Raw genomic sequence first — 144,179 nt, 5'->3', positions numbered from 1 at the left:
ATTGCATATAGACTTGAAACCTTCTCCTTGGTAATACAGGTTAATTCAAAAATGTATGGCAAATGTATAAAGACATGTAGAAGAGATCTAAATAAGCAAACCTCATACAGCAATATGTGAGCAGAGATGCCACGATTAGCCGATACAGAGCACTGTTGTAACCAAAGTTGCTTGTTTACTATCTTTCGAGCAGTTACTGTAAACCTCAATTTATATGCAAACTGCTTGATTGTTAGCTATTGTAAACAGGTCATAAATCATTGTTTTTGTTTGTCTAACGTGAATTTTTACTTACTTCTGATTAATGCTTAATTACATGCTTTTACACTGCATTTGCGCAGGTACGTTCTTATAAAAATCAAATAGTGTCCAATCAGTTACAGTTTGCAACAGTTTCTTGAACAGGGACGCCAGATTTACAGTGCACTGTTAAAATTTTCCTTCTAAAATTACGGTAATATAACTGGCAGCTGTCTGTCCATCCGATTAACCATAAAGTTTACGGAAAAGAAAATTTATTTCCTTTATGGTATTATAACCATTTACAAAAATATCGTTATAAAACCATGAATACAAAACTATACGGTTTTTTAACCATTTACAACTAGCATTTTTTAAAAACGTAATAATTTTTTAACTAGACTTAGAAGCTCGGCTTTTCGTAAGTTAATGGTCATTGGAGAGTGCCGGACACTGGGAATTCTTCACGTGTTGAACGGAATGGAGAAAATATTGTAGTGTCAACACTAGGACTCGAACTCCAGTTCTGATGGTCATGAGATTGACAGATGAGCCCGCTCGGCTATGATATGTACGCAGTAGCGAAGAACTAAAGTAGCTTCATTAGGTGGTTCTAGTTGGTGCTATAAAATTCTGGTTGTTTAACCGTAATAGGTGAAAGCAGTTAAAAAACAGTTTTTCTTAAACTTAACAGTTTGATTACCATTTCATTTATGGTTATTTGACTGTGTTGATTAAATATGGTAAAATAGCCATGCAATCAATTGTAATTTAACCATTTCTTCCGAGAAATTTCTAACAGTGTGGTGAATAGATTTATTGGCTGTCTATCGGCTTATCGTGGTATTTTCGCATATATATTCCCATGTGAAATATATGTATACTTAGATTCTCTCGACCTGCATTTTAATTTTTGAATACATATTTTTGAATCCATCTGCTTAATCTTAAAGTATATTCGCTTTCAAAATCTAACGCATCGTTATCGCTGTCAACCGCTGTGAGTTTGAAGAGTAATGGATAAAAAATGATGCGAGTAGTTTTCCAACCCAATTTAAATGCGTCGTTGAGGTGAAAAGCATATGAAATTTAAACTACAACTATCAACAATGCTACTTGTTCAGTCATTAATAATGAAAACTCTATTTTTGGCTTTTTAAACCATATTTTATTAGGTAATTGAACTGCAAAAGCTTATCTGACTGCGAACAAACTCACTTTTTAAAAATAAATACTTCACTTACCCTTTTTTCAAGGCTACCAAATGGAAGTAAATTTGCGAAATTAAACACATTTTGACCCATTGAATGGTCCATCAAATCATAAATTGATCATTTTTTTTCTTTTACAGTATTTTGATTTGCTGAAAACTATCTATCGAATGCTTTTCAGCGGTCAGAAATCCTCATAAAAAATCATTAAAAATCAAATTGCAGTTTTTAATTGTGAAAGTAACTAACACAATAAATAACACTCCTGTTGCATTGTTTACTAAAGAATGCGCCTGCAACTTATTTGTTTTTCCAAAAATTAGCCTCCCTTAGTGAATGATTATATCATGCACTTTGTGCAAGCACATAAATTTTGCGAATCTCATAAAAACATAATGTTTTCAAACTAAAATATGAATTATTTAATAATAATATAAAAATTCATCATACGATTTTTAATTATGATAATATTTACACGCATTGTGACAAAAATGCACAAAAAGTTTGTAAAAATATTATTTATTAATTCCCACAAAACATAACGTTTTTAAAATAAATTATGCATTTTTTAATAATAATATAAAAATTCAAAATACGATTTCTTATTATGAAACATTTATACACATAGTGGCAGCACATAAGTTTTGGGAAAATATTATTTCTGAATTCCTATAAAAACATAATGATTTGAAAATAAAATATGCATTATTTAATAATAATACTTAATAACGAATATTCGCTTAAATGTAAAAAAATTCGCAAACAAGGTAACTTATGTTTATTTGTACAGTAAGATTATTTTTAAAATGTAATTATTTAGCGAATATCTTTTCTCAATTATAAATCAATTACAAATATGTTTGTATTATTTACAAAATGCTTATTAATCATGATGGTATTCATTCAGTGATTATCACCAACAGTCAATTTTGAATTTTTATCCTAAATAAATTTGTATAAATTTATTAAATATTCATTCATTTCTTTTTCTATAATATATATGGTATGGAACAAATATTTTTTTCGTCGAATTCAATGTAGTAAAAATTCGTATTATTTTAATTTTTTTGAAACTCCCTGGAAAAAATTAGAAATTCATTTTTAAAACTTAATTGAGAATTAAAACACAACAGTTATTAAAAATTTATTTGCTACGTTTTATTATATCGATTTGCTGTATTTGATTATATTAATTGATTGTATATGATTTGAAATAAAATGGAAGTCAGGGGAGCTATAAAGATCTAGAATTGAACTAAAAAAACTTTTTTTTCAAAGACTGAAGATTCGTAGTTGCGGTAACTCGATACAGTATTTTTAAGAGCAAATCTTTCAAAAATATTGTTTTAACACACTGTGTGAGACTTCATAAGACCTTCACGAGAAAAACATGCTGGTTAACGCCAAAAAAGAAAAATTTGCAAACTAGCATAAAAGTTGTTTTTGATAAAAAATAACTCATGATACTAAAATAAATTTTACAATTTCAAAAGTCCAATTTCAGAAATAAAAATAAATAAATATCTAAGTGACAAAAACTTATTAATTACAGCACGCCTTCATCCTAAAATTATGATGAAATTACCGCTGAGCAATCTGTCCATCCGATTAACCATAAAGTTTATCATTAGGAACATTAATTTGCAGTTTCAAAACAGTTACGACGGGTTACAAAACAGTTACAACGGTACGGTTTCAAAACAGTTACAACGGGAATGGTTGCAAAATTATAAATACAAAGATATAGGATTTTGTAACTAGCGTGTTTCTAAGACGTTAAAATGAGACTTGACTAAACATTAGGATTTCTATTAGATAGTGTACATTCAAGTTAGATCGTGATTGAGTTGCCTTTTTCGCGTGAACAGCAGAATTTAATTTAACTAATTCATTTGGTGGTGCCATCTATCGTGAGCGATGGAAAACATTAGACTCTTGACCGTTAATCATCCCTATGGTGCTGTCATCTAAGATGGAATAAGTATTTCGAATCCTAACAGTCTAGTGTCACCAATTGAAGAATGCTGGACACTGAAAACTCTTCATGTGCTGAAGGAATAGAAGAAATATTATGGTGCCAATGCTGGAATTCGAAACTCCGTTCAACCGGCCATGAGATGGACAGATTTGCGCTTTTGGCTAAAATAAAATTCTACTTATTAACCGTATATGGAGAAAAAAATCAATAAATGATTTTTCTCACAGTTAACAGTTTGTAAACGATCCTTTTTATGGTAATTTGACTGTTTTAGCTTTAATGTGGTATAATTACTATGAATAAATTATAATTTAAGATTCTCGAGTAATTTCGGTGCATGTTAGTCAAATAATTTTTAACGGAAATATTACACGTGTGTTTGTTTTTCATACAATTGAGACGCCTATTACAAAGTTGAGGAATGCATACTTCCATAAAAGACTTAAAAAACAATTTCAGACTCACACAAAACTTTTTCACAAGTCACACAGCAGTTACATTGAGCAAAAACAGCACGATAGCCTTGTCTGCACCCTATGTCGTAGTAATAGATTCCGCAAAACTGGTCACAAACGTAAGCACAGCTAACGCTAACTAAAGCAAGAGTCAAGATCAGTGATTTAAACATGGCTCTTCCGAAATCAATGTGTTCCTGAAATGACAATTAAGAAAAAGTTAAGTATTTAGATGTGCCATACATATTTTTAGTGTTATTAATATCAACTATTATGTTCAAAGTACATACTTCGATGCTTAAAATATTCTCGATGCGTATTATAAATACCAATCTTATTACGTACTTGCATGTTATGTTAACGAACTATAATGCATAAATAAAGTATGCATAATGCTATGTGTATTTTAAACATTAATCATAAAAATTATTTTATTTACATATCCCATATTCATGCCTGAATTAAAGCCCATTTTGTAACTACTTTCGTATTCATTAAATTTCTGAAACATGCTTTTCTTTTCCAGATATTCAATTAAGTTCTTAAATAAATATATAAATTCATTCTACATTGTAAGATGAATTTTGGAACATTGTAGGGTGAACATTCATTCTACATTGTAGGTCTCTTTTATTCCAAGTATGAAAAGTCATTTGTAAGGGAACAGTACGATGCAATGAATTAGTTTTAAAGGTTCCGTGTTCACGCTTCATGAGTGAAACAGAATGTCTGTTCCAGAAATTCATAACAGACGAAATTCTTAATACAAATTCATAAACGAAATTTTCAGTTGTGTTACTATTGTGCTGATTATGATTTGTAATTCTGTAATTTCATGAGTGAGATATAATGTCAGTACCACAAATTCATAACAGGCGAAATTCTAATTCATCGTCGAAATTTTAAGTTGTGTTACTATTGTTCTGATTATGATTTGTATTTCTGTAATTTCATGGGAGAAACAGAATGTCTGTATCAGAAATTCATAACAGATGAAATTCTTAGTAGAAATTCATAGACGAAATTTCAGTTGCGTCAGTACTGTGCTGATTATGATTTGCAGAACACAATTTTACTCTGGGAAATAAATCAAAATAACACTATTCCCTGATTGAAACCATAATTCCCTTCAGAAATAAGCAAATATAAAATAACAGTCGACATGTTTAAAGCTCTTTGAAAATAGGCATCCATCTTCAAGACTTGCCAGACCTGAAAGTAAAGAAACAAACAAAAAAAAACATAACACCTCACCATATCCATAGCGTTAAAAATTCTTATGATTTTGTTTCCCTCTCACATCTTTCCCTCTTCAACAAAATTGTACTCCCTCTTGTTGTTTCTCTTTTCACTAATGTTTTAATGCTATTGATTATTTAAAACTAAGGTTACAAGATTTTCACTATTCTTTCATTGAAATTGAAGATATCTTTAGATACCTTTGGGAATTCTCATATTCAGGGGAAAGTACGTTTCAATTCCATAAACAATTTGACGGTTTAACCAACTTCCACCCTCCCATTTTTTGTGACATTATCATGCACTATTTCGAAGATAAAGTTTTCAAACTGTTCAAATTCTTATGACGAAAAAAATGTACAGACGATACGCTTGTTTTAGTAGACAATGATTCTGATCTTCAAGAGCTACTTTCTGTTGTCAACTCGATTGACCCCTACATTCAATTTACTTTAGCCCCGAAGATTAATTTCATTTTACCTTTTTTCAGGTGTTCTTGTAACTAATTACCCTGATTATTTTTACACCTCTGTTTACCATAAGCATTTTGTGGTCTCTTTGTACTCTCATGTCAATTTTAATTACCGTAATTGTCAAAAAATGTCTGCATTTCATACTTTCCTTTTCCTTGCACGTAGCCTTTGCTCTGACACTTTTTCTTTTAACTCCGAACTTAACATTCTCTGCTTGTTTGTTGCTAGCCGTGGATTTAACACATCTATAATTGAACATCCCTCTTCCTGTAATCCTTACAAAGAACTTGTCGCTTAACCTTTTTTTTGGATAATATTCTCTCGCGTTTCAGTTTTTCAGATCTGCTTACAAAATTAAATTTAAATCTCTTGAAGATCCTATCAGCTTTGATAATCGCTGGGTCATTTACCACATTCCTTGTCAGTATGACCTTAATTACATAGGGCAAATTAAGCACGCTTTGAATTTTAGATTTAAGGAACACGATAGATATATCCGTTATCAAGAATTCAAGAAATCTTTAACTGCTTCATTTTGTTGAAAACTTGGGTATAAATTCCATTTCAACAATGCTAAAATTATTTCCTCTCCTGTCACATCAGCTCATCTAGATACCCTGGAATCTTGTTCTATTCATTTTAGTGCTGATTCCCTTGGTTACGCCAATAGTTCCTCCTCATGTTTCCATCCGTGAAAATACATTTTACCCAGATTTGTCTCTTGACCACTGCAATTTATCTTGTTTCCCTTTTCATCTTTTTTCTTTCTCGGTTCTGTGATTTCTCTAGTTTTATTTCTCACCTATATTTTTCCATTTTTTGTTGGCAACTTTACGTTTTTAATTTCAAATCTTTTTTGTTTCTTTATTTTCACGTCTGGCACGCCTATTTTTGAAGTGTTTGAAAAATATCGACTATTATTTATTATTTCTGACGTGAATGAGATTTTTATTCAGGTAATATTCTGTTTCTCGAAATTATTTAATTTATTTAAAAATAACACTAGTTAAAGACAGAGTTGAATAATGAATGAGGAATGCGGGTAATAAATAGGGAAAGACACTCATAAACACTTAAACTCGCAAACGTGAATAATGAAACTCGCATGCATGAATAATGGATTGGGGTTTTTTCACTGATTCGCTGTGTAAATATAAAATACGGACTGTATAAACATGAAAAAAATTGTATTAATAAAGATGTCTTGAATTAATTGAGCGTTAAATCAAAACTCTAATATTGGTAAAAAGTTATCTAAACAAATAGTATAGTAGCAATACATCAGAAAAATGTTAAGAAAACATGGATAAAAATAATTAATTTTCTTTTTAATTTACTGGAGAACTTACTTTTGAATTACTGGGCAAAACCTAATTATCATAATAATTTTGCCATCACCGTATAAATTATTTCCTTATATACTTTCTATTCAGCATGAAAAGACATTTTAGTGAAAAATTTTAGTGACAGAAGCAGTTTAGTGAAAAATTCTAATAAATAATTACTAAATCAAGAAATACTGAATAAGCTTTAAATATTTTCTCTAAAAGTCGCTTTGTTAAAACCTTTCACTCTAAACTAGTTATATAAAAGTTATATATAAAATCATATTATAAATAAATAAAAACATTGAACTTCACTAGTAAAGAAGTGCGCAATAAATGCGAACTTATACTTTCAATATTTGACGCGTTACTTCCATTATAAAAATTATAAGCACTACCTATATTATAAGCACTACCTATATTAAAGCACTACTAATTATAAGCACTACCTACCAATATTTAAAACGTGTAACTTTTATCAATAACTAAACACGAGTCGTGTTGTCTCAGGGGATAGAGCACTCGCATCCCAATGAGGTGCCCGGGGTTCAAATCCTAGCGATGGCTAAGAATTGAATTTACACTCTGCTTACACAGTGATGACGTAAAATATCCTCAGTGGTAGACAAATCATGCGTTAGATTTCCCTTGCCATCAGGCTAACTTTGAGAAATTTTCAGGGTTTTTCTTAGGTTTCTTTCAGGGTTCAGGGTTTTGCAATGCAAATATGGGTTAGCTCCATGAAAGAGTAGTCTACAAAGGCCAATTTCTCCCAATACTTGATCCAGGACCTTTTGTTTTCGGATTAGATTCAAAATTACAAGGCTACAGAGTTACACTTTGGTAGCTGAAACCCCGAATGTGGTCAGCTGTTCAACAAAGGTTAGAAAATGAAATAAAACACAACTGTACAATATGCTACATACATGTAATAAAAGAATCTGTATGAAAAAAATCTGCTTACAAATATATTTACAAAGCACTTTTGAAAACTATTTGAACTGAAGACTTAAACTAGAAGTCGGCATATTCTTTAGACATATTGTTACTGCATTTTTCAACAGTATGAATTCATGTAACTCAGAAAAAATAAAAGCTGAAATAAGAGAAAATTAATGACTATTTTATTTAAAAAAAATCAATAATATTTGAGGAATACTTTTATTGATATTTTTAATTATTTCAAATTTAAAAACATTTTTTTCAATGTTTCAAAACTAATTTTTGAAAACACTTGGAGCAGGTTATTCTTTTATTTCATTATTAACATTAATCTTTGATAAGCAAGACGTTCATTTAATTCAATTTGTTTTTTAAACATAAAAAGATATATCTGATTTTTGTATCATATGGTTGCAATACTACTGAACCAAATGCGCAATAAATGAAAAATATCCACTAAAGCAGGTTAATCGTTAATACAAAACATTTCCAATGCCTAAAATTCATGCCTTTATCTTTGTTTTCCCTGTCAAAAAACTAGTTTTAATCCTTATTGAGTTAGATAATGATTCTTTAAGGTTTCTTTAAGATTTATAAGGAATTTCATTTCAAATTTTTACAAATATAATACGATGCGTTTTGTCACTGAATAATTGACTTTCATAGTAATTAATTATTTAGCTTGTGGAAATTGCTACAATATCAATCATTATAAATGTTATAATTTTTTTAAAAAAAAACTATCAGAAAATAATCTTACTCTTGAAGTATCAAATCTTGTTCAAGTTTTCTTGTATTTTAAAAATTTATCTCGAGAAGGTATATTTATATACAAACCATTTCATGTGAAATGAATTGATTAAACATATGTCTATAGTTGATTTCTTATGCCAAGATCGAAAAAGGTGAGTAAATTGTCTCAAGTGTGAATTAGCATATATCAATTCAGACACAGCCATTTGTTCAACTTGAAGAGATTACGATAGATATTTGATTTGAGTTATTTATAGATGTAGAAAGATAAATCAAGACAAGATATCATTTCTAATACGTGGTCTGTTTCATTTCTTTTTTGTTTGATACGCACACTTTTCGAGAGAATCAATACTTTGTTTCATCATATTCCAAACAAAAATTTAACACATGAATATCTTAAAATATTAAACCGTCATTGATTTTTGACCTTTACTGTGTATTGGAAATTTAAAACCAGTCAGTAAATCAATAAAAATTCCTTCATAATTCAATGTATTACATATAATTTTATTATGAATGTACACTAGACTATGACGATGTTTTCAACATTAACTTGATGCCATTTCGCAGAACTTTGAGCTAACAAAACAATCTTTCCAAACTGGTACAATTTATAAAATATTTAAGTTTAAAGCTCAAAGGTGATAATCTATTAATTTTTAAGCTACAAAAAGTAATATTCATTATGTTTAATATTCATTATGTTAAATTTATTTTATATATATATATAAATATATACAGGTGGTTATCAAAATAATGGAAACACTTGTGAATAAAAGCGACATTTGAGAATTCGCTTCATAAGCATTAAAATATAAACTTACCTATCAGTTTTTTTTTAATATAAAAAGTAAATATATTAGGTGGTACGAGAGAGCTTTAGCAGAGTTGTCTACGTTTTGATTTTCTGTCAGAAGCGTGAAATGTCAGACCTCACAGATTTTCAGAGAGGCCAAATTGTAGGAGCCCGATTAGTTGGAGCAACAGAGACCGAAACATCCCAGCTATTAGGCGTTTCTAGAGGTACGGTGTCTAAAGTCATGACAGCATACACACAGCGCGGAAAGACAAGCTCAGCAGAGCAAAATAGTGGACGGAAGGAGAAAGAGACCGACGGGTAGTGAAGCGGATTGTAATGTCTGAAAAGAAAACAACTGCAGCCAAAGTGACCGCAGAGCTCAATCAGCATCTGGATTCTCCAGAACACCTTCATAACCCAAGGTGTTTCCATTATTTTGATAACCACCTGTATATATAAATATATATATATATATGCAATACAAAAATTATAAATACTTTTGTATTAATAAAAACATTAAAACTTCATTCGTTTTCATAAAATATCTTTGGTAAAGGATAAGGGTAGAAAGTCTATTTTGGGACTTCAAGGCAAAAAACATGCCAATGAATAATAATTAGATTTATATTTCAAAAGAGAAGTTACTTTAAGATCTTTCACTTCCATATAAGGAAAGATTAAACAATTTGCTGTGAGTAATAAATAATTTTGATGAGGCGTAAGAATACAGAAAAGGCAATAATGACTGGCCTCTTCACACTTTTTAATCATCCTATAAAACGCAGGACCTAATGTTTTTGCGTGTCTTTTTGTTGTTTATAATGCCTAGCTAACGTACGTCAGTTTAGACGGGATATGAGTCTTACCCTCTCCAGCTTGGAGGGGGCTGACATGTATGCTTTCACCATCGTTAGTAAATAAAAAAGATTATGCCGAAACTGGACTCGTTAATCATGCTGTTTGGACTCTTAATTAACTAAAAAATATCGGTGTGGATACACCGGTATTACAAGCCGGCAGGATGTTGGCTTCGCGGACTTAGCAATTCTATATATTGGGAACTAGGCCTAACGTGACTGCTACCTCGTCGAGAAGGAAGGATGAGTTTTCACCCCCTTGGATTGAAGAGAAAAACTTGATTGGACTCCCCACTGCTCTGGATTTAATCGTCGATGAAGTGTTTTCACACACCGAAATGGTTTATGATGGTCTACTTAGATGTTCGGCATTCCCTCCCTCCTACTCAGAACTCAAAGAAAAATAAGCTTCAATTTCTCCTTCACTCTCGGTGTTAATTTATGAATTATTTTCACGAAAAGAAAAGAAAAAAAAAGAATAATTTTTTTCCTTTCAACTTTCATCTGATGCTGTGGCTTTCAAGATATATTTTGGATTAATTAGAACTTTATCCAGCTACGTATCCTTTAAGTATTTTTTTTTCTAAAACATTTATTTCTTTGATTTTTAGTGATTAATAAAAAAAAGAAAGAGCGCTAATGATTTTTTTTCTCATCGCCAAGTATTGAAGGAGAAAAAGTGATATATAAATTATTTTTTTCTTCTTTCTCAAAATTTGTGATACTGTTATGATTACATATTTTAGTGATCAAAAAAATTTTTTATTCTGAATAATTGAGTATATTATTAATGTTGGATTGCATTTCTTATATTAATATTCGTTTTATTTTTAAATTATGATATTTTTTTTTTCTCTTCAACGAAATTGATGAAGGTCGACGTTGGAGAGTAGGGTGATCATATTTTACTGAAATTAGATATGAGTAATGATAAAACTTTTTATTATGAATAATTGAATTGAATGTTTTTAAGAGTTATAATTGCATTTCTTGTGTTTATGTTGCTTTTTTTTAAAATATGATATATTGTTTTTATAGTGCATTTAAAATGTTTTTGAAGGAAATAAATGCGGTTTAAACGTCAATTAAATTAGTAATGGCAAACAAAATTAAGTTCCTTTTTTAAACTTTTGTTTCCTAATGATTTAACACGATTAAATCAAAAAAAAAAAAAAACTTAAAGGAAATTTGTAAAACTTTTGCTTTTTCGGACTTGGTCAAAACTAAATATTCCTATGAAAAAAAATGTGAAAACTTAAATGTTACCCAAACAAAAGGACAGTTAACACTCAACAAAATTTGTGAGTTTCCCTTATTATGAAATATAGGCGAAATTTTTAACTCAGTTAAGTTTTTATACTTGATACTGATTTACCATATGCTTCAGTAGGGTTGTAAACTTGCAAAGATTTTTGTTTGTCTATTGATTGTGTCGGTCCAGTTGTTACTTAATTTGGTAAGAGATTGATCACCTCTGCTAATTCAAACAATGACAACTTATCTTTGCACATTAGACAGAAAACTTCTCAAAAAGTTAAGGTTAAAAAATTGTTGAAAAAATAAAAGTTTGATGTTTCAATAAAAGTAAACATCGAAAAAATAAAAGTTAAAGATGTTTCAGTAAAGGTAAGCATCGAAAAAGTTAACGATGTTTCAGTAAAAGTAAACATCGAAAAAGTAAAAGTTGAAGATGTTTCAGTAAAAGTAAACATCGAAAAAATAAAAGTTGAAGATGTTTCAAAAAAAAGAAAACATTGAAAAAAATAAGGTGAAAGGTAACAAAAAGAAAAGAAAAAATTGGAAAAAGAAAGAATGACCAAGAAACTGATCACAAAAAAAAAATTAATAGTACATGAATTAATAGTACAAAAAAATTAAAAGTACAAAAAAATTAATAGTACAAAATTTTGAAATAGTACATGTATCAAAACTTAGGAAAAATCACAACCCACAAATGTTAGAATTAAATCATGAATAGTATCCAAAAGAACAAATTTTTTTGCTTTCTTCAAAGGAAGAAGTAATCCCTATATTTTTGAGAGATCCGAATCGCGTGTGGAGATGTTTGGCGAGGAAACTTGAAAAAAAAAAATTTTTTTTTTCTCATCTCAGGGAGAAAAAATTTTCTAAACTATTTTTGTATTGTCCAGTCCGGATCTCTCAATTTCACAGTGCTTCATGAAATTCTGTTTTCCTCAGTTTTAACGGGGAATACAGACTTTCATCAAGTAAATAACCCCATTAACCATACAGAATCTTAAATTCTGATTAAATGACACTTGTTGTCCAGTTCGTTTTGCATAAAAAAATTTGTATATTCTTGTGTGGAAAAATTTTTGAAAAGTTTAGTAGAAAAGTTATAAATTTATGTTTAATTTTTCTTTCTGTTTAGTTCACTAAACAGATAAATTTTATTATTGTGTTTTATAGTTGTTACTGCAAATAATTTTTTCACATGTTGAAAAAAGGTTATTTATAAGAAAGAGGACAGTCATACCAACATAAAGTTTATAAATTCATAGTATTCTAAAATTTTATTTTGGCTTACCAAAATTTTTTGGGAGGGGATGTAATATAAAAATTATAAATACTTTTGTATTAATAAAAGCATTAAAACTTCATTCGTTTTTATAAAATATCTTTGGTAAAGGATAAGGGTAGAAATTCTATTTTGGGACTTCAAGGCTAAAAACATGCCAATGAATAATAATTAGATTTATATTTCAAAAGAGAAGTTATTTTAAGATCTTTCACTTCCATATAAGGAAAGATTAAACGATTTGCTATGAGTAATAAATAATTTTGATGAGGCGTAAGAATACAGAAAAGGCAATAATGACTGGCCTCTTCACACTTTCTAAGCATCCTATAAAACGCAGGGCCGAATGTTTTTGCGTGTCTTTTTGTTGTTTATAATGCCTAGCTAACGTACGTCAGTTTAGACGGGATATGAGTCTTCCCCTCTCCAACTTGGAGGGGGCTGAGATGTATGCTTTCAGCATCGTTAGTAAATAAAAAAAGATTATGCCGAAACTGGACTCGTTAATCATGCTGTTTGGACTCTTAATTAACTGAAAAATATCGGTGTGGCTCCACCGTTATTTCACATATATGTATGAATATAACATAATGAATATTAACATTTTGAATTTCGGAGAAAAACTGGAAATTGTTTAGATACTTACTTTATATATTTTGAGGGATACTTACTTTATATATTTATATTTTATATAATATAAAAATTCTGTTTAATTTCCAAATCATTGTTATGTCTAAAATTAGAAAAAATTTACTGAACCTTCCTTTTTTTTATTTTCATCACTAAAATGAATGAATGCAACTTTGGGCAACTATTTTTTGTTTTTATTGGTTCTGCACGATCATTCTTTAGTTTATTTATAATCAGCGAGAAGAATATAGGTGATCTTTTCAAAAATCTTATTGAAATTGTAAATATATATGAAATACACTATGACAAATTCCGAGCCACATTGCACCTAACATTGATATTCATTTCCTGGATACATAAATTTAAGCTCAATTTTACCATATTTTGGTATTTTCACTAGTAGTAGAACTTTCACGAGTATTTTTAGTAGAAAATTGCACCAAAGGTAGATATTTTGGGGAAACAAAACACCGATTTTCATTTTCTTTTTTTTATTCTATAAAAGCAGAGGAAGTTTGCATCATTATTAGGTATTTTTAAAGCTCTCAATTGCAGGATAAGGTTGTTTTCATTTGTCGTAACAAAACTATTTACCGTAAGTAGGTTGTTTTATGACAAACTATTTTATAACACTTCTTAACTTCAATTAATGCAAATAAAATATATACTTACCTAAATAAGTTGGTACTTGAAACAACATGCATTAGTCGTTTCCGAGTTGTAAAGAAAACATGCCATACTAAACAAACATCGTTCAGTTTACAGCCACCGTCAAAGTTTTGTCTTTAACCAAATTTTGGTGCAGTTAGTTTGCACCATGGAAGTATTTTTCTATCATACTTCACAATTTAACAATTTATGGTGCAACTAAAATAAGATGGTTTTTCATTTAACTAAACTTTGGGATAATGAGAAACTTTGCATAAAATACTGGTTACAGATATTTTCGAATTTTTTTACATTGCATTCAATTTTGTATAAAGGCTTTAAACTACTGTAGTATACAAATTGTTTACAGGGTTAATGTAACAAATGATTATTAACAATAATAAACATATGATTATTTCCGAAATAACATCTGATAGAAGAGTATAACAAGACCTCGCGTTCCAAATATGGCAAACTCCTATCCACTTTGTATGGAAAATGGAATAATAATAGTTATGATATAATGTTAATGAAATATTTCATATTATTTTTCATACTTTCGAAAACTAAAAATAATTAATGATTAGTACTTATGAGTTACTTATTTATTTATTACCATTGAGAATCTGACCGATCTATAATAGCTAATTTTAAAATAGTATGCAAAATTTTTCTTACACGGGCTTGCTACTTTTCAGTGAAGAGAAAGTGATTATTTGTTAAAATAATTTCAAATGCATTATCCATTTCTGTCTCATGTGGATTTTTTACAAATTAGGCTTAAATATATGGTGAAATCTTCCTATTTTGCATATTCCTTACAAGGGAAAAAGCTGAACCTTTATTATTCAGACGAGTGATACTGTCTGATGTAGATAAATCTGAATTGAACAAAGCTAAACTAAAGGTCGTTGGACAAAATATGTTGGGATGTTTAAAAGTTACAAAAGTTGCCGAACTGAAAATGCAGTTTTGTTTTTATAACTATTAATGACTGTGAAGTTTCTATCTAGGTAAATGAATAGGTACGGTTTTCTACGCAATTTTGTCGTTGAATTAAATGAGATAAAAGCAAAGTCCATGGAAGTTTTATAATTAGGATAATTTCTTATGTACAATTTCGAACTTATACTTTTTTCAGCATCTAACATTGGCATTTAGACAAGTGAAGCAGTAGTGTTTCGTGCATAATTTTTATATTAAATTCAATTAAATAAAAATTCAATTAATCAATAGAATTATTCATTTCGAAACTATTGGAGTTTCATGTGAAAACGGGTATACATCAAAAACTGTAGCTTTCATTCATGAAATCAGCACGTAACAAAAAAAACTGCTTGAGAATCAATATATCAAATGTGTAAATGAAAGTCTCAGACAACAATTCAGTACAAAGAGAACAAATTAGTACAGGACGAATTTGGCAGAACGAATTTGGTTTTCCAAATAGGGCCACAAATGCTTTATTGGATTAAGGTCAGGGGAATTTGGGGGCCGAGACATGACTTGAAAGTCACTGGAATGTTCCTCGAACCAATCCATGACGATTCGACCCTTATGACATGGTGCATTATCCTGTTGGTAAACACCATCCCCCGCAGGAAAAACTGTTGCCATGAATGGGTGAACCTGGTCTGTAATTATGTTCAAGTAGCTTACAGACGTCAGGGATTGTTCTATGAGGATTATGGGTCCTAATGTGTCCCATGAAAACATTGTTCCTGGGTGAGAAACCATGAAAACTTGGTCTAGCCCAATGTTATAGATGGAGGGTGGTCATAATGTAATGGTTCTTCGGTGTATTTTAAAGTGGTAATTAATCAATTGTGATTCTTGGTTTAATAAATTCAATTTAGTAGATTTTTGTCCACCACTATTTCTAATTAATTTGTAGGCTTATATAATTCACCACTTTTTATTTGTAAAATTCACTTATTAGTTATTTACCTTTTTTTTAACTACTTTGGCGTGTCCGGAGCAGCTGACATCTCTGAATGCTTATCCCTTTCTTTAGATTGCAATTCATTGGATTGGTGGCAAAGAAAATCTGTATTTTCAATTTGTGAAAAAAATGGCACGTGATAGAATTTTTTTTAAACACTTTTCCACAAATCAAAATTTCTGAATATGTTTTTTCTGATCCATGATGGCTCAAGGGTTAGACCACTCGCATCCTAATGACCTAGCCCAGGTTGAAATCGATTGAAATCCCAGTGATGAATGCTCGATACGAATTCTGCACCCAACTATCACCGACCATGCTGATGATGTAAAATATCTTCAGTGGTAGCCGGATCATGAATTAGAATTCCCTTGAAGCCAGGCTAAGCATGGGAAGTTTTGTGGTTCTCCTCTCCATATAACGTGAATGCGGATATGGTTCCATCAAAAAGTCCTCAACGAAAGCAAATTGTATATCTGACATCTCCAAATAAAACAGTTAATAAAACAGTTATTTAAACATTTATGAATGCAATTTAATCAAATATATGTTAAATACTTTAGAAATATAGAACAAACAAAATTTTTAAAACTGATTTTCAAACTGATTCTACTTAAACCGGCATACGGCTTAAGAAAAAGATAAATTTTTAAAAACTGATTTTTGCTTAAAATAATTATAAAATCCCGTGTACCAGAATAGAAATATAAATTTGAGAAATAACTTTACATGAAACATTCATAATATTGTATATAGCACAAAAAACATAAATTATTTTTTTTGTTCTTAAAACAATTATAAAAATGCATGTTTTCCAACAAAAAGCATAATTTAAATTCAAAAAAAAATATTTTAATTGAAATAATTATACAATTTCATGCATATCGCAAATGTAACCAAGTTTCTTTGGCTTCAGAACCCTTAAAACCCTTTCGCGGCGGGAAGCGCAAACGCGCGCTTATCGCTGAGGCCGGCAGTCTCTCTCACGAGTGTCTGTTCTGGGCCGGAGGGTTTTTTGCTGTTAAGCCTAAATCCATGAAATTACCGAAATATCAACGCGTTGTTTAATAATATTCTGTAGAGTATTTAAATGACATATGATTTATATATATTTCCATAGATATTTTATTTACTTAAGTCATTTCTTGAGTGTCTGTACTGGGCCGGAGGGTTTTTTGCTGTTAAGCCTAAATCCATGAAATTACCGAAATATCAACGCGTTGTTTAATAATATTCTGTAGAGTATTTAAATGACATATGATTTATATATATTTCCATAGATATTTTATTTACTTAAGTCATTTCTTGAGTGTCTGTACTGGGCCGGAGGGTTTTTTGCTGTTAAGCCTAAATCCATGAAATTACCGAAATATCAACGCGTTGTTTAATAATATTCTGTAGAGTATTTAAATGACATATGATTTATATATATTTGTTGAGGATTTATAATAACAGATGGAGCTGAGCGCAAACAATTTTTTTTTCTGCACTTCTTAAGTTTCAGTTTGGATTTAATCACTGAACCACAATGAAATAAAATCCTTTTAAATATTACAATTTGTGTAATTATTGTTGAATTCGAGTCATGGTGCATCGACCAGGAATAGGCCATCTGCATGAAATGTAAGTTAACATTTGTTTTGTTTGGTCTCCCTTAAGTCGGTAATTTATTTTGATATTTTATTGTATTAATTGTATTGTATTTAATATAGTAACGTGCGAGCTGTTTATAATGGATGATTTTGAAAAATTAAAGTCTAAAAGAGCAGTAATCAGACAGCTGATTACAAAATTAATAAATAAAATTGATAAATCGTTATTAGAAACACTTCCTAATTATCCTGATTTGTATGATTCACTAAATTAGCTAATTGAAAAAAAACGAAACTTTAAAAGATCTTGATTTGAAAATTGAAAATTATTTTGATAAAAGCGATGAATTAGAGAGTGAAATTATACAAAGTCAAGAGTATCAAGATCGAGTAGTGGCTTATAAAGGCAAAATTGAAAGATATTTACTAAAATGCCAGACTACAAGACAGGAAGTAACGGTTAATAGAGGTAGCAATTATTTACAAGAAAATATAACTTATGGAAGTATCTCGCACGTTGCTAACGTTAAATTACCTAAATTGGAGATAAACAAATTTTTTGGTGATGCATGTGAGTGGCACAGTTTTTGGAATAGCTATAACATAGCTATACATAGTAATGAGAGTCTTAAAAAAATTGATAAATTTAATTATCTTAAGATGTATTTAGGGGGAGTTGCTTTGAGTGCAATTTCTGGATTCTCATTAACTGAAAGTAATTATGATTCTTCTATTAAGTTGCTTACCGAAAGATTTGGTAGGCAAGATTTAATTATTAGTAGACATATGAATAAACTTTTATCAATTAATTCTGTAAGAAATTCATATGACATTAAAGCTCTACGTAAGTTCTATGACGAATGTGAAATCCATATTCGCAGTCTGCAATCAATGAATGTAACAAAATAATTTACTATGTCCTGTTATTTTACAAAAGCTACCAGAGGATTTAAATTTAGATTATAATAAAAATAGAAAATCAAGTGTAGATTTTGATATTGATGAACTAATTTCATTTATTAGAAAAGAGGTAGAATGTAGAGAAGCCTCACATGTGTTGTCTAATAGTTCTAAAAAACTAAGTGTTCATTTCGAAACACAGCAAAGGTCGGAGAGCCATAGTAAACATAATTATAATCGAAAGTTCTCATCTTCCTCAGCATTAGTTTCGGCATCTAACAACATATTTTGTTTGTTTTGTAATTCCAAAAATCACGAATCGAAAGATTGTTCTCTGACCATCGAAGAAAGAAAACAAACGCTGAAAGATCAATTTCGCTGTTTCCAGTGCTTAAAGAAATATCACACATCCAAAAAATGTTGGATTAAATGTATTTGCACATTATGTAAGAAACCGCATAACGAATTAATTTGTGATAAATCAGCAATAAATAATGAGTCGAAAGAGAAAAACGATACTTTGGCATCCGTTACCGCTTCATGTGTTTCGAAACGAAAACAAAATGAAATGATCTATTTACAGACTTCTTTAGCGTATTTGATTTATGGTAATGTAAAGAAGTTGGTTAGAATTTTATTTGACTCTGGTAGCCATCGCAGTTTTTTGAAACGGGATATTTGTAAGGAGTTGAACCTCAGGACCATTAAAACTGAACGGTTGCATGTTTTCGGTTTTGGAGAAAAAATTTCCAAGGGGTGTTCTTATGATTTAGTGAAAGTGAATCTTCAGAACAAAAACGATAAAAAATTAAATGTGTGCATTGAAGCATTTGTAGTAGAAAAAATAACGTGTGGGAAAATAGCCGCACCCCATGAGAGAATTAAACAATTAGCAAGGAAAAATAATATTTTTCTTTCGGATACCGGAGAAATTGCTGATATAGACATTTTGATCGGCGCCGATTTCCTACATGACGTAATCTTTGATACGTCTTTGAGGCTGGGAAAAGGGCTCGTTGCAACAGATAGTTTATTTGGTTTTGTGGTTCAAGGGAGATTCATGAATAATTGCCAATTAAGTAGGATTGTAAACAATACTATAATATCTGATGTTGATTATTCTTTGTTTTGGAACCTTGAAGGATTAGGAATAAATACTATGAACGAAGAAAATGTTGATAATAAAAGTTAAAAGGTTTTAATTCTGATTTGCATTTTGAAAATAATAGGTATAGTGTACGATTTCTCTGGAGACCAAATACAAAACATTTGTTAAATGATAACTTTGAGCTGGCTTCAGAGAGGTTTGACAAATTAAAGAGGAGATTTAAAAATGATAAATCCTTGTTTGAAGAATATAAAAAAGTTATAAAAACTTACGAAAATGAAGGGATAATTGAGAAAGTTAAAAACACTGTTCCCCAAAATTATAAACAATGTTATTTACCTCATAGGGCTGTTATAAGAAACGATAAACTAACTACCAAATTAAGGATTGTATTTGACGGTTCCGCGCATAAAAAAAATGAATTGTCTCTTAACGATTGTTTGTATATTGGACCAAATTTATACCCAGATATATATGAACTCATGCTAGCGTTTCGGGAAAACAAGATTGCATTTATAGGGGACGTTCAGCAAGCTTTCTTACAAATAGGGATTAATGTAGAAGATCGAGATGTCACAAGATTTCTTTGGTCAGATGACCCCGATAATGATTCGTCTACAGTAATTTATAGATTTTGCCGCGTACTATTTGGTATCAACTGTAGCCCTTTTCTCTTAGCGGCTACTATTAAAGAGCATATTAAAAAGTTTGCAAAATCAAAGCCTCTTGCGTATGAATTACTAAATAATAGGGTATATGTCGATGACGTCATAGGGGGAAGTGACAGTACAGATACAGCATTTCAAATAAGTTCTGATTGTGTTGAAATATTTCGGGATGCTGGAATGGTATTGAGAAAGTTTCAAACAAATGATAAAAAATTACGTGAATTATGGAAGAATGCAGGTATAGATGTTCAGGATGAAAAGGAATCGTTAGGTCAACCAGGCTTTCCATTTAAAGTTTTGGGAATTTGTTGGGATCCTAAAAAAGATGTATTTTACTTTGAGTCCAAATATCTGTTAAAATTGATAGACACAGGGCAAATAACAAAACGATTTATTTTGAAAATCATTGGGCGTATTTTTGATCCAGTAGGAATTTTGGGACCCTTTACAATGCTTCTAAAATCTCTAGTTCAAAGCATTTGGAAAAGCGGATTGGAGTGGGATCAAGAGCTACCCTTAGATATGGAAAATCAGTGGCGCGATATATGTAAACAATTCGGTGAACTTAATGATTTGAAAATACCGCGTTATTATTTTTTCGAAGCAGGTAACAAAGAAATTATAAGTTCACAGTTACATATCTTCTCTGACGCCAGCTTAAAGGGTTATGGTACAGTTGCATATATTAGATCAGAAACTAGTGATGGGCATATTTCTACATGTTTTGTTTCAGCTAAAAGTAGAATTGCTCCCCTCAAAATGATTACATTACCACGACTTGAGCTACTAGGTGCCTTCCTCTCTGCTAGATTATTTCGAACTATTACTAGAGCCATAAAAATTCCGTGTGACAGTTTCTTTTGGTGCGATTCCTCTATTGTGTGTTGTTGGGTAAAAACTCCTGCCATTCGTTTTAAACAATTTGTGCGTAACCGATTGGAAGAAATTCAAGAGATTACTCAACCTAAGGACTGGTTCCACTGCCCCGGAATTGACAATCCTGCCGATCTTATTAGTAGAGGTGCTTCCATGAGTATATTGAAGAATTCCGACATTTGGTGGAAGGGGCCACCTTGGTTGTCCCTTCCGACCGAAATGTGGCCAGAATTGAAACTCTTCAAAGAAAATGATGAACAAATTGAGTATCGTAAAAATGAAGTCACCGTTATGAAATGTGTAGATGGTGAAGAACTTGAGTAGATAAATATCGCTAACTTTAGCAACCTCGAAAAAGTTGTTAGAATCATAGCGTGGGTAGAGCGATATTTGAACTGTTTAAAGAAAGTTAAGCCGAATATGGACACTCTGACTGCAGAAGAGCTCCGAAATTCTGAAGATATACTAGTAAAGCTTACTCAAGCAAAATTCTTCGAAAGTGAGATACGAACTCTCCAATCTAGTTTGCCTATTCCAGCTTCTTCTACTATTTTCAATTTAGCTCCTTATCTTGATAAAAAAGGTATCCTGAGAATCACAGGAAGATTGGACGAAGGAGATTATTCTTTTGATGAGAAAAAGCCTATAATCATACCAAGACAGTCTAAATTTGCAGAGTTGCTTGTCAAGCGAGAACACGAAAATGTATTTCATTCTGGAGTAGAGAGCACTCTAGTACAAATTCGGAGATGATTTTGGGTGCCTAAAGGAAGACAATTAGTAAAAAAGGTTGTCTCGAAATGTTTGATTTGTCGCAGATACACAGCCAAGCCTTCTACCCAAATGACTGGACAGTTTCCAAAAGATCGAATTAGTGAAACTCCTGCTTTTACCGTATGCGGAATTGATTTTGCCGGACCAATCTACATCAAGGGTGAAAATGGAATAAGGAAATCATATATAGCCTTGTTCACATGCGCAGTTACGAGAGCAATCATCTTGAATTAGTCTCAGACATGTCTACTTCAAATTTTCTGCTCGCATTCAGAAGATTTCTCTCTAGAAGAGGTGGTTGCCATACAATCTACTCCGACAACGCCAAGACTTTTAAATGTACTGATAAAGAGCTTCAGAGATTATTTGATATTTTGGAAAATTCCGAATTCAAAAACTTTCTTGCTGCTAAAAGAATATCCTGGAAATTCATCGTCCAACTTGCCCCTTGGTGGGGAGAATTTTATGAAAGATTGGTAAAAAGTGTCAAAGAGCCTCTAAAGAAAATACTTCGAAAAGCTCTTTTAAATTTTGAAGAGATGACCACTATATTGACTGAAATCGAAACCATCGTTAATCTTCGACCCGTATCCTACGTCACTAACGAAATTGGTGAACCGGAAATTCTTACCCCATCACAATTTTTAACCCCTGGTAAAGAAAAGGCAGAGTATCCAGCCCATTTCATAGAAACCATCCATAGAGAATCCACCAAAAAGATTCTTATAAAAAGAAAAGAATACCAAGCTACATTATTGGCTAATTTATGGAAGCGCTGGAAGGAGCGCTATTTGTTTAATTTGAGATCTGCACACAACTTTACTTCTCCTAACCGAACAAAATGTTTGAAAGTAGGAGATGTGGTTTTGATGGAGGGCACCACAAAATCAAAACTATTATGAGACATAGGTATTATAACTAAAGTATTACAAGGGCGTGATGGACTTTTAAGATCTTGCCTTATTCGCAAATCCAACGGCGAATATAAACGCCCAGTACAACTTATTTATCCTTTAGAACTCAATGACTGAAATGAACAATGATAAACTTTAATAGTTTATGTTTTTATTTTCTTTTTTCAAGTGAATATTTGCATCTCATTTCAAATTTATTTGCATTTAAATGTTATTTGTTTAATATGTTTACGTTATTTTAGTCTAATTTTTATGTTTAAAATTTTAGTGAACTCAGAGGAGTTCAAGTGGGGAGTGTTGAGGATTTATAATAACAGATGGAGCTGAGCGCAAACAATTTTTTTATTATTTTTTTCTGCACTTCTTAAGTTTCAGTTTGGATTTAACCACTGAACCACAATGAAATAAAATCCTTTTAAATATTACAATTTGTGTAATTATTGTTGAATTCGAGTCAATATTTCTATAGATATTTTATTTACTTAAGTCATTTCTTGTTTAAATATATATTTTACACATTTTATTTTCATTATGTACTTACCATTTAATAACTTTTAACATTATGTATCTGAAAACTAAATATGTGACTAAAAATTCTTTATTCGTATGAAAAATTTGAAAACACTAACATTGCACTAAAACCTGGGCCGCAAATCGAAATACACTCATGTCCATAAATTAAGGATAATGAAGTTCAGGCACAGAAAGAGACAGAAGTCAAGCAAATTTGACTTATTTATAAAGTCCATGTATTAAACAAAAGGTAAAGAGCAAAAAAGATGCTATATGTTTGACATAATTAATAAAAATTGCGATTTTTACTCCCTGGAGCAAATTTCAAAAAAGAACCTATTTACAAAAAACAGTATAACATGGTTAGTATGATGGTTAATACGGAGTATGTCTCCCGGACGATGCAATACAGGCCGTACAACGCCTAGGCATGCTGAGTATCAAATTATCAATCTGATCTTGGGGAATATTACACCACTCATCAAGCAATGCCCTCCGAAAGTCCAGTAGACAGGTGGGAGGGGGTTGATGGGACAACAATTGACTCCTGATGATGAACAATTTTACTCCTTTGCCACCATTCCTTATATACCCCTCTTGTACACTCTCGGCATTGTGACGTACTACAAGCGTCATCTAGTGCTTTCCTGTAATTTGCATATTCTTCTTAGGTACAGGTCTTAATTCTACAGGTGAAATTTTAATTTTAGAGTTTGATTTCCGTGTGATTCTGAATTATCCTTAATTTATGGACATGAGTGTACATAACGCTATAGCGAAAATAACAACCTCCCCTGCTTACTGCAAACAAATACCACGCACGAATTTAAAGAGCCGTCATAAGACATTTCTTTCTCTTCCATTCCTTCCCCCTAAAAAACACGTGTATGTGAGTTATACTACTCTCATTTTGAGTAGAAGGTCAAATCTACATGTATCTGAAACCATATGGACATACAATGCCATCTTCTGGCAGAAATTTTATTTTTTAAAACGTTCGACACAAATGAGTGACGGCCGGGTGTGAACGAGAAAACGCTCTGGCACACCAGCGTGTCGGTTGGTATGTGTGTGCGTTTCTTGCTTCCACCTATGCGTGACAGTCGGCACGAAAGGGTTAATTATCAACTTTCTGGTGGCGGAACTTCGATATTATAAATTTAGTATATAAAGACATCCATGAAAGTATTAATTAATTATTCCCCTAATATATATAATAAGAAGCATTAAATATATTCAAAATTAATATTCGAAATTAAATGTATTCAGTTAATCGTATTTTGAATATATTTAATAAGAAGAATGGAACCGTGGTGTTTCAGGAGATAGAGCGTCCCGTCGATAAGAATTCCACACCCGACTCGCACCGACCACAGTGCTGACGTAGAATACCCTCTGTGGTAGACAGATCATGGGTTAGAGTGAGTCCTCTTGCCGCCAGGCTAACTGTGGAAGGTTATCGTGATTTTCCTCTACATGTAACTCAAATTTAGGTTAGTTCCATCAAAAAATCCACCATGATGGCAAATTTTTCCCAATACTCGATCCAGAAATTTCTTTGTTTTCTGGATTGGGTTCGAAATTAGAAGGCTACAGAACTGAACATTAGTATGAATTGGGTCGGCTGTTCAACGACGGTTATGAAATAAAATAAAAAGAATGAATTTCCTCAGAATCAGGCCGTACAAGAATGAATTTGGAATGAACCTCAGAAAATATGAATCAAGAATTCGTTTTCAGCTTCTAAATTCAAATTGTTTTGAAATTAAAATGAAATTCATAAAAGAAATTTTTTACCTGTACATGCCTATTAAATTTTTTATCTTTCATTTAAAGAAATACATTTTTATTCCATTTCACTGTTGTTACTTTTTTATTATTCTGTTCACTGTGATAATTGAAGCCAACAATTTTCCTCATCAGTCAGCAATAGGGATGAATATTTCATCTGAGGGGGAATGAATAAATCATGATTTGGTAACAGTTTTTACCAAGAAAATGTTAAAGCTTACTTAAAATTGAGACATTTTTCCTTCGAATTCCGAAAAAATATTATCTAGTTTTTTTCATTGTAATTTTAATTACATAAATATTGAATGAAAAATTTTGATCCTCGAAGCTGCTGTGTCCCCTCATTTAAAAAGTGTGAGGGGGCTAAAGCCCTTTTTTCCCTCCCCTTCATTGGTCCCCATCATACCCTTTTAACTCTTCCTCCGAGCACTGGGGTTTCTTGGAACACCATATGGGAACCGCTGCCTTATAGCTCAATAAAGCATTAAAAAGATTATATACTTATATCTTTTAAAAACATGAATTATGGCTAGGATAACCTGGTTGGAACCGGGATAGTCTGGTTGGCAGAGTGCTGGACTCACGCTCTTGAGAACGGAAGAGCGAATCCAGTCGGCCGAAGACTCCCTGTGTAGTAAACGGTGAGTGGTGCACGTTAAATCTGTCAGGTCACAAAGTCCTCCATGTTCCCATAACAAATTTCATCTCTTGGGGAGTGAAATTGGAATTGGAGATTTATTGGTTCAGGTCAAAACTACGATTTGTGGAAGAATGAATGGATGTATGAATGGGTCCGTCCTCTAAAGGGGTGTGAAGTATAGGTGTGGCAGAAGTAGAATTTTTGGCCATAGATGACGATACTGGAAAACAAGAACAATTTCACCCTTTGCCTTAATGGCCTATGACAGTGTTTCCCAAAGTGTGGTACGCGTACCCCCAGGGGTACGGGAACTGTTTAGAGGGGGTACGCGTTCTTATGCAAAGAATCTTGCAGCAAACGAAAATTTCAAGAAAATTTATTTAAAAATAAAGCGAGCAATGAGAAATTACGATTACGTATTTTTCTATTGGCTATTTTTTGCAGAGTTAACAATTAATATTTTGTGGTGGTAACAGCTAGTTGTGATTTTTAACTCTTGTGCAATTTTTTATAGTAAAAAATTCATTCATTTTCTTATTTGAGGTACTCATAGCGTTACGAAAAATTTAGAAAGGGTACACAAAAGTCATAAGTTTGGGAAACACTGGCCTATGATAACTAGGGGTCTGTCCAGGCAACACCTCCTAGAAAGAACAGGCCTCAGCACGGGTTACCATAAATATCCCTTAGTAGTCCAAACGTGATGACATATTTTGTATTTTCAACCACTGCGCAGCTTAGTACCCCTAACGTAATGACAACTTTCTTATTTTTCGTCTACTGCGCAGTTAACTTCGTCACATCGGACTACTAAATTGATCCGTGCTGAGGCCTTTCTACTTCTAGGAGGTGTTGGTCCAGGCCGAATTTACTACCGTTTAGCGGTACCTTCACAAATTCAATTTTAGATAAAACGGTAGTTTCACAAAATACTTTTTCTTAAAATTTTATTTTCGTATCCCTTAAGAAACGATAAATGCATATTTTTGTGTTGATTTTTAAAAATAATATTTCACAAATTATGTCTGAATTTTCGCAAAATAGATACCTCTCAGAAAAATCTAGACAGATCCCTGATAACAACAACAGAAACATGACTTTACCTTTTCAATAGAACACTTACTTTAAATTTGTTATTTATATTATTATTTATAATCAAACGTTTCTAAATTGAATAACAATTTAATAAATTGAATAACTTGTTTGGCAATGTCCGTTTCTCTTAGAAAAGAAGGACTGAACAAACACTTACGAATGAAAATTAACTGGAATATAATCCCGTGTTATGAAATAATCTTAAACACGTGAACAAATTGAAACAGTCACGAATATTTCATTTATAAAACATGAACGTACCAACATGAATAATGCATATTTTAAAAAGTTTCTGTTTCGGTATGATGTCAGTTATGTCATCTTTTTGTTACATCAAGTAATAAATAATTATAAGATTCTTGAATTACTCTTTAATTAACCTTGGCATTTTATTCCAGTTAGGACTATGCGAAGGTCAAAAAAATTTTCCATGCATACCAGGCAAAATTCATAAAGTAATCCATTTTCATTACCAGTCTTTTTATAAAATTAAATACAAGCATATATAAATAAAATTAAAGTGAGAATTTAAAATTGAATAAAATTTGATGTAAGAGCATTTATTCATAATAAATTATAAATAAAGTACAAATCATAAAATTGCATTTATAGAGAAATATAAATTTTAAATTTTTGTTTTAACTTTTAGTTTTTAGAAAATTCTTTTTCGAATGTGGCTCAAGGCATAAATTATAATATACTAAATTTGTGTTTTCAGGAAATTGAATTTGTCATGACCAATAAATAAAAATTTCCCAATTGATTCGTGTCCAAAAGATAATTAACAAACACATTTTCATGAATAGCTGCACTCCCACATAGGGATCCATGCAGCAAAATTGCGGAAATTCCATAGTTAATAAAGCGTTTCATCGTGATTTTAATAGATAGCAAGTAATGCTGTAACAATCAAACAACCGTTCAATAATGTATAAGGTGTATCAAAATCATTGCAAATTTGTGTTTTAGCATTTTATTAAAGGCCAGGACAAAATTCAATAGAATAGTAATTTCAAATTTTGTTGTCTCATCTTCATCATTCTATGCATAGGAATTCTCGAGGAAAGCTCAAATTCTCTATTTTACCAATAACAAATGCATACATTATGTTATAAATATATATAGGGTGTCCCGTAAATGCTGAGATAAACTTCTAATGGAAATCAGTCACATCATAGGGATTAAAAATTACCTGGGGAACCATGATCGAAAATGTCATCTTACGCTGCTAGGGGCGTTTTCCTATTATGAACAGGACGTGTTGTTCACGTACCTTTGAACTTGCATTTTTATTTTTCTAAAATATTTTAACTTCATATAAAGTTTATGTTGCTATTATAACTATCGTTGAATAGCCAACCCTATTTTTAGGTTAACGTAGCCTTGTCATTTTGAATCCAATCGAGATGACAAGAAAACTCCTGAATCAAGTATTGGGATACATTTGTCTTTGTGGAGGACTTTTTTTGATGGAACCAACCCGCTTTTGCGTCACATGGAAGGAAAACGACGAAGACCTTCCACATTTGGCCTGACAGCAATGGGTCTCTAACCCATGATCCGTCTAGCACTGAATATATTTTATGTCAGCACTGTGATCAGTGCGAACCGGTTGCGGAATTCAAACTGACCAGCCACTGCTGGAATTCGAACCCGTTCACCTCATTGGAAGGCGAACTCTCTATCTCCCGAGGCAAATATGTTACTATTAGTTAGTGTTGACATTTTTTTTTTACTAAAGTGTAACTTATCTAAATAGTTTATTCATGGTAAAGCATTTCATCTCAGAAAACGTAATGAAATACACTTCAATAAAAATTTTATTTTGCTTCATAAGGTGTAAAATTATCTCTATTTGTCAACACAAACAAAATCTTGATAAATTTTAGTAGTGTCTTGTCTTAAGAATAGGCTATTGCTTTGTTCAAAGCAATTCATATATATTTTCCACTTCAATTCTGAAGCAAAATGAGGTTATTTATTAAAGCATAGCTAATCGAAACAGTTTAAACCTGGCTCACAACCGTCAGATGGATTTGATGATGATTTGAAATATATTTGATGATGATACAAGTTGTTGCGATGACGCGTTTCAAAAAATTTACCTTGACATGATTTCTCAATATAAAAATCACGATGTTATTAAACTATTTTTTGAATAAATCATTTTTAAGACGGAGTCTGAATTGGTTTCATGTCTGAATATCATTCAAACTAAACAGCAGAGTAAATATTAACTAGATGAGTTGGAAATTGTTATAGATAACCTCTAACTCGTTATATGACCTTGGGATATTTTAAAAAATAACGTAGGTAATATTGACACACGATTTTGAATGCATACTATCATTAACATATTCGTTTTTTAAATTCATTTCATGAGGTAACTCAGAAATTTTTCTGATGTAATGGAACATCAGTTATAGATGTCACCACGAATGACAGAAATCTATAGAATGTCGACTTTCACGGGTGAATGTCAACAATCACATAGTCGCTTTGGTGAATGTCTGAAATATTTGTTATATCCGATTTGATATTAATTTATTCGTTGATATAATTATATTTATTTGATGTTTTAATATCTGCTAAGGATAGATTAGGAGAAATATCAGTGTTCGGAAAACCCTCAAATGTATACCGGTCAATCGCACTAAATATTAAAAAACATCAGTGTAGGATATACCGGGCAGAGGCATTTAACTAAACCTAGTATATGTTTCGGACATTTATCAAAGAGACTATGTGATTGTCAACATTCACCGGCGAAAGTCAACAACCACCAATTTCGGTTATGCACAGTAACATGGATATTGATAGTAGCTGATATAAAATTTTCCTATTAACATATCATATTCTTAAAACAATTAATTCTTGCGCAGTTGGAAGCTAGTTAAAACTCCGACCAGATTAGGAACGAATTGTATTATAGATTGCAAAATTGTATATGTATGCAAAATTGGATATAATTTTAAAACTATGAAAACTCGCAGTTTTAATATTAAATTCTAAATAAAATATACAAATAAATACTAAATAAATATATAATACAAATACAAGATAATAAATACAAATACTAAATTAAATATACAAATAAATACTAAATAAATATATAATACAAATAAATACTAAATAAATATATAATACAAACAAAAGATAATAAATACAAATACTAAATAAAATAATAAGTACAAATGCTAAATAAAGTAATAAATACAAATACTAAATAAATATACATTGGAGTTTAGTTTTTAAAAAGTGCACAAGCAAATAAATTACTGCAAGTACAAATTTGTATAAGCATAAAAGTATTTTTACGGTGCGTTAACATTTGCCAAAGACAATCTTAGTTTATAAGAACTTAATCTGAATTTATTCTTAAAAATCAACTATAATACTCCATACTGCACAAAAATTTCCAATATTTGATCACAGAATTGAACACAGAAGAGTGTTCTATTTCAGTTTTCAATTCGATAATAATACTCACTCAATAATTGATATGAAAATGATACTTATCCATTTATAGGGTTTTAAAAATGCTTTTTATCAGTGTTGTTGGTGTTGTCAATTTACGTCGCACTAGAACTGCACAATGGGCTCATGGCGACGGTCTGGAAAACATCCCGGAGGATGATCCGAAGACATGCCATCACAATTTTGATCCTCTGCGGAGGGGGTGGCACCCCTGCTTCGGCAGCCCGACGACCTGAGCGCGAAGTCGAGCACTTTACGGTAGCACAGTTTAACGAGGACCGATACCGCACACGCTTGGTCCCTACGCAGACTGATCCAAGTGGTCACCCACCCGCACACTGAACGTAGCCAGTGATGCCTGACTTCGGTGATCCTTTTTATCAGTGTACCTACACCTAAACTGATATATTATGTACCTATTTTCACAGAACTTATCATAAATTAAAAATGTAACGGCTCTACTAGCCACGATGACTCAGGGGATCGAGCTCTCGTTTATCAATAAAGTGGCCCAGGTTCGAATCCCAGTCATGGCTGGCAGAAAAGTACTCTACTACTCTCGATTGCATCAACCACAGTGCAGACTTAAAACGTCCTCAGTGGTACACGAATTATGGGTCAGAATTCTCTTGGTGTCAGGCTAACCGATAGAGATTTTCCACTTTATGTAACACAAATGCTGGTTATTTTCGTCAAAATGATTCTCATTAAGGCTAGTTTCTCCCAATGCTTGATCCACGAATGCCTTTGCTTAACTTCACTTGAAAAAAAATAGTCGTATACACAAAAATTTATGTTCAATGACGGTAAAAAAATAAACTACGATGCAAACCTATTTAATTAGGCGTCACTGGTATCAATAATGTCTGTGGATTTTTTTACAGTTTTTTAGCGATTAAGGTTGTTTATTGTATTATTTCAAGAACTATTAAAGAGTTATCATTAGCTTTATTGAAATCATATCATACATATTGTGTTTACAAAATTATTATTCTCTAAATTCTCAGAATAACCAGCTCAACGTTGAAACTTCATATTGATATTTTGAACCTTAATACAGTACAAATTTGCTGCAAACTTGAAAAAGTGTTAAATTTAATTATGCTTCCATTCAAACTGAACCATAGTATCTCAATATCCTCTTTAAGAATTATCATAGTGAATCTAAATTTAGCACCATATTGCTGTTGCAGTTAATTTGAATGATATTATAGTTCAAAAAGATGAAAACTTCCAATAATGGGTCTGTTTCCCGACACGGAGCTTTTGGAGCCAGTTCCAATCTGTGCCGTTCGAAAGCAAACTGGAACTCTTAGTCGGTTTTCATCTTAATAGAAAAGTAGAGATATTCCTTCCGTTTCTCTTTATAATAATTTCAATAGCCTTGAAAACTAACTTTTCATTTTAATACAAAATATTTTCAAACATTCAACCGACAATATTTTTGTTCCTTTTTCATCAAAACACTTCATATAAAATTGAGAGTTTTGATTTGGAACATACAAAGTAGAACTATCAAACTATATTCAGTAATAATATTCCCTATGTTTGTAAATATCGTAAATTTTATTTCGAAACTCTTTGGGTTTAACAGTTTTATTGTAGCCTTATTTTCCTACGGAAACATTTAAATATTAATAAAAGGATTATTATAAAGTGGCGAATAATGAAGTCACTCAGTTAAATGATTAAATGCCGTTAATCTCTAAACAATAGTCTTCTATGAAGTTAAAGAAATTTGGAGCAGGCTCATAAAGCCGTGGAACAGATCTCTTACAATTTTATTGAAAGTTTTACAAATACTGTTTAAACAAAAATCCATCATATAACACAATAAATATTCTGCCGCTATTATACAAGAGGTATTTTTTATGAATGTCATAATCAGCATAATTGCAGTTTGGGTGAAATGTAAGACCTTATGAGGAATACTCATAAGCTTTATTATCCATACAGTCATATTTTTTGATGCTAAAATCATTCATCTCCATATCACCATTTGTAGCAAATTTCACAGACTTTTTTACATTTTTTCCATTACAATGTTCCTTTTCTGGCACTATATTCAATGCTTCTTTAACTGTGGGGAAAAATACTCCTTCAAACGCTAGAACTGGCGATTCAACCAAAAATGATCCTATTAGAGCCAAAAGACCAGATAGCAATAGAAACCCAAAAGACGTTATAACCTAGAAGAAAAATTTTATTCCAGTATCAAAACAAAAACTAAATTAGATTTAGGTGCTAGGCTGATAAAACCGGTCCTCAAAGTTATTTTTTCCTTAAACACCTCCATGAATAAAATTGATTAAATTTTAATTTCTACATTAAAACAGACCTTAAAATGATAAAATAAAAATTATTTAATGCAAAAACTATATTTTGGAGGGTAAAGGGTTTAGTTATATTTTGGACACTTTTTGCTAAAACCTGATTTTATCATGTGACCTCTAGTCAGATAAAACAGAATATATGTAGAAATAATGAAAAAATAAATTGTCCGTCTTTTTAAATATACTCATATTATAAATTTGGAAATGATATGTTAATTAATATATCAATTTAAATTTAATAGTTTTTTCTAGTGAAATACTTACTTATAGCAACAAATTATTATTATGACCCTCTTACACTGAGAAACATATATAAGTTTTAAAAGCATTCTAAGGATTGCATTTCGAATTTATCATAAATTACGTTAATTGATCAGACTGAAATACAAACAAAAAATTTTATATGTTTTTCTGAGAGCTATAGACCTCCCGTGTCCATCATTTTCGATTAAGAATACAATAAACTCACACTATTGTATTGATATATTTTCCTTTGGTTATCTTAACACAATATGAGAAGGTGTTTTTTTTTGGATGTGCTGATGACGAAATTATATCTCTTCTTTATTTTGTTTTTCCGATTTCTCTTAAACATTTGGAATTATATATATATATATATATATATATATATATATATATATATATATATATATATATATATATATATATATATATATATATATATATATATATATATATATATAACAAAAAAATCGACGGACCAAGAAGCAATCGACCGATTGCTTTGAAATTTCGTATGCATGAATATTTTGAACAGATATGGCTGGAATGATGCCGACTGGGGATGTATAGTCTTTAACGACGAATCCCGCTTCCAGCTGTGTCCTGACGATCATCGAAGACGTGTTTGGAGACGCACAGGGCAGAGGGGGGATCCTGCCTTCACTATTGCAACAAGGCATTATGGTCTGGGGTGCCATCTCCTTTGACAGCCGGACCCCTTTGGTCGTCATTAGAGGTACACTTACTGCACAGCGGTACGTCGAGGACATCCTAAGACCTGTTTTGCTACCGTTCCTTTTGCAGCGCCCTGGGCTGGTTTTTCAGCAGGACAATGCCAGACCACATACGGCACGTGTTGCTATGAACTGTCTGCAAGCTTGTCAAACTCTTCTTTGGCCTGCCAGATCACCAGATCTCTCTCCCATCGAGCATGTCTGGGATATAATGGGTAGGCGATTGTATCTGACACGGAATGTTGATGACCTCGTTCGACAATTGGATCGAATTTAGCAGGAAATACCGCAAGAGACCATCCGGGAGCTTTATCGGTCTATGACATGCCGTGTGGCAGCTTGTATCCAGGCTAGAGGTGGGTCAACACCGTATTGAACTTGTTACTGAAAGTCAGCAATAAATTATTCAATTGTTCTGAAATTTTAATCATTTACTATTCAGTACATTGCCTTCCTATATACTAATTTTCGTTTCAATCGGACAAATCCTTCTTGGTGCGTTGATTTTTTGTTACATAATTCAAAAACATCTATATCACTTAGCACATATGTACTAAAAGGAATTCTGTTTGCTTACGCATGTGCCTCGCCTTTCCACGTCGAAATATCATTATCTATTAACAATAGAAATATTTAGATCTCTTGGTGAACCGAAGTTTTCTAAGTAATCATTTTTAAAAATAGCATTTATATTGTTATAAGATTATATTGCTCAAACTTTGATGAGTTCACACAACCGTAAACTGATTTAACCTATAAAACGGGCTGATATATTAAATTTTATTTACGCTTCCATCTCATTGGGCATGAAACTAATCATTAAACTCTGAATCATTTAACAGATCTCTTTAACTGTAATTTATAACAGTATATTAATGTTATTTGCAACTAAATAACAATTTAAAAACGGTTAGAAAAATTAAACCACCTTTCTAAATAATTTTAGATTAAAATGTAGCGCTGAATTACATTATAATAATAAGAAAAAAACAATTCTCTTGGTTTCAAACTCTTGAATTAAAAGCGTAATAATAATAGTACCTGAAAATAACTTGAAATTAGGGAGACAAAAATCAGAACATCAAAGTTCAAAATGAAGAATAAAACAAAGAAAAATTATAGACATATCAAAAAAAGGGGGGGAATAATAAGTAAAAAAAAATAAACTACATTTCATTAAAAAAAAATGAAATGAAATGTTAATTAAAAAACCGGAAAAAAAGCCGGAAAAAAAAGATATAATCTTTTCTTCAGCCCACACGATTATATCCGCAAAACAGAGTGCTTTCTGATATTGTATCAATAAAGCCAAAGCAAAATATATTAATACAATAGTGTGAGGAGCACTCAAAAAAAAAAAATTTTTATAAAATAACTACATAAAAATAGATCATAAAAAGTAAAAGTAACACGTAAAAACAGATAATAAAATAAAATAAAAAGAAAAAACATTAAAAGGGGGGGGACTATAAAAAGAGTAGCAAAATCATAACAACTTACATGGACGGATATTTTTCAAGAATGATTTAAAAATGTTTTCGCAGAAAGATTGCCAGATTACAAAATATGAAAACAAAAGATGAAAACAAAAGCGCAAATTGAGTGTAACAAGAGGGTTTTAAAGTGTCGTTCTTACTGTACTGCTGAAGTGATTTGTTATTCTGAGTTTTGATTTGTTAGTTACCAAGGATGGGCCCGAAATGGATGTGCGCAAGGTAATATTATACTGGATAATTTTAAAAATTGATCATAAATAGTTTTAGAAGATAGATGTATATTTAAGAAAAAATATAAAATAGAAAAGAGAAATATAAATTACCTGCTTTGCAAATAATTTTAGCCGCGGATTTGCACGATATGGATTAGCACATAGAAAAATTATTTAAATTATCAAAGAAAAAATTTTTAATAGATAATTTTAACACGGATTTGCCCGAAATGGATTTGCACATGGAAAAATTAACAAAGAAAAAATTATAGCAGATAATTTTAACCACGGATTTGCCCGAAATGGATTTGCACATGGAAAATTGTATAAATTAATAAAGAAATTTTTAGCAAACAATTTTATCCACGGATTTGCCCGAAATGGATTTACACATGGAAAAACTGCATAGATTAACAAGGGAAATTATTTAGCAAAGGAATTTTTAGTAAATAATTCTAACCACGGATTTGCCCGAAATGGATTTGCACATGGAAAGATTAACAAAGAAAAATTTTAGTACATAATTTTAGCCACGGATTTGCCCGAAATTGATTTGCACATGGAAAATTGTATAAATAAAGAAATTTTTAGCAAACAATTTTATCCACGGATTTGCCCGAAATGGATTTGCACATGGAAAAACTGTATAGATTAACAAAGGAAATTATTTAGTAAAGGAATTTTTGGTAAATAATTCTAACCACGGATTTGCCCGAAATGGATTTGCACATGGAAAAATTATATAAATTAACAAAGAAATTATTTAGTAAATAATTTTGTATATTTTGGTGGATATATTTTCTAAACATTTTTTTTTGTTAATTTTTATGATTTTCCCATGTGCAAATCCATTTTAGGCCAAAATTCATTACCAAAATTATTTGCTAAATAATTTCTTTGTTAATTTACATAATTTTTCCATGTGCAAATCCATTTCGGGCAAATCCGTGGTTAGAATTATTTACTAAAAATTCCTTTGCTAAATAATTTCCCTTGTTAATCTATACAGTTTTTCCATGTGTAAATCCATTTCGGGCAAATCCGTGGATAAAATTGTTTGCTAAAAATTTCTTTATTAATTTATACAATTTTCCATGTGCAAATCCATTTCGGGCAAATCCGTGGTTAAAATTATCTGCTATAATTTTTTCTTTGTTAATTTTTCCATGTGCAAATCCATTTCGGGCAAATCCGTGTTAAAATTATCTATTAAAATTTTTTTCTTTGATAATTTAAATAATTTTTCTATGTGCTAATCCATATCGTGCAAATCCGCGGCTAAAATTATTTGCAAAGCAGGCAATTTATGTTTCTCTTTTCTATTTTATATTTTTTCTTAAATAAACATCTATCTTCTAAAACTATTTATGATCAATTTTTAAAATTATCCAGTATAATATTACCTTGCGCACATCCATTTCGGGTCCATCCTTGGTGACTAATAAATCAAAACTCAGAATAACAAATCACTTCAGCAGTGCAGTAAGAACGACACTTTAAAACCCTCTTGTTACACTCAATTTGCGCTTTTGTTTTCATCTTTTGTTTTCATATTTTGTAATCTGGCAATCTTTCTGCGAAAACATTTTTAAATCATTCTTGAAAAATATCCGTCCATGTAAGTTGTTATGATTTTGCTACTCGCTTTATAGTCCCCCCTTTTTAATGTTTTTTCTTTTTCTTTTATTTTATTATCTGTTTTTACATGTTATTTTTACTTTTCATGATCTATTTTTATGTAGTTATTTTATAAAAAAATTTTTTTTGAATGCTCCTCACGCTATTGTATTAATATATTTTGCTTTGGCTTTATTGATACAATATCAGAAAGCACTCTGTTTTGCGGATATAATCGTGTGGGCTGAAGAAAAGATTATATCTTTTTTCCGGCTTTTTTTCCGGTTTTTTAATTAACATTTCATTTCTTTTTTTTTTTTTTAATAAAATGTTGTTTTTTTTTTACTTATTATTTCCCACCCCCTTTTTTTTCATATGTCTATAATTTTTCTTTGTTTTATTCTTCATTTTGAACTTATCTAATGAGTGCTGTTTACTTGCAGCTTAAGCGCAATAAATGAAACTTATTGTTTTTCTTAACTTTCTTAGTGTTTTCTTGTATTTATTATATATATATATATATATATATATATATATATATATATATATATATATATATATATATATATATATATATATATATATATATATATATATATATATATATATATATATATATATATTATTGTTCATCGTTACGTAATGGACATCAACGTTTACGTTCGTATCTAATAATCTTAAAAAATCGTATTTTATATCTTTAATTGATATGAAATATCAATGAAAAAATTTGAATCAGTGAAAAAATTTTGTACTTACAAGCTCAAAATGTGAGAATTCATGAGGGGATTTATATGAACCGATATGCACAATCTCTATTACAGGCTGTATGAGATACACGAGTAGAACTAATCTGGATAAAGGAAACCAGGGTTTCCATGACAGGATTAAATTAATAAAACCTGTAACGAATAATAGAAACATTATTATGTATTGACAGAAAGTTCAAATTATATGAACAAGCTCTACACATTTGTTTCTAACCAAATGCTTAAAAAACTATTAATGATTCATAACTATAAAATACTTAATATTATTTTTTTTTTTCAAATTAAATTCTGGAAATTCTTGAATCTGTAAAAGTATGTGAGGGTATTTTTCTTATTATCTATTTCCTTACCTTTTAATTCCTGCCTTTTTATTTTTCATTTATTATACTGTCAAATTATAAACATATAATTATAAAATTTATAATTATAAAAAAATTTATCAAACTCAGTTTTGAAACACAATTTAAAATAAAAATTACTATAAAAATAAAAAAAAACATTTGATCTTAATTTGGGAATTTATTTATTTAAAACAGAATAATTCCTTTAAATAAATGTGTGCATTTTAATTTCAACTCTTCACATTACTTATTAATATTTTCCAGTAATTTGATTATGCAAGTCAAATTACTAATTTTCTTAGTTATAAACACTCCCTTTTTGGAAGATCTGTACATTTTATTTCAGTAATAAAATATTTCAAGATTTTTTATGAAGTTTCATTTCTTCTTTTAATCACATAAAATAAAGTATTGCTAAATTACAAAAGGTCTGAATTAGCCTGAGTATAAATGACTTTTTGAAAAAGATCAATTTTTTATTATATTGTGACAAATCTGCTCATTTTGTGTATATCGAAATAAGTTCTTTTTTATGAAAGATAAAACAAAAGTCACGTTTTCAATGGGTTTTAAATATAAAATTATAAATTAAAAACGTCATTGGCTCTATTTTGTTTTACTAAAGGAAGAATCCGTTTAGTAAAGAGTCCGTTTTAACGATTTACTGACTTTGATGAAATATGCGTTGCTGGACACAAAGTTACAATTAGACATCAATTTGCAACTTTCAAAATGAAAAAAATTAGAAATTGTATCTGATATTATTTTCACAAAACACTCGAAATGTTTCTATAACGAAGATTTTAAAATATGGAATAAAATTTTATCCTACCAACTCACAAAGATTTGCAATATAATTTTAGATGATTTGTTTTGCAAATCTTGCTCATTTGGTTTGCTATTAAGTTAAAATCGTTTAAAATGTGTTCTAGCTTAAAATTTCAATTTAAATCAATTATTAAAATCTCTAAAACTAACTCCTCTTTAAAAAATTCTACGTTATTAGTCAATAAGTTATTTAACGCTTTCTTCTGCTCTTCGAATACGTCTTTTTCATTACACTTAAAAAAAGTAACAGTTCGGCTCATTTTTCAATGAATAACAATAGCAATAAATGAAATTATTATTAATGAACTTGTATAAGTATAATAAAAACATAATATGGGTACTATGGGTACTTGCACTTTAAGACGAAGATCAAGAATGCCTACACGCGTGACCCATGATGTCTTTTATAAGCAAAATGGAATGTTAAAGTTGAACTAAGTTTCTACACATAAGTTAGAATGTTAAATGATATGAAATTAATAACACATAGCTCTGTATCAGTCATAGAATTTGTTGAAATATTATTCTTTCTTGTTTACATCTTTTACTTAACTTATTTATTATTTGTTTATGTATTTTATTGTAACCGCGATATATTTTTGTTTTGAGTAACTACGATGCACAATTAGTTTGTTTATGTTTTACATGACTTGATGGCTTACCTGTCTGTGTTAAGTAAGAAATATACAATGACAGGATTGAAATTTTTGTGAAAAACTCATTGCAAAAGAGTATAGAATATGTCTCTTAAGAGAATTGATACTTGAGGGGCTTGGTTTACTCAAAATAAAGTGGATAGAACAGTTTCTAATGTAAACAAATTCCCCATTTCAACAACCAATCATAATCGAACTACGCATGCAACGTTACTTGCAGACATCTGATTATTTGTTGATATAAACTATTCGCTTTTAACATTTAATTTTTCCCTGCTTATAGCTCAGTTAGTTTCAGCTTTTCACTATCAACTCGATATATATAAATATATATATACAATATATATATATATATATATATATATATATATATATATATATATATATATATATATATATATATATATATATATATATATATATATATATATATATATATATATATATATATATATATATATTCAAAATAAAAAAATTTATTGATAAGCATATCAATGACTTACCTCCATGTCCAGTACAACAACAGAATAACATCCAAGCAACACCTGCTCCCCAGATAGTTCGCTGGAGAGCAGCAAATATTGATGTTTCTAATAAACCAGGCGTGTAATATCGCCAGACAATTGTCCACAACATTGTATATGCACCACATAAGACAGCTATAAACCAACCAAGTATCTGATATTTCTGTTAAAGAAATAAAATGAATAATAATTTATATTTCTATAAAAATTAAAAGTTACCTTCACCCTTAGATATATTTCTTGGAGAATATCCATGAATACAGATATTCGAAATATTTCTACAATGCTTTTATGTATTTTTAAGAAATTTCAGAAAGTGTCTCTTACATATTTTTGAAACATAACTGTCCAGCAGTTGACTGAAAGGGAAGACATGGTTAGTAGTAGAACACCGAAGTCAAGCATAGCTGACTACGGTCAGTAAGCGGGTGGGTGAGCACTTGCGAAAGGAACCGAGGGTACGCGGTATCGGTCCTCGTTAAACTACTCCACCGTAAAGTATTCGACCTCGCCCGCAAGTCTTCGGGCTACCAAAGCAGTGGAGCCATCCCCTCTGCAGAAGATCAAAATTGATGAGAGCACGTCTTTGGATCATCTTCAGGGATGTTTCCCAGAGTGTCGCCAATTGTTCATTGTGCAGCCCTAGTTCGATGTAAATAAAGTAACTAACTACCAGTAACATAACTTGGCTACGAAGATAAAAATAAACAACTAACATTTCCTTTTTTTGTCATATTCATAAGTGTTTTCAAGCAGTTTCAAAAACGTTTACATTTCCTTCATATTTTCGTAACAAAACTGGTTTTTAGGATGAAAGATTTGCTTTCTTATAAATGGCACTTGATGAGCACTTCAATGGCTTATTCATGTTAGCTTAAAAGAAGAATTAGAATGACTTACTTTTGGTATTTTAATATCTTTTTTCACTGCTACAGCGTATCCCACAAAAACTCCTAGAAAATAGGGTCCTGCATGAGTTAACGGATTTGCTATAACTTTCAAGTATGACTCAGATCGAAAGCTGCAATGAAAATATTTAAGTAAATATGTAATAAATATTGTTTTTATCTGTTACACTGTAAACAGTTTCTTGTTGCATTTATAAAAATACTTTACCTAGCCTAATTCGGGTGAGGGGATTTTGAAACTGAAATTAGTGTTGTTCCTAAAACAACCAATTTTTTAGTGCCATTTTAATTTACTTTTTGTTTAAATGTAAGAGTTTAAAAATGTTGAATATAACAGTAGGTCACCAAAATGTTGCTATGTACTTCTAAGAGAGTTATCATAAATGCTGCGAGAAACTTCTAGGGTAGTTAGGATATATCATCTGAATGGAAATTACATAGGAAGCTGTGCCCGAAAATGTCCTCATACGCTGTTAACTAAGGTTCATTATTATGACCTGTTCAGAAGCACACGAAGAAGCAGTTCATAAGGAAGAGTCACCAATGGCCTATGACATTTCCGGGCTTGGTTTTGCATGCAATTTAAATACCCGGGGATGTACCTTAACGCCCGTAGAAGTTTCTCACAATATTTATATGATCCCATGGTTCGTATAACGCTTATAAACTTGTTCGTTTGTAAACTTATTTTTAAACTTGTTGTACAAAAAATAGACTAAAAACTTAAAGAAAATACTGTAGCTTAGAGAAGGAAACCAATTGCAGATTTTAAATTAGTGATTCGAAATTATCAAAGTTCTATTAAAAAAAAAGCACCTGCAACAAAAAACACAAAAAAAATTGTTCCCTGGTGCTATTATAAATTATCCCGCTGCAGGAGAAAAAAATGCTGCTTATTTGTTTGAATGTGCATGTAAACTTTTACCCGATAGGAAAATTTCTTGTAGCACATTGTTTTGAAAACACGTAGTAGAAATTCTACATGTTTTCAAAAATTATTTTCAATTTAAATTTGATGTTTGGTATTAATTTGGTAAAATATTACTAATTTCATTTTAAATTGGTGCTCCTTTTTTATTAAAAAACAAACGCATTAAGCAATATGCTGTCGGCGACTAACTTTAGAAATCCTACCTCTTGCCTGAAACTCCCCGAATACAAATGCTATGATGTAAACATTTAAAATATTTGGAATTTATATTTTTTTATTGGATGATGACGAACTAATAATAAAATCGGGGTATGATTTGTATTTTCTGTTGCCAGGGAATTTACTTTAAAAGCTGTCACTTTAAAAATGTCACTCAAGGTAATTTAAATATCCCTTAAAAAATTTCATCCCACTCAGCTCTTCAACTATCAAAAACAATATTCTAGATTAAAGATAATTAAAAAGAACTTACTCTTTATCCATATACGAAATGTCTAGACCTGGTATTAGATCATATAGATAGGTCATTAATCCAGTGTATACTACAGAAGCAATAACAATCACTACGGTTATAATTAGTCCCATAGTTTGTGACCTAAAAGTAAATTCATGTTACGCAAGCTTAAGTAGAACACATTTCATAAGATGGTGAAAGTAATGAAGTAAATTAATGGGTAATTAAAAAATAAAGTAATGCTAAATAAATTACTACTCTTCATTTATCATTAGCCATGAAAAATCAATTCATGCAGTAAATCAGAGACTTTTAATTTCCTTTTGCTTTCATAACCTCAAAAATTGTAGTCCAACTTAGAACTTTGATACTCTCGCTGTCTAACAGTTTTTTTTACATAAAATTTGCATAAAAATTACTTTTAGCAAACCGTTTATCGTTCAATTTAGAAATCCTTAATGCAGCTAAAAGCATTTAATCGAATAGATCTCAATCATGTAATAATCGACCTTTATCGAATCTTAATCGAGTTGTAAACACTTAATCGAATTTCAATACGACTTTCTTAAAATTCGATTTTGCAGGAACTATTCAGCCGATTTCACTCAAATTTTGCATTTCGTCATGTAAAATTACACAATTTGAAATGATGTAAATTCAAAATATTTTCGACTGTTATTAAACAAAATGATAACAAATAATAAATATATGCTAAAATTTAGTTTTTGCATTTAATTATATTTCTATAAACGAATTTTCTAATTGTCTCCAAAAATTTTCAATTCCCTTAAAAAGTTCTCGAGATATGGCAAAATATGCAAAAAGGAAAGTTAACATTAAGAAATCCGAACTTTGAATCGCTCTCTTGACCAAAACATGAGAACTGGGAGTCGAAAATCCGAATCATCGCAAAAAGGTATGTTTATTCAAATGAAAAAGATTTTATCTTGTTTTCTATAACTTAAAATATCACCCGCACTAAATTAATTAGCATATTCGAGATGACTCCCTGGAACCATTAAGATAGAGTCCTAGAACGTGAAATTAGTCTCAAAGTTCATATGCAGATAGCGTTGCTAACTGAAAACTATAAGACAATGTTATCAGCTGCTTTTTAGACATAGAAAAAATATTCTAGAAAAATATATTCGCCGGCGTCTGTTAATTTCGACCTCAGTCTGAATTACTCTTTTTGCCTGCAAATAATTTTCAATTTTTAAAACATTGTTTTGTAGTTTTTCTCAGTTATTTAACATTTTTTCTTGACAAACTTTATTACGAACTTTAAAATTTGGTTAAAATAAATTTCAAATAACTTAGGCAAAGCACATCAAACTGTACATTTCTATATCTTTCTAGTTTTCTTAAATTCAATTTTAAAAACATCGGCATTTTTCTTGTGTGTGTGTGCGCGCAGTTAAAATTACTCTGAGAGGAAAATACTGTTAAGAGAAAAATATTTTAAGTTTGCAAATGGCCATTAAAATCCCATTTGCGCTAATGCAAATTCTACATTTCACAATGTTTTGAATTTCTGTTTATATTTTTAACAAGTAGTTTTGAAATACGCATACTGTCTGCAAAATTATTTTTCTTCAAATATTTCGTTTTATTAGTTTAAATTTTTATAAGACCCTGATATAAAGAAAGTTATCATAAATAAATAAACAACTATGCAGTTTATTTTTATATGAATGCGTAGAAATTAACAATACTACATTTTTATTGAAAAGAATACATATTTTTAAGTATTCGTATTAAGTAAAAGAATACACTTTAAAATATAGCGTATTGCATGACTTGAGCGTTTAAAAATCATTGAATATGAGAATATATTCATAGGTAAAAATAAACTGAACATTTTTTATAGGAAAAATAAAAATTTACTTACTTTAAAAGTGGCAAAAGGACTAGTAACGTAGAAAAATATAACTGAAAATCACAAGAGATGTACCAGGAATGTGTTAGACACTATAACAGATTAATAACACATTAGTTAACATACCGAAACTAAAAATATATTTTTATTACGCTTTTTATATCATTAATGCGAATAAGTCTCAGATTATGCATTATTTTTTCATTGCAAATTTTTCGCTTTAATAAAACAAGTGATTTCTAATGAATAAAAATGCTGCTCCAATTTAGTCCTATAATGGTGATTAGCTATAAAACTATAAAAATTCTCCAAACTACACACAAACATGTTTTCTTATTTTCAATAAGAAAAAGATATTTAAAAAAATATTTAAAAAAAAATATAAATTAGTTAATAATTAGATAAAAAAATATATAAACTAAACACCCAGAATTATAAAATTATCAAAACTTGCAATTAGAACAAGAAGTAATTAAATTTTGTGACATAGTTAAAGCAATAATACATACCATATCATCAAAATCGAAGAAATTATTAATAAATAGTAGATTTCTCCACCAGTAATTATTACAATTCTCTACAGAAAATTTCAAAGCTTCTTTAAAGTTAGGTCCAGAGCCCATAACAGAAGTCAGCGTTGACATTAGTATAATAAAATAGTACAAAGGTATAATTCTGGAAAAAAAATTATAGATAACTCACACCATAATTATTTTTTAATATAAAGTACAAAATCGAAAATGCACATAAACACTTAAATTTACTGCAATTACGTGAAAATGTTTATTTCAGTAACCATGTAATATTATATCCAATATATTAGATATATTCGATTAATTATTTATTATTAGTGGGCTGCGCCCCCTGCTCGCTAATGCTCGCCAACCCCCGAAAATTACAACGCGATCTTATATGGTTTGCTTCGCAAACCAAGCTCGCTTCGCTCGCTACTAATAGGTACATTGCAAATGCACAAAATTCTAAGAATTCAAAACAATCATTCAATTCCATACAAAAACTTTTTTTTAAAAAAAATTACATCTTTTTAGTAAATACTAAGTCATTAAAATAAATTTGAATTCAAATAAATGACATGTAATTCGTTAAACCTATTAGAAATGAGCTATAGTATAATTCGTGATATAAATCAAAAATCGTCAAATAAATTCGCAATATATTAATTCGTAAAAAAAAGCGCTTTCCACAAAATACTAAAATAGAGATCTATGGATAAAGACTACTCACTTCTGTCTAGCTTAATAGTATGAGATTGCTGATGCTCTCTGGTTATTTCACTTGCATGTTGAGCCACCTCATCTAGATTTGGCATGTGACATTTTTAGCGGCAATCATTGGTCGATTTTCTAGCGTTGCCATTCGGGGAGTTGTAATGAGGCTTTTTTTGTCGCCGTGTAAGAGAGATAGTAACGTAAACAAAACAAAGCAAACGTTGCCACTGGCGGAAAAGAAATATAGCCAAAATTTGGGAGCAACGTAAGAGAATTATATATATTAGATACCAGATATACCAGATTTTGAAAGTTTAATTTTCAACCGAAATATCTCAGTATAGGCTATTCAGGCCAGAGAATGATGAAGAAAAAGGCATGAATGTAAAAGAAGAGGAAGCAATGAAGTATCATTATGACTTTATATCCAATATATTTTAAAAGTTAATTTTTAATCAAAATATCTTGGCATAAGCTACTCAGCAAGAAACGCACGAATGTAGAAGAAGCATTGAAGAACCGTCATGACGATATGACTTAAGAAGAAAATGTTGCCGCCAAAATCAGAATTTTGTTCGGTTTTCGGCTTCATGTCGTAAAATCTATGTAATTTGATTCATATTATTCAGCATGAGTTTGGAGATTTTTTAGTCAGTTTTAGGGTACACTGTGATTCTTTTCATTGATCACTCTCCTGAAATCCTAGATTTATAACATAATAAAAAAAAAATCAGCTCACTTGAATTAAGATTTTTATTTTCGTAAAATATAATAACTTAGTTAAAATCGAATTTATATCTATTTAAAATTTTAAAAACCTAGATTTCTGGTTAATACCAAGATCAGACAATTTCAAATTTAGTTGTAAAGAAGACAAATACCCCCCCCCACTCCAAAAAAATAAAATAACGTTTACTTTACAGTACCCCAATAACCGTAAAATCTGCTTTAAAACACGCAAGCCTTTAAGGGCAAAAAATTGTAACTCAAAAATATAATTACAAAGAATTATAATTCAAATAGAATATTAAATTCATTAAAAAATATACGAAATTTATAAGAGTTGATAATACAAATGATATGCTAACGTTGAATTTATTTCTAACAATCATGGAGCAAGGATCACATGTAAATACTCATACTTATGAAATATCTAATCAAAACTAGGAAAACAATACAAAATATTGAATTTAAGAACTTACCTCCAAAGTTTATACAAAATAAAAAGTTTAAAATCGAATTTTTCAAGCTGCATGTGGCACAGTTTGAGGGCCATATAGGTAATCCAGGCACCGCTATGAAAATAATATTATGTTAAAATAAAATAATACAAGGTATACTAAAATTGTACAAGTAAGAATATTTTATTAAAAATGTAATTTAATTTTGTGAAAGTTATTTTAAAATTAATTTACATCTAACATCTTTAACACCTTATATTCAAGTCAAATTATATAATATCGGATCTCTTCAGTATGATTTGATTATATTCACAAGCTTAACCGATCATTTATAACGATTCACATAAATCGAAGATAATTAGTATTATTCGTTTTTAATAGAGAATCATGATATAGGTAAAATAATTTTAAAATAAGTAGTAAATTCCCTCTACAGATTGGATTTCAGATGATTAGATGTGTCGGATAATTCAATTTGGATAATCAGGATACAACATTTAATGTTATTTTAAATCATTGAACTGCTGACCCATTTTGAGTTTACTACTAACAATTTTCAACTGCGTAGCCTAGTAATTTTGAACTCAATCCAGAAGACAAGGAAACTTCTAGACCAAGTATTGGGAGAAAATTTCCTTGGCGGAGACCTTTTTTTACAATTAACCCGCATTTGCATTACATGGAATGAAAAACCACATAAGCCACCCACGGCTGGCCTGACAGCAAAGGGACTCTAACCCATGATCCGTCAACCACTGAGTCCGAATGCGGAATTCTTATTAACCAACCATCCCTGGAATTCAGATCCGGGTTACATCATGGGGATGATAGAGCTCTAACTCCTGAGCCAACTGTGGCTGGCCCAGGATACTAGATTCGAATTTGGAAAATTTCGAAATTCAACTTGATTTTGTTATGATTTTCCATTAATATTACAATACTTTGATTTTAAGAGCTTTTATGTCAGAGTTTTACGATTATTTTTATGTCAGTATATATATATATATATTTTTTTTACTTTTAATGTTTTTTCTCTTTTTTTAGGCAATGCAATATTATCAGTTTTTTCTCTCCGTGTCTAATTGAATTCCGTTAATTTCGGTACTAAAATATAGCACTAAATACATTTTTTTTTAAATTCATTATGCTAAAATTAATTACAAATGAAAATCAAAAATGAAATACCTTACAACCAAAAATGTATCTACAACAACATGGTTGTTCATGATAATTTGACCCATTGGATATCTCAGCATTTCATAGACACTCATAAGAGAATCTGAAACAATTACATGTAAGCTGTAATTAAATCAATAGTTATAATTCATTGCTACGTACTGTAAAAATTCTGGGTCAAGTTACGGTATAGAGTACTGGTAATTTGATTGCATCAATCTTAAAATCCAATTTATCGTAAGCTCTATTTTTAACGTAAAATATTAAGCGTAATTTTTGCAGTAAAACTTATTAAATTAGAATGTGTCAAAGACTGGCAATTATTACTGTAAGAATTACGGTATATCAGATTTTCTTCTTGATCCGTAACATGCTCCGGTAAAAATAGATTCAACAGTAAAAAGTACCGGCACCCTGAGCACCGGTACCTTTTACTATATTTTGATCCAATTCTTTTACTGTGTGAACCGAAAAAATTTCAAAAATAGTAAAAATTTCTATGAAAATTTTAACTGTATATGTGAACCTTCTCTCCGAAACTCGATTAAATATAAAATAGAAATAGAAATTCCATCGCAACTAAGCAAAAAAAATTATATCGGATGTAAAATCAAAAGTTTTAAATAAATAAGCTGAAATGTTTTAATTTTTTCACGGAGCTATTATGTTTTTATGAAATTTATGCACAATAACAACACCGAAGAGCCATTACATTATGACCACCTTGCTAATAACATGAAGGACCACCTTTAGCCCTCAAAATTGCTAGCACCCGCCGTGGCATTGATTCCACAAGGTGCTGATAGGTAGTCTGAGGTATCTGGTACCAAGTGCTCACCAACTGGTCCTGCAATTCCCTTACATTGTGAGAGGTTAGCGTGGCAGCACGAATTTTGTTTCCCAAGTAGGACCACGAATGATCTATTGGATTCAGGTCAGGTGAATTTGGGGGCCAAGACATGACTTGAAAGTCACTGGAATGTTCTTCGAACCAATCCATGACGATTCGACCCTTATGACATGGTGCATTATCCTGTTGGTAAACACCATCCCCCGCAGGAAAAACTATTGCCATGAATGGGTAAACCTGATCTGCAACTATGTTCAGGTGACTTACAGACGTCAGGGATGGTTCTATGAGGATTATGAGTCCTAATCTGCCCCATGAAAATATTGTTTCTATGCGAGAAACCATGGAAACCTGGGCGAGCCCACTGTTATAGATGGAGGGTAGTCATAATGTAATGGCTCTTCGGTGTATAATACAACATTTTAATATTATTTTTAATGGTACAACCAAGCTTTTAAATAAACTTGAAAAAATTACTAACTACACCATATTTATTAACTGTCGAATTTCAAATGTTGGATATTTCAAGAACCCAAAACTTTCACACGAGGATATTTTAGGGTGCCAATGTCTTACGAGGTTAAACGCAAACTTTTGTCTTCAAGATGAACTAAAAAAAATAAAATCCGTTAAATTAAAGTCTGTTTAATAAGGTGGCCATTCTTAAACAGTAAGAAAACTATAACCATTTTTCAACGCTATTTTTCGAAGCTCTGTCGATAAGGAGGAAAAAGCCATAGTTTAAGTACCTTGCACTTGAAGCAATGCGAAGATATTAAGCGATATATATAATCTTGCCGTGAAGAACTATAGCTGCTTTAGAGCAGACGAATAACTTAAATATTTCATAAGTAATTAAACTTTTTTTAAAAACCACCAATTTGGAGATATTTCCCCCCTAGATGAAAATTATCAAAATAACTGCCTTATTTTCAGTTATTTCAAATTTTTATAAGCCTAGGTAATGCAGCATTGGAGTAAGTTTTTAAATGTTAAAGATTTAGACTACAAACGCTTATCTATTTTACAAAATTGTGGCTTTTCTCCATATTGACGTTTTGTGTCATTTTCAAAACAAGAGTAGACAGCACTGGCTTTAGATAGTCGAAATGTGACTTAACAGTCGTGAGTAACAGTTGCAAACTCACAACAGTTATAAAAATAGCATATTATTCATAAAAAAGGCATCATTTCACATTACGATGGAGCTTTCGTAAAACATCCTTAATGGTTTCAAATGCTTGTGCTGGCAACACAAAATCCATAGGAAAGTTCATTTTTGGTATCCATCAAAAATTTCTGTGACCAAAGAAGCATTAACACCTTTCAAAATGATTTTGCTATAAGCTGTGATAAAAAAATTCTTTATTTTACTTGTTGTCCCCTTATTATGATATATGCTTTTTTATTAACAAAACTTGAGAAAGCGTAACTTGTAATGAAAATTGGATAAAAAAATATCCAAAAGCTTTTCAATAAAACTCAACACGCTGAACAGTCATGCATTTTTTTCAGTGTTTTATTACGTAATTTACCATTATATAAGTATTTTATTGTGTATTAAGCGTCATTAGATCAATATTTTACCTTGTATAATGTATCATGAATTTTATTAATAGGTTATTATCAATTATTTTATTAAAAAAATAGAAATAATTTGGTTTTATGGAGGTAAAAATTGAAGAAGTATTAAGCAAAGTTTTATCGCATCTAGCACAAACTTGCCATCAAAACTACACCCTTGTGCAAATTAATTGAAACAAACTTTTTTTTCTTGTTTTTTAAAGAAGATGTTTTGGGGTTGTTTCGGTTACAATGGGGTTGGACCTTGGCAGCCTATTGACGGTATGATGCGTTCTGAGCAGTGCATTACTATTCTGGGTAAAAAAGTTGCTCCAGAGTTGAAGAAACGATACCCTGATGGAACAGGGATTTTTCAACAGGATTTAGCTCCTTGCCATACGTCCAAATTTGTCAAGAAATTCATGTCTGAGAATCAAATTGAGACATTGGAATGGCCAGGGAACTCTCCGGATATCAACCCAATTGAGAATCTGTGGGCCATATGCAAGAATCGCCTATTAAATATAGACTGTACAACTATGGAGAAGCTAATCACGGCGTTAATATATGTGTGGTACAAGGACACAAATATCATAAATGACTGTAAAAAATTAGTGGAATCCATGCCGAATCGTGTCCAAACGTTAATAAAGTGTCGTGGAGATCATATTATGTACTAAAAATTTTTGAGTTTGTATAAATTTATTTAAAATAGCATTTTCTCTTAGTTTTCTGAATTTATTAAGTTTGTTTCAATTAATTTGCACAAGGGTGTACAACTTTATTTACAACATTTTTATGACGAATACTTTGAGTACTGAAAGTAGATCTTCTAAATGATCAGTCTGTGGCAGAAACGAATAAGTTATTTCTTTGAAAAACTGAGTGAAAACGAAATGGCTTTGCTACCAATTTCAAGTTTTTATACAAATGCAGAAATTACAAGTAAACTATTAACGTTTTCTAAAAAAAATTAGGTGACTCACATGAAATGTGTAAAGAAATTTTTATGCAAAAAAAGAAGTTATTCGACATCGTGCCACTCTACGATAAAAATTGTTAACATTCCATTTCAAATAGAGGTTACTTAAGTCCTATTTTACTGATTTAATAAATATATTTCAATTACTTTTCATGAAAATATTCATTTCTGCGAAATAACAATAAAACTTTCTTAAATGTTTAATTAAAATATCGGTTTTAGTAGTATGTTTAACTTCCTGAAACCGACACAAGCAAATGTTAAATGATTGTAATTTTATTTTTTATAACCATTTTAAAATTATATTAAAATTTTTATATTTTTAATTAAAAATCAAACTTTAGAAAAAATACTGTTACATGAGTTGTTTCTGTGCATTTCAATTTTTTTTGTCGTATTCCTGTTTAGGCAGGGGGGGTATGGGTGTTCCTGTTTTTCAGTGGCGCCATTTATGGTCAGGAATTCGACTTCTGCCACGCCATTCACACAACCACAACCCGTTTATAGGGCGGATCACATTCACACACAAGGGAGAAAGGACTTAGGACATAGAACACACAGAGAGAGAAAGAAACATCCATGCCTTGCCCGGGATTCGAACCCAGGACCTTTCTGATGCAAGGACAGTTCCTTGCCCCCTACACAGGCCGGTCGGCGTGCATTTCAATAGCATAATCATATAAAAGCATATTATTTCGAATTTTTACATTCATGAATTTCGGATTATTTATCAGTGATTTTTTCATTTGATTAAAGTATTAAATGGATCAATAGTTAAAAATGAAGTCTCAGTACTTTGGCGAGAGTAAGAGCTAGACGGTGAAAAACATTGATCACTATGTTGCTTAAAACTAATTAAAATGTAACGATTGGAGAAGGGGTTGAAGAATTAGAATATTTAAGGACGAATAAAATGTACATGCTGTACTAGATAACTTTGAAAGGTGACCAAGCTGGTCACCAAAGACGGCTAATAATATTAAATTTGTACTTACGATACGTGTGCATCATAAACAATGGATATAAATATGTGTTTATCAAAGCAACCATCATAATTCCGAAAACTAAAATTCCGTGCATGCTCTCCAGCCTTTCATAAGAAGATTTAGTGCTGACCAAAGCTTTGAAATTCGATATTATTGAAAATGTAAGGATCACTTTATCTCGTTTTCCTGAATAATAAAAAGAATTTAATTTACATCATAAACTTTTACACTTAAAATGAAACAAAAAATTTTTTTAGTCATTAAAAAAATAATGCAAAAAAAACTGATGTTGTAATATGTTACTTGATTTACTTGATATGTTACTTGATTATTCATTTCGAAAATATATAAATAGGAAATAACAGTCCACATGTTTCAAGCGCGTAAAATCAAGTACCCATTTTCACGATTTGTGAGATGTGAATGAGAAGAAACAAAAAGAGTTTGAAATATAAAAAGCAATATGTCCAACAAGGAAATAAAAAAATAAAAGTAGGGAATGAGACTAGACAAACCCTCAGTAGCAGAGAACAGAGCCACAGTGGCCGAAAGAACAAATCACTCAGCCACTGTGGTTTTATTGTTCGGTTTTTCCTCTATTTTTCTCCTTCAGCTAATGCGGATTTTACTAGGATTTTACCTCAATTTTACTTTTCCATTTTTTCGTTGGAAAATTTGCGTTTAATATTTCAAATCATTTTTGTTTCAAATATTGAATCTTTAAATCTTGAAAATGGACGCCTGTTTCTGAGCGCTTGAAACATGTAGACGTTATTTTTGAAGTCAATGAAGTTTTTAATCAAGAGATAAGTTACTACTTAGTTGGAAAACTTTTATTTTAAGACATTGCATTGGCTTTGAAGCTAAATAAAGTTTCTTATTTAAAAATAATTGTTTCCTATTTAAGAATTTGTTTTAAAAAAATTAAGGAAAAGAAATTCCACTGGTTGTTTTTTCAATATGAAGATCTAAAAGAAAACGAGAAAATATTTCTAAAAATCGAGAATATTCCTTTTCTTTATGTAAATAAATTAAGTTAAAAATTTTAAACTAAAATGTTAGAAAAATTAGGGGTGAATATTGCAATATTTTATTCAAAAAACTTACCATAACATTTCTTTTCTTTATTTTTTAAATAGATTTCATATGCCGTACTAAGAATCGTGATACCAAACAAAGCACTGCAAACAAGTCTAAAAAATTGAAAATTTCTATCAATGCTACGAATCGAAAATTGAATATCAAACTGAAATCAGGGTATTACTTGGTACATTTTATAATCGGTGATGAAACAATAGGATAAAAAAGTAACTGACATTATGTGATGGAAACAAGTTAATAAAGGAAATAAATCGCTTATGATTTTAAAGAGTTTGAACAATTCATGACATGACTCATGTAATTTATATATTAATAAATAAAAGGACACAATCTTTACTAATAAAAAATAGTGTGAAGTAATTCTGTATTTTAACGGCATTTTAAATTTACTGTAACTTTAAATCAGCATCATTTTTTGAACAAAGATTTCACAATATAAGAATTATTTTTCTTTGACGAATTTAAGATTCAACTAAAACAAGCATGAGCAATGGCCGTATCGTAATCAAGGGGAGAGGAGAAGGAGCATTTTCCCGGGGTTTGGGACTGCTACGGGAGTGATCTAAATTTTTTTACCAAAAATATAGTGTTTAGGAATAGTAAATTACTTTTTAAAAGAAAATTGCAGAAAATTTCTTTAACAAAAAATCTACAATTTTACATAAAGGGTATGAAAAAATGAAAAAATTATACTATATAGTACCACAAACTATGAAAATATGGCTCTTTTTGAGGGGCTCACAATGAACTTAGTCCTGGCTCTCGTAACATCAGCCACTGCAATGACTTTTGCAATACAAGTCTTGCAACACAGAAAAATAGTAGAAAACAAAGCTTATGCAGATTTCTTTATTTTTTTGTAAATAATTTTGATTTTAATTTATTGAAGCTTACTTTAATTACAAATAATATCATAGTTAAGCTAACACTCAATTCATCCGCTATGTTTTTGAAATTCTGAAATTCTGTTTTTAAAATTATGTTTTGATTCCAGTTGGCACCTCTGCTGCATTATAGAAGCTAACTTTAATTACAGTAATAAAATGGCAAAGCTAACACTCAATTCATCCGCTATGTTTTTAAAATTTTGAAATTCTGTTTTTAAAATTCTGTTTTGATTCTAGTTGGCACCTCTGCTGCATTATAGAAGCTAACTTTAATTACAGTAATAAAATGGCAAAGCTAACACTCAATTCATCCGCTATGTTTTTAAAATTTTGAAATTCTGTTTTTAAAATTCTGTTTTGATTCTAGTTGGCACCTCTGCTGCATTATAGAAGCTAACTTTAATTACAGTAATAAAATGGCAAAGCTAACACTCAATTCATCCGCTATGTTTTTAAAATTTTGAAATTCTGTTTTTAAAATTCTGTTTTGATTCTAGTTGGCACCTCTGCTGCATTATAGAAGCTAACTTTAATTACAGTAATAAAATGGCAAAGCTAACACTCAATTCATCCGCTATGTTTTTAAAATTTTGAAATTCTGTTTTTAAAATTCTGTTTTGATTCTAGTTGGCACCTCTGCTGCATTATAGAAGCTAACTTTAATTACAGTAATAAAATGGCAAAGCTAACACTCAATTCATCCATTACAGTAGAGGGAGATAGAAATTTCTCATTAATTTATAATAAATTCGATGCTGATTTAGCTATGTTTTTGAAATTCCGAAAATCTGAATTTGAAATTCTGTTTCCATTTATTTTCGGCACATCTGCTGTATTATAAAATCTAACTTTAATTACAAATAATATCATTGTAAAGCTAACACTCAATTCATCAATTACAGCAGAGGGAGATTGAAATTTTTCGTTAATTTATAATATGTCTAATACTGATTTAACTGTGCTTTAAAAATTCTGAAATTCTGTTTTGATTCTAGTTGGCTCCTTCGCTGTACTCGTGCTTGTCACTTATGTATGATATTGCCAAATCTTTTTAAAGATTGTTTATCTATAATCAAACACTTGATGTAAATTTAAATATGCAAGTTTTCTTCCGTAACCATGCGTTGCATATGTAATTTATAATGTTCAAGTCAGCGATGCGTAACAACTCATCTATTTAAATGCAATGTTTTCCCCTTCATAAACAAAATTTTATTATTCTCTTTCCTTGAACTTCATCGCTGTTCAATTATGTTCCTTGAAATAAATGACCCTCAAAACATTTCTTTGTTACTTCTAACTTGTAACTTTAGAAATCAAAACCATGAGAAATTAAACAATTGTAATAAAATCGCAAAAATAAAATAGCATGCATGTTATACGTTAGTAACTCGTTTTTAGTATTTGTTGGTATGTTTCTGTATTGAATGCACTCTTCTCTTAGTTCCAAAACGAACGAATTTTTCTAAAGTAGATTTAAGATGGTGATTCAAATATTTAAGTGAATAACTCAATAATAATTTCGTACATTTTATTTTCAACTTACAAAAGGAACCTATCAGTTGGTAAACTCGCAAAATACGACGCAAATTTTTATGTGTTTGAAATGGTTTAAAAAAAATTATTGTTTGAGGTTAAATGTTGATTTGCTACATGAAGTGCTTGCGGCAACGGGATAAGCAATACTTTTTTTCGAAATATGATATTTTCACGTCAAACTATACCTTGGCAACTTTACGGTGGGTAATTTACAAGTTTCTGGAATTTCCACTATATAGCAACTTAAAGCATAGAAACAACACATTACCTTCATCAAAGTCCAAGTGAATTTTACAGAAAAATGATTCCTTATAAACGCTTCTACTGCATTTAAATTTACTGATAACGAATAAAGATCGTTAAAAAACGAATTTAGGAATTAATTTTTTCATTAATTAATTTTTAATTATAATTAATTTAATAATAATGCATTTTACTTATATTAGAAACTGTAATAGCAATGTAAAAATGCATTTTAAATTAGAATGTCCATTTTCCTAAATTCATAAGCTTACATTAGCTTGAAAGAGTTTAGCAAGTATCATTTAAATTGAGGTAGTAGTTCAATATTTCTTGTTGTTATGACGACCGTTCATTTATATTTGTGTTTGACAAATTACATATTTTAATTACTTTTGATACATAAAGTGAAGTTAATAAATAAGTGTATGAAGGAAACAAGCGAATCAGATAATGGGCGAATCAATTTGTGAATAAAAAAATGCATTTAATGTTTTAATAACTTTTGATACACAAAGTGAAATAAATGAGTGAATGAAAAGGACTAATGAATCAGATAATGGGAGAATAAATGTGCGAATAAGAAATAGGCGATAGCTGTTATAATTTCTTTTGATACACAAAGCAAAGTAAATGAGTGAATGAATGGCACTAGCGAATCAGACAATGGGCAAATCAATTTGCGAATAAAAAAACATGTACTAGTTGTTATTATAATCGATTTTGATACACAAAGTGAAATAAATGAATGAATGAATGGGAATAACGGATCAGGTATTAGAAAAATCAATTTGCGAATAAAAAAACTTACACCAGCTGTTATAATTACTTTTGATACACAAAGCAAAGTAAATGAGTGACTGAATGGAACTAGCGACTCAATTTGCCAATAAAAAAACATGCACTAGCTGTTGTTATAATTAATTTTGATACATAAAGTGAAATAAATGAATGAATGAATGGGAATAACGGATCAGGTATTAGAAAAATCAATTTGCGAATAAAAAAACTTACACCAGCTGTTATAATTACTTTTGATACACAAAGCAAAGTAAATGAGTGAATGAATGAAACAACTAACGAATAAATTTGCAAATAAAAAAACGTGCGCAAGCTGTTATAATTACTTTTGATACACTAAGTAAAGTAAATGAGTGAATGAATGGAACTAGAAAATCTTAGATAATAGACGAATCAATTTGCGGCTAAACAAAAGTGCACTATATAACTTCCCATATTTTTTTATTCATTTTCATCTTTCCGTTGCCATACAACCATTAGGTTTTTCACTGGAGTTATTCTAAGTCATATTTTCTATGTTCGAAAAAAATATCCATAGTGGTAATTAAAGTTTCTCAAAGCTACTAAAAATATTCAAATTTAGCTTCCATTTGAGCATAACAGAAACATTCCTAATAATTTTTGCTCCCGTACACAGTTCGCTGAAGTTAAAAACTTTTTCGGTGGATACGAATTACTTAAGACATCAACTTTTTCTCGATTTTGCTACCATTTTAAAAATATTACCTTGCGACCTATCTACTAACGCGTTGCAAATGCTCTGGTCAGCTCTTTTTTTCTTTCGAATTTAGCTCGACAAAATTCAAATTTGTAAAATGATTTACTGTTTCAATAACGAAACTACATGTTGTTGTAGTAGACCATTAAGGCAAGGGGGAGTGATAGTGCTTGCTTTCCAGTGGCGCCATCTATGGCCAAGAATTCAGCTTCTACCACACCCATACGACACACCCGTTCATGGGGCGGACACATCCTTACATCCATTCATTCATCCACAAATCGTAATTTTGACCTAAACCAGAGAACGATCAATCTCCAATTCAGTACCCCCTGAGGTATAATTTGTTAAGGCAATATGAAGGACTTTGTGACCAGACAGATTTAACATGCACCAGTCAAAATTTACTACACTGGGAGTTTTTGGCCACCCGGATTCGAACTTTCGTTCTCACGAACGTGAGTCCAGCGCTCTGCCAACCAGGCTATCTCGGTTCCAATAAAAGTACATGAAATAACGAAATCCATTATAAGATTGCGAAACCTTGCCCTGTTTTTATTTCAATTGTGTATTACGCCGTGTATTGTAATTTTACGATGATTTCTTTCTGTACATAGATGCGTATTCACTATAATCACATTCGAAAAATTGAGGTTACCCACAAAATCGAGCAATATTTAAATATTATCGACTTTCCTGCGACAAGAAATGCCATAAATATGGCCAGAAATCGCACTCTTATTAGTTTACAATAGATTCATCAAATTATGCTTTTGATGAACAATCCTTTTTCGCGTAATCTATCCCAACAAGGTGATTTAGATACATAAAAAGTTCATTTTTATTTCTTATTTTAATTACTTACTTTAGGAAGTTACACTGATTCTGCTACGAAAAAAACTATCCAATGTGTAGAGGAACAGTACATGCACTACAAACCAGTGAAATGTGAGATATTTATTATTTAACTTTTTAATTTCTTACATATCCGGATCTTAACGTGCTTTAAAGAACTAAAGCTGTCAACAATATTGTATACTTTTATTTCATTTTTGTCAAGTTTTCTAAGAATATGTATCAAAAGAGTCCTTACAAATATTTTCCCTCGTTGTAAAACATGTTACTACTAAGAACAAATTAATAAAATATAAAAAATAGTGAGAGAAAAAGTAACTTACACAGCGATCATATGAACTAGTGAGTAGTGAGCAGGTTCTTTAATTTCACAATATTTGACAGTAACATCAGCTGATAAAAACAATTTATTCGCCACTAGAAATATAAAAAAAATAATTAATAAATATATCTTTTGGGCGATTATTTTCATTCTAATTCGTAATGAGTTGTAGAAATAAAGTTTTGGCTCACTTGTTTTCGCGACTTGATCAATTTCATCTAAATTGCAGCCAGATGGAAGACACAGCCCAACTTTGTACGGGAAGGTGTAATAAATGGCAGCCTTCTTCGCAAGGAAATTCATTACTTCCTGAAAAAGGTAATAAATAAAATTTTAAATTATCAATGTAATTAAACAAAAAAAATATTTCTGAATGTTTTGTTTTCAAATTAAATACAAATAGCTCTTCAAAACAAATACACTTTAACCCTAACATACAAAGGATAATGCGTTGCTACTATCAGAGCATATCAATACTACAGACTTCCCGGTCTTACTAAAGAAAGAAAGCTCAAAATTCTTCTTAAAATTTTGTTGTTGCGAGCGTAATTTCAATTTCAAGGGGAATTTTTTCTAATTTTATTGAAAACTAGCTTATGGGAGATGTGAGGAAAAAAATAGGTAACTGCGAGTTGAAATTTGGCTTCTTTCAAAATGTTTTTAAAACACTCCTATAGGTCAATTAGTTTAAAAATTGTATGAGGAAAAACAATATCGAGAAACAATCTAAGTTTGCTATAATTCACATAACCACGGAATGAAAAAAAACTGCAGAACTGTAACGCCAACTATTGATAATACATAACTGAAATAACCGACAGAAGCTTATGTTTCGAAGGCAATTGAATAGATTCTAGTTCTGTCCCTCTTGCTATTTATATGAATTCTTATAACACTTTCAATACCGAACTGTTTGGTGAACATTTCTTCCAAGTAAAATGTCCACTTAATTCTATGCTACCTTTACTTTTGGAGGCCATAGAGAATTTTATTTTATTTTAAACCGACGTTGAACAGCAGCCGACCCAATTTTAGGTTTACGACTGCCAATGTTCAACTCCGTAACCTTGTAATTCTGAACCCATTCCAGAAGACAAAGGAACCTCCTGGATCAAGTATTGGGAGAAATTAGCCTTCGTGGAAGACTTTTTGATTTAACTAACCTGAAAATGAGTTACATGGAGAGGAAAAACTCCCTCGGTAAGCTTCAAGGCAAGGAGTCTCTAACCCATGATCCGTCTACCACTGAGGATATCTTTACGTTGGTATTGTGGTCGGTGCGATTCGAACCCGCTTAACTTGAGCTACGGATTTATTAATCTGGTCTGACGGAGTCAGACCAGATCAATAAATCCGTTGACATTTAGGAAGTCCGAAACTAAGCGGGGAGAGGAATGAATGTCGTTCCAGTCCTGCCCTAAACAGTTCAAGATATTCTCAGGTGATGCCTGGCTTTGCAGTGCCGTAGCGAGCTAAACTCGCGCCCGGGGCACAATACCTTTTTAGCGCCCCCCCCCATTCGAAAACCATCTAATATTATAAGTAAAATATACTCGTAAAGTAATAAATAAATAAAGTAAAATAAATAAAGTCATAGGCTCAAGCTAGGCATTAAATTTGAGACAAAAAATGTAGTTGAGAAAACAAGACTAGATTTTGAAATGTATATGATCATCTAGAATTAGTTCAAAAGATACCTATTATTTATTTTACATATTTATAAAGAAATATTTTAAAAACACGCAGCTTTAAAACAATAAAAAAGTAAATATTTATTATCTCTAAGGAGATACATATATTTAATAATATGATTATAATACATTAATGAAGCTAATAACTATATATAAATTTTTCAAAAAAGCAAATTTATCAATAAAATTATTTTTTAAAAGCAAATTTATCAATAATATCATCAAAGTTGATCATTTAAAATTTTGTCATACCCTATTCACTGAATAATAGAATCGTCGAGTAGATGTAGTAAGTAATCTTATTTGTTTTATTACTAACCAAGAATGCCTTGAACTTGAAAGGTAGCAACACAGTGAAATATACACTATAATTTATGCTAACATTAAACTTAAAACATTTAATAACATTTCATTTTTATTCTAAGCAAAGCGTGATGACAAGGACGCAAAACTGAAAAATACAGGCACAAAATAACTTAAACGTTAATATTTCGGGTATTTACCTAACTTGTAGCGGAATTCCACAACCTGTCGCAAGTGTCACGGATAAGTACAGTCACGAAAAAAAGTATCCGGAAAGTAACAAATAAAGAATCATTTATTTTTTGAAACAGATAATTCTCAGGTACACAACAAATACGGCGTTTGTGTCCTTTCCTAGAAACAGCAAAACGCTGTATTTGTTGTGTGTCTGAGAAGTATCTATATTAAAAAATTAGACAATCTTTTAGTTGTTATTTTCGGGATACTTTTTTCCGTGACTGTACATGTAAGTACATTAGAGTGCTATTGTTATCGTTTTAAAATAACAAGCGTAAGCTACATTGCGTTTATAGAAGCAAAAATAAATAGTGTTCTGAAAGAAAGAATGTTTGTACTTTGTACACTGTACAAACATACAAACACTTTGTACACTGATGTTTGTACTTTGTACACTGCAAATATTTGGAGATAATATATGTAACCACACAGCGTAGATGCCATAAGGAAGTGCTGACAGACACAGGTCGAGTCAGCCCAGTGGAAAAGACGTGTCATTTTTATTATGAATATATTATTACAGTTTGATTAGTGTTCCTTTTTATTTACGAATTAACATTTATTATATTTCACCGGCACCAAATTTAAAATATATATTCCAGAAATAAATTATAACAAAAATTATCCAACAATTTTTTTTGTTTTGCTGACCATTTGACGCCCCTTTGTGTGCAGCGCCCGGGGCATGATGCCCCCCCTTGCTCCCCCCTCGCTACGCCACTGTGGCTTTGTTGGCATTTAGGGCAAAGAGGAAAGATCTTTTGATTGGCAGAAAATGTGAGACTTTTCGGGAGACCACTGGCCAGTCGGGATAAGCAAGTGTTGGTCTGCCTGTCACCAGGAAGAGATAGAGAGAGTCCTGGTCTTTTTGCTTTATACCAGTAGTGAATAGGAGGAGGCAGCCACTTGGGTAGTAAATGGCACAAATTTGGGTAGTAAAGGTTTCAAGCATTGAGGGCAGAAATATCACAAGCGTTGCAAAGAAATGATACCTAAGGTTTCACCTCTTGTAGAATAATTCCTTAGTATGTAGCCTACCCCATATTTCATACTATTGTAGTAAGTGACATTGCTTGACTTCTACTCTGTGCTATCGTTTGCAAACACATTCGCATAAATACTATTCGGAATTATATAATTCTTTTACATTTGCCCCTATATAGGAAGTAATTAGTTTTCATTTTGCTGTGCAAAAGATAAATGTAAGGTCAAAAAATTGTGGCAGAATGTTATGTCAGAGGGCGGTTCAAAGATTGGGCCCCTTCATGTTAAATTTACTTTATACGTATTTTACTATATCTGGTAAACTCTTTAAGAGAATTGAAAAATTTTGACACACAATTATAAAATTCTTTTATCCAATGATAATTCCATGCAAAAAATAAATTTTGGTAAGTATTCTTTATTTTTCTATCATTTTATTCAATAAAAATCGAAAAAAATTTGAAATATAAGGTATACAATTTTTTGCTTCATTTTAAAGAAAGTAATTTTATATTAGCAACATATAAATTTTAAGAAAAATCAGCCGAATAGTTCCGGAGAAATCCAATATTACGTATATGATTTTTTTAAAATTAACTTAGAAACAATTTAAGAAGAGTAAAAAAACAAATGAGCTTCGAAACACACTTATATCTTCGAAAACGATATTTAAAAAATGGCAAAAAATGATCAAAATGATCCCAAAGACGCTACTTGTGTTAAACGTTAATTTTTTTTTACAGAAACACGTGATATTTTATTTTCAAAATAAAATATTATTATTGCTAACATTGTAGTTCGTGATTTCAAGCTTTTAAGTCGTACAGATTTTGTGCACCAAAGCAAAATATAAAGTAAACAAAAATTATACAAAATTGACAAAAATAGCTCGTAAAATTGTAATGACTTTCGAGCGAATTGGAATATCTAAAAAAAAAATCTGTGTTACGTTCAGAAATAAATATGGCTTTTTACCTTACTAAATTTTAACTCTGAAGGTATGGTGAATGGCCGGTATGGTGTTTTCTCCTACAAGTTTAACAACTAATAATACTCGAACTAATAATCAAATGTTAATTTATTTTTTGATCCATTGTACTCCCTGTATATTTTTCTACACCTCTTTGTACTTCCAAAGGTTATAAGTCTTATAGATTTTGCGTAATTATGTCACGGCGAAAGACCGAAGTCGGTGGTTGTTGACTTTCACCGGTGACAAACAGCAACTACGTCGGTGAAAGATCGAATATTTATTATATTCTCGACAATCACAGATATGCTTTGTTCACCAAAGCATCACAAATATTTATTACATTCGATTTGATATGAATTTATTCGTGGATATAATTACATTTATTCGATATTTTAACCCTACACTGATGTTTTTTTAAGGTTAAGTGCCACCGCCCGGTATACATTTGCCCGGTATAACCTACACTGATGTTTTTTTAAGGTTAAGTGCCACTGCCCGGTATGCCTTTGCCCGGTATACCCTACACTGATGATTTTTTAAGGTTAAGTGCCACTGCCCTGTATACCTTTGTCCGGTATACCCTACACTGATGTTTTTTTAAGGTTAAGTGCCACTACCCGGTATACATTTGCCCGGTATACCCTACACTGATGTTTTTTAAGGTTAAGTGCCACTGCCCGGTATACCCTACACTGATGTTTTTTAAGGTTAAGTGCCACTGCCCGGTATGCCTTTGCCCGGTATACCCCACACTGATGTTTTTTTAAGGTCAAGTGCCATTGCCCGGTATGTATTTGCCCGAAACTCCAAACACTGATGTTTCTTCCAATCTATCGTCAGTAAGTATTTAAATATAGAATAAATATAAATATATCAAATAAATATAATAATATTAACGAATAAATTAATCTAAAATTGGATATAACAAATATTTCGGACATTCACCAAAGCGACTATGTGATTGTTGACATTCACCGGTGAATGTCGACATTCTCCAGATTTCCATGTTTCACCGTAACATATATATATATATATATATACATATATATATTAAGTTATATGTACGTTTTGTTGATATTATATATACGTTAAGTTGAACTATTAATTCAGCGCCGGCAGCTCATACGATTTTTTACAGCAGGGAGATAATTACTTTTTATTATTTTTACATTACTCTCTTCATTTTTACATATTTATTTAACATTTTATTATTTCTAGCATCACAAGGAAGTGATACGAAAAAAATAAGAATTTCTTAGATGTAAAATAAAAATACAATTGATATATAAAGATATTTGAATATTTAATTGCGTTATTTTAACTTTTTAAAGTATAAAGAACAGGAACGTTACTTCGTTCCTGAACGTTGAACGTTATCCCTGATATATAAAATTACGTAATAGAATAAAAATACGAAAATATTAACACGGTGGGAATATTAAAAGTAAGAAAAAAATCTAGAACTTATGATTTTATAGAAAAAGTTTGATTAATTTTTGTGCTGCCAACTACAAATGCTTTAATAAGCAATCCTTTTCCGTGGTGCTGCCATCTGGTATTCAGTTAATTTCAACCGGCATTCTTGCTTGATTTGCTTTCTTCTAGAATTCTAAAAATTATTTTAAAATTATTTTTATTTAAAAATTCACGTCATAGAAAAGTAAAGTAATAGGAATTTTTAAGTATTTTCTTTTTCGTAAATATAATAAGAATTGTTTTCCAAACCAAGACTGCTCATTTTATTGCGGAGAAAGAAGAAAAAAAGTTTGTAAAGGCTATTTTAAATATGTACTATTAGAATCCTATATATAAGAATATAAAAGAAGTAGTATGCGCAATGGTGGATCACAAATTAATATTTAACCAAGGAAAAAAACCAGAAATCACTGAGGAAGAAGGCGGGAATAAGAAGGAGATGAAACAATACGCTAGTATAATAATAGTAATAAGCAAGAGGAAACAGAGAGGATTCAAAAGCCGATTATTTAAAACATATTTAAGTTTGAACCTCCAATTAAACCTATTTTAACTTTCATTGCTCCCACCATCCTCACTGTTTTTCCTTCGACTAAAAATTAGTTTTAGTTCCCTACAAAGTGAAATTACGTATTTAGGGCAGTCTTTACGGAACACTCTGCTGATAAACTTAACAATTCTAGAAAAACATCGCAGTCAGAATGATTTTCTGAAATTCGAAAAGAATTACAGTGACTAAATTTGGTTTGAATAACATTCACACACTTGTGAATCTTCAAACTTCGATCCTGTTTTCCCAGGAAAACTTATTTTTAAATCAACCTCCGTGCCATCGTTACATCGAAAAACTGTTCATTCAATTTCCATTTTGTAGAAATCATAAATAAGAAAGTCATGTTCAAGATGGAAAAGGATATTTTTTCTCTTATTTTTCTATTTTTTGAATTGTTTATAGGCTTCCTACTTCGTACATAAGAGCAAAAATTTAAAGTTTTTTTAAAAAGAAAAGAAACTTACCGTGCCCTTAAAATTTTCCAGCTCTTCTATTTCTTCATCGTATTTGTAACGTTTAGATTTAGCAGGAAGGGGCGGTGTGATAGCTACTTGGCAATATTGCCCACGAAACCTGGGTTTTGCAGGATCCTTTGAGGGCACTTCTGAGTTCAAGCATTGTTCGTAATTTCCAAAAGAATTTACTGTTCCACTAAGCATACCATCTATTATTTTTGAGCTCGAATCAACAACTGTAACAAAAAAATTATAAGTTACAACAGCAGTTCAATTGATAGGGATTACCACGGCATGCTTGTTCGATAGTTTGGATGACATAAATTAAAATCTGATAAGAAAAAAAAAATTAAAAAAAAAAAAAAATATGCTAACGTAATGTTTTAGAACTAAAAGAAGTTAAAAAATTTTTTTCGTAATTTTCATTATGCATTATCTACATGACCTCACGTTGAATTTAATCGAAAACTTTCAAACCAACCATTTAAATTTTGGGTGGTATTTACATAATATCCACTTATCTATTTACAGAGATTTTTAAAAGAGTTAGATTCTTTGGCTTACTGTATTGTTAATCTTCCTTTTTCATATCTATAACTCACTAAAACTTTTTATGGAGAAATGATGCATAAATGATTTAGTTGACATTATGTAGTTGGCCTCTACTATTTAACTATTCTGCGACCAATCACAAAATAGATATTCTGCTTTAATGGCCGAGAAAATTTGGATTTGATAGAAATTGAAAAAGTATGTGAAGCGCTTGTGATAGTATCATAATTGGGTAATCCAAGATTTACATTGTATTATGAAATCCTTTTTGAAAACTATCTATATAAATACTTTTTTTTATTTTAAAAATTATACAGATTTTTTAAAAGAAAATCAAAGGATTAAATGTAAATGGGTTGATTTTTTTTTAATTTAAAAAATTAAAAAAAATCGTAAAAGTTTGGACAGAATGCAAATTTTGAAGAAAAACAAACTATAAAGGTCTATAATATGTAAGATCCTAAAAATATTCACAAATTTTTTTACAATTTTAATTAATAAAATATTACAGAAAATTAAACTTGAAATAAAAAATTGAAGGCTACAAACAAAGTTGTGAGCTACCTAATTTCTGAACACTAATAAAAAAAAAACTTATCGAACTCAGAATAGGGCTAAAAAAAATTTTTTTATAGGGTGCCCCTTAGATTGCACACGGTAACTGGGGACTCTTACTGCGCATGAAATCATCCATTTTCCTATTTTTTTTTTATTGCAATTTCATATTAGAAAAATTTCACTAATTGTAAGTACATGCTGATGACGTTTTTTTTTTTTTTTTTTTTTTTTTTTTAAATTTTAAAGCTTTTATCATTTGGCAATACTAAAGCTAATCAGTAAAATTTAAATTTAAAGGAAAATTGTAAGCTCAGAAGGTTTTAATGTATTTTTGCTAAACCACTCTACTTCAGTAATTTGGGTACACAAATATTCAACCAATAATGCAAAGAAGTTTATTAACAAGCATAAAATTTATCCATTTTAAAATAAGTCTGTAATAATTGGAATCATAATGATGAAAATATGCTAATTAGAAGGCTTTTAAGTTTTAAATATCAGTAATAAATTTTAAAATATATATGAAATTACCTTGAGCTTAAATGAAACCTTTAATTAACACCACCTTTAATTAGGATAATTCAGAAGCACACAAATACACTCTATAACAAAAAAATCGACGCACCAAGAAGGAGATGTCCGATTGAAACGAAAATTGGTGGATAGGAAGACAATGTACAGAATAGTAAATGATCAAAATTTCAGAACAATTGAATAATTTATTGCAGAGTTACAGCAACAAGTTCAATGAGGTGTTGACCAGCCTCTAGCCTGGATGCAAGCTGCCACACGGCGTGGCATAGACCGATAAAGCTCCCGGATGGTCTCTTGCGGTATTTCCTGCCAAATTCGATCTAATTGTCGAACGAGGTCATCAACATTCCGTGCCATATGCAATCGCCTTCCCATCATATCCCAGACATGCTCGTTGGGAGAGAGATCTGGTGATCTGACAGGCCAAGGAAGAGTTTGACAAGCTTGCAGACAGTTCATAGCAACACGTGCCGCATGTGGTCTGGCATTGTCCTGCTGAAAAACCAGCCCAGGGGGCTGAAAAGGAACGGTAGCAAAACAGGATGTCGGTCTTAGGATGTCGTCGACGTACCGCTGTGCAGTAACTGTACCTCTAGTGACGATCAAAGGGGTCCGGCTGTCAAAGGAAATGGCACCCCAGACCATAATGCCTTGTTGAGGGCCGGTGTGGCGTGCAATAATGAAGGCAGGATCCCCCCCCCTCTGCCCTGTGCGCCTCCAAACACGTCTTCGATGATCGTCAGGACACAGTTGGAAGCGGGATTCGTCGCTAAAGACTATACGTCCACAGTCGGCATCATTCCAGCTATATCTGTTCAAAACATTCATGCATACAAAATTTCAAAGCAATCGGATGATTGCTTCTTGGTGTGTTGATTTTTTTGTTATAGAGTGTATATTTTCAGTTATATCAAATAATGAAATTCACTTATAATTGGTTCGTAATTTCCTTAAAAATAACTAAACAATTCGAAACAATTGAAATATGAGAGCAGACGATTTTTATTAATTCCAATTTAAAACCAAAAATCGTTTGAGATTTTTAAAATTAATTTCATAAATTTAAATTAGCTGATTTAGTTCAGCTGTGGACATAAATAAGAAAACTTTTAAAAATCGTCTGCTTTGAAAAATTGCGGTACGTAAATATTCTAAAAACTAATTTCTAATCTATTATTGAAGCAAGCTCTTAGAAAATGTCGCTTTGCAAGATATGCAAATTTGGTCAAATATTTGACGATAAAGGCATATACGAGCCCTTCATACATTGCAAGAGTTGTGGTTGTAGCTTTCATAAATGTTGTACGACGAGGAATAAAAAGAAAGCTCTGCTTTGCTCTGTTTGTTTGAGTGTATGTGAAACATCCAATCAACATTTAAATGCCAATTCTTCTTCCGCAATGCAAAAGGTTTCAAAAAATCGAAAACTTTTTGAAGAATATTTGAAAATAGCAAATCAACCTTTTGAATATCTTATTAAACAACCTCGCAAAATACCAGATATTGTCGATTGGAACTCTAAGAAAATGGCTGCATTGTTTAAGCGCATTGGTTTGAAAAAAGAAATTTTTCTAAAAAACATCAATGGCTATCAGTTTCTTAACATAACAAAGGAGGAAATCATTAAGTGTGGTTTTAAGCTAGGACCAACATTAAAAGTTATGAACCAATGGAACATTCTAAGATGGAAACATTCGATTGCAAACAATCAAAATTAAAAAAGCCATTAATCTATCATTAAAAAACAGAAATTGTAATGAAAACAAATTAAGGAAAATATATGTTTGAATATATAAGCCTTCGTTTTTGTGTACCATTGTGAACTTCGCAAAACTTTTTTTTTTCAAATCGTCCTGAAAACTTAATTATGGAAACAAAAAACTTTTCATAAAAACTGTAAAAAAAATTATAAAACAAAATCAAATTTTTACAACACTTGATTATTTCATTATATGTATATTATTTCAATTCAGATTTAAGAGTTAAAAAAATAACACGTAATAGAGTTTTAAAAATATTAAATTTATATAAAAAACTATCTTTGAAATGTAATTTTTGTCTGTGTTTCATGCAAGTCGGTAAAATAATTAAATGCATTTATTATCAGTGAAATGCATTTTCAAACAGATCCTTTAGCATGTATTTTCAGTTTTAAATCTATTTACCCAGTGTAGTGTACTTAACATCATAAATAAAACTTTTACATATTCAGCTTTTCTTGAAATTGATTTTCTTTGTGATAACTGCGAATTTTCAAGTTTAATATTTGTAATGAGTTCTAAAGGAAATTAATGAACAAAATTTAATAACTACAATTGATTCTTTAATTATTAATGATTTATTTTAGGTTTAAGTAAGTTATTTATTTCATTTTGATAGATATCTTATAGTGTTATATTGAATCTTATTATTTCATCTCGTTTAAGGGCTATCCTTAATATACTTACCCTAATCACCGATTGTTTTTTTTCTTCAGGTAAACACGGGTTTTATGACTTCATAATGATCTGTTTATCTTTCTTTTTTTTATAAAAATTTTATGTCACACAGCTCATCAAAAAGTGCTATCGAGTACAGTTTTATCAGCTTACTTAAATTACATATTAACTTTAAGATTGGAGCAGTAATAACCGATTCTGGCTCTTACACTATTAAATTTCACTTTTAACCCGGCTCACACCAACCACAATGCTGGCGAAAAATATCCTTTGTGGTAGACGGGTCATGGGGTAGAATCCCTTTGCCGTCAGGCTAACCGTGGGAAGTTTCCGAGATTTTCCTCTCCATGTAACGCTCCATGTAATGTGGGTTAGTTTCATCAAAAAGTTCGTCAAGGAAGCTAATTTCTCCCGATACTTGATCCAGGAGCTCCTTTGTCTTCTGAATTGGGTTCAAAATTGCAAGGCTACGGAGCTGAACATTAATAGTCGTAAACCGAAAATTGGATCTGCTGTTCAACGGCGGTGATAAAATAAAAATGTTATATAGTAAACTATATTTAACGCATAGTAAACTGTAGTATTATATAAAATGTTATAAAGTAAATGTTATATTGTACTAACAATTAAAATCCAACAGTTAGAAATATGTTTATCAAAAAAATTCCCAATATTTTAGTAATGTTATAACATATACTTACAACTTAATGCCCAAACTTGTAAACGGCGAACTCCGGATAATAATGTCAAGCTTTGTTGCATACAAGTTGAAGATATATTTATTTTCGAGGTAGATTCCATTACATGTGGCATAATTTGTTTAATAACAGAACCAATCATTTTTTCAGCATTCCGATTCATCTCCTTCCACTGATGCAAAATGACATTGTCATTTTCGGCATCACCTGCATTCGATTCCGCATTTAATTTACAAAAAGAATCGAAAGCAAAGACTAAAACGATGATCAACACTATATCCGAAGCTTTCATTTTGGCATTCGGAGAGGGCTTTAAAAACTACAATTCTTTGAAATTCTGCTTTTGCTTAATATGACAGAGCTCAAAGGGAATTTTTTTCCTCCTTCCTTCTATTATATTGTGTTACGAGAAAAAGATTGTAAGATTAATTGTTCTTATCGTTCATGAGATCTTGAAGATGATACGAATTATTTTAATTGAATTGATTGTCCCATACATTAAATCCTGTTTGAATTTGTTACCATACATTCGAAGCAAGAATTGAAGAATGAAAGCAGTAAATAACAATAATTATATATCAAGATAAAAAAAATAGAAAGTCAAGAACTGATTTACGGGAGGGGCCTTCGGGGCACGTACCCAGGGCCCCCAACTTTTTATTTTATTTTATAACCGGTGTTGAACAGCTGACCCGATTCTGAATTTACGACTGTCAATGTTCAACTCTTTAGCCTTGCACTTTTGAACGCAGCACAGAAGACAGGGTAACTTAAAAATCAAGCATCGGGACAAACTAGCCTTCGAAAAGAAGTTTTTGATGAAACTAACCCGCATTTGCGTTGCATGGAGATGAAAACCACGAAAATCTCCCACGGTTAGTTTTATGACAAATTGGTTCTATTCCATGATCCGTCTACCACTGAGGATATTTTTACGTTAGTACTTGAGGTCTTATTAAACAGCCACAGTTGCGATTCAAACCTGGGTTTCCTCATTGGGAGGCGAACGCTCTGACACCTGAGTCACCGTAGTGATCCCCAAATTGTAAGGGTACCTCCCCATCCAGAATTACATTAATACTTTTATCTCTTTTAAAAATAAGTTTGGCCTTTAACTTGTAATGGCCTTCAAATTTTCTTTTACTTTTTCATATTATAACGTCAACTTTCATCCGAGTATCTTAAAATGTGAAATGCATTTAATGTCAGTTTTTTTTTTCTCCATAAAATTGTTACCTCAAATAAACTCTAATAAGTGTTTTTTCTATGCAAATAATTAATCTTACAAATAATTAGAATGGATTTAATTAATTTATTTTTTTAGATTGCTTTCTACGTACTTATTACGAATGTCTTGTTTCCAACATAATTTTCATTATTTTCACCAACTCACTCTATCATTTCAAAAAATTTTTTCATAATTTAGATAAATTAAATTTCTATATGATGTATTTCTAAAAAAGTTATTTGGTAGTTAACAATCAGCTGTCGCCAAAAGGTTTATCGATGAAAGGTTTAACTGAAACTTTGTGATTCTTTTAGAGGGCCTGCAAGTGGCTTTGTGCCCAAGGCTCCGTGACCTGTATGTACGATAGAAAAAATAATGTTTTGATTAACACAAATGGCCTTCAAAATAATTAACTATTTAAAAGCATCTATTTGAATGCATTAATGATCACACAAAAAATGGAAAATACAATTGGAAAAAACATTAGTAAAATATTAACAATTTCAAACTTTTGTTTGGTAAGAAAATTGTTATGGCGATTTGGGAATATTCAAAATGACTTAAAAATAGATTAATTTTTTATTTCAGCCATTTAATATATCATTTCTGACCTTTCAATTTTTAAGTCAACAAATAGCTTTTACACTATTTCGTATTAGCTGGTATTAATTTTTTGACGTGTCATTGTAGGCAAAAAATTCCCAAATATCAAGAAAGCAAAAAAAAAAAAAAAAAAAAAAAAAAAAAAAAAAATTAAAAATGTTTTAAAAACCATGAATAAATCCATGGTAAACTGTCAAGTCAGGACCGCTGCAAAATTGGGAAGAAAAAGAATTTCCTATTAATTTGCGTTCTGTTTTACTTTGAAGTCATTTTATAAATTTTAATTAAAAAATTTTTAGACTGAAAAATATAAACTAGTTCAAAATTAAATAAATAATATATTTTGAAAGGGTTGATTTAAGTATGTTCATCAGGAAATGATCTGTTGTGGTTTTGAGAACACTGCTAAAAATATTACATTTTAAACTATATAAAATTATTTATACAACATGTTGTCAGACAATGTGATTTAATAATTCTGTTAAAGGGAAAAATTTCAAACGCGAGAACGAATTTCAAGGGAAAGTCACAGAGAGAAAAAAAAAATGAAATGCAAGTTTACTTACAAGCGCTGGCGTGTGGGATTGCAGTGGAGAAGGAAATATAGCACCCCAGATAATTTTTTAAAATTTAATCATAGTTTTTGTTACTAACAAGCAATTAGCAATTTAAAAATTGCATTTACCAAGTGCTAACAAGTTAGTTTTTATTTATAATTCAGTTACAAAACTGAGCACATTGAATTCCATTATTTTACCCCCTGTCTCAATTCTTTCCATAAAAGCATGTTTATTTTTGAGGAAAGAACGTTTTTTAAATAATAGCATTATCACGATTCTTTTTTCTTTTCACGCTTATCATTTTAGAATCGTGGTGGCTAAGGGGATAGAGCTTTCGCCTTTTAATGAGGTGACTGGGTTCGAATCCCAGCGATGACTGATCGATACGAATTCCGCAACCAGCTTGTACCGACCACAGTGCTGACGTAAAATATTATCAGTGATCGATAGATCATGGGTTAGAGTCCTCTTGCCGTCAGGCTAATCCTGGGAAATTTTCCTCTCCATGTAACGCAAATGTGGGTTGGTTCCATCAAAAAGGCAAATTTCTCCAAAGGAGTTCCCTTGTCTTTTGAATTAGGTTGAAAATTACAAGGCTACGGAGTTGAACATTAGTAGCCCTAAGCCCAAAATTGAGTAGCTGTTCAACGACGGTTATAAGAATACTTATCACTTTATGCCTCAAATTTACCAAGAAATACTCAAAACCAAGAATTAAAAAGTCAGAGAATATTGACTTTTCATACATTACCGTAACAGAACATCCTGCATCGTCCTAGGTGCAAAAAGGTGATACATCATTTTTGATAATCCAATCAAAGTATGAAATTGAATTAAACAATTTTTAAGATAAAATTTTTAAAATAATAAGTCAAAATAAAAAAGCGCTAAAAGCAGCTAAAGTCAAATTTGCCTACAGTAAACAATTTAAATAAACAGTTAGAAACTAAAAACAAGCAAAACGAAGCTTTAACATAAAGGAAATGAAGTGCTGTTTTTACCGACATATATATCTTTCAAGTTTTGTTTGTTTTTGGTTTCTAATTTTTCATTTAAATAATTTTTGATAAGTTATTTTAATGCTACAAATATTACTTGGAATATTCACTCTTTAAAGCGTGGACAGTACTAGGATTTATAAAAGAATTGAAGTTATGAGAAAACGTGAAAGTATAATAAAAAATCTGAAGACATATTGCTTATAAAATAATAACTAAGTATACTTAAGTTCATAATATTACTCTACATTCCATAGATTCAATTGATTATCATTACCTGAAATGAGATGGTCTTACTTTAAAAACAATACATGCAGTGAAAATTTCAATTTAGAAACACTGCAAAATGGTTTCAATAAGTTCATCGCTTTTGTGAATAAAATTCTTACAATAAAAAAAAGTAATAATTTCCAACCTTACACCAGCCACTATTTATGTAAATATATCTATTATTTATTTGCATGCATGAGCTTATTCAAAATCGCTTCAATAAGCTTCACATTTTTGTGAACAAAATTCTTAAAATGAAATAAAAAGTAACGATTTCCAACATTACATTAGCCACTACTTATACATGCAAATATATCTATTATATATTGAGAACAACTCAGAGAACAGAAGAAACATACATATATATTTTAAAAGGATTGGGGGGAAAATTTAAAACAATCAGATTTTTTATATTTTACTAATTTATATGATCTCGAGGTGGCTATTTTTTTTCATCCAAAAAACTTATCTATTTTTCCTAGTACTTAAAACCGAGATCAAAATTATGATGAAAATAGTTTTCTATTAGATAAATATTTAACAAATATTTTATTTGTATTTTTGCAATCTTTACAATTAAAGAGAAGGCAAGGGCAAACCTTTAATCAAAACGTTTAAAAATTTAATTGTTCTTTGTGAGACCTTCTTTCTCATAAAATATCTCAATATTAGTTAACAGTAACGAGAATTTCCTTATTTTACGAGAATTTCCTTCCTTTACGAGAATTTTTTTACACTCTAATATAATGTGCGTTTCTTTTACAATAAAATCAGATAATTGATTTATATAATTTAGAAACCACATTTTTAGTCTTGCAGACTCGAGTTAAGTGATGCGATTTGAAAACATTTGATCACTATTCAGGATTAAGCGAAGATGTATTTACATTGAACAAAAATGAATAGGTGAGTAAGACATGTGTGAGGAAATTAAAAGTTAAATAATAAATAAATTAAATAAATAAAAAAATTAATTAATAAATTAAATAAATAAAAAAATTAAATAATAAATCAAATAAATAAAAAAATTAAAAAATAATTAAATTAAACAATAAATAAATTAAATAATAAATAAATGGGTTAATGAATAAATTAAATAGTAAATAAATGTTTGCAATAAAAACTTAAACATTAAAGTGCTTTATAAATGGATAAGTAAATAAAACTTCAATACAATAAAAACTTTGAAACAAAACCTGGAGAAATGAGCCACAGTTTATTCGAACTTTTTTTCTACAATTTATTATAGTGGCAGTAAAGGAGCTGAATTGAGCATTTCCTTTAGCAACATATTATACACATTGATTAAAATTCTGCAAATTGCTAGTAACAATATGTTCTATACATTTCAAATATAACAGCAAAATTGCATAGTGAAACAATTATGAATTCATTTTAAATAAAATATTACTGTATCACTTGATGAAAGCAAATGTAATAAAAAACATTCAATTATTCTTTGATTAACAAATAACAAGTAATCATTATTATTGAAAGCTATTTTTAAAACATTTGGAAAAAAAATGGTATACATAAAAACGAAAGACTTGTGGTAATTACATATTCAGAAAAAATAAGCAATAAGTTAAATAGCTCTTTTTAAAATTAAATTGATTTTTCAAAATTGTAACAATTTTGCTATAATTGATTGAAATTAAAGATTATAGAAAGGACTTAAATAACAAGATTAATATTAAATTGCTTAAGAATATTTACTTTAAATGATTTAAGCTAATAATTTTCAAAATTAAAACTAAAATAAACTCAGAGTAAATCTAAGTATTTCTTGAAGCAATACAAAAATTGCACGATGGAAACAGATCTTCCTTAAATATACACGTTCAATTCAGATAATAAAAACTTTTCAAATGTTAAAAATCACTCAGAAATCAACAAAAACTTCTATAGTAATATAAGTATTAGGTACGATTGCTTTAATTAGATATAACAAACAAAATGTTTCAAACTCGAAAATTAAAGCATGAATAATGTTCATTTAAATTAGCCCAATGTCAGTTAGAGAAGTAATCACTAACAAATTTGATCATTTTATAGGATAAACAACACATTAGCATTAGACTTTTTTAACAATTGTCTAATTTTTAAGCAATTTATAATAGTAGATTGTTAAATGAATTCCTATTTTTTTTATATAATAATACTATCAATTATCAATATAGAATTTTATAAAAATCATAAAAAAGAAGAAAAAAAATATGTGTGTTGACTATTTAAAAATAAATTAAAAATAGTTCAAAATCTGTAATCATAAAAACTGATTAAATAAGAGAAATGATATTTTAAACATTACTTATAAAGCATTGCAAAATTATGAGAGCAACATAAATTATTAAGTCAAAGACCATAATGAACGTAAACTTATAAAGCAGTTTTTAAAACTTGATATAAAAAGTTTTTTAAACATACAACATACTTCAATCAATTTCATTCATTCATCTATCTAAATTCTTTAGATAAAACATTTCAAAAACTCTTTATAAAATGTACTCTACAACTGGACTTCATTTCAGACTTTATTTACAATGCAAACCTTCAACTTCAACAGGTTTTGTATACTATGAGAACTGTTTTTTCTTTGTCAAACAAATTATACTCAGTTTATGCTATTATTGACAAAAACTAAAATGCATTAAGATTTAAAAAAAATAATTATGAAATTTATTTATCTGTTTAAACAATGAAAATATTTTTTTTATAATTCCAGCTAAAAAAAAATTTATAGCAGCATTTTTTAAGAAGCTTAAAAGCATAAAGTATTGAATTATTTACAAATAATTGCTGTAACCAATAAATAACCACAAGAAAATATGAAATCGGTAAACAATATTACTTAAAATTATTCCTAAAAGTTTTATGAAAACAGTTTAATTTATATGTAACAAATTATGTTAGAGAAAAAAATATACATATGAACATTTGCAGTTATAACAATTTTATATAACACAACAACACAATGACGATACTACAGTGACAGACAATCTTCATTGAATTTTTTGATAATTATACTATTCCTTATCAATCAAAATTTTCATTTATGAAACTATCAGTGAGATACAGATGTAGGTTTTAAAAAAATACAAATCTTCATGAAATAATAACTGCAATCAAATAAATAACCATAAGAAAATATTGAAATTAATAAACGAAGTTATTCAGAATTATACTTTTTTTTCCATTTTTGATTAATTTAATGCAAAGAATGCATTGTAAAAATAAAAATTGTTATATAACGTATTAGCATAATAATGATACATATGTCCAGTCAGAGCTTTTTTCTTAAATAAGTAAGACATTTTTAATTCATCAATAGGACACTTATGACACTATAGATTTACTTGCAAACTGAAAAGTAGATACAAATTTCATTTGAAAAATAAATCCATTTATTAATAAAGCATTTAACTTATCCACAAATGAAGCTAAATGCTCAAACAAATAAACATTTATAATGAAATTAACTTTTTTATTTTTTTAATTAGACAACTTAACTGATTAAACTCAGAACTTCCTCAAGATCATTTTTGAAATGATCAAAATAAGAGCTACAAAAGTTTTCGTTTTTTTTTAATATTTGAACTAACTACTATAACTTATTATTGAAACCTTTCCAAATCAAAGATAAATAATAGAATGAAATAAAAACACAAAAAAATTATATATTTTAACAAGACAACATAATTCATGAAATATTGGATCAATTTCAATGTTTTGAACATAAAAACTAATTTAGGTTTTAGATTACTCATGATTCTTTACTATTAAGAGTTAAGATTGAGTACATAAAAGAACCAGAAAAATCAATTCCTTTTAAAAAAAATTATAAACTTTAGAACTTTTGAGCATATTTATGTAACATTAATTTAAAAAAAACTGAATAAAATATTCAAAAATTATAAGATGGCATTCCAATTAAAAGCACCAATAAATGAGCAAATGTGTCAGAAATAGTTTAAAAAATAGCAAATAGTATGTGATTATCAAAGTAGCTGCCTTGAAACATACAGCCCAATTTTCAAATTACACAGATCAATTCCTTTGTAAAGATTATCAATGACATCAATATTTTTTTTTAAATCTGAAAGGTTTCTATACACCAGGGGGTGGTTTTAAAAGAAGAATTTATACTGATTTTGAAAATCGGGCTGGCAGAATTGTTATAGTTTTAGCACCATTTAGATCAAGAATATAAGTCATAATATTTTTATTGTCACTTAACAGATTCAATACAGAACAAATCGGAAAAGAAAAACAAAATTATACTTATTGTTAAAAAAGTTAAACAAATAAATACAGAATTAAATGTTATTAAAATACAGTCAAATTTCTATAATTCAAATCTCCAAAACTCAATTTTCTAACAATTTGGGCCGATTTTGGAAATTCCAGCAGAAGACTTAGACTTCATTATTGAATCTTTTTTAATATAACTCAAAGTTCTCCACGATGATTAAAAAATACGAAAATAAAAAAATTTAATACCAGTGAAGTATAAACAAAATTGAACATTCTTTAGAGAAACAAATCTTTGATTTCCCTTAAGTTAGCAAGCATTTTCTTCAAAATAAAAAAAAACATAAACAAAAATAATTCCTTTAAAAGAGTCAAGTTAAACAAAAAGTTACAATAAAAAAATTATGTTAGTAGAAATGAATAAAGACATGCTTTTAATACCTATTTTACCCTTTAATACCTAATTTTTTTAATATTACAAAATATTTTAAAATGACATTTTTCTTAGTGCAAATGTCGACTGTAAATTGCTTTTAAAATTTTTTAGCTTTCTCCAGTAAAAAAATAAATAATTAATTTTCTGAAAGATAAATTTTCCGTTTTATTTTTATAAAAAAACTTTTAATACTGCTATGAGTTACAGAAGCTTCACAGGACATGAAAATTATAATTATGCAGTTTAAAAGTAGGAGCTAATTTTCACAGTAGGTAATGAAAAATACAAAATGATTGTTTTGCATACATTTTTATACAAATGAATATTAAGAATAATTTATTGATATTACGATTTTGTATTGAGGTTTAGATTTGTTAAAATGTACAATTCATAAAAAAGCCTTAATTACAAATGAGGAAATGGGTTAGAAAGGCCAAGCGGTTATACACATTTAAAATATTTTTACAATACTGTAATACATACCATATTTATTTTTTCAAAATTATTTAAGAATGAATGTCAATGGTTGCAAAGTTTAAACTATGATTCTTTCATAAGCTATGGAAATTTATCAATCATTAATTAAATTTCATAAATTGAATTACTGAAATTTAATTCACAATTGATAAATTTCAATTTGCTTCATCAAGAAAAAAGTATAGATGCAATCACTAGAGAAAAGTATAACTTTACAATCTAGATATCTGAAGCACAATGACTGAAAAAACAGGGAAGATACATTGAAGTAAATTTTTAGCTAAACATTAGAAGAAAGAAACAGGCTATTTAAAATCTTCACTGATGTAATCTATGAGAAATGTTATGCCTTAATATTTAAAAAAAATATTACAACAGGTGTAATAAAATGGAAAACAGATATGATATGATATAAAGAACTAAAGCTGTCATATACAGAAGTTTATTTTTTTTTTAATTAAAAAGAAACAGATATAAAATTTTAAATTGCAATCTGCATAAATTGTCAAAAAATTTCTAGAGTATTAAAAAATGGAAAGATATGCTTAAAAATAAAAAGATTACATGAAAAGAATAATACAGTACAGAACCCATTATCCGGAAATCAGAAAACCGGAAAACCAAAAAACCGGAACGAAATTCGATAAATTTTCCCGCCATTTTTCTAAAAAAAGGTTTTTTTCCTCATAAGAGTTTAGGATTTTTCTTTCTTTTTTTAAAGATGTTTACCTCACCATCATTTTGGAAATAATCATTAGTGTATTACTTCATCGTTTTTTCTTCTTTTTAAGATTATTTCCCAATATATATATATTTTTTATTTGGGTTTAACAATAAAAAAAACAGCTTTTGTAGTGATTCAGAAAACCGGAAAAATCAGTTATCCGGAATAGCGATAGTCCCGATCGCTCCGGATAATCGGTTCCCTACTGTATTTATATTTTGAGTTTAGTTGTTTTTAATAAAATAATGAAATAAACTAAAAACAGAAAAAAAAATCTAATTAATATCAGAATCAAATTATTCAATGAGTAGTTTAATACATTTTATAAAAAGTAAAGAATATTTTATATTTAAATTAGCTCAAGCTTGACTTGGCGAATTTATAAATAATTAGGTATGTACAAAGATATAGACTAAATATTTAAGACAAACTGTAACTTAAAAATAACAAACACATATTAGAAACAAAACTACTGTACATTTTACAATACAATTATTCACATAATGCAAATACAGAAATAATTTAAAAACAAAGTCAAAAAAATACATATTTATATTAGTTAATATTTATATAAAAATTACAAATGGTGAAAATAAAATTTTTATGTTTTTAAAAAACACTGAAAATAAAACACAATGATTTAGATTACATTTGGAAAAAAAAGGAGATGACAAGTTACAAAACAAGAAAAAAAATTCAACAAAACATTTAGATAGCTTAAGCATTGATTTACAAATAGAAAGCAATGAAAAATAAAAGTTTAATTAAAACAATATCAATTTTCTAAATTAATACTTTGAGACTTTTACTGCATTGGCACATGACTTCATTTGTTCACTTTCTTCTGTACATCATTTAATGAACTTATTAGTAAATACTTAGAACATGTTTTTTTTCTTCAAACATATAATAATATTTAAAAACAAACATTCAGAATGAATATTTAAATAATATTCATGAAATGAAAGCAAAGTTGATTTTTGTGCTAATGATAAGACAACTAATAGTTATACAATTATCATTGTTTAACAACAAAACAAACACTTAACAATCGTAGAATGGAATGTGAATTGGGATTCAAACAAATTTTTACATTCTAATTACTAACTATGGGTTATTTTAAAATATCTAACAATATAGATGGAAACAAATTAACAATTTTTATTTTATATAACAGACATGAAGCAAAGGTATTAATTAACAATGGTGATTAGTCACTAAAGTCACTAGTATCTCTGTCGCTCTCATCATCGGAGGATGGCTGAGGAGCCCCTGGAGGTGCTTCTGCATCTGGGTTACTAAAAAATGAATGCTAAAATGAGTAAGCTGTAGATCTAACTTATAAAAAAAATTAAATTTAGGAATGAAAATTGCAGGAAAAATTTACAAAGATAAAAAAAAAATCCAACTCAAATCACTTTTCCCGTACTCACATTTAGTATTTTACTAAGGTAAAGCATGATGGAAATTAATCATACTTCCAATTTATAAAATAAATCCAAAGTGAGTCAGATTTACAAATTACAAGAAAGGAAGAAAAAATAGTTGTTTGAAAATTGACTCATCTGTAGTTTTCCAAATTTTTTTAATGATTCTGTTGTAATATAACTATATATCTAGAGATGCAAACTAGTGCAGATAACTGTTTTTTTTTCTTCTTTCGTTAAGATAGTTTATAGTTTTCCTTAGTAACAAAGACAATTTTTAAGTATTTCCCATAATTAAATAAAAACAAAAACGCTAAATGTATCATTCTGTCTTTTTTCCACCAGTTGCATTTTTTCAACCAATAAAACAAAAAGATTAAACAAATTTAATTTTATCGAGATTAAACACCTGTTAGATTAACTGCATCAAAATATGGGGTTGTAAACAAACTTGAAAAAAAAAAAATGAAAGACTTAAATATGGGAATGAATTTTATAATTCTGTTCTAAACAAATTGCCCAGTGATGCTAGCATGTCTCTTCAACCCAAATATCTTGTGGATTGTTTTAGAAATACATTTTATTTTGGTGAGCCACATTGAATTCATTAGCATACACATTAAAACAAACATGTGATGAAAATATAACAGAAAGCAACACGAATGCTTGTTTTTGATTTTAGAAAAAAGCTAATTCATATACAAACCATTTAACATTTCCAAAAATAATTGCGATTGTAAAGTTCTTCTTGACAAATATTTAAAAGCCCTGATATCAGGATTGGTTAGTTTCTGACAATTCAGGGTTTTAGCCACTTTAAGCCATGATTCTATTCATGTCATAAACCCCTTAATGACAATTGTCAAAACCCCAAAATATTAGAGTAGAAAATAATTATGAGCTATAATAAATGGAAAGTAATTATAAAAAAAGTACTTTAATTACAAGTAATTAATTTATTATGTCTTCTAATCATTTTGGCATTAAAAACATTTCTTGTTTTAACAATTACTGTCAAATATCCAAAATTTTGGTGTAGAAAACCATAAATCTATTATAAATATTAAATAATTATAAAATGGCCTCCTTGCCTTGCATGATTAAATTAAAACAATGAAAGCGCTAAATATAAATATGTTTTTTCATTATGAATTGCTCAAATTTCTATGAACAGTTTTTACATATTTCTTTAAAATAAGTAAAAACTCATATTCAGGAATGCCTTTTTTTTGTTTTTTTAATTTTACATATTACAACTACCATAAGTTTGATTATTAAAAAATGATAATCATTTTAATAAACAATGACTTCAACATAATAATTCACAAAATGATTTCATTTCAAAGAACTAAATTTAAATTATAATGATATTAAATTATTTATTAAAAAAAGGAAAGAATGTTATACTTGCTATCATGAGAGTGAAACTTATTAACTTTTTTTATTTTTGTAAAATTTGAAAATATTATTAAAATTTAATAAATTTTACTTTTGCAACTTTCAGTTTTTTAGAAATCACACTCTAATTGTATTTAAAACTAAGCATCACTGTTCTTACCCAGTTTAAACTTTGAAAAGCTATTTTAAAATACATTTTATGAAAATAAAGTGTGGTAAAAAAGAAGAAAAGAATCTTAAGTTTACTTTAGAATTTCTGGATCTACTCCTTCAGCGGTCATTTTGAGTTGAACAGCCCCAGGTTGAACACCCTGGAAATTACATAAATAGAATGATAATAACACCACATAAAAATTACATAATTATAATTTCAAAACATTATAAATTGTGCAGCCTGTTGTAAGGATAAAATACAGCATTTTGACAATGAATAAAGTTTTTCTACCAAATTTAAAAAATTTTCTGAGAAACTGTTATCATCATTCATAATCTTCCATCTGAAAGAGAATTCAGATTTTTATGTACATTTTAAGTACCACTTAGAATATCTGATGTACGTCTAGAATGTAAGATCTTTGACGAAATTGCAAACTGAAAAAATTAACACTTATTCTGCAGTGCACGTTTGTAAAGTAATTCATTCATGCTGTTGTTACTGTCTTAATTTCAGCACTAGGAATTCAAAATAGTTTTTTTTTAAAAATATAACGAATCAGAGATTTAAGAAAACTGTACGAACTTTCTGAATCGAGAAACAATTTTAAAACAATAGTTTCTGTGGAACTTAAATTTACTTGTTTCACAAGTTGTTTTTACTTGTCTATAAGCTTAAGTGATTTTCACACTTTTCTATAATTTCATAGGTTTTAATGTATTGCTTACAAATACATAAATAGGTATAGAGCCATCATAAGTCCATACATACTCTTAAACATATGTTCTGCAGGCTGTTAGTGGCCAGCTAATCATATTTCATTATTATGCTAAATTTTTACTTTTATTAATTTGAAACAATAGTTAGATAAAAGTTGAAAAGGGTTGTTAAATAACAATTGTTTCAGATGATAACTAGTTGAGCGAAATTCAAGGAAAATGCTTATAAACAAGATAGATGAATTAAAAAAGAGAATGTTTAGTGTTTCATTAAGATTTAAATGATGAAACACTAAACAGACTAATTCCTCAAAAAATACAAAATTAAAAAAAGAAGAAACACATCTGACAAAGCAGTCTTTAGGAAAGATATGAAAGCAGGTACTAAAAACATTTCATGTACTACTAATGATGCTTTTGTTAACAAAAAAAATTACATCCACTGTTTTTCAGAGGATTGATTTTCGTATTGTAATGGGAAATGATTGGTAAACGTGATAGTAAAAAGCTTGTTAAAACCCAGAGCAAGGTGAAGTATTCGAGCTTTACAGTTGTGGATAGATTAAGACAAAATTATATTACCAAGCTTATCATCTTGAAATATTTGGCAAAACGTGGGTCTTGGGAAATTTTCATTTTAGGCTTTTCTTCTGGTTTATTACTGGTATCAGGAGCTGGTGGAGATGTATTTGAAGGCTTTACATCATTACCGGCGGCTGTAGTAGCTTTTTCAGGAGCAGGAGCACTAACTGGACCTTTTTCTGCATTTTCAGTTGATTCAGCAGCAACATCATCTAAGCCAGGAATTGAAGCCAACTAAGGGATTAAACAAATTTATAAGACATTAATATTTAAAAAATACTTAAAAGTTTATCATACAGATATTTCTAGCCAAACAAATTTAACCAGATTAGTGATTCTAATCAATCCATCAATTTGCTTCCTTACTGCAGCTTCTATTTACAATCACAACCCAGAAAAACATGAGCTGGAGAAAGCACTTGTTTGATGAAAAGAGCCCTTCTGGTCATATATAAATATAAAGTTTTTCTATCTTCCATAATACTTCACGCTTTTGGATTATAGCTATTAAATTTTTAATTTCATACAGCTTACACATTTAACATTTCATAATTAATATTACAACAAAGTTAGAAAATAGTGTACTCCTATAAGTGTTGATATTCTGATGTGGAAGTAGTGTTAAGCATTGTTATAGGCAGTTGACATGTCCTACAGGCTGGGCCGGATTTAAGCTTGGCGGGGCCCTAAGCTACTGAAAATGATGGGGCCCTTTTAAGTTCAATTCTATTTCTATACACCTAAAGTAAACTGTCGTGTTTTTTTGTTGCTGAATTATATTATTAAAAATTTGATAATATTGCTTGATTGTTAAATATATTGGTTGTGATGGGACTATAATGTAGAGCCTTTCTATTATTGCACATATTTTTTGAACGAGGAAAAAAACAGAAACTCATTTTAAGAACATCATAAGCACATTTTAAGCACCGAGTAAAGATTTGGCATGTTAGAAGAACCATTATATGTTTAACAGAGTTTTTTTTTTCTTGAAATTCTGAATATATGTTATTTAGAATTTTAAATGATTTTTTTTTCTTCTTTTTTTTTATCAAATAGTTTTTTTTTTTTTAACGTTACATTTTGCTTTGCTGCTCTATGACTTAGGAACATGAAATTATGAAAGTGTGTCAAAAATAAGCAAGGAGTTAGAAAGAACATAAGAAAATACAGTTTGATTATTAGTTTTATTTTTTTTATAACCGCAGTTGAACAACCTACTTAATTTTGAGTTTACGACTACAAATGTTTAACTCCATATAATATTGAATAATAATCTTATAATTTTGAACTCAATCCAGAAGACAAAAGAACTGAATCAGTACCCAGAGGTATTGATTCGTTGTGAGAACTTAGAGGACTTTGTGACCACTAGGACTGGGCTATAAATCGATATATCGCGACATATCGATTTAACGCCTATATCGGCAAACCGATACAGCGACTTACATTCCAAGCGATGCATCAGATATTTGATTTAAGCCGTCGAGTGAAGAAGACGATATAACGATATAGCGATACACGCAAGGACTTTCTCTTACGTTCCGATGCCAACTCGCGCTGTGGAAGACGATATTGTTTCGTTATGTTGAGACGGCCTTGACTGATGAGCGGTAGAATCAGAATCACTTTTGAGACCTTATATCGTTATATCACATGTTCGTTTTTGCAACTTCGCGATTTGAAATCGTTTCTTGTAGATTATTTTCAATGGAATTAACTTCGTGATCGCCGTCGTAACCTTGTTCTGAACGCAATCTATTATTGGAAAGAATTTATAAAGAAAAGTTTCTTCATTAATTAGGTAAGTTTTTTATTTATTTTCCGACAAAACTTTTTTTATATTTTTAAATGTGAAAATTATCGGAAATCTAATTTAAGGCACCCATAAGGAATTAAATTACAAAGTAAATAAATTTGTTAGGTTATTTTTTTACTTTCTTTTAATTTATTAAAAACCTTTCGGATAAAACTTCTAATAATTTAATGGGCTTCTATTACTGATTTTAAATTTATAAATTTTGAGTTGTTTTTATTTTTAGAAATAAAGTTAAAACAAAACTTATTTTTTGGACATAAGTCAATAAACTTTATTTGTTCAAAAGAATTTGAAAAGTTTGCGAATTTTATTCATTTCTTTTTTTTTTTTTTATCAATTACTACTTCGTTTTATTAGAGAGTAAAATCATTATTTTTTTTTAATTTTCGTTTTATATTATTAGTTAATTAGCTAAATATATTACCGAATATCACAATTCTTTTGTTTTTATTTCTAAGAATTTAATTAAGAAACTTTGCCTTACTTTGTTTTTCGTTCATAATTCGGTCATTATTTAATTTAATTTAATTATTTATATGAAATAATAATAAAAATAGTGTTTAAGAAGCATTTTTTTTTCTAAAATTTATTTAGCTCTTTGTTTTAAGCATACAAATAATTTTTTAACGAACTTATTTTTTAAATTTTGTTCCTATGCTGTTAGGTAAATATATTGATAAATTTCACTTTTATTTATTTTTTTATTTTTAAACTAAGAAATCTTTTGTTATTTGCGTGATCATTTTTAGAAAATATAACAAAACTTGTGTTTACTTCTTCATTAAGAATTTGAACATTACGATCGAACTTAATAATTCTGTAATTATTTACGCATAATAGTACAAGCAAATATTGATTTGTTAAAAAAAGTTTCTTTTTTTTTAAAAAAAAAAAAAAATTTTTAACACTTTGTTTTAAGTGTATAATGAATTTCTTAACAAGCTTTTTTTTAATTTTTTAAATTTTCTTTCAATAATTTCAGCTAGATATCTTTATAAAATTCCCTTTTTATTTTTAAACTGAGAAATCTTTCAGAGAACGAAAATTTTAAGAAATTATTACAAATCTTATGTTTACTTTTTAGTTTAAAATTCGAACATTTTTAATTTTAAACTTCGGCTTTTAGTCAATCTAACTTTTATTTTAATTAAAATATATTTTGAAATTTTAAAATCAGCTTTTGTTTAATAACAATATTTTTTTTCATTAAGGGTGTTTTAGGGGTTAACTTAAATTAAGACTGCTTATACCTTATAAACGATAAAGAAGTGCAAATATTTCATTCTGTATCTACACAAATTTTTTCAATAAATATTTTAAGTAAGATTTGTACATCTTAGTCAATTTATTTAATATCTTTCTTTAGCAAAACATATATATTTTCAAATTTATAAATTGATTTAAATCAATATGCGTATGAAGTCTTGATAGAAATCTGACTTTCTGTGCCTTAAAGTAAATGAAATTCAAAAATACTATATCGCGATACATCGCTATATCGCGATGCAAAACTGACGATATATCACGATATATAATTTCTAATATCGCCCAGTCCTAGTGACCACGGCAGATTCAACATGCACCAGTCACCATTTTATACATGGGTATTCTTCGGCCGGCTGGATTCGAAATCCCATTCTCACGAACACGAGTTCAACGCCCTGCCAACCAGGCTATCCCGGTAAAATTATTAGTTTATTTTATAATAGTCATTGAACAGCCAACCCAATTTCGAGTTTACAACTACTAATGTTCTACTTATTAGACTTCTAATTTTAAACTCAATTCAGAACACAAGGGAACTCCAGGATCAAGCATTTGAAGAAATTTTTGTGTTGGAGGGGGACGTTTTGATGGAACTGACCAGCATTTAAGTTAGATTATGAGGAAAACCACAAAAGCTTTCCACTGTCAGTCTGAAAACTAGGGGACTCTAACGTATGATCCGTCTACCACTGAGGATATTTTACTTCGGCACAGTGGCTGGTGTAAGCCGGGTGTAGAATTCGTATCGACCAGTCAACACAGGGATTCGAACTCAGTACCCTTGAGTCCATCTTCACTGGGTAATAACTCTGCAGGAAGTACCAATTTTATTGATTTGCCAAATTTTAGTCATCTTCAAAATGTAAATAGAAATTCAATCGTAATTTTGGTAGAATAAAAATATGGAAATAAACCGTTTTTCCTCTCAATCTGCAATGATTAATCAGAAGCAACCATGAGGGTTAGTGTGCAAAATGAACAGGGTTTGTAGCTTTCTAGTTTTTTAAATACTTGTTAAATTATTAGTTTTTAGCATGCATACTTTAAAAAAAATAAGAAATACATTTTTCAGTATTAAGAAATAATAATTAAAAACTGTCATCAGCTGGAATAGAACCCGCAATCTCACAGTTTTGTGTTAGATTTCATAATCATCAGCCCCAAATATACACACCTGCCTTGCGGATATTTTATTATTATTATTTATTTTTTTTAATTTAATAAATGAAGTCATTTGGATACTTGACATTCTTGAACTGGATACTTTAAATGCTTGATATTCGTTATTACAGAATGAAAAGCTTTGAAAGACAAATATTAGTTAATGTTTAATATTTAATTAAAGAAAAAACATAACCCGTATTGAAATCTAACGAATTGTCCCTGATAAATTTTATGGCAGTAAAAAAAATTGAAGCCTGATACATGTCCGGATTTTTGAAACACTTTCTAGTTTTACTATTTAATCAAATTGATTTCGATATCTTTCATCCCGCCTGTCTGATTAGTGATTCAGCATATTTCGATATCAATATTGATTCGTTCTTACTTAATATTAATTTGTTTGCGACAATTAATTTGTATAACTTTTTTACTACATTTTTGGGAGGAGTTTAAAAATATAATATTGAGAGCATTAACTGAAGTTAAATTGGCTTTTTTTGTATGCCTCTTTTCCACACATCCACACGCGACTGACTGCTTCTTAGACACAGATATTAAATAGTCTATTGATCAAATGATAGGACAAAATTTGCCTTTTAAAAAAATCAAAAAACTTTTCTACCTTTTAAAATTGTTTATTTTTAAATAATTCATTAATATTCAAAATGTTTAAAAGATGTGTTCCTTTTCATTGACAACACAGTTTCATATTTTATCTAGTCATTTATTTATATTTTTTGAACTTATTTTTTATTTGTTTTTATTTTATTTGGTTTTATTTTATTAAATTAAATGCACAGATTTAAAATAAAAACAAATCTGCCAAAATTTTATAAATAGTTTCAATTTGCAATTTTAAGAAGTTACTTCGACTTTGCTTTAAAAATTTGAAATCCTTATAAATTAAAAAATTTAGATGCCTTATTAACTTTAAACACATAATAACAACAAAAATCAGTGAGTTAAAAATAGAAACAAGTATGATCAATAAACAATAAAATCATAAGCTAACTAAATAAATGAATTTTGTGTACCAAATATCTTATTTTGCAAATTAAACATAATTCATATTTTGGGGATACATGGAAAATTTGGTCAAACAGGAGGTTTGAATAATATTTTTTACATATATATTTATACATTTGTTTGCTGATGATCACTTGAGTTCAATGCTCTATCAAGCAATATCACATGTTGCTTCTGTCTATTAGCAGTAAGTAAAATTAAAGTAAAACCACATCTGTTATCTCAATTTCATCCAAAATAGACCAAATGAAGAATTTTGGCAGATAGGCCTGTCAAAAAAGAGGGAATTGAATAGTGGCCCACCATTTAAATAAAGAAAGAAAGGAGTTCACGGATTCATGTACGATTAATTTGGAAAATAACAAATTAAAATCAATTACAATAATTAAGTAAAATAAACAATTAAGCTAGTTAAAACATTTAGGATAACTAAAAGGAAAAAAAGCTTTCATAATAAATTGGAAAAAATATATTTTGCAAAAAAGAAAAGTTAAAATTAAACGAGAAGCTCTTTAACGACAATGAGACACAACGGAAATCTCGAAACAGAGTGACCCTAAACGAGATTCTCTCACAGCCCTAGAAATTTTTTGCCCAGAAATCAGACAAAAGGGTGTTTCTGTGGAAAAGGACAAAAGAGCCCACAGCAATTTAAAGAAGCTGAAAACGTTTCCCACAGTGTAAAATTGAGGCAGCTATTTGACTACTCCATGGAGTCTAGAGTACCGCTTTTTAGGATCCATGGACTACTCCCATCACTGGTAGCTACGAAAGCGATAGGATATTTTCAACAGTCAAAAGGCCTTTTTATTGCTCTTTTGGTTAGAAAAGTGAAGAGTAACAATTATTTTATATTTGTAAACACTTCTATTAGATTTTGAAAAGCGTTCGCCAATGTAAAAAAGAAAAAAAAATTATTTTAGTCTTCAGAGGGCTCCAGCTCCAAATAAAACTTTAAAAATAGAAGGAAAAAGTTGGATCTGGGGGCCCTTGTCATGTCGGGGCCCCAAGCTACAGCTTATTTAGCTTATACGTAAATCTGGCCCTGCCTACAGGCAATTATATTTGCAAATAGCAAAGGCGTTTCAATTTTACATAGAAATGCATCCAATTGGCAACCAATAGGTGGATTTGAAAGTATGATAACTTTGGTGACATTTACTTGTGCATGTTTATTATTTGTGATCTTTGAAATGACATGAGTAATTTTGTGTCCAATTCAAAATCTTATTTTAAATTTTGCACAAAAATAAGCTTTGTTATCTTGCAACCAGTTGAATGTTTTGAGCATCCTACAAACTTTAAGGAGGTTTAACCATTTTGATATGAAACTTTTATAAGTTGAAATTCAATACCATTGCATCGATTTTAACAGCCATTTTAATAACATCTCATTTAGTTGATGTAAATATTGCATATGCTTGCATTTCGTGCATGTACATTACATTTTGCATCCAAAAGAGACACAAGGGATTCAGAAAATAAGAGTGGCAGTGAATTCATATCAACCAATTTGTATGCTGAAAGAAAAAGTTTAAAAATCATTTTAATTCAAGCAAAATAAATTATGACAAGTAGATTTAAAAGTTAAAGGAAATAATTAGATTTTATTCATATTGCATTTTATGCACTGCTGGTTATTGAATAATAGTTAAAACTCAACATGAGATATTTTGAACCATTACTTCCAAAAATCAAATTTATCAAGCAGAAAAAATATAATTTAAATGTTGCATTAGAAAAGGCAAACATCATTAAAAGGCGCTATGAATAGTATAAAAAATTTGTTATAAACTGAGTATTTTCCGAACCTTGGCTTCCAGTATACACATTGAAGCTTCCAACCTTTGTATTCGAACGAGCAGATTTTCCAGCTTTTCATCACAGACAGAGGAAAAATGGTTAAGGAAAGATGTTGTTCGAATTAAAAAATGATTAAGGAATGTGAGAGTTCTTTTTTGATTCAAGGGATCAACCTGCAAAAATAAATAAATAAGATCATAATATTGCTCTACAACAGGAAGAGGGCGTGCAATTAAACCAATAATGCTCGAAAAATTCAAAATAATATACTTGGGAATAATCAACGCCAGACCCAACAATTGGCAAACCATCTTCGTCCATGGTGAAAAACGATATATTCAAAAGCTATCTATTTTTATTTAAGGACATTTAAATATACACAAGGTTGAAAGCAAAAGCAGCCGCTGCTGCAACGAGAAGCAGACCACTATTTTGTTATTGCCATTTTTGAAGTACTAAATAATAGCATAAGATAGCAAAATGAAAATTTTTATTAACCATATGTGCAAGCAAAATTTTAATTGAGAAAAGGAACTAAATTTGTTTTTAATTATTTTTAATCAGATTTCACCTGCATAACTCCATTAGATTTTACTTTTATTCAAAATTTATCTAACAGTTAATTTAAATTCAAGGTTGTTATTTATTTAGTTCTGTGTTGGCAACAAGTGATAATGAAATATTATGGAAATTGAACATCGGCTACTTTCGTGTGAATTGTTCTAAGTCCAATAAATGTTTTATCTTGGTTATGATAAATTGTTATTAGATTTTTCAATTACTTGAGTAAAAATAAAGTATTATTATTGTTGGTGATAATTTTGATCGTTCATTATATTCATCGTGAAAAATGGATTCACAGCCAACTCTACAAATTGTGTGCCAAGCTATCTATTCTTTATATCACAATCCTGACAGTAATGAGAAAGAAAAAGCGTCCACTTATTTAGGTGATCTTCAGAGATCTGTAAGTTGACACTCTATATACTATTAATTTATTTCAATTTTCTTAGTTTACTTCAAAATTATTATTACCCACTGAATCTCCTTTGTAAAGTTACATTTAGTTACATCCTTTAGTTTATTGACTTATAAGTTAGCAAAATAGTTGTCATACTGATGTTTCAATTAAGCGAATTGTGTGCTTTTTATTGCATAAAAATTTTCTCGATTTCATGCTAATTTTTGTCTTTTTTCCCAACATTTTAATGCAATTTGGCATATGTGACAACTTGTTTATTATTCAACTCAGTATATTATAATAATTGTGATGATAAGTTCCATTAATTTTTAATATTCAATTTGAAAAAAATCTTGTAAGTTAAGAGTATGTGTTGTACTGTTATAATGAGACATGTATTAAAATGTTTCATAGTGAATACAGCAAATGAGTTACGAAAATGTGTGAATTGATTTTGAAAAAAAAAAAATATTTGTATAAGAACATTAGAATGGAAAGATTACCGCATTGTAATTTCCCCCCATAATAATAGCAAAGAGTTATCAATTTCAAGGCAACAGCCTGGGGGGAACTATAAAATCACTTAAAGACACTAATTCAAAGGTTAAACTTGTAATCACTCCTGGGTAAATATCAAAATTTCTTTTGGGAGGGGGAAATATTTCTGTAGTGTGATCTGCCACGCCAACTAACTATTGCCAAATAGATTTTAAACATGCAAATTATTTTTTTTAAAGCAAAAGAGATGTCGATGATTGCCCGGGGGTGGCTATGAGTTATACCTTTCGAGTTGGTCCTTTTTTGTGGTGATTTTTCTAGTTTCTGGCAGACTACTGCCCGGAGTTGCCAAGACTCAGCTATTTTTCTGTCACAGATGACGATACGGAAATCTTCTCTGTAATTGTGAAGTCTTAGCAACTTTAAGGCAGCAGTCTGGAGGTAACTGGAAAAAAAAAAAAAGCACACAAAGGGACTAATTCAAAGGGTATAACTTGTAGCCACTCTTGAGCAAATCTGAGCATGTTTTTTTTTTTTTTTTTTAAATAAAGTTGCAAACTGGCATTTTGCTCATTATAGTTGGCGCATCAGGTCAGAATACAGAAATATCCCCTAAAGAATTATCGTCTTTACTTAAGGAGTTTCTTAGCTGATAATCTTCATCTGGACATGTCAGGAGCTGAAGCTTTGATATCTAAGATATTGCCATAAAGAAACATTAAAATCTTGTTTACCACTTTTGTTAATAGTCTTTATTCACTTAACAAATGTACTCTATATATTAACTCTTTTTTATACAATTGCATTTTCAAATTTACTTTTTTCTTCTGTTATAAGTAATTTTTTACTTGTTTGTTACAATTTATAACATTGTAAGGAGGAAATAGGTGTTTAAAGAAATTTGTAGTAAATATTATAATTTCTAGCTTAGTTTGGTAAGAATGGTTCTTTAAATAGCGTAAAATACACGTGCAGTATGTTTAATTTTAAAATAAAAATAGAGTGAAACAGTAGAAATCTATTTTAATTAGCAGAAGTTAATTTGTCACATTGTTTTTTAATCATATTTTTCACTTCATTACTAAGCTGATTTAAAAATTAACTGTCTCAATTTAATCTCATTTAGCCAGCCATGCTCCATTTAGCAAGTGTTGTACAATCTTCCAACCAACCCAGGGTTGCCATTCCGTAGGGAGAACACGAAAAAACCTGGAAAATACAGGGAATTTAAAAATCACCTAAAATGACAGTGAAACTGCAGGGAATTTTGAGTTTTTTCATTACAAACTGGGGAAATACAGTGTATTTTGTTTCTTATTTTCGTCTTTTAAAAAATGGTGACCTCTCAAAGTGATGGGATATTTACGGGTGATATTTTAGTTTCATTTATTATAGCATTAATTATTTTAAGTATGTTCTGCTGTATCTTTTTTTCTTTAAGTTTTTCTAGCAATTGAAATTAGTATAGTTTGCCCAATATAGTTCACTTAACAGCTGAGTGATTATGCATTGTACAAGGAATTTTTTTTCCACATTATTAGAGAGACAACCCTGTAACCACATCCACTATATTTCATTTACAAATAATACATCATGATTTATATTCACACAATTTTGAAATCAAACTTTCAGATTTGTTTCCACATTGGATATCAAATATCGTTATTCGTATTCATGCTGTTTAAAAATCCAAAATCTCTGCTCATATTCCCGTATTTTTAAAATTTAATATCGCACTTTACATTCACATGATTTTGTGTATTTGGGTGGTTGAGATTATTTTCTACGTGATTTGAAGAAATCTGATAACGCAATTCTTATTCATGCTTTTTGAAAATGATACATCGTGATAGGTTTTCTTGTGATTGAAAATTTACCATTGCGATTTAAAGTGATGTGATTAAAAAATAAAAATAGTGATTCATATTCATATAATTTAAAAACCCAAATTCTCAATTCATATTCCTGCATTTTGAAAATATGATTGAATTCTCATGATTTTAGAAATCAAACATTGTGTTTCATATTTGAGGGATTTAAAAGTCATATTCATGTCATTTTGTAATTACTTTTTTATTTATTTTAACCAATCAGTCGGATCTTACTCTTTTTACGTTGTCAATTACGGTTTTCCTGGCACATCACAGTATAAAAATAAAGTTCACGGTTATGATGTATTTTTAAAAAGCAGTGATAAGCCTCTTGTGTAACATTTTATGTTTTAATTAAGGAGAGAGAAATTTATAGCTAAACTTGTTACTATTTCTTCTGTTTAAAGATATGCATAATGTCTATCACATGCTTTTCAAAGTCAATTTTGCTTGCTTATTTCTATTGTAATATAATTTTCTGGGAAATTCTGTTCTATGGTATGTACTTGTCATCTTTATACTCACGTTCAAATAAAATATGTTAACTTGCCGTAATAACTCAGCATTTAGCCAAACATTTACATATTGCGATTAAAATTCACACAGTTTATAAAATCAAACATCCTGATTCTTATTCAGATTATTTAAAACTCTTTTATCTATCAGCTACTTGGAGTTATAGACATTTTGGAGAGTCTACAGAAAAACTTTTTTCTACACTGTTCATGGATAAAATTATTTTAATTGATAATGTTTATATCAAGACTGTCTTTTAATTAACAAAGATCATAAAAGAGCTAGGCATTCCTCAGCAAATGAAAATAAAGAATGCCATATAGAAACTTAGCAACTTCCGAAAAAATGTGAAAATCTCGGTTTCTTTTTACTTTAAAGATTGGACACGTTCAAAACTTCCTAAAAAGAGGAGTGAGTACTGTATATTCCGGCGCATAACGCGCCCCGGCGTATAACGCGCACCCGTAATTTCTAATAACTTTTTTTAAATTTTAAGATATACTCTTCGTATAATGTGCATGAAAATTTGGATTGTACATGTGCAATATCTCATCTAGTATCTATAGAAAACCAGAAAGCCTTTTAGTGTGGGACATGTTTAGGTCCCACCTTACAAATAATGCAAAAAAAAATTGTTGAAAGAATGTAACACCGATGTGGCAGTTATTATGGGCGGATTGACACCATTAGTTCAGCCATTGGACTTCTGCTTTTAAAGCCAATTTAAAAAAACAGTGGAACACTTGGATGTTGGAGGGCGAGAAAACCTTTAAGAAAGGAGGACCTATGTGTCATGCAAGTTTGGAAACAGTGTGCGAATGGATATTAAAAGCATGGGATGAAATTAAGCCTGAGGTGGTTAGAAAATCATTAAAAAATGCAGCATTTCAAGTAATCTGGACGGATCAGAAGACTGTTTATTCATGGATGAGGGTAACACAGATGATGAAGATGAAACAGATTGCGATGACGTGCCTGAAGAAATAACGGAAGACGAATATAATGAACTATTTATGTAATAACGAAAACCAATAAAGTATATAGGTATGTTATTTCTTTAAAATAAAAGTATTTTTCTAAATTTAAATTTTTTTAATCTATAATTTTTTATATTCGGCGTATACCGCGCACCCGTAAATTCCAATGTTACTTTTTGCACACGTTATACGCCGGAATATACGGTACTCTTGTTTTAGAGAAAATTTTAAATTTAAAAAAAAATGCTTTGGCGAAATATTAGAATCTAAGAATTTTCAGCATCCCTGATAAATAAAATATAAATTTTGTAGTAAATAGATTTGTAATGCTCCTTGCTTAGAGGTTCGCCATCTGGTTATTTTTACCATCCTTCAAGCAAGTAAAGAGTTATGGTGAATGAGCTACCAAGAAGATTAAAATTAGACAGATCTACAGTTTATTATTTCAAATTTGTGGTATAATGCCGATTAGTAATGATTATCTTGAGATTAAAAAGATCACTATAAATTGCTAAGCTTTATGATTATGTCATTAATTAGAACAAAAATTACATATATGAGAAAAAGTCTAGCCTAAATATTTGTCAAGTTAGAAACTAAACTGATATGTTATTACATAAATATCTTACAAAACTAAATTATTAGTGACATAGTTAAATCTTGTGAGATTTTTCAGTTAATTCTCTCTTGTTATTTTCCAACTAATTTTTCATTCTGTTTAGCCTGAAGTAAGTTAGCTAAGTACAGGACCTAATAGTTTTCAATTCGAATTCTGCAACAATGTGTAGAAGAATTTTGTGTAAGAAATGCAAATTTGTTATTAATTTATGCCGGCCAGGTGGCTGAGCGGTTAGCATGCCTGACTGCGAAGCCAATGACCGCACGTTCGATTCCCGCTCTGGGCATGGATGTTTCTCTCTCTTGTGTTGTCCTCTGTTATGTGTGGTGAAGTAATGTGGCCCACCCTATGAACGGGTTTGTGGCAGTGTGGCGTGGGCAATGTTACATTCGCCTCCGTGACTTTGGTTCACAGGTACTCACTGGGTAACGCAAAATGAGTAACATCTCTGGCATCTTCTAAGGCGAAACGAATAAAGTTCAGTGCCTTCCATTTGAAAAGGAAAAAAAAAAGTTATTAATTTATATTTCTTTTCTTAATTAGCATTTTTAAATATTTTCAGGTCTTTGCTTGGAAAATAGCTGATGAGCTTCTTCAGCAAAGAGGAGATCTCGAATCCTGTTATTTTGCAGCTCAGACTATGAGGACAAAGGTTAAAATTTGTTTTAATTATTAATTAGCTCATCTCCGTGTGTAATAAAAGTTATATTATACCATACATAAAAATATTTATTAATAACTTCTTAATACTATTCATCTCAACAGAAAGCCTGGTGTAAAAACTAGTGTTTTACTATTGTACTTTAGTGGCATCCTTAGTACTAAGTAAATTTTTTTTAAATAAATCTAAGCCCCATTTTGAAAAATATTTATTAAATAAAATTTAAAATAAAACATGATTTTTATTAGAAATTTTTATAGATGTTATCATATATTCAAGAAGCTACATTCAGGTTAAATAATCTTGTTAGTCCATTGGATTAAAATAGATTGTAAATCTTTCATAATTTGTCTTAGAAGTACTGTGAAATAGTTTGCTATTGTTGTTGGATTTAGATCAACTTAATGCAAAACAGTGCTATAGCTTTGTAAGATTATGAATAACGGCAGGCTTCAATCAGTCTATCTGCAATCAGCCAGTACAATTGGAAATAATTATAGTTAAATTTGATATTTTTTTTCGTTCGTTTAAAAAAATAATCCTCAAAATTGAAAATGGTCAAAATTTGTTGAGCACTAGGTACTATTGATGCAGCAATCTCAAGCAGTTGAAAAACAAATGATTAATCAGTGTTGATTTTTTATTATTGCGATTTATTAGTATTTTTAAATTGTTTCTGATCTTCAAAAAAGAAGCGGAGGAAAACATTAAAAACAACAGACCCATAAGCAAATACTTAGAACTTATCTAAACTTTATGAAATCTTCTTGAAAATATTGATCAACTGTCTGGAAAATGTTTTAAATTAGGTACAGCATAAAGAAAAAGCAGGTTTCAGAAGTAACTTCACTGATAATAAGACAACAGCAACAGTTAGTATAAGTAAAAATTTAGCTAAAATGAAACTAAAAACAAAGTATGCCAACGAGGTACAATATATATTTTGAAATTGTTTTCTTCTCTGCTGGAAGAAATATTCAAGATACGTTATTTAAGTAAAAAAGTAATGATATAAACAGAAAATCGTTTTTGCTTTGCTATTTATGATTGTCTCGAACAACCCTCACCAAACTAGAAGACATGACCTACAGTCAGTAAAAAGCCTGTGTTCAATTTGAATTTGAAATAAACTTTCGGAAATCAAAAAATTATGTTTAATTTTTACTATCCAAAGAGGGAAATCAAAATCTAAGGAATCAAAATTTAAAAAGTGCTAAAATATGTTTTTAAAGACAAAAAATAATAATAGACATATCATGCCTGAAATTAATTGAGTCAAAATTCTTTTTGAGCAGCAATAGTATTTGAGCAGAATTGCTACTCTCTCTGATAAAATAAATGTTTTTAATCTATGCTTATAACCAGCGCTAATTGACAGAATAAAGACTTAACTCTTTGATCCTTACAAAATCTTAGGCCAAAAAAAAAGTGATTATAAGTATGAAAAAATTTTTGCTGGGTATTATGAGGAATCATCCAAAGCAAGTTGCAGGGATAAAATGGCATAGAAAAGTTTCAAAATCTACAAGAAAATTAAACACTTAAAATTGGCAAGTGACTAGCCACTATAGCTTGAAGAATAATCACTAAACTAGTCTCATCTTAGACTAGTGTCCTAGTTATATCATACAACTAAAGAAATGGCCCCAAACTAGGTGGTCTGACGAAATTAGGAAAGGTATGAGGAAGACCTTTATTCAGCAGTGAATTGGTAGTAGTTGATAATATATAATGGTCACACCTGCAATGGAAAATTAGTGGTCCAAAAGCTTAATAGGGCAGACAAACTTGAGAGAAAAAAAAAACTTCATAATTACATAATTCTTGGTACGCATTAAAAATTTATTGTTGTCATCCGTAAAACTAATTAGGTTCATTAACCCATAATGATTGAAAATTAGTGTTTATTAAAATTAAGTGTAAAAAAGAATACAGTGCAGAACCCGTTATCCGGAAATCAGAAAACCGGAAAACCAAAAAACCGGAACGAAATTCGATAAATTTTCTCGCCATTTTTAAAAAAAAAAAATTTTCCTCTTAAGATTTTACGATTTTTCTTTCTTTTTTTAAAGATGTTTATCTTACCATCATTATGGAAATACTCATTAGTGTATTACTTCATCGTATTTTCTTATTTTTAAGATTATTTCCAAATATTTTTTTTTTTAGTTGGTTTAACAATAAAAAAAAAAACGGCTTTTTGTAGCGATTCAGAAAACCGGAAAAATCAGTTATCCGGAATAGCGATGGTCCCGACCGTTCCGGATAATCGTTTCCCTACTGTATTAGTAAATAGAGTCAACATAAAGATTAAATTAAAATGCTGAGACCAAATAAATAAATGAATAAAACAGAGAAGGTAAGAACTAACAAAATATTATATTAAAATTAATTACTGAAAAATTATGAAATTTAAAATAAAGTAAATTCTAAAAGAGCAAAAAATATTTTATTGATGAATAATCATACTGTCAGTACATGAAAGCAAGCACTGCACAACATGTAAATTTGACATTTGGGAAATCTTGCAGTTTGCAAACTGCTGACATCATTTGTTTAACTTATTTTTGTGAACCTTGTAGATGCCTTGCAAAGTTAAATAAATTGTTTTCATGGATCCATATTTTCCAATCAGTCTACAACATTGTGTATAGATATATATAATATAATATAATTTTCATTGTAAAATGAAACCTCCAGGAAATACCACCTCTATTTATAACCATTTTTGAGAGGCACAGAATTTTTTCCATAGATTTTATGTAAAAGAAAACCTTCATCACAACCTCTAAAAGTGACCGGGCAAACCTCTGCACCAAATGTGGAAAAGATCGAAAAAGGAGGCACAAAAAATTATTGAAACAAAAAGAATTAACTAAACAAATAAGTAGATTCCAACGTATTCAAAATATTGTGAATGTCTCTTATTGAAGGAGCTCTTTTTGATGATCTCTGAAAGAAAATGCCATTCTTATGTTGTAATCAGAGGGCACTAAAGACGATGCTTTTGGTGATTTGTTTATAAAGTTAAAAGTTAAGTTGGGAAGAAGAAAAAGTAAAAAAGAAAAAACTCTGAACATTTTTAGCAAACAACCTTCTCACTTTTTAGAAAAAAATTTATTATATAAAATTAAATGCAAACTGCGACAAAAAACATATCTGTTTATTTATTTAAAACAGTTCTATCAATGATAATTGGTAAACTTGCTTTACTTATAATTAGGGGTAATTTTTATTGACGCTAAGTTTTATTTATGGATCCGGTTTTCTTGATGCCAACACATGTGGCATTTCTACACTAAGAAAATGCGGCAAACTAAAATTAAATAACGAAAATTATGTTCACCTTCAATAACATTTTGAAGTCAATGAAGGTAACCACTAAGAATGACCAACCTCCATTAACAACCATTTTACTATACAACAGAGAGTGGTCGGTCTTGAGAGTTTTCACTGTAATTTTAATTTTTTGGAAAATTTATTTGTTTAATATCCGAAAATGACTTGATTAACTGGGATGGATATTGCGGAAAGTATATTTAAACAATAAAAAATTGAAATTATAGCAAAAATAAGGAAGGAAGTATTTAAAATGCTGAATCAGATTTTTTTTTATTTATTTATTTATTTTTGAAAAAATTTATCTATATTTATCGTCATTGTGTATGGTTCTAATTAAAGAAAATATTAAAGTTTTTTGAAGAAAAAAAATTATGTTCCTTAATTTAGTGAAATTTTTAGATCTTCAACACATTTTGTATGAAAAATTAGCACTATATTTATCTTCTTTTCTTTATTTTATACTAACTCTCTTGAAATGTACTTATACCTGTAATTAATTTCAAGATTCCATGTAAAAATTGAGATTCTTATATTTGTGTAAAACATAAATAATGAGTTATTCAGTTTTTATTTTTAATTATATCTTTTTACAGTGGCATTTTTTTTTATGTCTTCTTTTTCTGTCTTCTTAATATTTGAGAATCATTAATTGTAACTTCAAACTTAATTAGAAATGCTATTAAGAAATAATTCTAGTTTATTTATTCCAAATTTCACATTTTTGTTTTCCTTCTGTGAAAATAATATAGTTTGAAATATAAATAAATTTAAAGGTACCTCTTTTAATTTCTTTGCAAATATATACATTTTAAAATGAATAAATATTATATGTACTTAAATTTTCTACTCTTGTTGTTTTTCTATTCAGTAACATAAATTAAAAAATTTTGTTTTTTTTCTCTACACCAGATACAGTTTTCCTTTCACGAGTTGCCAGCAGAATCGCACATTTCTCTCAGAGATTCACTTCTAAATCATATTAGCCATATTACATCAGAAACATCAACAGTCATCGTCACTCAAGTAATTAATACTTTAAATGCTATTTATTGTAAACTTTGTTTTTAAAATATATTATAATTGTCTGACAAATAGCTGTGAAGTTGAAGTTTTCTTGCTGATTCTAAGAATATATTATTAATAAGTTGATGTGCAAATGAAAAAGGTGATAAAACTTTTTTTATTCTTTTATGTGACCACTTAGAATTAGGAATTTAATGGCTTTAGATTTTAATGATTCATAAATAATAGAAACTTTTTGGTCACTTTAAATTTTGCTACCATAATTAACAATTTTCATGCATTTTAGTTAGCAATAACAAATGTTTTATGGTTTTATCATGTCAGAGAGCTCCTTAATTTGCTTCTTTTATCTGTAATTTAATTAAATGATTATTGTAGAAATGTGTAGTTTAAAACAAAATAACTGAGTAAATACTGAAAAAATAAATGAACAATTGATACAAATCTCATTGAACTTAATTATTAAAAATATGAAACTACTGGGCTTCATGATATTTAATTATTTTCAAGATAACTTATAATTGTCTGTGTAACATCTGTGTTGCTTATAAGTGATCTGTTTTACTTATATTATCATAAATATTAGGCTGATATGTCTGATAGAATTGATACTTTGAAATGAAAGTTTAAGGAGCTTAATTCAGTAGCAAGATGATTGATAATTGTGAAAACCTGAGCATTTTAATTTGTAACTGTTTTCCATTTTTTAAGATAGATGTTAATTAATTAAATTCTTCAAAATTAATTAAAATCTTTGATCTTGCCACTTTATTTAGCATCTTGCTATTTAATTTACTCTAGTTCAGTTGATAAAGATCAACACTGGTTTTTATTTTATTTAATTATTTAAGAATTTTGAACTTCTGAAATACAAGCCTAACATTTTTTTCCTTTTTTGTTTATTTTTAAATGGTGATATTTTTCACAATTTATGTTTTCTTGTATCTGTAATTTCCTTATCTGTGTTAAGTTAATTACAATTTATTTTCAAATAATAATCTGATTTTTAATACAATGCTTGTTTATTATTTTTGTACTCAACTTTATTGAGGCTAAAAGTATATTTATTTTATAATATGTTTAACAGTAATCGGATTGTTTTTCTTTTCTTTTTTTTGTGACACAATGGAATGTAAAAAAATTTTAAGTGAGTTATAATATGAAGTCTTATTTTAATGTTCCCCATACATTAAGATACTCTAAATTTATTTTTTTCTCAAAAAACTCAATGCTACAACTGTTTTGTTTAAAATTGTATTATACTAAATTTCATAAATATATTATGTGCAAGAGTTTTCAAAAGTGAAGTTCCTATGAAACTTTTTCTAAGTTGCAGAGTTCAACAAATATTTTTTAATACAGTCTGTTTTTAGTGGTGCCGTTTATTGTTTTTATAGCTTTGCTTGGCTTTAGCTGATCTTGCTCTTCAAATGTCTTCATGGAAAAATCCAGTTGAAGATTTGGTTTCAAGGTAATTTATACTTTTATTAAGTGTTAAATGATTTCCCTATCGTGTAATTACTCAAACAATAAAGTTGTCAAGCTTGTTTTGTTATTTCATTCATATAAATGCATAATATCATATATTTTATTCATGTAAATTTTAAAAGAAATTTTAATGAAAAGAAACATTCTTTCTTTCTATTTTAACCTTTATTTGTTTTTAAATTATTGTTTTAGGTATCTTAGCAATTTCTTTTTAATTGGTTTGTAGTTGTTTTATCTTTAAATTTTCTTATTTGAAATAACTTTTTTTAAGTGTATTTATATGTTTTTGGAGAATAGATTTTTATTTTAATTTGTTACTGTTGAAAACTGACAACATTTTGATTAATTTACATTTTTTGCACTAAATAAGTTTCGCAAAGTTAACTTATATATTGATAATGTTTTTCCATTATTTCTTTAATGTATTCAATATTAGATTTTCGGTTTTTGTATATAATCCTAACAAAATATGTATTTTTTATGTTTTTTTTAATTTTTTTAGGTATGGGCATGATGCTCAACAAATATCAACCCTATTAGAAATTCTCACTGTTTTACCAGAAGAGGTAAATTAATAATTTTTTTTTAATCCTATTCAACAAGTTTATTATTTATTTAGAATATTACCATTGTTATATATTTTTTGCCGATCTTATCTAAATTAGGCTTGAAATCAAATGGGGCATTATAATATAAATTTTGCAACCTGAATAAATTTCCTTTGTTGTCCTTAAAAAATTTATTATTGAATGAATTTTTTACTAACTGAGTAGTTTTTAAATTTTAATGATATTTTTAAAATTATTTTATTTGTTATTTTCTTTACTATAAGTAAATAAGTTTAAAAATGGCCATTTAGTTATTAATGATAATAAAAGAACTTTCTTTTTTTTCATTTATAGATAAATAGTAGGCATCTAAGGCTGGGCGGAAATAGGAGAAATCAAGTTATTGAAAATTTTTCACTAGTATCCTCCCAGGTTTTACAGTTACTGGTAAGTTATTTTCAATTATATTCTTAATAATAAACAAGATGTTAAATAAAATAACATAGCTTTTAAGTTTTTAATTTTATTTAATCATTTTCTTCTTAAAAGGAAAAAGTAATTGCAGACTCAAAACTAGAAAGTTTTGTGTTCGTTGGTTTGCATTTGACAAACCTGGAACCTGAAAATTTAGGAATTTATTTTCAGAGAATTTTTACAATTTTTTAATTTTATTAAAACTGATTGTTCATTTATATTAAGTTTAAAAACTTAACTGCTTTAGTAGTCCAATTGTGTATTTAGGTGTTAACAATTTATTAATTTATGTGTTTTACTTGGTACATTACACTTATTGTGTGCTTTATTTTTTTGGACTTACATAGTTTTCATATTATTCTCAGTCATGTATACTTTGTTTCATATTTTTTATTATGCGTTGAATAATATGAATTTCAACTGCTAAGGGGAAATTTTAATCTAACTAACACTTTTTGTAGGAGAGCTCCTACATAAAAATTGTTTTGAATTTACATTTTGTTTAACATGTCAAACCCTATTGCACTCATTTCATTTTCTTCTATATTATTATCCTTAGTATCCAAAACTGCTTTTAGGAAAAAAATGCAAAAATATGGTCTAAAGCTTTTTCTAAAAAAAATTTTGGTCAATGTCTCTACCTGCATGAAGTAATAATTTATAGTATATAATAATTAAATTATAATAATATACTAGTTTTTAATAGAATGTACTAGCTTTCAATAGAATTCAATACTAGCTTTAATTATTATTTTTAAAAAATCTTGGTGCACTAGAGGAGATTTCCATTCTTCTTCTAAGCATTATATTTTATTTAAGTTTTACAGGAAATGATTTTTTTCCCTTTTTAAATTTTTCAGAGTTCATATGCACAGTCCATGAGTCAGAATGATCCAGCAATTTTAAAGAAAGTGTTTCGATGTTTAGGTAGCTGGTTTACTGTAAAAGGTTTACCAACAACTGAGCAATCGTTGCATATTTTATTATCATACATATTTCAGGCATTGGTAAGATTTTCTTTTCCTTTGAGAAATTATTTGACGATTTTGAACTGTAAAACCTTTTATATTGACAAGTCTGTAAATAAATATTACGAAAAGATTTTCTTTTACTAGTATTTTGCTATTTTAAAATTTTTATTTATTGCCTAAACTAAATAATAATTCAATATTAATATAGCTTAATGTTATTATTCTGCATAAGTTCCTCTTGCAGCAGGGACGTACTTTAGAGGTGTTGAAAAATATTTATCTAAGTAATGAACAGTGTTGCTCTGGGAAATGCTGGATTCATCCACATTTTCATGAGCAAATTTCTTTTGTCCTTGATTCTCAATTAAGAAACTTTCATGTCATCATGGCCACAGTTTTTGAAATTTTTTGCCAGCAAATACTTTATAACTATACAGTTTAAAACTATACAGTCTTAGAGTTTAAAACTATGCAGTCTTATGCTTTCAAGTTCAAGGATCTTTCATGAATTTAATGTTTTGTTTTGATTATTTTCAGATTTGTTTCGATAATTCTTTTGATTAGTAAGATAATTCTTTTGACCATATAGATCCTGGAATAACATTACCTAACAAAAGACTTACGTGAAAATTTAGGTTCTAAAATTCCAACCATCACTTCTCCCGATGTTGGTAATCTGTAACAACACTAATAGGAATAATATGAACTAGCCTTCTCTTACTAAATCTAATTTGTTTCAATCAAGCTTTATCAATCAAAGTTACTAAGGTACTCAAATAGTTTAGTTGTTCCTATTCAAATTAAATATTTTCACACTCATAAAATATCACTAAATGGATACATTTTAGTCTTTTTAACATTGTATCTGACAGTCTTGATTATTTACAAAGCATTCAAAGACATGTGTGTTACTGTGAATTTTGACCCCATCTTTTTTTCACATAACGAAGTAACTTTCAAGTGTCCGTGTTGGTGGTATGTGTTATATTTTATAGACTTTTTAATTACTCTTTTTATAAGTTTATTGCAAATTATAGAGAACAGTGAATAATATGGCCATGCATTTGTGATGTGTAGTTGCATTTATTTTTCTTATTTATTTCTTTTATTTTGCAGGCTAATGCTGATACTCCATCTACTCTTCACAATGTGGCAAGTGATGCTTTATGCAGTGCTCTTGTCATCGTTGAGGTATAGTAGATGTGTTCTAATACTTTGTGTTTGATAAAAGTCAATTTTTATTTAACATAAAGTATATTTAAGGAATAATTGAAATTTATTATACTATTTTATTGCATATGGAAAATATTGTTTTCACTTTAAGTGTTTTAATCTCAAATAAGATTTTTGGAACAACTTACATTTTTTTTTACTGAAATGCAAATCATACATATATCAATTAAAGAAATTCATTAAGTTTTCTTCTAATATCATTTTTTTTTCTTTTGTTAAAATATTATTAATGTCACAAATATTATTTTGTTCTAAAACCAGGGAAAAAGCCTAATTAACTTTTTTTCAGAATAGAGAACACTAGCAATCTAATTTTTTGTACTTCTAAAAATATGCAAATGTTGGTATTCTAGAGTATATCAAATGTTTTTAACTTATTTTTTTTTATGGACCTTCAATTCTTTTTAGCATGATAGCTTGTATTATGAAAAATTAAATATTTTCTAAAGTAAGAAGTTGCTTTAATTCTACTCTTTTTCTTTGTAAAAGAGCTTTCAAAAGGTGTTTTAAGTAACTAATTTAATAATATTTAGAAACTAAGCTATCAATTATTGTTACTTCGTTCATTTGAATATAAGAGTTCAGATGTTTTAACATTTTTGATAAATACAGTAGAACCTCTCTCTTCTCAGTACTTATTTTAACAAAGCATTCTTTTAACTGCATTTTATGTAAGCAATAAAAGTTTGTTTTTTGCTCTTAAAAAATTTATTAATTTAAAGCAAAGTAACTAACAAATATTTTTTTTTCTTAATGAAGTTTGTGTCTTTGGTTTTGCTCAAGAAATCTGAGAATGGATTTTTTTTTACCCTTTATCTAACTTTTCATTATTGGTGTAATTTAGTTCAGCCATCATGATTTCCATATCAAAGCATGTTATGCAAGAAGAAAAAAATACTGTTTTCCAAATAGAATCTAGGGTGATCAAAGGTACTAAGTTTATGAAACTGACTTACGATTAAGAAAATTGAATTTGCTATTAGGTGCTGCTTTGCACAAGTGGCTTTTTCAAAAAAAAAAAAAGAGAGAGAGAGAGAGAGCCTAAGTACTACTTATCTGGGGTAATAAAGCAAGTAGGATTTGAAATAAAAAGCATTTTTACTTATTTGACAATAAAATTTAAATTAAATAGTCTTTTAAATTAAAAAATTTAAATTTTTTCTAATTGTGGGTATTTAAAATACTGAAATTAATGAATTTTAGTATTTTAAATACCCATTATTAGAAAAAATGTCAATTTGCAGAGCTTACTGATAAAAATAAAGTTCAATTTTGATTATTTGAAATAGATCTTGTCTCAATTGTGCCATAAAATCGAGTTTCTACAAGTACTTATAACCTCTTTTATATTCAATAATGCTAATGCTAATTTTTATTTGCTAATTTTTATATATCTCTTTTCTTTTTCTAGGATATACAGCCTCATCAAATTCTTTCTGCAATACTATTTCAAGGCGTGTATACTTTTGTAGATGCTTACAATTTATCTGTAGCTCATGAAGATATGGATAAGTATGTACTTTCTCTAATAGAGCAATGTCTTTGACTGTTATATTATCTTATTTTGTTATATGTTTGCCAGTCATATTTCATTTGGAAAGGACTATTTTCTTTTTTAATTTTGTGCTACCAGTTAGTGTATTTTTTTAAATTTATTATTTACTTTTTAAATAGAAGTTAAATTTTGATTGCAAATATTTCATTACTAGTCCTTAATTTTGCATAAATTATGAATTTAGTTTAAAATCTTAATTTAAGCTGAAAAAGTTTATATAATATTTGATTAATAAAAGTCTTACATTAAAAAAAGAAAATATTTGAACTTTTTTACCTTACTGTTTTATGAAAGTTTTTCAGAATTCAAAGTAGCATAACCTTTAAAATTCTTTCAATGATTGAATCGAAATCATTTAAGAACTGGTAACTGTTACTAAATTGATTAAATTTTTTTTTAAAAATTAATATTAAAGCATAAAGTACTTTTTATTTATTTCAGTATTAAATTATTATTTTTTCAATTGTTTTCATTTTATGAATCAGATAACTACTGCTAACTGAATCAAAATTCTTGGTATCCTCTTTACATCTATCAAAATTGTATTCTGAATGATTAAAATAGATAATAAATTATGCTTATTTATTCTTATTCTCATTATTCTGACCAAAAAAATATTTTTCATTTTATTTTTATTATATTTTTTTATAAATGACTTCTCTTTTTGCTTTATTTATAAATTATCAGAATTAAATCTTTGAAAGAATATCAGGAATTAAAATTATTTCACAAAAGCTATGAATCCTAAAATTATTTATTTGATAATTTATTATAAATTTCCTAAACTTGACATGTCCTATTTGTATCAGGGTGCGTAGCATTTTTAAAAGGTGCTTATTTTCGATTTCCAGTTTTTAAAAGCCCTTAAAGGTGCATTTTTCATTGGGTGTTTTTAAAAAGTGCTTGATTTTCCCTTTTTCGAAATTAGATTTTTCCTTCACCATGTTGATTTTCGCTACGAATTATGCAAAAAGACACTGTTCACATTGTTCAATTCAACATTTTCGTAATTAATTCAACCCCAATCTATTTTGGCGTATTGTCAGTCCGTAGAGTATGAAAACGCAATTCGTTTTACATGATTCAAAATTTCATGATTTTTGTCGAAACAATAACAAAAGTTTTTTTTCTTTTTTCGAAATGACAGTTAAAACACGATAAAACAGTCAATTGTCCAGAACTCTCCAACCCTGCCTAATTATTATATTTTTTTAAAGTGCTTAAAAGGTGCTTATTTTTTGTCGAATAATTTGGATATGCACCCTGTTAATCTTGATCTGTTACAAATTTATTTATAAATGTAACTTTTTCCTCTAGGTCTGTTAACTATTGTCGAATATTTACTGAGCTTGCAGAATCATTCCTGGAAGAAATGGTCTTATCCCCAAATGTTGTGCGTACATATTTTGATTTATTGATTTCATAATTAAAGCTGCTGAGCTTTTAATATTGCAGTTACCTAATATTTTGCATTGATTGTAATACAACATAGCTTTCTCCCGAGTTATAGATAATTTACTTGTTGAAATTTTTATTAACATTTGATTCTTTTTAAATATACATGTAACTAAATACGTAAAAATGACAGTGAAATTAAAAGACCTAGCTCAATTAATGAGGTAATTATATTTTCATATTATTCATTAAAGTAATAGGCTTCAAATTAGTTAATTGTTTATCTTTTTATACATGAATGTTGTAGTTAGTTTTAGCCTTTCATTTTTTGACCAAAAACTAAGTTCGAGGCAAATTTTGCGAAACAATCTTACTTTTTCTAAACGTTAGTGTTAGTAGTTAGAGAAAAGTTCTCAAAATTTTTTTTTTTTTAATTTATTTAAAAAAAAAAATTTCATCGTTTTTGAATAAATACATGTCATTCCTTAAATATTTTGCTTATTTTTTAGGGTTTTGGAAGTTTACAAACTTTAGATCTTTTATTAATGTGTGTTGGCCATCATGATTTTGAGGTGAGTAAAATATTCTTTATAATATTAGCTTTGTTTCATCGTAAAAACAATAAAGTTTTTTGTGTATTTAATTGTTCTTTGTAAATTGATTTAAAATAAAAGTTTTATCAGGAATGCATTTAAAACAACAAAACATTACCATACAAAATGTATAAAGTTGAAAAATTCTGCAAAATAGTAATAATAATTTTAATTTGTTTAACCAAGCTAAACTTTGTCAACTTAAAAAAGTTTTACTTTATTTCATCCTTGAAGGAAAATGTATGTAATAAAAAGGTATTGATTGTTTTGTTAAAGATTTCAGTTATACTAGGAGGCTTCGCTCTCCAACCCCCGGAACTGCTTTCGCAGTTTATTCCGGATTGCTTCGCAATCCGATGCTCGCTTTGCTCGCTCATTGGATACGTTCTTAACGTCTAGCTTTTGTATACTTTTTTGAACACTGAAGTTCCGAAAACTTTTCACTGTAGAAAATTCTAAACTTGTGCATTTCAATATTAATTTGAAATTGCAAACAGTTCGTATATTTTTCTTAATCACACTATTCTAAATTTCAGTTGTTGCAAAAAGTAACTGTTCTAAGTTTTGTTTTAAAGTCTTTCCCACCAGAGGGCTAAGACCATGTGTTGTAAAACCGTATGAAATAGTACTGAAAGCCGGATGTAAAGCATCGGCTTCAATGAAGATTATTTTGTGAGAATTTTTTTGATAATTCTGTGAGAATTCACCCGATTAGACATATGATGCTCACTACGTGCTCTTGCGCGCCGAAGCCTATCAATTAAAACGTATTAGCGTTTTATATAATATAGATTAGCCATATTATGCTCACTACGTGCTCTTGCGCGCCGAAGCCCATCAATTAAAAATGAAAACTGTTGCCAACGCGAGAAAAGAAATATCATCGGTTTTATTGATACATACGTATTAGCGTTTTATATAATATAGATGCTTGATTTTTTAGGTGATTTTTGAATTCATTTCACAATACTGTCAGTATTGTTCATTTTCTGTTTTTTTTTTCTCCCTCCCTTAAGCCAAATTAATACAAGACTATAAAATGTTCTTTGTTTTCTATAATGCCTCTAAGAAAAAGCACCCTATATGGATTCTTCTAAAATAGTGTAAAGTTTTCGAAGTAAAAGTGTGGGTCAAATGAAAATAAAAACAATTTTAAATTATGGTCCTGCTTTGGGCATTTTATGCCTGTTTATTAGTAAGTTTTTACTTCAATTGAAATTTCAAAAATTTACTTATTCCCAGTTATTATAATTCTACAAATTTGCAAAAACAAAAGGAAAACTTAAATAGACTTCTGCAAACATGTATAAATTTGAGAAAATTATTTCTACTCAAATAAGTATCATGAATATGTAAAACTATTCTTTTCAAATGTCAAGTTTTTTTATATGGTAAATTTTGAATGGTCATGCAACAAGTAAGTACTATCCCACTAGTAAGTACTATCCCTTATTTTTATTATGATCTTATTGAAAGTTTTAATTTTAGATTTCTTATATGTAATGATTCTATACATTCATTATGTTATTTCTTCAATTTCTTTATTAATTGAGGAGCCTGGTGTGGAAAAAGTAACATTTTGTAGAATATGAAACAATTCATAATGTTTATAATAGAGTTTGCACAAGTCTTAAAGAACATGGAAAATCTGGAACTATTAAAAAAAATTTATTTTGTTTCAAAAATTAGGAATATTTTTATTTATTTTGTTTTCCATTGAAAAACTGAGGTAAAACAGATTACAAATTTAGAAAGAAAGCAAGTCATAGAAAAAGAAAGTCTTTAATGAAGTTTGTTTCGAAGAATAGTTTTAAAATACACATAAAATGAGCTAAATACACAAAAACACACATTATACATAAATACACATAAAATTCACTAAAATAAGCAGCCTCATAAATTATGACATCTATTTATTACAAGCTTTCTTTTTAAAAAAATCCACTGTTCAGTTGAATTTATCTTCTTTGAGTCATATTAGATATTTCACAAAATCGTATATCTGACATAATAAACATAATTGATTTGAGGTTAACTTTCGCAAATTTTGAGAATTGAAATTTTTTTGTGAGAGATTTGAGAATTGACATACATTTTTAAACTTTTTGTTTTCATTTCATTTCCTATAAAAATTTTTCCATCAATCATCGTTTTTTGTTTTTATTTTTTCACATGATAATTTTATTACCTATGTTATTTTTATTAAATTATTTTCTTTTTCTTTAAGGTGGCTGAAATAACTTTTAACGTTTGGTATCGATTGTCAGAACTGCTCTATAAGAAAAATGATGATGCTCTAAATAGGATATTTGAACCTTATATTCAGAGATTGATTATTGCTCTCTGTAGGCATTGTCAACTAGACTCGGATCATGTGAGTTGGTTATTGTGTGTTTATTAAAAATTAAATGTATAATATTTTACGTATCAGCTGTCTTTTTGAAACAATAATTAAGTAATTGATTTATATTTAAAAAATTGGAAGCAAATAAACAATACATTAGATATGTATTTTTCATATATAACAATTATACAATTGCAATTTGTTCTTTTTTCCCTCTTGTCAGGAAGGAGTACCTGATGAAAATGATGATTTTAGTGAGTTCCGTCGACGTGTATCTGACCTTATTAAAGATGTTGTATTTATAATAGGCTCTTCAAATTGTTTCCAACAGGTATTTGTCACATTTAAAATACAAATTTGATAATAGTTTTCTATTTGCACACATTTTAGACTGCTCCTACCTGAGCATATATTTTTAGTCAAATTGTAATATTCAAAAATAGATGTAAATCCATGTCTCAGCTCAAAAAAATAATCTTAGTAAAAAGATTTTATGACTAACCTAAACATGTGTTTACTTGTAAAGCTTTTCACAATCAAGTATATTTATTAGAATAAAGTCTAACTGCTGAAAAGATTTGAAATGCAGAAATATCCATTTTTATTTTTGAACTTAACACAAATTTTGTTTTGAAATTTTAATTTGTTCTAAATTTATTGCAAATTGAAGTACTTTTTCATAATTTTTTCAACTTTTTTTCTTTAAATGTAGACTATTTGTCTATTGTTGTAGAAAATGAGATCTTAATTTCTTCATTTTATGAGTACACGCTCAAATGGATGTTAATCAAACATGGCAATAAAAGAAAGAAAGAAAAAGATTACTGGTTGCCAGATATAAATCTTAACATTAGTGAAATTTTTAAAAATAAGAAACTTCATAAAGAGCAACAAAAACCATTCCCTGTCTGAATTGTAATAAATTTCGGCAGCGAATAAAATAAGCTTTGCTAATATTTTATTTTTTCTTATTGTGCGGCACAATATACATTCCTCAGATTAATTTTCTTTTCAAGCTCAAATGATTATTTTTTATATCAAATTATGCATCTATTTCCTTATGAATATGTTAAGTTGTTCCTACATAAAGCTAAATTAATTAAATATTTTGAAAACAAACTGTTCTGTGTTTTTACAGAAAGTTTAGAAAAAAAAAGAAGAAAATGAGTAGCAATTACAGCGTTCCTAGTGAATTAAAAATTATGAAATACGGGGCTGTAAGTTTATTTTAGAACACTGATATGTATTAAAATTACAAATATAAATTTTCTGTTGTTAATTAGGACCAAACTTTTACTGTAACGTGAAAAAAAAGTGTTCATAAAGACTCACCCAATAATTTTAAGTACTGAAAAGGTGAATCTTTAGATAAATGCAGCTGAAAGGTAATTTTGTGTTTTAGATGTTTGAAAATCTTTGTTGTCAAGGTAATTTAGCTTCTTGGGATGCATCAGAAGCTTCATTATTTATTATGGGAGCTGTTGCCAAAAATATTGTACCGTAAGTAATTACTCTTTGTTTTTATTCTATCTTAGTGTTATGTATGTTTTCTATTTTAATTACTTTAAAGGTCAAGGAAAATAATTTGTTGTAAAAGTAATAATGCATGAAGTGTTAGTTAAAATTTAAAATTACATATTTTATTAATAGAAAAAAGTAGAGTTTGATAGTAGAGTTGTTTTATCAGTAGAGTTTGATAATGTGTGTAGTAATGTTTGATATATACTGGGATTGGGCATAATTATGGAAATTCTTTTATACTTACACAATTTTTTATATTTCTATAGAAATATTTAGAGAATTATTTTGAATTGTTTAGTTCATGTGATTTCCCATACATATCAATAATGTTTAAAGCTTTTAGAGGTTTGAGGGACCAGCAATAAATTATAAGCAAAAAATGGATAGCAATTTGATTTGACTCCAAGAATGAGAGTAATTCAGTGGCGAGAGTTTAGTAGATATCTTACCCCCAAGAGATTGGTTAACCAAGGAGAGTTTTGTGTCATTATGTTTTGAGCACCCTATGCCAAAAAATATAGTGATAAGCTTGTAACTATATCAATTTCTTTGGTTATAATATGCAATATCTGTACAAAACTTTGTAAACCTAGCTTAAATATTTATAGAGAAATGGATATTTATATTAAAACCAATTTTTTTATCTTATGTTTTCTTACTCTAACTGCAGAAATATTCAATAAAAGTAAACTTTTTAAAGTAATTTTTAAATGCTGTAACCAATACTAAATAATAAAAATACCATTTTAAAATTTGAAAAAATTAGTTAAAAATTGTGCAGGATTGAATATTTAAAGTAATCCTTTCATTCTGTGCATTCGCATAAAAAACATTTATGAACAATGTTTTAATAATTGTGTTTTGAATTGTAATTGGTAACTTATGAAGAAAGTCTGATTTAAATGTCTGGGATATGTAAAAAGTTTATAGCACTTCATTAAGTATCATTTGTAATGTATTGAAATCTCTAAATGATATGGGGTTTTCCATAAATTTCATTTTGCATCATATAAAAAGATTGAATCACAAATGATAATGCCCTAAAATGATGGTCCTGACAGAAAAGTGAGATGGTAAAGGCAAGAAAATAAAGCATAATTTAGTATGGAACGGTCTTATATAACACATATCCTATATAATGAATATCATTTTTAATGAATCTTATTAAAAGTGCAAAATAAAATTTCGGAAAAAAAACCTTACCATTCGAATCTTTTTTTTTCTCTTTCCAAGCTTACAAATGCTACTTTGAAATTCGCTAGAGTCTTATTAAATTTGCAAGATATTCAAATCAGATTTTTTTATGGGTTATCAAATACGACTTGAAACAAGATTATGCATATTAATAATGATAGGGATTGTATAACATAATACTAGGCTAATATACATAAATAATAGGGGTTGATTTTCAAAGTCTCCTGCCCGGGGGTGATTTCGGAAGATCGAGTTTGGTACCAGTGGATAACTTTTAAAAAAAATTTCTTGCATCTTTTTTCACTTTTTTGATTTGATGTATATTTTCCAAGATATTTGACTGCAATCAATAATAATGCCTCCAAGCTCTTTAATAATACTGATGGAACTAATAGTTTTGTCAACTGAGCAACTCAAGTTTGAAGTTTTTATGTTTGTCGTAAACAGAGATAGTGAGTTCAAGGCCTAATATCATGTTAAGATTTAAAAAGTTTACTGAAATATTACCTTGTCAAATTGAGTGAGGCAAAAGTTGAAACTCAAAAAAATTAATACAGAAAGTAACATCAATGTATCAGCAATGTAAATAATTCTGATTATAAAATTCTGATGATAAAATTCTGATTATTTTAAATTATCTCAAGGCAAAAAATTTTCTCTATTGGTATCAAAGATTGGTTTTCATAATTATTTTAAACTCCCATATTTATTTTTTGTATTGTACAATGTTACTCTGTTGTCAGAGATGCCCAAGGTATGGCCAGCTGGCCAAAAATTGTTTACGTGTTCGTTTTACTTGCCCCTTAAACTGTCTCATATTATTTGTAAAAGTATGAAGGAAGAAGAAAGAAAGATTTTATTTCGGGCATTTTCTGTGATAGTAAGTTAATGATATAGTTCAATCTGTCTAGGCAAATTGAATTCTAGTACTTTTGTTTAGTAACTTTTGTTGATGACAATAAGTTCAGTGTTTGCAATGAAACTGAGTTTCTTATGAATTTGTACAAAATGAAAAAAAAATAATAAATAAAGAATAAAATTCCTATATGAAAAAAACATGTAAGTATAAATTTAAAAAAATATAGTTTTGAAATTTAAAATCACCAGTATCACATTAATCAATTACATTTTTTGTATAGCAATATTTTTATATTCTTAAATAAAGTTAATTTTAAGAATGAGATAAATGAATCTCTTTTTTTTGTGTGTGTGTATGCTGAAATTTATTGTATAATTTGGTATTATAATCATACCACTTAAATTTATTTTGAATTAAATGATTATTTAGTTAAAAAACCTAATTTATTTCAATTATCTGCAACTGAATAAAAATAAAAGTTGTAAATTATTAGCATTTAAATTACTCATACTTTCAAACAAAACTTTATATGAGCTGTATTTTCACGATTACAGGCTTGTCTAATTTATGTTGACCTACATATCATGGCTACATATAATAAAATTCATATAGGCAATGGTAGAAGTGCTGTATCTTGCTATTCATATGTTTTAGCTTTAACTTTTAAGTACTATGTTCTTCCTTCAAAGTATGTTAAAGATTAAATTTAAATTATTTTTGAAGAATTTCTAAGTGGTTCTTACCTTATATATTTTGTTCTTTCTGAAATTAAGCATCAATAGCTTAATATTTTATCAATGAAGCATTCAGTTTGTTTAGTTTTTTATCTGGTAATATAATATAGAAAATTATTTTTATTTCCCTTACAGTGAAGAAAATTGTATCGTTCCTCAAGTAGTTGAAGCTATATTAAATTTACCTGAAACGTGCCATGTGGCTGTGAGATACACAAGTACATATCTTCTAGGTGAACTTTGTGAATGGATTGAAAAACATCCTCAATATTTAGGTTAGTATATAAAATAGTTGTATTTTATTAATTTTATATTAATAATTTTTTTCACATAAATTTAAATAGTTTTGAGCTAATTGGTTCCCAGCTGCTTTAAGCATTACATTGTTTCTTATTTAAAACTCAGTTTGGTTTTAAATTTCTTGGTGTTTTAAGTAAGTAGGGTTTGATTGTAGAGAAATCCAGAATCTATTATCTGACTAAAAATTATTTAATTAATCAACAAAAACTAAATGATCTTATTAGTTTTCAACTATTTTGTATTCAATATTCTTTCAAAGTTGTAGAAATATGTTTACCATTTGTAAATTTTTTTCTAATTTTAAAAATAGAACGCAAGATTTGTGATCCAAATAGGTACCTTAATTTATTTCTGCTCTAAAAAGATAAGGAAAAATTTATTCAAATAAATTTTTTCAGCTCTCAGTAATTTCTAAAGCTAGTCAATTTTGGAGAACAGTTGCTGCATGCACTAAAGGCTCAACTGTTTTAAAGCCATTAGTTTTTTTTTTCTTTATGAAATGTTTTGTTAAATATTGTATGGTCTTTTGAAGTTTTGCAAAATAAATAAAAAATATTCGCTTATTTGTTTGGAATTTATAATGCTTCTATGACATTGTTCAATTAAATTTATTATGTAAACTTTAGAAAAATAGTTAATTGGCTGAGGTTTTTTTTTTTTTTTTTCAGACCCAGTATTGAATTTTTTACTTTTGTCTCTGCAAAAGAAGACATTATCTTCCATTGCTGCTACAGCACTACAAAATATCTGTTCTACTTGTAAAATTCAAATGGCTGCTCATCTGAAAGGTTTATTACAAATTATTGAAGCTATGGATACTTTTTCATTATCAAATGATGCAGCTGTTGGGCTATTGAAAGGTAATTTTTTATGGTTTATTATAAATAGATTTGTTTACTTTTTTTGTTCTCTTGTGAGGATATTGTCTAAAAACTTGAGAAAATATTTTCATAAATAGAATATAAACTTGTAATGAATTATTTTCCTATAGATTTGCTTATCGACCCTAATATTGTAGAAATGTGTGAAATTAGCCTGCAAGGTTATCTTCGTTTTTCTTTTAAATTTATTGTTCAATGTCAGTTAAGAGAAACATGTTGATTTCATTGGAATGTGAATTAAGTTATATTTAATTTTTCCATATCAACTAACATGGCTTATATATTAAAAAATATTTTTTCTTGAATTTATTTTTGTTCATTAATGACATTTTGCAATTGGAATCTTCCTATATAAGTATGCTAAGCACAAATAATTATTCTTTGTGTTGTCATCAAAGAAATAAATGTACAATTTTCAGCTGAGAATTACATTTTCGACCATATTATTGTGTAGTCAAATTGTTAAAATAAATGCTAATCAATACTTTAGATCTTAAACATTAGTTTATCAAAGAGCCACAATTTTAGATCATGATAAAGATACCAAATGTTTAAAATAATTATGAAATGCAAGTGGTTGCTCATTTTAAATGGCTACAACAAATAATTCAAGTTATCAATGTTATTATTATCAAGTGATCTACAGAGTTACCACGGGTCAGGGAGAGCAGGGAAAACCTGGAATTGTCTGGGAAAGTTGCAATTTTCTGACAAAAACCTTGAGTATTCCTATATCATACCTGGAAAATAACCAGTCTTAAAATTGTCATTAACAGTAATCAGTTACTGAGATTCGAGTTAAATAATTCTTACATCTATTACATTATTTTTTATAAAAATTTTACACAAACTAAAATGTTCCTATCCTCATTTAATATTTTTTTTACGCACAAAATCTAATATTTCACAAAACAAATAAAAGAACCAAAGTTTTCTGATGAGAATATGGTCTCAATTTTCATTGAAATTTACCTGGAAAAGTCAGGGAATTTTTTTTTTGCAAACTGAGTGGGAATTTTTAGGCTATTGAACATGGGCCTTTTTTACTTCTTTCATCTAATATATAACTTTTAACTGTAAATTCTTCTCTGGTGAAAATGTTTAATTAAACAACTCAGACATGTGTGCATCAAATTAATATTTGCCGATTGTGTATGACAAATTCATGTTAGAGCAAAGTCCTGATCTGTGCCAAAACAGGTAAATATTTACAAGGTTTAGATGACTGATTATAAATTACAAATGCTAGTAATATTTTTCTCTGTGAAATTTTTAATTTGCCCGGCAAATAATGAATTAAAATTTCTAAAATTCGAATTTAATATGTAACTTTTTACTACGGAAATGAGAATATTAAATAATTAAAAAAAGTAATTATTTTTATCCACTTCAGACTAAATAGTTAATTTCTTTTATTTAGTTTGTACTTTAATTATATTGTAACAAAAACGGTTTAAGGATATAATTTATGTTAATGTATTAGATCTATTGGTTTTGCTTATTATATACCCTCCAACTGCTACGGAATTTCCGTAGTTGCTATGGAAATTGGAGGTAAACTACGGAGCTACGGGTAAATAGTAAAATACTACGGATTAAACAAAAGCGCCTATCCGATCTATCCGCTTCCGCTGTTGTCGTCTTTCAATCGTGGTGACGTCACTGATTGCGTATCGCCGAAAATGACGTCATGAGTTGTTAGCCTTGGTCGGGAGAAACCACGTGATTATGAAGGGTTACTCATTGGCGGCGCCATTGTAATCTGCCTGAAAGCAGCTGTTCTTTGAGAAACTGCGTTAGTTTTTTGCTTTACACCTTGTGAAGTGAAGTGACTTCAATAACAAATTTTGAAAACAACTTTGAATTTTGCTGCTCCGAAGTTGAAAGAATGATACGTTTTTGTTTGAAATTTTAGATTATTTTTCATCCAGCTTTTATCGCGTTAGTTTTTAAGCTGTGTATTTATTATTAAATTTCATTGTGATAGATCGTTATTTGAAAAGATCTAATCAGGATCGGGAAGTTTCTAATGAGGATGGATTACGAAAGAAGAGGAAGAATAATCAAAAGTTTAGAGAGGAATATATTAAAAAGTTTCCTTGTTTAGTATCGGGAAAAGAAGGCTTTGCGAAATGCACTATTTGTAATTCGGAATTCTCTATTGTCCACGGTGGACTGGATGATTGTCACAGACACGTGATCGGTCCTAAACATTGTGCTACTGCAAAAGCACAGGTGCATCAGCAACCTATTAACAATTTTTATTCTTCAAAATTTGAAGGAAATGGTGTGATTAAAGCTGAAGTATTGTTCGTACGGTTTTTAATTGAGCACAATATTTCTCTATCTGCTTCCGATCATTCTGGCGCCTTATTTAAAAAAATGTTCCCAGATTCCGACATTGCAAAAAAGTATGGGTGTGGACATACCAAGACCCAGGCAATAACTGTTTCCACTGCTGAGGGGATAAGAGAGAGTACTCTAAGTAAGCTCAGAACATCATTATTTTCTCTTTCCACTGACGGAAGCAATGACATATTAGATAAAAAGCTATATCTTTAATTTTTAATTATTATGATGAAGAAAAAGGACAAATCGTATCATCACTGGTTTCTTTATCTGAATCAACTAACAACACTGGTGAGGGAATTTTTGAACTTCTTGATGGAGAGTTTAAAAAATATCGACTGAAGTGGGAGAGTTGCATAGCATTCAGTTCTGATAATGCTAACACAATGGCTGGATGTAATAAAGGTGTTTTGAGCTATATAAAACAGAGGCAACCAAATATAAAATTCATTGGATGCCCTTGTCATTTGGTTCATCTAGCAGCTCAAAAAGCTACAGCATCATTGCCCGTTGATGTGGAGAATTTGGCGATAAAAGTTTTTTACTACCTTGAAAAGAGTAGTAAAAGAAAGTATGAATTTAAAAACTGTCAGATAGAATGTGATGTGAAACTTCACAAGATTTTAAAACATGTTTCAACTCGGTGGTTAAGTTTCGAAAATTCTCTAAAGAGACTAGTTGAGCAGTGGGACCCATTGCTAATTTTTTTTTCACAGTCTGATGTTAAAGAGAATGCTAGCTCAGAAAAAATAGAAGAGTTACTTAAATCAAACAAAACAAAGATATATTGTGTTTTTGTTACATCGATATTGCCTGTATTCACCAAGGTAAATGTTGCCCTGCAAAAAGAGCAACCTTCTATCCATACTTTGTATGATGATTTAATGAGCTTATATTATGAACTTCTTGTACGATTTGTTTCGCCTTCTACCATAAGCAAATCCAAGTCTTCTCTGTTACAAGTGAAATTTCAGAAACCTAAATATCAAAAACCTGATGAGTCTCTTATAATAGGATCAAGTGCTAGATCTATTTTGAGTGATCTGATGCCAGAAGATACAACTGAGTTCTTTTTGGCAGTGCGAAAGTTTTTTGCCACTGCATGTGAATATATTCTCAAAAAGTTTCCTTTAGAAGATGATTTTCTTAAGCATGCTTCTGTGGCAAACATTTTGAAGAGGCAGAATGCAAATTTTGCATCTCTTAAGTATTTTTATGATTTGTTTAATTGTGGTATTGACATTGATCAACTTGAGTTAGAATTTGCCTTTTATCAGGCAGACAATTTTCCTTCTGAAATTTTAAATTATACCAGAGCAGATGAGGCATGGCATAAAATTAGCCAGTTAAAGGATGACAATGGAATAAAGAGATATGTGTGAGATTCGTATAAATCAAACTGATAATCGCTCGAGTCTGAGTACCAAAACATTAGAATCGATTCTGATCACTAAATTAAGCATGGGAGTTTGTTACAATGCACAATTTACTGAGGATCAGTTAAAAAGAGCAAAAAATACTTGTTATTCATCACTGAAAAAGCATAAAGCGGTTTAGATACTGTGTTTCTGTAATTAAGGGTATTTTTTAATTAAAATCAGATTTGCTTATAGATTAGATTTCTTAATTAATGCTTCTACTTCTTAATTATAATAAATAATTCAAAGATTTGAAACAGTTTAGCTATTGGTTAATGTCTATACAAATTCATTCCTCTTAAAGAATAAATTTTAATGTGTAAGCTTTAGATGATATAAGTTTTTAAATATTGTTTTCTAATTCTGAAAGTTTTATTAGGAAGAAACTCATTTATATAATCCATTTTTCTTTCAATAAATTGGTATTAAATTGTTTTCTAGATTTAATTGCTTTAAAATTTGGTGTAAAAAATATTTAATAGGAAACATCTTAGAATCTGACCTTCCTAAATAAAATAAGTAAAAAAAATTTTGGTAACAATTGAGTGAATGTAGAGAAAAAGTTGTGAAGAGTTCACTTTTTGCATTTTACTGAGATGTTATATTATTTTTCTTTGAAATTTGTATAAATGTACAATAAACTTTCATTTGCAATTTAATAATTTTATATCCTTGGAAAAGTGTACCTTCCTGTATGTGAATTAAAATTGTACTATCTAAATAACATGATTTTTTAAAAGTCTATGGCATTTTAATTTTTTTTTAAATTTCTCAATGTGAATTAACATTTTACGCTTGTTTCAAAATCTATTTTCTTATATTTATCAACTGCATTTTGAAATTATAAGTGAATATAATTAAGTATCAATATGAGCATAGCAAATATTGCGGGATGCTGTAAATGTGTGTTGCGCGAGTGCTACTGATGGCTAGGTAGGCAAAGTTGGAGGGTATGTTATTATTTTTGAACTTCCAATACTATTATGATCTTACAAAAGTTAATTGTTTCTAATTCTAATTAAAACTCTCAATTTGTGTTTTTCTTACAATTGGAATAAGGCAATTATATTTTCATTACATTGCAAATTTTATGTTCTAGGAACTGCTCTTATCCTTGGTCAATTGCCACACGATAAAATTACTGAAGGTTTAATGGAACTTTGCCAAACTCAAACTTTACCGTTATCTCTGGTAAGTGTTGATAAAATCTGTACTATTTTCTTTATTAAAATATTGAAAATCTTTTTGAGCATTTTCAAAATTTTTGTTTTTGCCAGAATTATTTTCTTTTTCTGTGTTTTTTTGTCGAAACATTTGGTCAGAAATTTTAATCATAAGAATGGGTAAAAATATCTGAACTAGTGTCGCATTTTATATTCTGTTCTATCAATTTAGAATGGGCTATTAAATTAATGTTCTTTTGTGTGACTGGGTTATACTTAAAATTCTGATTCATTTTTCTTTTTCTTAAAAGTCCTTCATTCAATATTTTGACCATCGAGAGCAGTTTAATTTCTTTAAAAAGAATTGTCTATGTGTTTAGAATTGACTGCTAAATAATACTAAGTAATTGTACATCTTATATTTGTTTAGTAATTAAATAAAAATAACTATTTTAACCATAAGATTATTTTGAAGACTTTTTTTTTTTAATCAGTTGCAGATAAACTCAAGATTATGCGTGCAATATTAATATTAATTTTTGAACTATTTTTGTGATCCATGAAGTTATTGTTTGTTACATAGCTCCAGAATACTCACCATATTCATTTTTCATTTTAGTTAATAAAAGATGATAAAGAAAATATTAAAGAAGGGACAAAAGCAGATCCTGCCATCTGGTTAGATAGATTAGCTGCAATATTTAGGTAGTATATCTTTTTATCGCTTATACATTTCCCGAATATTTTCTCATCAAAATATTCTTTTGTTAAAGACAAGAAGTCCTTGTTTTTAAATTCTTATTTTTATATTTTGAATGTCTTTTCTGCATGAAATTCCATTTAAAATGTATTCATTTTTAGAAATATAACACCTTCCCTTACAAATGGGCAGCAACATCCATGCCAGCCAGTTGTAGAAAAAATATGGCCACTTTTATCTGAAACTTGTAGCAAATATCAAGCAGATGTAAGAATAATGGAGAGGTGTTGCCGCTGTGTTCGGTTTGTGGTGAGATGTGTGGGCAAACAGTCAGCTTCACTTTTGGAACCTTTAGTGACACAGGTAATTTCTATCTTATATTTATTGCTCTGTTTTAATGATTCTTTTCATTTCAAGTTGTCTTTGTCAAGACTCTTTTATTTTCAAGTTTAGAAATAATATTGATTTTTGGTATTTTACTTATTGAGACCTCAAATAAAATGACATGCATTGCTTTACTTCATTTATTAAATTTATTGGAAATTTGACTTCATTCGAAGAAAGTGCATTTAACTTTTTTTATTTGTTGCAAGAAATTTTCTCAATAAAGTTATAAATTTTTGTCTCATTCAGCATCAAATAAATGCGCACTAAAAGATGTTTAAAAATTTTTTTGTTACGAATTTGAATTTTGAATCTTTTAACATTTCATATAAACATACAGAATAAAGACTGTTAATTTTCAGAGCTGTAGTACGGAAGAATTGCTCAAACCAAAAAATAAAAAATCTATACTGGAGGAGGAAAGCACAAAAGCTTCTGATGATTTTTTCACTGTTGTTGTTGTTGTCATTATAGGCCATTAAAGCAAGGGGTGTGATTTTTCTTGTTTTCTAGTGGCGCCATATATGGCCAAGAAATTCTGCCACATCCACAAGTCACACCCGTTTATAGGGCGGACCCGTACATCCTTTCATTCATCCACAGATCGTAATTTTAACATGAACCAGAGAACAGGGTTCCCACGGTCTTAAAAAGTCCTTAAAAACTGCTTAACTTTTATTTTGGAAAATAAGGGCCCTTAAAAGTACTTAGTTTTGGTACAAGGTTCTTAAAAGTGCTTAATTTTTCAGCATTGATTGGAACAATTTTTCAGTTCAATGTTTTAAAACAAAAAGTTGTTCTTTTATCACCTAGAATTAGATCATGCACGGAGAGTAAAGCATTTTAGAGAGACAAGAAGAGATGTGTGTGAGGCAAGGAGAAGAAAGCATGTCTTTTTATTAATATATTGGTTCTTTCATTAATATATTCTGCCTTTTGCCTTGAATGATCCTCGATGAGAAGAGTGACATTCTAAAAGAAAAGAGTAGAGTGTGGACAAGGGAAATACTGCAGATGGAATAGATGGTGCTTTTTTTTGGGGGGGGGGAGGGCAGTTCTAAGGGAGACCCACACTGACCTTCAAAATTGACAGAATTCAAGAAATTCAGTTCTATTGGTAATGCATCTGCTAATAGGAATAAACTAAAACCGTGAGAAAAGAAGTATGAGAAGAAAAAAAAGTTTTGAACTAGAATCTGTAACGAAAATTATTTCCAAAAATCTTGGAAGAATTAAATAAATTTGTATAATATTTCAAAGCGTAATAAGTAACTGTAAATTTATAAGAAGCAGCAAAATTTTTCAAAATTCATGATTGTACTAAAAATTAGACAGATATGTAATAAGCAGGTTTTAAAAAATCCCATCCCACCTAGATTTTATATTCCTGAGATTTATTGAGTTTTTGAAGAAAAACCTCAAGTTTTTTCAAAAATATTTTAAATTTTTAATTTTGTGTACTAAATAATGCATGATTTGCTCCTAACAAGAAAGTTACATGTTAGGTAACTATTTATAACTTGTTTTGCTGCAATGTAAATTTTTTTTTTTTTAAAGTTTTAGATTGTTACGCAGTTAGATTGTTATTCTTTTTGTTTCTTCAGTATAAGCAGATTGTTCCATACAAATTTAAATCTACTCAATTAAAAGATCCCAAACTTTTTGTTATTAATGTCTATTGGAATAAAATTCAAATTTAGATTTTAATAATCATTTTTCTCAGTTAGCATTGCAACTTAATATACTGTTTCTTTTTTTTCTTTTTTATATTTTTTTTAAAGTTTCTATTCAACTTTTGGTTGCTTTAAAATTAGTAAATTTTTTTCGTCAGATTGTTTAGTAATATTAAAAAAAATTCCTAATGTCAGTTTTGGCTGGAAATAATTGTAAAGCTCATCTTAAAAGTAAAAATAACACAGTTGCTGTTGAGGAATAATTTCAAAATGGTTAAGTTACACATTACTTTCAATATGTTTTTCATAAAATTTTTCAATAGATTTTTTAAAAACTATTAATTCACCATAAAAATAAAATATCAAATCATAATAATATTAGAGAATAATATTAAGAATTATACAGGATGATAAAGAAATATTACAAGTAAATGTCCATAAATTATGAAAAAATAGATAATTTATAAAGATTTGTTAATTAAGTAACCTTACCAATTTTCTAACCATAGGAATACATTGATACCTTTGAAAAATCATTTTAGAACCTATTATTAATATGTTCCACCGAGAACTATTAAAAAACATATTTAGAACATTATAGTTTGAAAATTATAAATCTTAAACATAATTGTATTTTTATTCTATAAAAATTTTATAAAAATATTTATTGCAGTGAATTTAAGAAATATATATAATAAGTTAAGCCTGAAGAAAAAAATTGGAATGATTCAAGGTGCTTAGATATTAGTATGACCCGTTTTTATTTAAAGTAGGACTTAATTTGACATGACATAGTTAAGAAAACTACTCTCATGCATAATACTAATTCAACTTCTTAGTATTAATTTTTTTTTAATTACTATATACCCTTATAAATGAAACATTTTGTTAATAGAGAAAAATAATTTTTTTGGCATAATTGAATATTTACCAAGATTGGCCCATAGCTGAATATGTATGTCGTGCATGTCTAGTAGCGAAATATAAAAAGTTTTAATAATTTTTTCAATATTTTTTCAAAATTTCTTTATCTACTCTTTTTTTAATATATTTCTGCACCTAATTTTACAATTCAATTTCTATAAAATGATTAAAAAAGGAATACAGATAATTTTTATAGATGTCGTTAATCTTTAACAATCTGAAAATGTTTTAAAAGAACCCAACCCGGGTTTGCAAAAATTGTCTGGTTCTTACTTTGGCGAGCCCTGAAACAATTATTAAAACAATTTATTATAAAATTGTTTTTTTTTTATTGATTTTTTTTCAAGAAAGTTAAATAATTGGCATTGTCACTGGAGGTATATATTTATTCGATGATAAACAATCATACTATTTTTATGGTCCTTAAATTTTTTTTAAAAAAAGTCCTTAATTTTTGCTTTGTTGAAAGAGTGGGAACCCTGGAGAATGATTACTCTCCAATTCCGTACCCCCAAAGGTATAATTTGTTATGGGAACATGGAAGACTTTGTGATCTGCAGATTTAACATGCACCAGTCAGCATTTACTACACAGGGAATCTTTGGCCGGCTGAATTCGAACTCTTGTTCTCATGAACGTGAATCCAGTGCCCTGCCAACCAGGCTATCACGGCCTGATTTTTTTTTCTTCCTGTTTACGTTAAATGACGATGTTTTATGCTGAAGAGTGTCATTTGTTGATTTATGTAATATCCATGATGTATCATTTACAATATATTAGTTTCAATTAATTGTCCATATTTTTCTCAGTTATTTGCCATATCTATATAAACAGTACTTATAGAAATGTTAAAGAACAAAAGAAAGTAAACCAGAAGAAAAAAAACAGAAAATGAAAGAACTAAAGAAAGAATTTTCTCTTGCTCTTCAAAAAATGGAATAAAGAAGGTCAAGAGATAGCTATATTTCTATTGAAACTCTAGGCATGTAACAAAACAATATTTTACAAAATTTTTATCTAAAAATTTTGAAAATTCAGCTACATGCAGCTGGTTTTTAGTGAACCCTTAGAAAAAAAGTAACCTCACATGATCAGGATAACCCAATATCTAGCTATATTTGACATCAAAGAGCCAAATATTTTTTATAAATTAGTTTATATAGTTTGATAAAACAAGGAATATTTCAAAAAATTGAAATTTGATTTTTTTTTTTTTTTTTTTTCAGATCTAGACTTAGTGAAATAAGTTATCAGCAAAGAAACTTATATTCAACCACCGATAAATTCTATGGTTCAGTTTTCTAACACAAGTGGGGGGGACTTCAATAGCATCCTTTTAATAGTTTTTGCAAAATATTTAATAGATTTGAAAATTTCTGGTCACAACTAGTCAAGTCTAATGGAGGGAATTTCTAAAGGCTCTCTCTTCTGGAGAATTATTTTGATTAACTAAAAAATTTTGGAAAATTTTCTTGATACATTTTACTATTATATATGGGAATGTTTAAAAAGAAATTAATTTCAAAGCCCTTTCGTGACACTGTGCTGAAATTTCCCTGCTGCTCGCTGCTCTTCCCTTGAACAATATGGGGAAAACAGCCGCATTTGAAAGTTAGGAAAAAGCTAGAGCTAACACTCAGAGCTCTCAAGAAAAAAAATTGTACTTTCAAAAATTAATTAGAGATTGCATATCAACTGAAGCATTAAACCCATTGCCATGTACAAGATTTACAAAATGGAATAGATGTAATCCAAAACTGAAGAAGAAAGACCAAAATTAGATCAGAACGAGGCTGAAAAAAAATTCTATTACATATTTTTATTAATACTCATGACAGTTCTTCATGATTCGGATCAAAGATTTCCAGTCGCCACTTTTGGCCCATGGGCCATAGGTTGCATTTTTTTTTATTCATGTAACAATGAGCATTGTTGTGTGCGTGTTTTAATTTTTTTTAACAATGTAGGCAGTTATTTGACTTTCTTATAATTATTATTTTTCTTTTATTATAGATGGTACAGATATATCAAGTCTATCATCATTCCTGTTTTTTATATTTGGGAAGTGTTCTAGTTGATGAATATGCTTCTGATCCTGGTTGTGTACCAGGATTAATAGATATGTTACAAGTACTTATAATTTTTCAGTTTTGAAAATACTATTAACTAATTTCATGTGCAATTATTATGTATACTTACCAACAAAGTATTTATTGTATACAATGCCAAATGTTTTTTAAACACCGTATCAAATTATTACTCACTTTTCCTGAACATTTTATATAATACCTGGACATTCTTTAAAAGGACAAATGCTATTTATCCATAGTATGAAAAATTATTCTGATACTGCAATTATATAAATGGTGTGCATTCCTCAAAATTGCAAATGTTATTCTAAAAAAATAATAAAAGTGCCATTAAAAAAAATTAATTCAAAATACGTAAGGAAATATAAATATTTCCTAGGTAATATAAACATTTCCTAGGCATTATATCAAATACCAAGTGAGAAGATGTCAGCCTCTCAATTAGTATTCACTAGAGTGCCTAGAAAATGTGTAAAATATGAATCGTTTCATACATTGGTCATACTATAGAATGCCTGATTTCAAACTTTGCCTGTAACATATATATAGCATAACTGCAAAATTCTGGATTACTCAAGGGTTTTTTAAAGTTGGGATTTCAAAAAATTCCTAATTTTAGTTTTAAGCCATTGAATATGATTAAGTTACTGGACGAAAATTAAAATTTAAAAAAAAAATTGTGTTTGATTCCATCGTAAACCCTCATAGTTTTTTTCTCATTTCATTAACTCTATAATTTTTCTAGTGTTTTTTAAAATCTTGATATTTAGATATGATATTGCAACACAGGAATTTCTAAACCTTTTTTTTTTTCTCTCTCTCTCTCTTTATTTTCAAGATCTGAATTCACGATGATAAAATCGTGTCATGTTTTTCAGTTTTTGACATTCATAGCAACTCTTTTCTTCATAGTTTTTAAATTTTTAATAGAATATTATTCTAACACACAAATTTCTAATCACATCATGGTGCGTGGCGTTTTTAAAAAGTGCATAAAGGTGCTTCTTCCATCGGAGATTTTAAAAAGTGCTTAATATATCGTTTTTAAAAATGAGGTTTTCACATTGTTCTATTTAACTTTTTCACAATTCATTCAACCAAAATCCATTTTGGCATACCTTCGGTCCTTAGTGTATGCAAGCGCCAATCATTTTACATGTTTGATGCGTGTGCTTCTACAGAGATTGGTTTGGTGAGATTCTAGCACTCTCAAATACAACTCTACTGCATTTTGCAAGTTATTTTCATTTCAGGCTTCATTTTGTAACCTGAACCTCTGAAGTCAAACCAAAAAATCTTTTGATTTTTAATGGTGGCTAATATATTCAGGAAAAAAGTTCTTTGCCAGAAACTAGTTATTTTATTATGATCATGTAAAGTCTTTGAAAATTATTTATGTCTATAATGCTTCTTTTTTTTTTTTTTTTTTTTTTTTTTTTTTTTTGAGTGCTTAAAGATGTTTATATATGGCTTTGCCCCCTGTCACATGCAATAATCTTGTTTTGACCAACTCTAGTTTTTTTTATCATAACAATGTTTTTAATTTAGCATATGAGTTGTATTTGAGTAATAAGTTTTTAAGGCCATACTGTGTTTGCATTGATAATACTATAGGTTAACATGAATTTATTGATCTTTTTTTTTGTAGGATTTGCTACAGAATTTTTAAAATAGCAATGTCTTTAATAGTACAATAGTATTTCAAACTGTATGTTTCAGTAAACTTTTTTTTTTTTGACATGCTCAATTCATTACGATATTATTGTAAATCCCTGCAGTTTTTCTATTCGTTTTTTCAACAGTTATTGCTACGGATTTCCATGTAGTTTTTTAAAATATTCTCTCTTTTTCTCCCGGTCAGGGAGTAAAGAAAATTCTGGGTTTTAGAAGTCTCAATTCTATGATAAAACTATACATCATTTACTATATATCATAAGAAAATTATTGTGATCTTACCATTTCTTGCATTTCCAAAGTCTGTAAGCATGTAATTAATAAAAGTTATAACTTTATTATTTTGTAACTTTTTTCTATATTTCTTATTTAACAGTAATGTTTGCTTATAATCTCTTCTTAATATTATTCTTTGTCATTATTATGTTTTTAATTATAATTCAAAATACAAGGCTTTAAACTAATAATGTTTCCGATTTATTATGTTACTAATTAATCTTGTGATATTGCCTTTCAACTCCTACTTTGCTTCATGCAAAGAAACCTTATTAACGTTTATGAAATTAAAACATGTAAAGCAGTCTTTATTTGAATTTTTTACTCTTCCCTACCATATCACATTAATTAGCGCAGTAAAAAAGTAAGGTTATTAATATATTTTATGAATGAAATGTTTTTAAAGTTTTATTTATTTATTTATCCTTCTCTCTCTTTCAGGCATTTTGTGGTCCCACTTTTGCATTGTTAGAAAAAATCGATGGCTTGAGAAGTTATCCTGACACAGTAGATGATTTGTTTCGATTATGCACAAGGTATGTATTATGCTTGATAAATGATAGTCTTTTTGTCGGGTTTATGTATTTAATTATTTGTTTTTCATTTTATTATTCATTATGGTAAAAGATTTGTGGGTTGGTCATTGTCAATAGAATTATTTTTGTGCCTAATAATTAATGTATAGTTCATGTTAATGGGTGTGTAATATATATATATTTATATATATATATATATATATATATATATATATATATATATATATATATATATATATATGGCTGGGATAGCCTGGTTGGTAGGGCGTTGGGACCGTGTCCAAGAGATTGTGGGTTTGATCCTCATCGGTTGAAGACTGCCAATGTAGTAGGTGGTGACTGGTGCATGCTGCATCTGTTTGGTCACACTGTCTTCCTTGTGCCCATAACAAATTATGCCACAGGGGGTACTGAATTGGAGATTGATCGTTCTCTGATTCTGGTAAAAAATTTTAATCTGTAGATGTATGAATGGATCCGCACAATAAATGCTCTGTGAGATGTATGAGGCTGACGATGGCACCACTGAAAAACATGAAACATACCCGCTGCCTTAAATTTGCTTGGTGTTGCCAAGCAGGTTTGCTGATATTGGAAAGTGGCATTGAAAACAACAACATATGTATGTATGTGTGTGTGTGTGAAGTAACCTTTAAAATTGCCCAGTTTTTTTTTTGTTTTTTTTTTTTGTCCTTTTTCTTTTGATTAGTATTACGTGGGTGTATTTTTTCCAAGGAGATAAGTGCCCAGGTTTGTGAAAACTCTCTTATTATTTAGGTATCATTTTTTCTTTCAAATACCAAAAAAACGCATTCTAGTTCTCAAGAAAATTTTAATGTTTATGTGATTCAGGGTGAACTTGTTTCTTAAATTTCCTAATATTTTTGTTTTGTTTGTTGAATCTTTCTGGTGATCTTGACTGTTGACAAAGAAAATTTCTAAGTATTCAATTATTTCTTGAAATATTCTTATCTAGGTTATATTTGTAAACATTAGTTTAAATGGTCTCTAATTAATTATAATTATTTTTTACATCATGATTTTTGCTAAATTTTCTTTTATACTTTTTAAGTTGTGGCAACCAAAGTTGATTTTTTAAAATATGGCCTACACTTTTGTGAATCGATCTAAACGTTTATAACGTATGTAATGAACAAGGCCCTATCTGAAAATTACAGATTATTGCTTCTTTTTTTTTTTACTCTGCCATTTAGCTCTTGATCCCATGTGGCTCTGTCTTAATTATTGCAAGCCATGTACTCTTTCTACATTTTTAAAGTTACAAAACACGAGAAAAGAAAATGTAAAATAATTTGAAGAAAAAAAATGCCAAAACCTGATAATATTTAATGACATCAGACTAACCAATTTTTCCTCAACCATAAATGGTTCTTGGAATATTTTAATGTGTTGAAACTGAAAATGTTTAGTTTTTTTTATCACTAATATTTTAAAGCTTGCCTTTAGTATTTTTCATTATCCTGTTCCTTTACTTTTATTAGATTCCTCCAGTGGTGTCCTATAGCAATTCTTCAATGTCCAATAATGAAACCAATTCTCCAGTGTGCTATTCACGCTATTACCTTAGACCACAAAGATGCTAATACATCTGTAGCCAAATTTTTCCATGATTTTGTTAAGGGTGCTAGAGTACAGGAATCTAGTAAGCAAGTAAGTTCAAGCATTTATCATTGAAATTTAAAAGCATTTGTTTTATACATTTATAGCTGGTAACAGTACAGATTTATTTTAGTTTTGTTGGCCATTTTATTCTTATCTTCTTTCCTTTTTTATTTCAAATAAAATGATGTTAAGCTTTAAAAAAACTAGATTAACAACTTGTTTTAAATTTTTTGTATGAGTTAAGAGATTACAAGGCTAAAATTCAAATCAGAACAATTTTAACAATGACTAATTCAATTGCTTTACTTCCTAAATTTCGGTCTTGTAATTTAGCATTTTTTTATATTAAATTATTAATTAATAATAATTATATCAAGTTTTTACATTGACATAAAGTTACGTTTTTTAGTTTACATAACCGATTGCCTAGTACTATTAAAAACTGCCACTGTCAAGACAAAAACTAGTTTCCACGAGTAAAAAGTCAGCTCTGGTATTTTAACAAAAAAGAAGACTTTTGTATTGAAGAATACATGTAAATAAAATAATAGAAGCCATATTAACATATTGAGCTTACTAACGATGTCAATATACTCTTTTGACATCGTATTAGCTGCTTGTATTTGATTTAAAGCATTTAAGTTTCTTATTACTGCTCTTGATGTTAGTTGTACTTTGTCTCACTATTCTGTATTGATATTTGTGTTTCCTTTTTCTATTTTACTTTTAAGTAATTATTTAATGTTCTAATAATGATAATCAAGAGTTGTTTTGTCAAATTTTAGGGAACGCAGGATGCAACCTCATTTCACCAAAGAAGAGCCCTGACAAAAGCTCTTCTGAATGAACAAGGGCAAAATTTAATGAATACTCTAATGCAAGCCTGTATTTTCAGTCTACCCACTTACATGTTGTCCAACGTTGCAGATGTTTTATATGATTTAGTTCTCTATGATAAAGAGGTGAGTTATTTTATTTGATTGTGTTTCTATAACTGCTTTGTGTTTTTTAGATGACATTTTAAGGGGGAAAAAAAACATTCTTTGAAATTTTTTTTTTATTTTTAAACAGGCTTTGAAAAATGTTTTCTAATTATTATATAAAAAACCTACAATATTAAATTTTCTCATTATTCCTAGTAAGAGAATAAATAACCCAGTTTAAGAGCTCAGTAAGTAGTAACATTTTAAAACTGCGAAATAACAAACAGTTATAATTTAACCTGAAATTTATGAATATGTTTATTTATATGTTGGAAATAGTTTTACATTTGTTATTGAGAAAAGGTTAATGAAAGCAGATATATAGTTAATGAAAGCAGAATCTGTAATATTCTACAGTCATATTAAAAGTGATATAAATTTATATTCTTAAGAAATGATTGGTTTTTTTTTTTTTTTTTTTTTTTGGTCTAAGAGAAATTAATCAGTATAGTAAAAATAAGAAATTAATCAGTATAGTAAAAGTACATTGATTGATTTTCTTATCTATGCAAGGCTCCCAAAACTTAAAACAGTCCTTAAAAACTGCTTAATTTTTATTTTGGAAAATAAGGACCCTTAAAAGTGCTTAATTTTGGTACAATGTTTTTAAAAGTCCTTAATTTTTCAACATCAATATAGTTTATAGGAACGTTTTTTCAGTTCCATTTTTTAAAACAAAAAGTCATTCTTTTATCACTGAGAATTGGTCCCTGCATGGAGTGTAAAACATTTTAGAGAGAAAAAAAGGAATGTGGGGGGGGGGACGGCAGGCAAGGGGAAAAATGGGAAAAGTTTTTAACAAAATTGTATCTTTTTTTTAAAAAAAAAAAAAAATAAATTCAAATAATTAAAAAAAGTATTTAATTTTCTGCAAATATGGTATTAAGCTAACGGATAAAAATATTTAGTACTTAGAATAGAAATATTTATATAAAAGAAATCATATTTGCTGCTAACGTGACTAAATATGCGCATGGCCCTTCCTTTATCTACCTACTGTGCAAGAGGCCCTTCACTCGAAAACGTGCACCCCTAACCTAAATGTACTTTCTAAACTATTAAAATAAGGCAAAAATTAAATGTTTCAGGTGCCTTTGAATCAAAGTCTTTACATGTGATATATTTTTTAGTATCCTGGCATGGTACAAAAATTCAGGACAAATCATGAAAATAGTTTAGTCTTTTCCAAATAATAAGATTTTTTCTCTTCATAAATCATCTCTGAACATGAAAGTTAATTAAAAATTAAATTCTGAATAAAATAAGCAAAAATTACCTTCCAATAAACCAATTTTTGAGAAGAGAACATCATAAGTACGAAAATTTTCAAATTTCGAAGCAGAAAATTATATTGAAATGAAGCTGAATCATTTGCTAAACCTACGAAAAAAATTTAAAATAGTTGAGTCATTTACTAAGTGGAAGGAAACAATGTCACCAACTATTGCTATCCATTGTTACATCATGCTTTCCATTTGAATAAACAAACGAATTAAATTATAATTGGATTAAATAATAGCATGATCTAAGTACATGTGAATATTTTAAAATGGTCAGAAATAAGTCAGTGAAGACTTCTTTTAAAATAAAAAATGAGTTTACTTCTGGTTTACTTAAAATTGGTACTGTTTCTTTTAAATCACTATTCAACTGATTTTGCCCAAATTTTTTATTTTGCCATGTAAAATTATGTTCTTTAGAATGATGCGAATAATTGTATGCCTTACGATTCAATTTTTTTTTTACTATTATTTTTAAAAAAATGCTAAATATTTAATAAAGGTAATTTTTTGCATTGAATTATCTTTTGATAAATGAATTTTATTACTATGTGCGAAAAATTTTCATTTTGATTTAAAAAGTTCTCAAGATATAACGTAATACACCAGAAAATTAAATTAACATTAAGTTGCCCAAACTTTGGAGCACTCTCCTAACCAAACTATATCCTCTGTCCCTATTAATTAGTATATTTTGCCCTATTAATTAGCCATTAAGATTAAATCCTAGAACATAAAGATCTGATCATTAGATCAAAAGTTATTGAGGTTGATCCTTTTTTTTTTTTCTGCTCTGTACATTCCACTTAACTTAGTTTGGGATTCAGTTCCTTGTAATAACTCTTATTATAAATATTCTCTAGTGTATATAATGTATTTATTTCAAATGTTCTAAATTTAGATGGTCAAAGTATGGCTTGAAAGTGCTTTGAGATTGCTTCCCACCCAAAGCAGTGGTGGCACCATCACTGCAACTCCTGACCAACTACAAGAATTCCATAAAAATATTGTCAAGTAAGTCACATGAAATGTATTTTGTGATTTCCAACCTTTGCTGTTTAATTCTGAATTTTAATGTATATGAAAGACACCTAAATGATGATTGTAAAAAAAGTATATTTAATTTTTGTATTAATTTTATTATTTTTATTTCAGTGCTGAGCATATGAAGAATGTGCAGTCAGTAGTTCGTGAATTTGCTAGGCTGTACAGATAATGTTGTGTGAGATGCAGTCATGTTTTTACTAGTCACTGTAATAAGTGATTGTTTCAAACAAATGCTCATATATCTTAGTGGTGATCCATAAAAAGTTAAAACTCTTACTCTGACTGTGCTTGTAAATTTTTCTGCACTTCATGGCTTTAAAAGGATCATTGCTATTTTTCGTTTTTTATATAAAAAAAATACTATTGGACAGGACAGTGATTGTGCTTCACGTAATGAGCTTATTCAGTTCTTACAACGTCTTCCCATGTGGATATTCATTAAATATGCTCTTTCATTAGATTTCTCCCATTTCTGCCTCCATAATTATTTTAAAATTCTTCATGATCTTCTTGGGTAAGATGCTGCTGAAATATATTGTCCAAACTTATTTTCAATCACATTTCTCGCTTGGACTTGCAATTCATGACAGGTTTCAGTTTGATTCTTCCATAACTATTGACTAAAGTCATCAACCTCTTTCCGTCTTGTGCAAATAATGAAAACATATTTAAGAATGTTGTATGAATTTTCAGTGATCTTATATCTGTGATGGGAGACACTCACTCGTATTTGTTTTTTTTTTCTTTTTATTTGAGGAATATGGTTGTTGAAATTGCATTTGACAAGGACTGCCAATTATACTTTTGTTGAGTTGTTACATCAAATTTTATTTTTTTGTCGACAATTAATTAATTCCTAAATTGTTAAGTCCTTACTGAATGCGTGTAGCTTTCTAATTGATTTTGTAGCATTCAGCTATCTATGAATTTTAAACCATTTAAAGTTTTCCATGCAGTTTGTAAAAAAAAAAAAAAAATAGTAATTTCATACATTCACAATAAAAAGAATATGCTAATATTTTTAATGAAAATTATTTTTTTTTTATTATACTGATAAATATATTTGATTCAAAAGTTTTTCTTTTAAATCAAATTTTACACAAGCATATTTGATAAAAAAAGTTTACTTGTGTGTTTTTCTTTTGTTGTTAGGGTAATTGCTGTAAATTTTAAACTCTAATCTGAAAACATCTATTTATTCATGTTTTTAATATTAAATATTTCACTGCTTTTAAATTTGTCATTTTAAAGTGGAATATTATTTTGTGTTTTGAAATTAATTTGAATTGTGTTGTTGGAAATTATTTTTTATAGCAAATTAATTCTATTTTTTTATTCATCATTATACTTTTGTGTATTACATTTAGATTTAAGTCATCTACCTCACTGTTTCAGTTAGATTTTTTTTTTCTTCTTTTAAAGTTGATATTGTTGGTAGAATATATTGATTTAATAATTTAAATTCTATGACAGGTTATAATATACTTTATGTATGATACTCATCAAATAGTGCAAATCTGCAAATTAATTTATCTCTGTACTGAATTATTGCAATGGAAAAGTCTAGTATTTATTTATTTTTTCCTCAAAAAATTCATTTACATTAAACAAAACTAGTTCAAGTTTTTATTGTTACTTGTTAATATAAATAGTTACAAGCAAGAATAAATGCTTATTTTATCAAATTATAGTTGTCTAATTTTAGATGAAGTCTTCAACGAACTCAAAAATATGAATTGGGTAGTAATAGCAATTAAGCCACTAGTTTTCATGCTGGAAAACTTTTAATTTAATACTATATAAGTGTGTCTCTTAAGATTTTTTCCATAATTCTTAAAAAAAATGATTTTAAAAAAATAAATTTGTTACACATATTTTTCTACCTGCAAAATTTTGACACTAAAGTGTAAATATTTAAAGAAAAAAATCTGGAAAAAAAATTAGCAAAATATGCAAAATGACATTGCAAGATAACCTCAAAATGTTTTTTACTGTGGGACTTACAATTCCATTATATTGTCTGCATATCATATTATTTATTATGTTCGTAGTAGTACAAATTAATTTTTTACTAATATTTTATGTATGTTTGTGAGAGAAAGAAAAAACATGAAACTAATAAATGATTCACAAAATATTTAGTATAATATTTTCCAATTATTGTATGGAAAATTACTATAGATGCTTAGTTCAACTTTTTTTAGAAAATATATTTAAATTTATCTTTCAGTAGAGTCTATTTTAGACTTATTATTGATCAGTTCATGTAACACTGTATAATAAAAAAGTAGTTTATTGCTTAGAATATGTTTTTCCCCATTTAAAAAATATTTGAATTTCAATATAGGTTAATTCATTGTTAATTATATTATTATTACTTTCATTTGTTTTTGATAAAGATTTTAATGCTACATTTAAATTATTTTGTTGTAATGTTATATAATAAGATGGTTGAATTTCTATGTCTGTAGAATTTTTTTTATTAAAGAAAGACTTCGTTTCTAACTGTCTATAAATAATCTTAATAAATTATTTAAATTTCATTATAATAACCCAAACATATTAAAAATTTTATACTTAATAGAAATAAAGTTTTACCATTGAATATTAATTTAGTTTGCGAAATTTATTTTAAGTATACTCTAACTGATGTAAAAAATGATTTGAAAGCAAAGTTAGCTTTATTTTGCATTGCAAGTTATCAGAGACAGATCATAAGAATTTTTTTTTATTAAATCGCCTACATTTTAATTTAAACAGTGCAATAAAAATTAAGATACTTTCTACGTGTAAACCTATTTATTCATGCTAAGGCTATTGATATATATGCTAATATTCAAGCCTAAAGTAGTTCTTAATATTCTATTGTATCTTTGTTTTCTTTCTTCTTTTTTTTTCAGTTAATAATAGTCCTGTTACAACTGAAAAAGCAATTAACTCGATCAGTTATTCCTAAATTCTGTTTCATGGAAATGTAAAGTTTCATAAAAAAAAATATTATAACCTATATTACTTATGCCATACTACTAGTAATATATTTTATAGAATAAAAATTTTTTGTATTAAGTTTCATTATTGAAAATTTTTATTTTGCTCTCATAATATGCATTATAATATGCTACACATCTAGACCAATTGATAAATTTCTCTCCTAAATGTGAAAACATTAAATGTGAGTTCAAATATTTGTTTGAAAAGCAGTACCAGTTTTCAATCAAATATTTGAACTCATATTTTTTTCTAAATCATCTTCCAATAATAAATAAAAGGGAAAATTGTTTTATATGCATCTATTATTAATTAATGTATTGGGTAGATAATAAATTAAGAAATACTAGCTTTTTTTCTTCTTTCTTTTATTGAATCATTTTGTTTTTTAGCTGTGCAATAAGTAATTTTTCATATATAAATTTGAAAGATAATTTTGTTTAGATTACTCTGTGACTGCCTAACATTTTAGTGAATGTTTGTGAAATTTTGCAGTTTTTTAAATAAATTTTGTTAAATGAAAATTTTTTCTGGTTAAAACATTTTGAGTATCATCAAATGTAATTGTCAATATGTACATTACTCGTAAAATATTGTAAATTAAACGTAAGATTAATGGGGGGAATACTATGTTTCTAATCCTTTAAATTTCAGTAAATGTTTGAAGTTTTTAGCAATATTGAATTCATGAGTAATCATTGAAAGATGTGATATATTTATGCTGTTTTCCTTGCAGAGGTGCTTTTGTAGAAATGTTATATATTTGCAATTAGTTTGCCAAAAAGTTTACTTTATAATCAAAATATTATTTTTTTTTAATAATTTTTTCAATGGTATATTTTCCAAGTTAATGTAATGAATGCATATTATTTTTAAGCATAATTTTTTGAAAGGACATTTTTTTTAATTCTGCAACTGTTATCATCCAATAACCATCATTTTCTCAGTACTCATTCTACATTTTTTAAACTTGTGTATGACTTGCTTACATTCCTCGTCTACTTAATCTTAGAATGTATGAAAATATCTAGCGTTTATTTGCTAGAAAAATAAATTTTGTCGCAATAACCTTTTAAAGTATTAAATAAAAATTTTTATTTGAATCTCTTGTTTTCAATGAAAAAGTATGAAAAGACTTATCTACAAGTAAGATGTAGATTTTATATTTATATATATAGAATTTCATCGTAAAGTGTTCTTCAATTAAATTCAAGAAAATTAGGCAGCAAACATAAAGTAAAGTAGAAAATTAAAATAAAAAAAAGATTTTTTTTAAATGTCTGGTGAGCTCGTAACATTTTTATCTTTGTTGATCAAATAAATATTTGATTAATAATAAAAAGTGAAACAATGCCTAGTGGTTATCTTGTTTCAAAATTGTTTTCTTTATTATTATCATTTTCATTCTACATATTCATAATTATTTCCTTATATTTTCTTACAAAACCCTTATTGTTGGAAAACTAACTCATTTACTTACTACATCACTTAATACTCCAATTGTTGCAAAACTAAACAACTGCAAATTTGCTCATAATTTCGCAAGAAGCATTGTTCATGATTTTGATGCAGCAGTTCTTTAAAAGCCTAAATTAATGCTCGTTGTGTTAAAAAAAATATGGAATTCTACTAGTACTTTTGAGAATACTAGTTACTTTTAATGGTTGCCATTATTTTGATTTCTTCAATCTCTTTTTCCAAATGATTAAATTCTTCCCTTATTATTTTATGTCGCATTTGTAAATTTATTCAAAATAAAAAATTTGAAGCTGGTGTATTTGTGAAGTCAATCTGTCATCAATATTGTGGGATTTTCAAAGTGAATTTATTGAAACCAAGAAAATTATATTTTTCGACAACTACTTGGTAGTTTGCTTCCCCTTTTTAATAAGTATTTAAAAATCTAAGTCACTTAGTTCCATTTTCATTTATGTGTAGTCAATCCTGTCACGTTTTTCTATTTTTTATTCTCTTATTCTTGGCAATTCTATTGGAATGATTTTTAAAAAAAAATCTGTTATGTCTTCTTGCTCAACGTATCAATATCTTCAATCTATACTTATTCATTACAGAAGATATTGAAACTGTTTATTATCTGATTTACTTGTTCTTTACCTTTTTAAATTAATATTACGTTTTAATGTACAGTATATAAGTAAAAATAACACTTAACGTTTTTGTGAATAAATGTTAATATTGTAAGTAAGTACAGTTTATATAACAGGGATGAGATTCTTCCGCGGATTTCCGCTTTTTTTCAGATTTTTCCATTTTTCCCGCTAATTTCCGCTGAAATTTTTTTTTGCTCAAGTTAAAATGTTTTATGAGGAATTTAATTTTCCTCGGAGGGAAATTGTAGAAGTCCCTTTTCCTCCCTCTGAAGTTTCTCTAAAAATCATTTCCTTGGGATAAAACTGGTTGACCTTTATACGGGGATGAGATTTTTTTTGTCTCTCGAATTTCAGCCTTTTTATCAAAAACTCCGATTCTCTAAAAGTTTCGTTTTTTTTAAATAAATATCCCGTTTTTTTTTAAAATTCAGTCATTGAAGTAAAATAATTATATTTATTTACGATTTTCAAAGATAAACAGAAAATTCAATCTACGCCCTAGCTGCTAACCCTTCCGCATTTTTACTTATATTAGCTATTTTCTCCGATTTCACGCACAGAAAATAAGAATTTCCGTATTTTTTATCCGTCGGCTGGATAGCTCGTATTTTCGTAATTCAGATCTCGATTTTTATTCACGCGATTTTAATATCAATCATCGATTTTCGTATTTACCTGATTTAAAAGTTGCACATTGCGATTCTTATTTACGCTATTTAAATATCGTATATTATGATTCTTATTTACGACATTTAAAAATCCAATATCGTGTTTTGTATTTATGCATTTTTAAAATCTCGATTTTATTATCAAATCTCGATTTTCGTATTTACCTGATTTAAAAGTTGAACGTTGCGATTCTTATTCAGGCGATTTAAATATTTTGCAGTGCGATTCTTACTTACGAGATTTAAAAAATCAATATCGCGATTTGTATTTACGAGCTTTTGTAGCAATTCGTATTCACGTGAGCTTAAAATCCAATATCATGATTCGTTTTTGTGGTTGTAATATCGCGCGATTTAAAAATTATGCATCGTGATTCATGATTTGTATTTTCGCATTTTTTAAATTCGATGTAGAGTTTCATATTTACGTGATTTAAAAGTCTCATATCGGGATTTATATTCACATGGTTTACAAGTTTAAAAATCGCACTTTTTTGTCAAAGTTTTGTTTATATATATGTATATATATATATATATATATATATATATATATATATATTTTCCTTTTTTTTTCTTTCTTTTTTGTTTTTGGATTTCCTCTTTTTTACTTTCTGACTACTCTCATCCCTGATATAATTAAAAATTCTACGCTACTCGTGGGTATTTATAATTTATGAAGAATTTTTTTTTTTAATTTTCATATTTATTTGGATAAAAACATTTTTATTTATTTATTTTATTTTTTTGCAATTGCTTACAATAATGGTAAGTAATTTATCTTCTAAAAATATATTAGCATGCTTTGTATGTCTATTGATTCCAGCATGCAAGCACACAGTTTTAAATAATATTATCGTTCGTTTTTGTAACGTAAACCATCTCATGGCGCACATAAAGTGAAATAGCTATACTATCGCTCAATTTTCTTGCCCTTGTACTTTTTAGTTTTTAAATGCTCAAAATTATACTTGAATCCTTTTTTGCATCTTTTTTTTTCCCGGTTATAAGAAAAACTAACTTATTTGTGTTTTCAATTTTTGAAATTCAAACATCATTCGATAGTTTTAGAGTAATTGAATGCTTTTTCCATAGCTGCCAATTGTACTGGATTCTGCCAGTTTTTCTTGGTTTTTGTGTATTTCATTTAACTTTTTTTAAATTGGAAAGAAAAATCTATTTCAAATGAGATATATTAAGTGTCTTGCTTGCTTGAGTATTTGTCATAAGTATTAATCAGAGCTCTCGCAGGTCAGAGAAAATCTGGAATTGTTAGGGAATTTTATTTTAACTCTGAAAGCAGGGAATAGTCAAGGAAAATTCCAATTATTTTTTTTTTTTACTAAAACCTTGAAAATTCCTTTATCATGCCTGGGAAATAACCAATCTTAAATTGTGATTAGCAGTAATCAGTTATTGAGATTTGAGTTAAATAATTATAACAACTATTACAATTAATGTATGTGAAGCTTTTCCATGTTTCCGTTCTCATTTTATTTTATATTTTTGCTCATAAAATCTAATATTTGACATTACAAATCAAAAAAAAAAAAAGTTTTTTAAAGGAAAAATGCATGATTTGAATTGGATAAAATATGGTATGGATTTTTATTGAAATTTACCTGTAAAAGAGAATTTGTTTTCTGAAATTGAGTGGAAACCCGGTTATTGCTACTTAATGAATCAAACTTATTTTAGAGTAATCAATTTAAAGCTTTCCTTTTTTAAAAAAATTTCAGAAAGATAAAGTTTTTTTTTTCTTTCTAATTTAGAACTCAATTTTTAAATTAATTGAGGAATATGAAAAACAATTGAAGAATATGAGCTGTTTAGAATTTAATTCCAAACCTATTACTAGTTCAAATTCTAAAATGTGGTAAACATAATAAAATTATTTTGTAGATTAGCTCATTAGATGTCAATCATGAATACAGTTTAAATTTTTAGTTCTTCGTCTAATTTTTTGTATTAATTATATTGATAAAAGAATCTTATTTCTACCTTTTAAATCTACATGCTTTAAAAAAAAATTTCTTTAAATTTCCTTGTGTCTAAAATATTTTAGAAACTATGCTATAATAAGCAAGAAATTTATATTTAGCAAAATTTATTAAACTTTTTCCTTTTTGTGTTGGCAGCTATGCTAAACCTTTTTCATAAATTTTTAAAAGCCCCCTATCTTATGATGAGTTCTTATTTATTGGCTGACGTGTGTATAATTATGAAGGAAAACTGGCATTATCATGTTTTCCCCCAAAACATTTTTAAGTCATATATAAGTGTAAAACAGTGATTATAGAAGATTGTTATTTGTATTTCAATTAATGTTACATAAGGTATTGTGTAACGTTTTTATGACTTGGATGAAGTTGTAACATCAGTTTCTTCACTCTTGTTTTTATCTTTGATGAATACAAAAGATTTCTTACCTCAAGAATTAAATTATTCAGAACATGTGTTTCAAATATCAGTCGTAATTTGTCTGATTGTCCAAAAATTATTAGCGCTAAGAAAGTTTTTTGTTAGAGTGCATGAAATAATGAGTGTGAGAGGGGAAATGAAGATATCGATATTTTTAATAAACATTTTGTATCTACTAAGATTTGTGATTGCAAGAAATGTCGTTATGCTTAATATAGTTG

General features: G+C 28.8%; 6 protein-coding genes across 6 annotated transcripts in view; 3 read left to right on the top strand and 3 right to left on the bottom strand.

Moving 5' to 3' along the window:
• The window catches only part of LOC107453585 (uncharacterized), an 8,911-nt gene extending 258 nt beyond the window's left edge, over positions 1–8,653 (bottom strand). Inside the window, exons 1-2 of the mRNA XM_087162211.1 lie at positions 8,624–8,653; positions 3,895–4,081 (exon numbers count right to left, since the gene is read on the bottom strand). Coding sequence (XP_087018337.1) covers positions 3,895–4,057 — 163 coding nt within the window. The 5' untranslated portion in view covers positions 4,058–4,081; positions 8,624–8,653. The remainder of the gene's footprint in view (positions 1–3,894; positions 4,082–8,623) is intronic.
• Positions 8,654–20,116: 11,463 nt separating this feature from the next.
• Positions 20,117–21,502, top strand: LOC147816399 (uncharacterized). Its single transcript, XM_087153501.1, has 2 exons — positions 20,117–20,540; positions 21,036–21,502. The coding sequence occupies exons 1-2, from the start codon at positions 20,117–20,119 to the stop codon at positions 21,500–21,502; spliced, it is 891 nt and encodes a 296-aa protein (XP_087009627.1).
• Positions 21,503–22,152: 650 nt separating this feature from the next.
• On the top strand, positions 22,153–22,854 carry LOC147816398 (uncharacterized). Its single transcript, XM_087153451.1, has one exon. It carries the CDS (start codon positions 22,153–22,155, stop codon positions 22,852–22,854), a length of 702 nt encoding a protein of 233 aa, XP_087009577.1.
• An 8,456-nt stretch (positions 22,855–31,310) lies between these two features.
• LOC107453577 (O-acyltransferase like protein) lies at positions 31,311–70,564 on the bottom strand. Its single transcript, XM_043047163.3, has 15 exons — positions 70,194–70,564; positions 65,420–65,646; positions 58,930–59,047; positions 58,740–58,833; positions 53,383–53,468; positions 52,285–52,461; positions 47,904–47,997; positions 46,740–46,832; positions 44,818–44,983; positions 44,321–44,400; positions 42,448–42,570; positions 41,037–41,157; positions 40,116–40,299; positions 37,777–37,919; positions 31,311–32,571 (listed from the first exon to the last, which is right to left on the bottom strand). Exons 1-15 carry the CDS (start codon positions 70,480–70,482, stop codon positions 32,302–32,304), a joined length of 2,265 nt encoding a protein of 754 aa, XP_042903097.2. The 5' UTR covers positions 70,483–70,564; the 3' UTR covers positions 31,311–32,301.
• Positions 70,565–75,046: 4,482 nt separating this feature from the next.
• Positions 75,047–91,544, bottom strand: CCDC53 (Coiled-coil domain containing 53). Its single transcript, XM_016070472.4, has 5 exons — positions 91,366–91,544; positions 91,104–91,268; positions 84,018–84,251; positions 82,809–82,873; positions 75,047–81,035 (listed from the first exon to the last, which is right to left on the bottom strand). The coding sequence occupies exons 1-5, from the start codon at positions 91,414–91,416 to the stop codon at positions 80,948–80,950; spliced, it is 603 nt and encodes a 200-aa protein (XP_015925958.1). The 5' UTR covers positions 91,417–91,544; the 3' UTR covers positions 75,047–80,947.
• Positions 91,545–91,744: 200 nt separating this feature from the next.
• LOC107453593 (transportin-3) lies at positions 91,745–137,458 on the top strand. The gene is made up of 25 exons (XM_016070470.4): positions 91,745–92,062; positions 97,100–97,189; positions 101,450–101,563; positions 102,961–103,034; positions 103,554–103,617; positions 103,954–104,046; positions 104,934–105,080; positions 106,161–106,235; positions 107,689–107,789; positions 109,150–109,225; positions 109,737–109,799; positions 112,048–112,194; positions 112,388–112,495; positions 113,567–113,664; positions 116,608–116,747; positions 117,441–117,632; positions 122,520–122,611; positions 123,203–123,288; positions 123,445–123,646; positions 128,278–128,394; positions 130,746–130,840; positions 132,343–132,511; positions 133,249–133,425; positions 135,628–135,740; positions 135,882–137,458. The coding sequence occupies exons 1-25, from the start codon at positions 91,946–91,948 to the stop codon at positions 135,940–135,942; spliced, it is 2,811 nt and encodes a 936-aa protein (XP_015925956.1). The 5' UTR covers positions 91,745–91,945; the 3' UTR covers positions 135,943–137,458.
• Positions 137,459–144,179: the final 6,721 nt, after the last annotated feature.

This window comes from Parasteatoda tepidariorum, chromosome 1, assembly GCF_982258835.1.
Source record: "Parasteatoda tepidariorum strain Cologne lab strain chromosome 1, Ptep-v5.0, whole genome shotgun sequence".
Classification (NCBI taxonomy): domain Eukaryota; kingdom Metazoa; phylum Arthropoda; class Arachnida; order Araneae; family Theridiidae; genus Parasteatoda; species Parasteatoda tepidariorum.
The sequence above is the reverse complement of the archived record's forward strand: the minus strand, read 5'-3'. Positions and strand labels throughout refer to the sequence as shown.

Coding starts and splice junctions, on each gene's coding strand:
- LOC147816398 (XM_087153451.1), top strand. CDS start 22,153: ATGCGCAGTTACGAGAGCAATCATCTTGAATTAGTCTCAGACATGTCT.
- LOC147816399 (XM_087153501.1), top strand. CDS start 20,117: ATGCTAGCGTTTCGGGAAAACAAGATTGCATTTATAGGGGACGTTCAG. Junction 20,541..21,035: donor TGAATTATGGAAGAATGCAG/GTATAGATGTTC, acceptor GTTTTGTTTCAG/CTAAAAGTAGAATTGCTCCC.
- LOC107453577 (XM_043047163.3), bottom strand. CDS start 70,482: ATGAAAGCTTCGGATATAGTGTTGATCATCGTTTTAGTCTTTGCTTTC. Junction 47,998..52,284: donor GTTTATGATGCACACGTATC/GTAAGTACAAAT, acceptor TAATTGTTTCAG/ATTCTCTTATGAGTGTCTAT. Junction 41,158..42,447: donor ATTTCGTATATGGATAAAGA/GTAAGTTCTTTT, acceptor TTTTCATTGCAG/CTTTCGATCTGAGTCATACT.
- LOC107453593 (XM_016070470.4), top strand. CDS start 91,946: ATGGATTCACAGCCAACTCTACAAATTGTGTGCCAAGCTATCTATTCT. Junction 109,800..112,047: donor TTGGCCATCATGATTTTGAG/GTGAGTAAAATA, acceptor TTTTTCTTTAAG/GTGGCTGAAATAACTTTTAA. Junction 133,426..135,627: donor TAGTTCTCTATGATAAAGAG/GTGAGTTATTTT, acceptor TTCTAAATTTAG/ATGGTCAAAGTATGGCTTGA.
- CCDC53 (XM_016070472.4), bottom strand. CDS start 91,416: ATGGACGAAGATGGTTTGCCAATTGTTGGGTCTGGCGTTGATTATTCC. Junction 91,269..91,365: donor CTGGCGTTGATTATTCCCAA/GTATATTATTTT, acceptor TTATTTTTGCAG/GTTGATCCCTTGAATCAAAA. Junction 84,252..91,103: donor TGTGTATACTGGAAGCCAAG/GTTCGGAAAATA, acceptor TTAATCCCTTAG/TTGGCTTCAATTCCTGGCTT.